The sequence below is a fragment of the Pistacia vera genome, unplaced genomic scaffold, assembly GCF_008641045.1.
Source record: "Pistacia vera cultivar Batoury unplaced genomic scaffold, PisVer_v2 Contig550, whole genome shotgun sequence".
Lineage (NCBI taxonomy): Eukaryota > Viridiplantae > Streptophyta > Magnoliopsida > Sapindales > Anacardiaceae > Pistacia > Pistacia vera.
The window spans coordinates 309072-453250 of NW_022196391.1; the positions used below are offsets into that span (position 1 = coordinate 309072).

Here is a 144179-nt window from a genome sequence, read left to right on the forward strand (position 1 = left end):
TTAATAATTTTGTCATATCTATATTAGATATTCTAACACAATTAATTAGACAGAATCATATCCCAGTTAGGATTTTATATAACAAATGCATACACGATCCGATTTCGCCACCACCAATAATTTATGCACTTTATTATTATTATTATTATTATTATTATTATTCCTTCTAGATGATCAAGTTTAATAAACCATGTTAATTTTGATGAAGTTTTAAATCTATTACATCTATAGATATAAAGGGTTTATTTTATATATCCATGAAAAATCGATTAATATTAAACAATACCCAATTTATATTTAAATATTTAAAAATCTTATCATGTTGTTTTCATGAGAATTTTATTAATCTCAAAAAGGTTGTTTAATAAATTTTTGGATAAATAATATTCGTGAATGCTTGTAATATCAATCAATCTTATTAAAAAATACGAAATAAACCCATGCAAAAAATACGGATTTTTAAATTTTAATAAATTTAATGGAAATAATTTATCTAACCACCTTATATCTTAAAAAAAATAAAAATAAATCACCCTACACTATTAACAAAATAATTTTTTTTTTAAATTAGAATTACAAAATAAAGTGAAACAAGAACAATTAATTAAGTATTATTAACTACCTCTGGGTGACTAAACGATTCGATAGGGACTCTTGGGTGTATTACTCAGGTCATGAGTTCGAGTCTTTCTTCGTCGTGCTAATAGGGGTAGCCACTGGAAAAGATGGTGGTAGGTCGTGTCGTGCCTAAAAATTCAAGACTCATCGTGCCGTGAGTTGTGACGTGCCAAAGCCTGCAAAAAATTTATGTCGTGCCGGCCCCACCAAATTTAAAGGCCCATGGCATGACCCACTATATATCGTGTTGTGTCGTGGGTTGCGCCATGGGCTAGCCCATGTGCTTTGTAAAAATATTTAATTTTAATATTTATAAATTATGGTAATTTTGATTCATTATTAATAGTAATTATAAAAATATTTTATATATCATATTTAGTGACACTTTGTATTTATTTTAAATAAAAAAATATATAATCATTATGAAATATAATAAAATTACGAGACATTGAAATATTAATGGAATTTCAACATTTTTTATTACTTATAATTTATAATTATAAATTACAAATACAAACTTAGAAATTATGATTAAGAATTATTATACATCTTCATTTTCATTAATTTCTAAATTCTTATAATTTTTTTTTTTGTGTGTTGTGTTGTGCCAGCCCACCTGCATTTTTTAAGGTCTGTGGCACGGTCCGCATATTTTCGTGTCGTGTTTTTTTTTGTACCGTGTGCCAACACGGTCCATTACCGACTCTAGTCATTGGAGCTCTTATCCGATCAATAGTTTCAGTCCTTAGGATCCTAGAGGATTAGTTGAACTTACGCATAAGCTGACCTGAACATTACATTCCCGATCATTAAAAACAAAAAAACTTTATTTAAACTTTCATTTCACTATCAATCCAATCTTGAGGAGAACTCTTCCAACTTCCAACAAGTCATTCTTGAAATAGACATTAATTAATAATTAGTTTATAAATTAAATTTAAACCCCGTATCACTGCAGCTGTATATGATCATACTCTCAAATTTATTTGAATATGTCATCTTCATGATTTGTCATGATTATGCATGGGATTAGTCCGTTAATCAGGTACCTTTTCCACCATTACTCAATTAATCATCTTTCATTACTTCATTCCCAATTGCGAATTGTGAATTGCCAGGCCATGGCCACCATAAGGATATGATTATTAACTAACTTAATCCACATCACTGTTATATTAATCTAACTATAACAAAGCCAATAAATATTTGACTATGATTATGGCTTTTTTTTTTTTTAAATATTATTTATAACTTTTAGCAAATATAATAACATTAGTTTAGGTTAAGAAAAAATCTATCATTTTTTTTTTTTATATTTAATCTTAACCTTTGAAATTGTATTTTTATGTAACTTTAGCCTTTGAATGCTATTCACTGCCTTGAGTGGAGCCTTTGTAAAGATTGTTTTTGAAGTCTCAACTAGCAATTGTACTTCTTGATGATAGCTTCCCAATACCATTTTGTCCATACAAAAGCACTTAATATATTAATAAAGTAGAAATAATTAAAAAAAAAAAAAAGAAAGCCGGAAAGGAGAAAAAGGCCAAAGCATGTCACTATAGCTTTTTATCTTGTCTAAGAATGAGGGGGCCTGAATAATGAATTGTACTCATCACATTTTAATGTTTTATATAAGAAGGTATTATCCCACCTTTTCAAAAAAATCAATATGCTCCCCTTTTTTTTTTTTTTTTCAATGACCGAGGTATTTAGGATAGTTTACACACACCTCAACTAATCAACTAAGATTTTGAAACTATCAGTCGAGTAAGAACTCCAATAACCACTCCTATTAATAATTGAGAAGGGACTCGAATTCAGGATCTCTTAAATAATAGATCCAAGAGTTCGGATCAAACTACTCGATTACCCAAGAGTTAGTTATATGTTCCTTTTATTACCTTTATGCTGGCCAATATTATACTTTTGAAGACTTAGTTCAAATCATTTTAGTTTCTTTGATTAATTCCAAGAATAATGGTGCCACAATTCTTCCTTGTCCATCTCATTAGGCATATGATATGTGAGAATCAAATAAAAATTCAAATAATATTTTATACAATTACAACAAAATTATAAAATCTTGAAGCAACAAATAATATCTATTAATTAATTACACATTAAACTATATAAGTTTGATGCAAAACATGGATTTAATTTCATGTGTCACATATGTGGGTAAAATCTCACAAACCAATGTTTGAAGCAATAAATAATATTTAATGATTTATTACACATTAAATTATATAAGTTTGATGTAAAATATGGATTTTCATATGCCAAATATGTGGGTAATTTCTCATAAACTAATGATTTAAATCACAATGAATCCCATGCGCTCAATATATGTCAAACTACCTTATACCAAATCTTTTTTATTTTGTTTGTCCAATTGCTTATATTGATTGTTGATTTAATTTATTGAAGAGAGAAAAATATACATACAATAATATCATATCCTAATCAACAATATTATAGCTAGGATTGTTCAAAATCCAATCCAATCCAATTAAACTAACCAATCTAATCCAATTTTGATTGGTTTTGATAATTTTATTGGATTGGATTAGATCCCGATTTTGAGAATCTAACTGGATTGGATCGGTTGTTGGATATGCTAAGTGTATCGGCAAAAATCATGTTGAAAACCCAAGATTTAAGCCTTCAGTCCAGCAATCAAGGTGGACCAAGTCTAGTGAAGGTCCAACATACAAGGCCCAACAATTCATATCAAGTGGACCCAAGCCCATGGATCAAACCTAGGTCCTGTAGACTACCTCGTCTAGACTGAGTCAACCAAAGCCGTCACCTAAACTAATCCAAAACTGCCTCTTGACATCTTTGAGGATCGACTCTCAATGAACTTTGGATATTCTAACCTCGGATATCTCGAAGGGCCATAGGGTTTGGAGGACCAACGACACTCCCTTTGAACTCTATAAATACACCCTCTCCAACAAAAGAAGGGACGACTCCTTCTAAGCATCGAGCCTCTGCTAAAATACTCTCAAAAGCTCTCTCACTCTCTAAGACACTCCAGCTACCGTTCCTCAAAAAACTAGACCACCTCTCCAGAAGACCTGCATTGGCATTCATATGCCCACACCATCACAATTGTTTAGTTACACATCACCATTTATTTTCTATGTCTAACTTGGTTGTGAACTTGGGCTTCAGAGTCTACCCAGCCCGCATCATCCTGGTGTCAAGGATCCCCGTCAGTCTCCTTTCTCTTGTTTCGTAGGTCGCCACATCCCAACTTCCGTGATTGTGGATTCCGAGCATCTACACTAAGTAAATCCAATTTAAAACTAATCCAATCCAATTATATAACTTTATAAATAAAATAAAAACTTAGGGTTAACTAAGTAAATATCTAAATTTAAATTATATTTGACTTACAAAATTAGGGTTGTATATTAATATTTTCAAACTTTTATTTTATCTTTGCCAAAGTAATTAAACCTAAAATTTGGAGATAAATATTTTAGTGCATGATTAATCTCTATTACAAGTCATTTGCTCTCTAGCGAAGTATCAAGTGTTGGATTATAATCAGTAGCATGGATTAATGCATTTTAGTTTAGCAATTTTAGTACATTTTATTATTTGCAATAATGTGACACTGAATTTTAGTTTTGGTTCTTGATAAATTTATTTTATTGGGATTATTTATTTTTCTTATATTACTTTTGCAATGGAAAACCAACTTATGTCTCTTCATAACATAATTATTATCTAAAATTTTTAATATAATTGTTTTTCTATGTTTAAATTATATAATAGCTGTCTAATGTCGAATTATTTAATGCAGTGTAAAATCAAATCGGATTTAGATAAAATCAATTGATTTTTTATCCAATTGAATACAACTTTATTAATTGGATTGGATTGGATTATAATTTTCAGTAGGTTGGATTGGATCGAATTATAAATCTAAATCTAATTGGATTGGATTGGATTAAAAATTCTAAAATCCAATATATATTTGGATCGGAGCAGATTTAATAAAATGGTTTGTTTCGATCCAATGAACGCATCTAATTATAGTTGGCGTAAATGATATATTCCCACCCAAGGTTTGATGAAATCCTAAGTTGGTACCCCAAGTTCTATTTATTCCAGATTCTCACCCTTAAAGTAACGGAAAATGGTTAGATATAACGGCTCAAGAGTAAATTAGTCATTTTGTAGAGGAGGTGCACATTAGCAGATCGTCGCCCCTAACAAAGCTCCGACGCACGTTAGCCAATGCCAACGCCACCATCGACGTTTTTCGCTCTTTTTCGGCGATTCTTCTACCCAAAATCACTCTTGTCACCACCATTCGAACCCTCATCCTCCCCTCTGCAAAACCGTACCCTTCACAACCCCTCATCACTCATCGATCGCCAACCACGACAGCCGCCACAGGCGATTGGTTTTCGTCGATCTCCACCGGCCAATGGCCACTAAACGGTTGCTGAGGACATAGGGGTTTTGTAGATTTGGAGATGCTGGTTGCAATGGTGATGTCCAATTGCATTTTCATGGCCAGAATCTGGCGAAGAATGATGAAAACCTAAGCTTGACGGCGCAGGTGATTGGAGGGCCCACTGAGTTGGGAACTAGAGGGGTTTTGGACGACAGACAATGGGGAAGGTGATGGAGGTGACCAAGGGGTTTGCCGCCATCGGAAACAGCCCAGATCCAATGAAAACAGAGACCGTGCGCAGTCACTAAGGGTGTAATTGAAGTAATTTTAAAATAAGATAGTTAATTTTATAATTTTAGTAATTTAGGGATTAAAACATAATTTATTAATTTAGGGTTAAGGGTATTATGGTAATTGCACCCTCACTACCCTAAAAATTGTTAACAATGTTATTTTAAGGGCGGGAATTGGAATAAATAGAACCTAGGATACCCACATATAATTTTGTCAAACCTTGGGTGGGAATATGTCGTTTACTCTTATAGTAGACACAAATACACAATTATGTATCCAAATGATTCGATAGAACCCAACCCAATAGGTAGATGATGTGGGTTCGATCCATAATTATTTAAACATGCTGGATTATGTTTTGGGTATCCATTATCCATCATAGGATCCAAAATTTAAAGAGAAATGCCAGCCTTATAAAGAGAAATACAAAGAGGGGCATACAAAGACAAATCATATCCTTAATCTTCATAATTGTCTCTCTCTCTCTTTTTCCCTTCTTTTAAGGGCATGATTTGTCTTTGTATGCCTCTTTTTGTAAGACTAGCATTTCTCAAACTCAAGACCCTCAATTACATCTCTACTTTGGTTTTAAGGCAATGTTTGGCTAGTTAGCTCTTGTGATTTTTATATTAATAAAGATTAGAACTTTTCAATAATTCTCTCGTAAATAAGACGTGACAGTTTATAATTGATTAGACCAGACCTATTATTGGGTAGGTAGGATCCATTACAAACTGACAAGTCTCGTTTGTGAGAGAAACTTAGTAAGAAAGGTTTGTGAACGTAATATTTGTGAACGTAATATTACTCATTTTATATACAAATAACGTATTTATTATATTATAGTTTAATTTATTTTTAAAAAATATATAAAATGTTCTAAGTTCTTTGGTCAATGTTATATTATTTATTATAAACTAACATGAAAAATTAAAATAATTGATTACATTAATTATTTGAAAATTTAACATTAAGTTTATATTATTTATCTATAATTTTAAAACTCTTTTCAACTTGTTGATTTATCGTTCAGATAACAAAATAGTTAAAAAATAAAAATGAGTTAACTTAATGACGAAATAAGAAATTCAATTTTTTTTTTATGTTTTATTAATAATTTTGATAAAGGATAAAATTTTAATTAAAAAATTATTTAAGCAAATAGATTGAGTTGTAATAGAATAATTTTTGATAGATCAATGTTAAAACACATCCATTCGTACAAGAGATTTGTGCAATAAATTTTTATATCATAAATTATTTTTACTTTAAAAAAATAAAAGAAAGAAAGGAAATTCAATTCCCACATAAAAATTGACTTCGCAAACAAGCCCCTATAATCCCAAAACGACGACGTTGGTGATTCCCTGAGCTAATTTCATTATCAACAGCCTGAAAGCGTCACTTGCACTTCACTCCCAAAAAATTCCCAAATCTTCAGTAATCAATCGAAATCCCTTCCCATTGGAAATGGATACTCTCCCAAACGGCAACGCTGCCGCCGCATCACCGCCACAAACCACCGCCCCAACCAACGCCTCAACGACGCCATTCCCGAAGTTGACGCAACTTACGGAAGCCTTAAAATTGGAGCACCAATTCCTGAGAGTCCCTTTCGAGCACTACAAGAAGACAAGTCGAGCCAATCACCGCGCCGTCGAGAAGGAAGTCAGCTCCGTTATCTCTGGAGTCGCTGATGTGTCCGATTCAGATAATTTTTCCAAAGACGACGCAGTTAATCACCTCACGTCTCTCGTGTCGAGACTCCAAGGGCTCAAAAGGAAGGTCAGTTTTGCGAAGTCGATTTATATTTAGTTTTTTGGATTATAGAGTGATTTAATTGTTATTTGATTAGTTACTAAATTATTAAAATATATTTTCGAGTTAATTGTAGATCATTTGATGAATGAATTAGTTAATTCGGTTATTATTGAGTTAATAGAGTGTAATTTAATATATTCGAGTTTTTTTTTTTTTTTTGGTATTTTAGTCCTTCTTATTTTTAGCTCCATTGTGTGACGTAGAAATTGGATGAGCTTTGGATTTATATCGTGGTGTTTAAACTTTTTGAGGCTGTAACATGCAAATTGTGTGATTTGGATTGTATTTCAACATAGAGAATCAAAGATTTATGGTGGTGTTTGGTAACATGGAATTAGAGCTTTCGAGTTTTCTGACTAAGTTTTGTGCTGCCAAAGACAGGCTTAGAGTATGTTTTTGTTTAGATTTGGATAAGATTTGATTGTAAAAGTTGGACTGAATTTTAACTGCTACATAGTGATATAAGAAACTTCGGACTCATTTAATGTCAACTATATTGTTTCATCTTTGTACTTGGCAGTATTTTTTTAAGATTGGTTATAAATTCCATGTTATTTATGATTAGTGTTCTGATTATGCAGCTGGAAGAGGGAAGTCGAACAGAGCACTTGCAGGCACAGAAGTGTCGTGCTCGACTCAATCATTTAGAATCAGCAGATGCAGAGAATTTGTCAGAATGGAACAACATGCGACTGAAACGTATCCTTGTGGACTATATGTTGCGAATGTCATATTATGACACTGCACAGAAGTTGGCAGAAAGCAGTAATATGCAAGTAAATGGACATGCCTGTACCTTTTTATATGCAAATTGTGATAACCTTTTATTGCAATTACATCTTTAGATATAGTTAAGCTAGTTTTATTTCTGGCGATGAGATATTCTGTAAAAGCACATTGCTAATGTATTGCTATTAATCAAAACATTTGTTTGATACTATAGTTAACTCCCATCATAACTATTAGGGCTTGATTTTTTCCTCTATGCCATTGATATGGATGTAAATGTTTCTAATTTGTGAAGTATGCCAATTATAGCATTGTCTATTTATATATCTTTGAAATCTAATCAGAGGGCCTGTATTGACATCATGGATTTTGTTTTACATGGTATCATTGGTTATGTCTTGTTTCTGCTGTATGTGATATAGAATTATGTACATAATTCAGTTTATCTATATGTGCCAGGATCTTGTTGATATTGATGTATTCCAAGAAGCCAAAAAGGTTATTGATGCTTTGCAAAATAAGGAGGTAGCTCCTGCTTTAGCCTGGTGTGCAGATAATAAGTCCAGATTGAAGAAGTCAAAGGTAATTACCACCATTCTCAGGGCTTGTTCATATTTGTGGGCAACAAGAACTTTGCAAATGTTGTAGCCTATTGTTTCCCAATTTTTTTTTTCCTTGCTTTTTTTGGAAAATAGTTGGATTAACAACTACAATCCTCAAATGCTACTATTTGACTGTTATGACATGATTGATTAACATCACATTACATATATCCAAGTGTAAGCGAAGACTTGAAGTGAAGAACATAAGAAAGGATTGAATTTTTTTTTTCCTCCCCACTTTTGTTACCATCTCTTATGTATGCTTGGTATTTTGTTGTTGAAAAAATAGAGGAAAAACTTATTCACACTTATTCACTTTAAAAAATACATATCATACATCTCTAGTTATAGACTAACTCTAGATATCTTGATAACCTTAAGTTAGGATTATCCTAACTTTTAAATTTAAAAACTAGATAATGCCTAGATAACTCCTAAGTTTTCACATTCTTATCTTAGGAATTCAACAGTTGTATATCTCTAGAATTTCAGGGTAGATGTTTTTTCCTAATTGCAATGAACTTAAAGTTTAAAAATACATGCATAGATGATGAAGTTCTTTGTTTAACTTTATTCTTAATATTTTTTGTAAAATTATGAGACTATGATATTTATTAATTTTTTGGTAATTTGTATTGATTATGACCGCTTTGTTGGTGGCAGAGCAAATTTGAATTTCAGCTGAGACTTCAAGAGTTCATTGAGTTGGTACGATCTGAAAACAACTTGCGTGCCATTACTTATGCTCGAAAATACCTTGCACCATGGGGAGCTACCCATATGAAAGAGTTGCAGCGAGTTATGGCAACTTTGGCTTTTAAGAGTAATACTGAATGTACCACATACAAGGTGTGTATTATATATCTGTGGTATGAATAACCTTTGCAGGATTACTGCAATTGATCATAATTCATCATGACTGTAGGTCAAAGGACTAGTTCTTAAGATGGGGTTGTGCAATGTGTTGCCTCCCTTCCTCATTTGTTGTCTCACCCACTGTTATTAAGGGTGGCAATCACTTGAGACTCTGACCAGTTGGAAAATTGGGTTGTTTTAGACATAATATATATATATATATAAGAATCTTGCGCTTTTATGCCACAAAAGTTTAGAAACAGTGAAAAAGTGAAACATTAGATTTTAATTAGATTCTCAGCCTTGATAGCTGTATTTAACGGTTTTATTTTTTGTTTTATTTCATTTTTGGAGTGGATATGTTTAGGCGATACTAATACAGTGGCTTTGCTTTCCAGGTTTTGTTTGAACCAAAGCAATGGGACTACCTGGTGGACCAATTTAAACAGGAATTCTGCAGATTATATGGCATGACCCTGGAGCCATTGCTGAATATCTATCTGCAAGCTGGCTTGTCAGCTCTGAATACTCCGTATCCTTATTCAGTAACTTGATCTGTGATTATCTATTGACTGCACACATGTGATATGGGAATAACAAGGATTCAGTAGTGTCAGTAATGTCTAACTTATATCAGAGTATAAATCTTGAATCTGTGAGTGTGTAGGGGTTTGGGTTGGGGGACATTGGTGGGAAGGACCTACATTGTTGAATAAGGACTGTGCATGCAGGTCCTTCCCACCAAGGAGCGTAGCTTTCCTAGGTCTTTTACATGGTAATTTAGATAATCAGATTTTTCTAGATTCTTTGATAGTAACTCATTGTTTATGCTATTATGTTAGTAGTTTGATTGGAGGGTTCAAAATTATTTAGTTGCAGTACTTCTATTTTTGGCAGTCAGTCTCCTCTTTTAATTATTGGTTCAACAATGGTTTGTGGGTGTAGATCTAATTATAAAGGTAACATGGGTCTCAGGCTTTTTAAATAACGGACTAATGATTCTTTAACTTGACGTCTCATGAATTACCTTTTTTTAAAAAAAAAAAAAAAATTATAACTAAGTTTTTGATCATCATACTGTTATTATTTTGTACGAAAGCACCAGCAATGATTGGATGCACTGTGACTGAAGCTGAAGTTGTACACCAGGCATTTGGGTTCTTCTCTTTCACCTTTATGTGGCTGTTTGTGCATTATTTCTTGCTTTGCATACCTATATATTATTTGCCATTTTGCCTTGACCTGGTTTAGATACTGCTACGAAGATGATTGTACCAAGGAGGACCCATTGTCACAGGAAAGTTTCCGAAAGCTAGCATCGCCATTACCGTACTCTAAGCAACATCACTCTAAACTTGTTTGCTATATAACGAAAGAGCTAATGGACACAGAGAATCCACCACAAGTGTTGCCGAACGGCTATGTCTATAGCACCAAGGTTTGCCTTTTTGTGGCCGTAAACTAGTAAGCTTATGGTTGAATAAGCTGACAATTTTTCTGCTATGTGCAGGCTCTTGAAGAAATGGCCAAGAAAAATAACGGTAAAATAACCTGTCCTCGGACAGGTTTCGTATGCAACTATTCAGATTTGGTAAAGGCCTACATATCATAAATCTGCGTTCTCTGGATACCTGATGAAGTCGAGACATCCTCCGACGCCATTGTGGTTTCATTCAGCACCATTTGTGGATACTTTTTCCTTGATAAGTTTCAGAAATTTCTTATTCAAGAACTTCCCTCGGTAAATGTTGGAAACTAGCCACCTGTAGATATGCAAAAAAAACATTACTTTACATGTTTCATCAATATGGTCTCTGTGAATGCAAACAATAAATCAACAGCTTTAAATTCAAATCCTATAAGGTTATTCAGTACAAATTAAATGTGCTGGTCGAGAAGTTAAATGTAGTACTTTCATTGTTAAGTTACGATAAAAGCGTTTCTCAACACTGTTAAATTGATAGATTAATGATTTCACATTTCGCAATATCAAAATCAATAGATTATGGTATGATATAATATTTTAACTTTGAACTTACCAAACAATGAAATGAGGCTATTGTACATAACTTCCCCGTATTTGTAGTCTTGTATATTTTTAGGTTTTCGCTTTAAGTAGTTAGAAATTTTAACTGCTATATCTCTAATAAGATGCAAAACAATTAACAATGTTGCTTAAAATTGTTGCATCATCTCGTTTTCGAGAAAGGAATACGCAACCGTCAAACCCATGCTTTCAAAAATTTGAAGGCACAAACAGAACGTTTACATGCTAAACGTTGAGCCTTATACTTTTATAGAACGGATAAACAATTAAACATCCAACCCTGCCTGAATAGATAAACAGTAAACTGTTCAAAATAGTAAGTATCATAAGGAAAAAGTAATCTAGAAATCTCAAGCAAGTTAATAAAATATTGGGTTCAAAACTACCAATACAAAATAGGTATATTAAATTCTCGCAACTTCGACAGAATTAAAACATGCAACGTAAGCTGCTTTTAATTGGATTCGCTCCCCCTTGGGGACCCATGATTATCATCATCCTCAATAGGGCTCCTGTCATCCCTAGGGATTGGAGTAAGGCTGCGGCTGCGACTGCGGCTGCGCCCATTCTCTTCTGCAGGGCTACGATAAGTCCTATCATCAGGGCCATCAGCATCATCAACAGGGCTCCTGCTCTTTACCCTTGGACTCCCACTGTACTCAGATCCATTGGCCTGCCTGCGATCCCTTGGGGATGGGCTGCCTCTCTCCAGTGGACTCCTTTCATCTGGCGTTGGACTGCGCTTCCTCCCTCTAGATGGCAGTGGTGAATGCCTGCGCCGCTTAGGGCTCCTGCTGTCACGTGGGCTCCTTGTTCTTCTGTCGACACGTTCAATACTTCGTTCTCTCTTGACAGGTGACCGTGATCGACTGGAGAAGAGGAAATTAGTAACAGAGATTAATGAAAGGCACAGAAAATGAACCTATGATTAAAAAAANTTTCATCAGTGTCTCAATTGATGAAATCCCCAAATTTGACACATTTCACAACAAATTAAACTAATAATTAATTGAAGAAAAACCACAGGGATAGATTAAGAAGTACATAATTGTAATGGTTGGATCTGATGATATTGCCATCAAGCCAAATCTCAGGGATATGCTTTTGCTCAGTGTAGGACAACCTCCAATGACTAAGGTTTTGTGTGGCTCACTCATGAGAATGCTACTACTAGTATTCCCAATAAAGTTAAATAGTAAAATTGTAAAAACTCACAATATTATTCAACTTTTTTCAAACTTCCTAAATTTGTTAATTTAATTAAATACCCTTAAATTTTTTTTTTTGAAATTACAAAAACACCCCAACAACCCACATTTACCAGATTTTGGCCACCATTGCCAGAAGATGGCCAGAATCTGGTGTAATGGCGCACTATCGGCTAAATCTGACTGGTAGTGCGTCGATCTAGCATTTTTCGACCAGATCTAAGGCCACCGTAACCAGTCGTCAACGACAGCCAACATATGAACGTCGACCGTATCTTTGGCCGTCATTGACGAGCAAATGCGGCTAGATCTGGTGGTCAATGGCCAGATCTAGCCGTAGATCTGGCATTTTCTGGCCAGATCCATCGTGGATATGGCCAGAAAATGACATATCGGTGCACAACCGGCAAGATCCAGTTGGTCATGCGCCGATACGGTGACTCCGACCACCCTCCGGTGGTGATGGCCGGCTGTCTGTATTTAATGGGTGGGTTGGGGGTGTTTTTGTTAACTTTTAATGTTTTATTATAGGGGTGTTTAGTAAATAAACAAATATAGGGGTTATTTTTATTAATTTTCAAATCTTACATCGTGATACCCGCTCAATTCAACTTTTTTCAAAAAACTTTTCTAAAAAGTGTAAAAAAGTGAACCAAACGGAGCCTAATTTTGTCTCAGTAGTGAGGCGATGCATATCCTCGGGTAGAGAAGACAATTTTGGACAATTGCTAATGTAAAATGTTGGAAGTGGCTTATCAATTGTCCGCTAATTTGAATTTAATTCATATGTTGGCAGTTACTAATTATTTTAAATTTGTTGTTACATGTGCAATAATCTTTTATAAGTTATATGTGCAAATAAATTTGATTGTTACATGTGCTTATTGAATAATGAATCATAACCATTGGATGAATATTTGATGGACATATCAGATTAATTTTTATTCTCCATATATAAACTGGTCCTCATGAGAGTTAACGTATTTTTCCTATCAATTTTAGCGTTATATATAAAAAGGGGTAAGAAAGGAGATATCAATTTTATCTCAAAGGTTTATTATCATGGCTTCATGATCAAGTATGTTTTCTCCCAATAATTATTTAATTATTTTGTTTGTGAAAATCATGAAGTTCTAAGTTCTAAGATCTATGTTTATTTGATTGTTTATGTTTACAATCTTTCATAAATTACTTACATACAAATCTGCAAAGTGTCAGCAGAAAGTTGAAGAAGCCACTGAGGTAATTCTGCCACCTCTTGTAGTCCCCCCAATAGGGGAAAGGGGAAGCCTTGTGATATGTAGGTCTTGATGATGATTATCTCATCCCATCCTCAAATTAAGATTAAGCTTTCCACAATTAATCAATACTAGATTTTCTAATGAGTACCACATGGTAATGAGATTAGAGTAATTACTTCTAAGTAGTTTGACGGTTCGTTTGGAACTCTTGGGTGTATTACTCAAGAGGTTCTGAGTTCGAATCCCCACAAATACTAATAAGAGATAGTTACTGGAGGTTTATTTAGCCGTTAACTTCAGAGTCTTAGAAGACTAGTCGAAGTTTAAAGGATCTATGTAAGGTTTATCAACAGTTTCAAATGACAAATGTCTAATAGTTTTCATCGAATGATTTGAAAAGCATTGAAAATTTTACTAAATTAAAATTGTTGAATGAAAAATCTTTTAGATAGACATGATGCAATATGGAATGAAATTAAAGATTGTTGAAATCATGCATCTTGGAATCAAGCATATTACAAGATATCCAGGAATCACTTTATTTAAATTATACTTTAATTACACCATTGATTACATTCCTTATAATGTTCTTCGATACCTTATAAATTAAACTCATTGTAAACACACCAAACACAATACAATATACAGACTTTTTGAGTCTTCTTCCATTTTGTTTCTTCAGCAACCTAGTTGCTCCTTTTGCATCTTGTTGCTGTGTTTATGACATGGTATCAAAGCAAGCCTTTTAACTTAAATTCCGCCCAGCAAACCCTCTCTAGCCAGATTTCTAGAGTCAGTGGAATAAGGCCCCTGGATTGAGCATCCTAGCAAATCCTTCCTAGCCAGATTTCCAGAACCGCAAACAAGGCACTTGGGTTAGCAATCTCTCTACCAAAATCACAAAATCCTAGAATTACAAAAGTTTAGCCAAACAACTTCCTTCATGGATCCTAAAGATAACCCGCAAATCACAACTCCACCAACATCATACCTATCTACACAAAACCAAAATTCTGATACATAGTCAATACTAAAAGCTCAGTATTATATTTGAATGCTTCTAAATTACAAGCTACTACTATACAGTCTGCCCTAGATCTTACACTTTTGCATATACCAGAATATAGAGGCGGTGAAAGCCGAATGTGCAAGGCAGCTCGTGCTTCTTCCTTCTCATCATGTTAGTAACTTGCCAGAGAAATAACACTCATGCAAGTGGCAGTTCTATACTCAGATATATTTAGTAAAAGGAAAGTTTTCCCAAGAATGCATCCAAAAGTGCCATGCTCGCCAATACTAGTGCGAGTACGAGATTATCCATATAAATCCAGTCTTGTTTCACATTCGCTTCACCAATTTTGAAAGGCACCAAAACTAACTTCGCTTGAAATTGCCTCTCTTCACGAGGCCCATAGACAGCAGCAGGACGAACCGCACATGTATGTAGAAATTGACCATTTTTTTCCCTGCACAGCACAAAATCTCATTTTAGAACAAAAACAGATGCCCAATCCACAGACCAACTCTTCATTTTGTAACACAAATTTTTTAAAAAAATTCGAGACAAATTCTTGGACTTTGATTTATTGTAATCCAACGGAGTTGGATGACAATCATAAATATTGACATATTGAATTAAACAAAAATGTTGAAATATTCAGTATAGAATTCCTCTTTTAGTCATAGAGAATGCATCTGAAAACCAGCCTCCTAGGAAACTTTTCAAGAAAAATTCTTCTATAATACTTGCCTCTTTAGCAAATTCCACAATGATACGGCTTCCATCAACATCACGACCATTTAAGCTACACCTTGCATCATCAGCATCTCAAGGGTCACTAAATTCCTGTTATCACAAATGTTGAAAAGGAAGCGTACGACAAGATCATATTTGCAAGACACATAATAAATAATAAAGATTGTATGCGTGACTGTGTGTGTTCATGTGCAAGAGAGAGGGAAGAGATGAAACATGGTAAGGATATACGTACAACAAAGGCAAAGTCACGCTTCAAATCCACATTGCAAATTCTGTGTAAACAGGTGCCAGAAACAGTAAGGCATCATGACACAAGTATCGACGGGTTGATACTTCGCCCCTAACAGATGAACTAAATACCACTTTCAGATTCTTGCCATTTCCATAAAAACACGCAATAACACTATAGAAAGACTCGCCAAATCCACCAAGGTCAACCTCTCACCATAGACCTCCAGGTTAGGCAAAAGCCCAGAAACCTTCAACAAGATCATTCAAGTTAAACCACACAAGACACGTGGAGGGGTGCAACTTTCTCACATATCTATTGAAATGTATATTCAATGTCAAGTACTTAAAAAGGGCTTGGCCAAAGGCTTAATTGCCTTCTATACACAACTAAATTTGCTAAACCCCAGAGCCCGATCTAAAGACCATTAAACGGCAAACCGAGAAACAAGTAGAGGCCCCTAACGGCTTCAGACCAGTCAATACAAAGAGAGGTTTTCTTCATCATTCACTAGATAGGGATTAGTGGATGGAGAAGATTCTTAAACAAGTGACACCACAACGAAGACTAGTAAAGCTATCTAATTTTGTTCAACCCCGCATCAAACAACACAACAAGAAACACCAACTACTCGAAAAACATATTAGAATTTCTTATAAAAGAAACATAGAAGTTAAGGCACCTTCTGGCTCAGCAAAAGGAATAACGTGATTTGCAGCAGTGGTTGAAGCCATGAAAGCTACTTCTCTGTGTCTTTGGCTTTTTAGTATTCTGATAAAAAATTCAATTCAAATACATATGAAGCAAATGGTGAAGCTAATAATGATATGAAAACAAAACAAGACAAACCAAATAATGTTAGCTTTTTTATTAAGAGTAATACTAGTCTTACAAAGAGTCAAATCCAACCCTTAAAAAAAAGAAAAAGAGAGAAAAAAAGAGGCAATCATGAATTCAAGGGTTGAATTTGACTCTTTGTAAGACTAGTATTACTCTTTTAATAAACATAAGCATAGAGATTTGAACACAGCATGGGTGTTTGGTGTTGTTAATCTGTTTTTGGATTTTCTACCTTTTAAAAGTGCAGGTCGGTTTTACAGTATGGAGGAGGTATTGCTATGACTAAGTTTGGTGGTGGTGGTGGTAGTGGTGGCGGGGTGGACGGTCGGCGACCTGGTGCGGTGGAATAGCTGCGTTTGTCAGTGGCCACGGCTGAGATTGGCCGGCGTGGTGGAGGAGGAATATTTGAAGGGTAGACGGCGGAGACCTGGTCGGGGTGTGATTGGAGAATGTGATGGCTAGGTTTTCAAGATTGAATGGAAATTTGGGGAGAAATAGTTTGGGTTTGTATTTTTGGTATTTTGAAAGTGATTTACTGCATGTTTGGCTAACTATTTTTATCTGCATTTTAGACCAGATTTTTGAAATGTTGTTTGTTTTATTATTTACAGAATCCTACCCTGATAATGGAATCCTGACAACTAACCTGACATGTTTTCTGACCGTTACAGTTTGTTTTTTCATTTTTTTTTCACTGCATCCTCACTGTTTCACCATTTCACTTTCTCAGTATCACTGCATCCTCACTACCAGCTTCGTGCTTCAGTTCTCAATTGACATAACCATTTTCAGTGCTTCACTTTCTCAATATCCATCACCACCATTTCAGTTTCTGATAATCCATTACCAGGTTCGGTGCTTCACTTCCCAGTTTGCATTACCACCATCTCCCTTTCTAGTTTNTGTGGCTCGCTGTGATATTTTGTATAAATTGAAGCTGATCTGTAGTTCAGTGTGGCATTATGTTCTTTTTTCCCTTCTCCATGGATAGATCTTTGATGAGTTATGTCATTACTAAAGGTTAAATGTAGATGTCAAGGTTGCACAATAATTCTTCAGCCAAGCAGATGCAGACTCGAGGACACGAAGCTCACCAACGAGAAGATCTTGAGCCATTTTCTTTCGGAGAGCAAATCTTTTGCATGTTGGAGGAGACAGAACATGCTCCAAGGACTGCAAATACATGCAGAATTCAAAATAAATGAAACTACAAAGGCAGTGAAACTTCAGGCAATGTAATTGTTTAATATTTGCTGCAAGAGACAACCCCATAAAGTTTAGTTAATACTCTCTGCTCCTTCATCACACAACTGAACATCACTAATACTAGACAGATGGGTCTGTATCTTCTCCATGGGAAAATTAAGAATATTACGAGTGTGCAGGTTTGAAAATATGTAATTGTTTAATACTTGTTTCCAGAACCTCAAAAAAATAGCCTCATCCAATAAATGAGCTAAGAAATTATGTAGTACTACCTCAATAGAAGCATTGTATTCCTCAATTAATCTAGTGATTTCTGACAAAAGGATTTTATGCGCCAGGATCTCTTGGCCGCTGTTTCTAAAAGGATGCCGAGCCAGCCGACCATCATTTTTTTCAGCTTCTGTGACCAGACCACAGAGTTCTGAATTATTAAACCAAGAAATGGTAAGAGGAGGTTTGCATGGCCCAAGTAGAATACCAGTTCTGAAATAAATTGAACGGCATACAAAGAAATAAAATGCTTTAAAGACCTTGAGGGGTGGAGCAACTTAGAATACGAGCAAATGCCCGAAGTGATTGTGGAATACCCTTCCCTTTTCCTCCGGCATACTTTATTTCCCTATATATTGAAGTCATCAAATGGTCTAACATAAGCATTTTCACTAGTTATTTTAAAATATAAGTGGTTCACTTGACAACATATTAGTGAAGAAAATGTTGGCCGATATTTCAAATATGTGCCATTTTTTCTGTTTTTAGAAGATGAAGCAATCATATTATTCAGCTAATACAGAAACTGTAAAATTATCTAATTAAAACCGATATAACACATTTTTCAAAGATCTGTTGCAGATACAATCACATTGACTTTAATCCCTTATTTCTTGGTACCCACTTCAGTAAAAACTACAAAAGCAGAAATCAAGACTGTTCCTATCATACTAAGAGGCACACGCTATCTTTTAGTTCCACATAGCAGCACAATTATATATCAGACAACCAGTACTCCTTGAAGCATTTTTATTTTCAGAACTTGAGCTTTACTGTAATTATGTGTACTGTTGATTCCATTAGGTATCACAGGATGTGATCTTAATGCTAAACAGAAATCTGTGTTAAGACAAAAAGAACCAAGCACCAATACCAACTTGATTGTGAAAGAATCCCTAGAAGAGTTGAACCCATTGACATCTTTAATGCATGGTAGACGATGTCTTTGCAAAAGTTCCAACTTCATTTCACGTAGAGGATCATGATCGGGTATATTAATATGGATCTGGACCTGAAAGCCACCAACATCATTTCATAAAACTTATTACGTTCATAAATTTAAAAAATGAAACAAGGTTTGGTTAACGACTGTTACCAGATATAAACATACTCTGTTATAAAATACCCGGCTAATAAATAGTGGCATAGCAAAGACACTAATTCTAAACAAAATAAATACACCAGTCTATATTGATAGACAAATATGGCATGAGTCTAAATATTGTCAAATTCATCACATCACTATAAAAAACCACAGCAAACTTCATAAAGCCAACCTCATCATGCCTATTGTAAGGAAGCGTAAAACCAAAATCCAACAGCAATGTAGCGTTTGGGAATTTTCCGTATCTTATCAGTACCTGGACAAGTGTACCAAGTGAACTCCAGAATATAAACATCAGATTGTACACATTCTTGAATATCATTACAACAAGAACCACAAAACACTCATTTTTTTTTTTAAAACGGAAGGGGAAAAAAAATTTAGAGGGTAAGCATGATTATTTGCATAGAAGAAAAGAAAATATTTTATTAAGAAGCATCTGACCTCTTCACTAGGTGCATAATCGCGATCAGCAAAGGCCTGCACCGATAAATTCAAGGAATTATATTTAGAGATGGATGTTTCTCATAATCCCATCAAAACATGCAAAATTAGCTCCAATGTGGATTTTCTGCCTTCACAGCAATAGGAACAACAGCAATTTTTCATGGGAACCAATCTGTGTCTAGACCTATTCTGTTGTAACCTTAAAAACAAGCACATACTGATTTAAGAAACACTAAATATATAACATAAGAGGGCAGACAAAAGAGTCTAGTATTATACAATTTCCCCTAATAGATGGTGGAAAAATGAAGAAGGAAAGTGATATATACCTCCGACAATTGTTTGTCATCATCATTTAATACAACTGCTTTTGAAAGCCCATCATGATTAAAAAAATCTGCAAATGGAATCTAAAGAATAATTTAATCACTTAAAGTATTAATATACTTAAAGAAAATCCACAAATGATGAAAATGTGAAATTTTTCTGCATATGGCCTCTTTAAAAAAAATGATACCAGAGACACGCCCTTTGTGCTTCCCCATGCTCGAGATTCAACTGGAACATCATACCAAACCAGTCAAAAACTCATTAGATTTTAAATACATGCAAAAGTGAGGAGAGAATAAACAGGAAAACTGAGAGGCTAATGGAGACCAGATTACAAAACACAAAAATAGGCAAACGAGGACCGCATTAGAAAACATAGTACTTAGAAACTCAGAAAACAATAAGCCATTAAGTGTAAAAATGAAGACATCCACCGTTGGCATTGCACACTGAAATGGAGGTTACTGAGATAAGCCACATCATAGCAGAACCTCAACAGTACATCACTTTATAATAAGAAAAAATAAAGGTACAAAGAAAAAAGAAAAATAGGTTTTAACTAGAACCAATTTTACGCAAAAGTTTCAACTGGAGATGTGCATGACAAGATAATTCCATAGGACCAGAATCTGAAATATGATAGGTTTTTCAAGATGCCAGAGCTGATCAATCTACAATGGGGCTTATTGAAGCATATTTGTGCCAAAGAAGAACGCAAGTTCGGATATCTACTGATTACATTGAAATTTCAACTTCTTTAGTTATCAGTTGCCCACAAAAGGCTAGAGGGTTTCATATACAATTTGGGGGCAGCAATTTTGGTCACAGCTTGAAATCTCATAAAAATTGTTTCACAAGCCTTATAATGTCATAATAATTTATGCAAAGATAAGAGTCTACAAAGATGCACTCGAACTCTATGAAAACTAGTGTAATTACTACAGCAGCAAACTGAATGTGTAAACATGAAGAAGAACTATCCCTAGAGACAAAGCCAATTCCATGTACCCCGTCAGAAATGATCTAGCTTTTGTTTTGTGAACAAGCACAATCAACTCAACTGAAGAAATGAGTACCCCAATATTTCATCAAACAGACTTTATGATAAACAAGAAGAATACATATGAAGCCTCCAAAGGAATTCAGAAAAGAATCAGAGTTTGATTGTATACTCAAATGAAATTGCTTACCTAAAGCATATGCATGCATGAAATCCTTTAGTGTGATATGATCAACTTCAGGGAAGTGTTCAAGAGCCTGAAATGGTAAAAGATATTTCATCATACTTGCAACTTCCAAGGCCAGAGAACAATGATAACAATTGTATCAATTAGCTACTACAGAGTAAACGCTATGAATAAACAGCAAAATCAAAATGTACTTACTTGTTTAATTGCCAAAAAAACTTTTTCAATTTGAATATTTTTATTGACTGTTTCTTGATATAATGAACTTTGACGAACCATATCTAACTCATCTTCACTCCAGAATATCTGCAATGATTTCATATATGAGCATGCTATTTATCTTGAAAATTGTAAACTACTTTATTCAATGCTTACAACCATATATCAGGTATAGGAAAGGTTGATGATGTGAAAACACTGTTTCGCAATGAATCAAAATCAGATGTTCTGACAGAAATGAAGAAATATGGTAAGAGCAAGACAATCTTCATTGAAGAAGGAAAAAACAGGCATCACTACTTTTAATACATTTATAAATGAGAAGTAATACACCTTTAACAAGGTTTATGGTTTTTCAATAATAAAGAAGAGACATCAATAAATTCATATGAAAATATAAACATTTACTGTGTTATGCATTTCCCCAAGCTGAGGAAGTCTACCGATGTAAGGGGCCCACTCCGAATCCTGCCACAGAAGATAGCAAAGAAGTAATTTAGATGTATGCATTTTTTATATATTTTATCATGTAACCTAAAAATAATGATGCAAAAACAAATGCATGGAAAAAATATCTACCCAAATATACAACATAATGGTCCTTTAACAGATATTTAATTTTTCAGACAAAGTTCAAATAAAGTAAATCATATTACCTGGTTTAATTTCTGCTCAAATAAGATGACAATAGCAACCTTTGCAACATTGCCCACTTCATCACCTAACAAAGATCGGATTTTTGGAAGAAGATTATCTGGTGCTATTTGCTGAAAAATCAAGACAAATATGCTGTGCAGTTTAATATACTCACCAGTCAATGCCATGAGATACACCTAGATGAGTTTAGTAAAGCATATCAAAGACTAGTTATTGACAAGTATGGAAAGAAAAGTTTACCACATTGTAAGGAACTCTCAATATACAGTCTCCAGTCCGTATCTTCTTTGAAGCAAATAGTGATCTGCATGGTTAAATTAAGAAAAAAATAAAATAAAATAACAGAAGTTCTGTAATGATGCCCAAGACAAGAGTACGTAAGCAACAACCAACATCTTTTGCAGCAGAAATTCAATATTTTCTGTGAGAATATGCAATTCACAGTGTTACAGCTTACAGCACATAAACCCTTCTCATTCCTAAATCAAAAGAAAGAACAGGTGCTTGCTCATTGTCAAAATCAGGAAAACAAACAACCAATGACTTCTTTAAATGTTTCCTGTTCAGTGGTGAGCAAGGAATTGTAGAAATAAATGAGCACAACCCACACTACAAGATGATTTGCACAAACTGAACCAATGAGGCAGTAGTTCATTGCACAAGAAACATATGTACACCAGTCTTATATCCAATAAGAATCCAAAACAAGTTGGTGCTTTGGCATAGCACCTGATAATTATAGCTGGTAAAGCTACATTTTATGATGAACAACAACCAATAGTCTGCAGTTTGTGTAGACATGATACATTAAGAATTGAGATAAAGAAAAATCCCATTGTCAATAACAGCAGGAAACCTTGCAAAATCTCTATCTAACAACTAATAACCAATCATTGCACAATAGAAGTGGTTACATTGAGCTAAGCTCTCTAGCCACAAAGGATTGGTCAAGAATTTTTTAACTTTGTATGCTAAAACTACTTCCAACTAAAGATAAATATGAAAAAGGAAATTCTTATCCTGGAAATCATACTGCCTATTTTTCAGTAAAACCTACATTTAAGTAATAAGCACGCTAACTGAATGAAAAACAGACACAAATCAGAAATTTGCAACAAAGGCATGTGTACGAACCTGCCATATGCAGATTTCGCAATAGAAAGTGCAGACGAAATCTCAACTCCAGCTTTCCTCTCCAACCACGGCAAAAAATCATCATCACATTCCTCATTAACAGAATACAATACCTGACACAAAATCCCAATAACGTAGCTGAACTCGGAATTTCATCAGAAATACCACACAAATATACACACTATTAACCCGAATGAACGATTCTATGAGTATGCTATTTCATTTTTCAAGAACAATAAAAGAAAACACTTTCAAAAATGGTTGAGTTACACTTATTCTCCTCCATTCTTTTCAGTTCCAACATTTCTCGATAACTAAACATATGCTATGGGGATATAGTTAAAGTTAAACTCGTGGGACAACGTGATTTTGAATTCTAAATCACATTCAACAGATTACAGTATACATGATTGCTCTCTATGTTAATGCAGTTAATTTTGACTTATTTTAGTGATAATTTTGAGGTAAATAATATTTATCCGAATTTAAATTATCTTTTGTTGTTTTTGGTTTCTTTTCCAACATCTTCTCGGAAACCAAACAGAGCATAAAGGATGCATGTTCAAGCGAACCTTGGATTTAGATAAAGATGAGAAAGGGAGTTTGACACAGAGGCGATGAGAAGTGGCGAAGAGTGATCGTTGAGAGCACCATAGCTTTGTGATTCTAACGCTTAATACCATTTGCAGAAAAGAGGTAAGTACGGTGTTTCGCGGTTGATAACCGGAATGTGGATTAGCGGTTGGCCAGCTAAAGGTCGGGTGGGCGTCGGCCAGTAGGGGTTTAGAAGTCTACGGACTGTTTGGATAGTGGGCTTGGTTTATTCTAGTCATGGGCTGGGTTGGGATCATCCAGTAGAGTAGAGTTAAGCTTCAGTCCGTTTGGGAAAGTAACTTGGCTCCAGCAAAACTTAGAAGTGACACGGCAGCCCCTGTCAGATGATTGGCTTTTGTAGATTAGGGTCTGTTAAAAATGAAAAATTACAATTTGTAATAACTAATTTCAAATTGACTAAGTCATAAATAAGGATTAAAGATTTTACCTCAGGCGCGTTTGGTTTAGAAATGTTAGATTATTGGGAATGTTGGATTACTAAAAAGATAGATTACTTTATAAGATTACTAGAAATCTTTAGAAAAATGTGTTTGGTTAGTTGGTGAGTATATTATATTAATATATTTGGTTATGGAGAATAAATTGGTAGATATGTTATTTAAATTATCAAATTGTCCTCTTTTCAAATATTAATATAATATTATTTTTATTATTAATTTTTGAATAATTTATTTAACCCCCGATATTTCATATTTAGTTAAAACACCCCCACTTATATAAAACTTTAATTTATTACGAAATCACTCCCACCACCTACCGCCACCACATACCACCGTCGGAAGTCTCCGAAAGTCCCCATCAGCAGCTGACCGTGATGAAGAGGCTTCGATATAGCTGTTTCCGGCCATATTGATGGCCAAATGCCAGATCTGGCCTGATATGGCCGGAAACGGCCATATCGAAGCCTCCCGGAGTCTCCCACTGAGTCTCGTTCTTTTTTAAGGACTTCGGTGATTTTTCGGTGGTGGCCCATGGTGGTTGGCCCGCTGTCGGCGGTGGTGGCTGGGTGGCAGTGATTGTTTGTAAATTATTTTAAATATAAGGGCATTATTGTCCAAAATTTTAATTAAAAAGGGTAAAATTGAAATAGGATATTAATGTAAATTTGTTTTAAAGTAGGGGTATTATTGTCCAAAATTTTTATTAATAAGAGATAAGATTGTAACAAAAAAAGATAACCCTGATAATCTCAGAATACCTAAAAAAATTGAGATAATTATATTACCTCTGAATAAAGATTACCAGTATCTTATATTACTTGACAACCAAACATGGTAATCAAGTAATATAAAATAACATTACCCCAGTAATCTTATATAACCCCCAATCAAACGTCCCCTTCTTTGTAATCTTCTACCAATTAAATACGTCATTGAAAATTTATTTAATTAATAGGAGAAAATGATGCGTATTTAACGAAAAATAATCATTTTTTAATAATTCATTTCAGATTAATTAAACAATCGATGAATAAATTAAGATATCACTCTCTTCTCCTATTAAATAATTAAACTCATCCAGAGTTTATTCAGGTTTATGGGCAAAAATAAAAACCAAGCAAATTAATAGAAAATAATTATCTCTTTTAATTAATAAATTTCAGTTGGATCTATAGTTCTATACTCGGGCACTTTTATGTTTTATCAATCAAATGATCTTTTACAGTAAAATAGCGTTGGTTTATTAATAAAAAAAATACAAAAAAGTGCTTATTTATTTCATTGATTGACAAATATGTTCTGATTTATTAATAGAAATAAAGTTTGTATTATTGAACATTTTAGTTTTTTAAATTATTGTTGAGTGATCAATTAAAACTCTTAATTGTATTATTTAAAAGATTTTAATCATTAATTTCAAGATAAAAAAATTAATTGAACGGCACACAAATTATTCGAAGATCCTAATAATAATAAAAAAAAACCTTGGTCACAGGAAAACAAAAAAAAATTGATTTGGAAATTCTTACTATAATTTAAGGAGTGAAGAGTAACTTCACCGAAGAAAGAAAGCAAAGAATCTTTCTCTATTTACTTTTCCATGAAGTAACTCTGCTCCATTATGATATCGCAACTTGTTCAATAATGAACAAAGTGGTGGGGCCACTTCACATGAAAATTCCACAAAGGTGTTATCACATTTACACGTGTCAAGATCAAGTTGAATGCCCGGTCGGCAAAGTATGATAAGGACCGCACCCGTCACATACACCAACAAAAACATGAGCCAAAAGGTCAAGCCGATCCGATACTAATAATGCAACTCAATGACCTATTAGTTTATAAATAACACCTTAGTACAATCCCCAAGAAACCCTAACCCTAAAGCAAATTGCAAGACACGCTACTTAAGATTCTTTTCTCTCTCTTTAAGTCATTCCCTTGGAGTTGCGCAAAAGAGCATCTGAGTTTTGCTTCTATCGGTTAGGTAGTTTCTCGATCAATTTCCATTTTCATACCTTTGTGTTCACCAATTAGTTTTGGATTATTGTTCATCCATTTGTTGCTTTTTGATCGGTCAACGGTACGTGTTGATTTTGATTTCATTTAGTTGTTTCCTGGAAATTGTTATTGTATTGATTTCTTTAAGATTTTTTTTTTTTTTGTTTGATTGATTTAAATTAGTTTGAGTTTGTGGATACAGTTTGTTTGGAAAATTCTTTAAATCTTGATGGCTGTCGATGTTTATGATTCTTTGTAATTGAACTGTTTCAATTTTGTGATATAATAAGATGCATCTAGTTGTGTCAACTGTGTAGTCGATCATTTCTTGATATATTTAGATAATTTCAGATCGTGTCTTGTTCTATTTAACTATGAGAAATCATCAAATGGCTACTTTGAGCTATTGAATATTATGGGGTTTAAAACAGTATGGTTTTCATCCTTTTGTCTGCAGATGCTTTCTTAATGATTGAGTACGATTACTAGGAGACTGTTTAATACTTCCTGCAACTAAGCACCTAAAATTGTTTTCGGTTATTGGTCAAAGTGGATTTGAAAATAGCATCGGATATGTTTGCTAGAAGTTGATTTTGGACTATTTTTTATAAGATAGCAAGAAGGTTATAACAGTAGCAAATTCTGAAGGCTTTCCAGTATCAGGAAGTGAAGAGGTGTTTATTTTAAACTTTTTAGAAATTACTAATGACTAGTTTAGAGAAGTTTATGCAAATTGTTTTGGTATCGGGTTATTGACTACCTAATCTTCTATTGGCAGACTGGATTGAAACCTGTTGTCCGAATGTCTAGTAATTATAGTGCAGGTGTTCCTATCAAGAAAAGGAGGTTCCCGCTAATCCGGCCTCCTTCACCTCCTGCCAAAGAACAATCTGTAATAAATGATTTGCTACAAAAGGAAAATTCTAGCCCATCTCAAGGGTCAGCTCTATCAAATGCTAAGGTTGGGCCAAGTTCATCTGGCTTATCTGATGCAAACAAGGAATCACTTCTTGCGGAAAGAAAGGGAAATCCTGATGCAACAAATGTTAAAATGGTTAACAGCAGTGCTAAAACCTATAGCATCAAGGTTGAACAACCAAGTCTTACAATTCACTCTATTTCCAGGGCTGATGTGGACAGCAAAGAGAAGCCTGTGGGGGCTGAAAAATCGGCCAATATGATAAAATCAGCGAAAGCCGAGTTGAACTTAGCACTGACTGAAGCTCCTGCCCTTACCCTAGGAAAGGATCTATCCAACAAACAAAAAATGGTGGAAAAGAGTACATCAGAATTTGTTAAAACTCCTGGGATTACTGAGTTGTCATTGGCTGTAAATGAACATATTGTTTCAGCTATGGCAGGTCATAATGGTTAAAGGAGTCATCAGAATCATGAGAGTGGAGGACCAGTTTCATTGAGTTTGTCTTTAAACAAAGGAGGAAATAGTAATCAATGCAAAGTTGACAATGTTGACTTGAATACTAATGCCGATATGCATGCTAATAGATCAAACTGGGATTTAAATACTACCATGGATGCGTGGAATGGTTCTGTGGTTGATGAAGCTGCAGGTCAAGGAACTGTTGATGGATGTAACACAATTGGTGGAACACATGATATAAAGCCTTTGATTTGTTCTGTCGGATTATTTGGTGATAGTGCTACTTCAAAAGGACAAATTCTTGAAAAGAACAAGTGCAGATCTGATGGCAATCTATCATCTCATCTGTTGGGCCAGCCTTGCAATTCTGAGGCTAATCTTCATTTAGGGCTCAGTCCATCTTTTTCTTTGTCAAACCTTAGTCAGAAACCTGCCAGTTTATCAGCTATGTTGAATTCAGGCCGGGGTACTGCTAACTCAGGCTTGGGCAAAGCTTTTGAATTAACTGGCAGTTTGAACCCGGTTAATATTAGGAATGTAAAATCAGAACCACTTGATGAGAGCATCAAACATGGTTTCACAGGAGCTACGCCCATTCCTAAGGGGTTACCAGATATTAGAGCAGTGAAACGCGAATTAGTTGAAAGATGTAATCCTGAAGCCTTGAAACCATTTAAGTTTAGCTCCCTGAAATTAGTTGATCCTGGGTCCATAAAACCTGAACCAGTTCGTGAGGATATTCGAGAAACACTCAAGAAAACAGAGGGGACATCAAACCAATCAGATAAGCAGATGGTAGAAGCTATGGATATTCGAGGAAAAACTACTAGTTCAGCAGCCTTGTCTACAAGTGGTGAAGTATCAAACCCTTTTGAACATTCTATGAACAGGAAAGGATCTCATCTTAGTGGGGAGGTGCCTGAGGAAAAATCTGAAAGTTCTGGACAGGTTCTTACAGAAACAATGTCTGCACCTGTGGGTCTTGATGGTAATGCATCAAACCTTAGTAGGGAGGTGCCTCAGGGAAACAATCTTAGCAGGGAGGTGTCTCGGGAAAAATCTGAAAGTGCTAGACAGGTTCTTACAGAAACAGTGTCTGCATCTGTGGGTTATGATGGTAATGTGTCGAACGTTTCTAGCTTGGTAGATGCTGCAATAGCCGAAGATAAAAACATTGATGATACTGAGCAGTGCAGATTGAAATTCGTGGAAGAGGTTCCTCCTAATTCACGAGGAAATGGTGAGGGTTCTGCAAGTGATGATGAGGAGAAGATCAATTTATCAGGTGATATGCTAGAAGAAGATTCTTATGGTTCTGATTATGAGTCTGATGCCAATCATAATCTAGAAACAGCTATGGATGCTGAACACAACAATGGAAGAGAGGAAGACTTTGAGGATGGTGAAGTTCGGGAACCACTGGCACATACTGAACAGGAGGGACCCATATGTGAATAAAGAGAACTACAACACTTCGATAGTGGTGATTCTTCTGATAATAAACGACTGGATTTTGTGGGACCTCCCAGTGATCGGCCTTCCACATCATCTTCTGTTGAAGATAAACCCACTAAAACAGAAGAGCCCAGTGAAACAAACAATGATAATATGAAAGAATTTTCTGAAACAACTCATGATGAGAAGGACAGTAAGGGTGCTGGTAGTAACGACGCCATTTTGCAAAAACCATCGGCAGGTGAGATGCTTGCCAACGAAGGTGACCAGAAGAGATGTGGTAGGGCCTCTCCGATAAGACCTGTTGTCATGTTGAATATGAAAGATGGCCTAAAGGGCCAGGAGACTGAACTGTCATATGATCAAGCCACTAGTTCAAGCCAAGGAAATTCTGCTGCTGTTGCTCAAGGATATGATGAGAATGTTAAAAGAACTGATGTGGTGGAAAAGAGTGTTTCTCCATCGCCCAAGGCAGAAGCATCTTCAATTATTGATGATCCAGCTAAGGATGCTAGCAGTGGAGGAAATAAAAGCCGGATAATAAACTTGCCTCGAGTTTCTAACATGCCCTCACCTGGTCAAACAAGAACAATTTCAGGCAGGCCATTGCCTCCCCGAGTTGGGAGGGAAAGGTTAACCGACGTTGCACTCGAGGGAGAAATATTACATCCTCGAGGGAGGTGATTATTATTACCATTATATTTTCTTTCCCCTCCTTGTTTTGGTAAGTTAGTTAGATGATATAAGCGATGTACTTTCATTTCATATTTTTTTCTTTATTGCTTTTTGCAGGGATGAAATTTATACCGATGCTTCTCACAAATTTTCAAGAGAGAGGCATCAAGACCATCCATCTAGGAACTCTAGATTGAATTTTGTGCGTGGCAGAGGGAGAATCTCCAGTAGAATAGACACACTACAAGGTGATTGGAATTCTGAACGGGACTTTGCTCCAGACTTTTATAATGGTCCGGCAGAGTTCCATGTTCCCAGGCATAAATATGCATCACAGCCTGATCCAGAATTTAATGGCTATAATGCTGGGCTAAATGGTCCTTTTGTTGGTACTGGTAGGGGAGGGAGGAAAATTTTAAATGATGAGCCACCGGTTTTTCGTCATCTACCAAGGAGGAGGTCTCCCGGGGGGAGAATGGGGCCTCATGGACGTGGCCTTGATATGGTTCGCCGAGTTCCAAGAAATATTAGCCCAAGTGGATGCATTGGTCAAGATGGTACTGAATTGGTTGGACTGAGGCGCGGTGAGAAGTTCATGAGGGGTCTACCTAATGACAACACAGACCCAATGTTTACACATCCCCAAGCTCCTTACGAGGGATTAGATGGTCATTTTGTCCGAAGCAACAGGAATTTCTTGCCCATGCAAAGAAGGGGTATTCCTCGTATTCGTTCGAAATCTCCAATTGGTTCTAGGACTCGCTCACCTGGTACTTGGTCACCTCCCAGGAGAAGATCCCCGGATGGATTTGGTGGACATCCTGAATTGCCTAATCGGAGATCTCCTCCAATTTATAGGATGGAGAGGATGAGATCTCCTGATCATTCTTGTTTCCCTGGAGAAATGGTAGTTAGAAGGCATGGTTCTCCATATATGTCTAGACCACCTAATGAGGTAAGGGATATGGATTCTAGTCGTGATCTGGCTCATCCAAGATCTGCCATGCCTAATAGGAGTCCATCTGGCAGGGTTTTACTCAGAAACACTAGGAGATTTGACATTGTTGATCCTCGTGAAAGGACAGACAGTGATGATTATTTTGGGAGGCCCATGCATCCTGGCCGGTTTCAGGAACTTGGTGCTGATGGAACTGGTGAAGAGAGAAGAAGGTTTGGTGAGAGACGGGGACCTGTTCGGCCTTTTAGACCTCCTTATAATGGTGTTGAGGGTGAGAATTTTCATTTAAATGCGGGAGATGGCCTTAGGACTTTTAGGTTTTGTCCTGAAGACGGTCCAGAGTTTCATGAAAGAGGCAATTTGAGGGAAAGGGAATTCGATAGAAGGATTAAGAACCGACCTGGAAATGGTCCAAGGAGAACTAGAAACATTGAAGAGCAGGAAGGAAATTATAGGCATGGTGGGCAGGTGTGGCATGACAATGGGTTTGATGATATGTCACGAATGAAGAGGAAAAAGTTTTGATTTTATATGAGCCTGGATGCTGGATGTGTACTAGGAAGCTGATCTGTAATTTACAGCTTTATCGGGTACATGGTCTTGGTCCAAATGTGAGAGCAATGGTAGATGACAATGTGGTCTGAGACTACATGTCTGCAACAAGTGCTTCATTGTTCCGTCATGTATATAGCCTTGGTTCTAGTACCATGATGGTTAATTCTTCTTGAATCTTATTACTGGTTTCTTATTCTCTAACTTTGGATGCCAGCTGCAGTTCTTGAGTTCCATTTTAGCAAGTTTTGTACTGTCATAAATTATGGTGGCACATTATATATGTTGAAGATCATTTTAATGAATTCAGTATCTGTAGATTCTTCAGTGGTCATCCTTCTTTCGTATGGTATGATAAGCTTTATGTGCTAAATATAGTGCTTGGTGGGGCAGAGCAGGAATGCAGCAACAAACAATTGGAACTTTGATCTAATTTGTCTGCCATCAATAAAGTGAAATGCTTAGTATTTGATATGCTTCTTCACATTCCTCTTGTTGGGTTACACATGAATCCTTCAATTCGGCATTGAGGTAATGCTTGTACACACTTCCAATGAGAAGTCCGTTTATACACATCAGTTATGGTGCTGAAGCTTTCATAAAGTACTTTCAATGTGATCTACCTTCATTACCAAATAAAGATTTACAAGTTTATGTGCAGATTGTATATAATTCTAAGCGATTTGTCTCTGTTAGGTTAACATGATTTCTGGTTGGCTGAGGTATCCTGAGTGCAGGTTTTCTCACACTTCCACGTTTGCTTTCACCTGAAGTGCAATGTAGATGCTTAGGTATTTTCCCTAAACTTTAGTTGTGTATTGAGGCTGTTTGGTTGAATAGTTTGTGTGGTGATTTTTTTAATTGAAGGGATATGAGCTCCGAAGGATGCAACATAAGTTGTTCTTAGAGTAGACTTATGATGATGTCTTTCCTGGATCCTTGAAACATAGCTGCCATTGTCTTACTCACATTGAAGATCCCATTGAGTATAATGGAAGTTTTATGCTTTATGGAACTGTGCATTCACATCAACCAATTGTTAAGCCTTGTCCTGATTTCGTCTCCAAACTTTTGAGAGGTCAGTTGCCATTTTTGGGTCAATACTCAGTGGACAAAACTGATTTTGAGCTCTGGACAAAACTGACTATGTTATCAGCTGTATTTATTGACTGTTTCCGCTTCATCGTTGGCTGGTATATCCATATTAATTGTCAACATCAACTTATTGCCTGCTTTAGTGGTAAGTGGCTGGTTATATTTCTGGTTGCACTTTGTGATTTGTTTGATGATATAAGTTCATTTAGCAATGAGCTGCACACTCGGGGAAAAACTGCAGAGATGTCGACCTAAATTAAATAAGATAACCCAACACTGCTTTCTTTTGATTCTCTGCATTTGTTGTACTGTTCCTACCATGTACTTCAATTGAAAGAAAGAAGTAAGCAGTACCTGAAGCATGTGCTGATGTGGGGACTGATCAACGATTAGCAAGCAGGCTGAAGTGTAGTTTTCCATTTTAGGAGTGGTGAAGAACCTAAGATAGGATTGATCCTATGCTTTGTCATTGATAGACTTGCTTCAGGTTACCGCTGCTTCCCTCCTGTGGATCCCCACTCTGTGAATTGGTTTTTATCTTGTTTTCATCATTCCTCTTAATTAGCATCTTCTTCATTGACATTCATTAAACCATAGTAGTAATAGCATGACCAGTAAAAAAAAAAAAAAAATTCTGGAAGTTGTAGTTGGAAGAAGGTAGAATAAAAAGATTAGCTTGTGTTGAGAGTTGGAGAGCTTTTGGTTTATGACAATGCAGTATGTGAACACTCTGATTGTGGATTTTCTTGAATTGAACATTATATTGGCTTGCGAACCATGACTTTCAGACGCAATTTGGCTTCTGTTTTCTCCCCTATGTTTTCAACTCTTGTTTTGATCCAATTGCCCTGAGTGTATAATTCAATTGAATGCTACCAGCAGGTTGAATCCACACTTTCAGAATTTGACTGTGTTATGAGGACACTGTTAATTACTCATGAAATTTTCTGCTTACTTGGAGATGACAGTTCAATTTGCTGACCACATGGATAGGAAATTGGGATGAATAGATTTTTACTGTTCAATAGAATTTGATAGTGTTGTTATGCCTGAAGCAGTAAAGTCAAAATATGGTTATTCTGGAAGGGTATAGGGTTTGGTTTTGACTGCAATTTTGCTGACTACAAATATCCTTGCCTCTTCTGATCATGACTTGATGACTTTGAGAGCCAATGAGTTTTTTTCAAAATTAAACAAATCCGATTTGAATACATTATTTTCTCTATCTGGCACATTGTTTGAAAGTGTTTAACCGGCTGACAGAAAGAGTGTTGAATGTTGATTGCCGCAATGGAGAAAGTTTGCTGTGGATATTTATCCTCTTGACTTGTTGGGTACATGTATTCAGAAAATCGGAATTACACTGTTTCCAGATTTTTCCAGACATGTGATGTGACCCANAAAATTAAACAAATCCGAATTGAATACATTATTTTCTCTATCTGGCACATTGTTTGAAAGTGTTTAACCGGCTGACAGAGAGTGTTGAATGTTGATTGCGGCAATGGAGAAAGTTTGCTGCGGATATTTATCCTCTTGACTTGTTGGGTACATGTATTCAGAAAATCGGAATTACACTGTTTCCAGATTTTTCCAGACATGTGATGTGACCCAGGCATTTGTTTGGACTGAAGTCTGTAGATCAGATGGAAAACCATTTTTTTTTTTTTTTTTTCATTTGTAGTTAAATGCGTTTGATCCATTATGAGTAAACGACATATTCCCACCCAAGTTTGACGAAATCATATCTCATGTTACATTTAATCTAAATTCTCACTTTTAAAATAAGTGTTAACAATTTTTAGGGTTTAAAAGGTGTAATTATCGTAATGTCCTTAACTCTAAATTAATAAATTCTGTTTTAACATTTAAATTAGTATAATTAAACTTACCATTTTATTTTCAAATTACGTCAAAAACACCCTCGGTCACTACACACTCTCGTTGGAAACAGTCTGATCTGGGTTGTTTTCGACGACATCGAATCCCATGGTGACCAATATCACCTTTCTCGTAATCTATCGTCCAAAACCTTTCTGGTTTCCAACTCATTGGCCCCTCCAATCGTCGGCGTTGTTAGGCTTAGGGTTTCGATGTCCTTCACTGGATTCCGGTTGATTCCGATGGCAAACATCCAATTGGACACCACCACTACAACCACCGTCTCCAAATCTATAAAACCCCTATGTCCCCAACAATCGTTTCGTCGTCGTTCGTTGGCCGAGAGTTCGTGTTCATCGGCCGTTTTTTGGTGAAGTGGTGGACGGCAAACGGTGAGCTGCCATGGTTAGAAAGGTTAGGTGTTTTGTGGGAGAGGATGCGAGGAGTCAAATGGTGGTGGTGGTTGGGGCTTTCACCATTCAAAACGGTCGAAAACCAGTAAAAACCAGTCGCAGGTCGCGGTTGCCGTGGTCGATCAGTGAGTGATGAGAGGTTGTGAAGGGTATGGTTTTGTAGAGGGGAGGATGGAGGTTCAAATGGTGATGACAATGGTGATTTTGGGTGAAAGAACTGTTGGAAAAATGGCGAAAAATGTAGGGGACGCCGTTTGCTAACATGCGTCGAAGGACCGTTATAGGCAACAACCTACTAATGTGCGCTGCCCACGTAAAATGACCAATTTACCCCTTTACCTTTATATCAAACATTTTTCCGTTTAAGGATGAGAATCTGGAATAAATGTAACATGGGGTACCAACTTGAGATTTCGTCAAACCTTGGGTGGGAATAGTTATTTACTCATCCATTATTTATAGGCTCGTTAATGGAAACGGTGAACCTGCTTGTTGCGGGTCTTTGGCAGGCTTATCAATGTTATTCATTGCCCAACGGAACCAGTGAAACAGAATGCCGAAAGTGACCGTACAAGAGCACATTAAACTTGTCCACAGTCCACCAAACACAACTGTAACTAATATATGAAAACCTTAATTAGTTTCAAGGTGCAATATCTTGTTACTGCTATCCCCATACCTCTTAGCATGAATTTAGTAAATGTTGGACCTATTTTGAAAGTATGAGCACATATTTCGGACGTGCCTTTGATACGAGATTTTAACTTCTAACCACAATGGATGTGCTAACCATGATAAGTGCATTAACTACTGACATGATGTGGCTAATTTCATATTATCCGTCACTTTGGATTAACAAGAGTAATGTCTTCTTACTTGTTTCAGATCTATCAGTAGCTATCTCTCCAAGGATGGTGAAAGATGTTCATAAAACAGAACCATTTTAGTTACTGGTTGAATCATAGAGTTGGAATGTCATATAGATAATAGATTTTCTTTTTGTTATTGGTTCTTTGTTAAGAGAGAGACACCCAACAAAAACTTCCTCATTCCAATATAATAACATACAACAATTATAACCACCATCGGATGATTTGATAGTAAAAGAGCAAAAGGAGGTTCTATGAGTTTCTGAATTCGAGTTTCTCCAGGTACTAATTGGGGTGCCACTGAAATTCTTATCCAATCAGCAGTTTCAGAGCCTCAGATGAATAGTTAAAGTGCATGCAAGTTGGTTTGGACATCTCAATGATAAAATAATAAAAAAAAACATACAACAATTATAACAATGGCACCCAAGTTAAGAAAATGGCCTTGGGCCTGCTTTATATAGAGCATCCAATGGGCTCATTTGATTAACATAGAAGATTTGGGTTTGATTTTGTTAATAGTAAGTCCCAAAACCATAGGGCTTCAGACTTCAAAGGCAATTGTGAAAGATCAGAAGAGATTTTTATTCTAATATATGATCAAGAAATCATAAATATGTATGTATAAGGCTTTCATGTTCTTATTTTCTCCCCCAAATCTTCCTTTTACCATTACCCCGTTGGACGATTTTATGTAATATCCCATCAAAATAAAGCCAATTTGTTATCAAATTTTAATACAAGACTTGACCCATTAAAGTAAACTTCAAATATCATTTATCAATTATTGGATTAATTAGAGACATTCAGACATATATCATATATGAATGGTCCTAAATATTATTTTTCTCTTTTTTAATAAAGAATTAAAAATAAAAAAGAAATATGCACTTATGAGCCTAGGAGAGTAGGGTAAATAAATAATTAATTAATTAGGCTAAACATAATTATTACTAATTAATAATTGTTTTATCTAAATCAAAGCCCGTTAACACACAATAATTATCTTTCTCTACCGCCAACGTTATGTAAAGACGCCCCCAACAGAGAAACAAACCCACTTCAATCTCTCTCTTGTCCGATTCGTAAAAAAATTATTTACGATTCTCTTTATATCGGGTCTCCGTCTCGTTTGACTCTGTTCTACTTGCCTCTTCATTCACTAATTTTTGAAAAAAAAAAAAAAAATTCTAAATAAGTTACACTTTTACACATAAATTCATGAATCTTTTCTCTGTTCTTTTCGTTGATTTTATTATCTTTGATCCCAAGATCATTCAAATTGAAGTTACTCGATTTTGAAGGGTTTTCTTATTTTGTTTTATTTTAGTTTTATTTTGGAAGGTTAAGAGTTGTTCAGTTTCGTATTTAGGGTTTTGGCTTTGTCATGTAACTTTTTACACTGAATTAAAATTAGGATGTTAATGAGATGATGAATCAAGGAGGCAATACTCAAACCGTGGCTTCACTTGACCCTAATTTGGTTGAGGTAATTATTTTTCTTTTTATATTTATTTGAATGTTTATTTTGAATGGATGGATTGTGTTGTATAAACCAGTAGAAATTTTGTTTATGTTATTGTTAAATTGATAGCTGGAATATGTTTAGTAGAATTTGTAGCTTTTATTACGGTTTATATGTTCAAAAATAAAATTTGTTGATCTAGTGGATAAATCAATTAGAATTAGATTGTACTGCATTGTTTCTGCGATTATATGCTTTTCTTATAATGTAGAATGTAGGGTTTGAATGGGGCACAGGTTTTGAATTGAAGTTTGTTGAGCATTTCAGGGTTATAACAAAGAAGAAGAAAAGCAGTGTGTGGTTATCTTAGCTAGAAGTAAATAGTAATGGATGTCGATGTGTTAATTTGGGTTTCAGGTTGGATGTTCTTTAGAAAATTTGTAGCAGTGTGTAGTAGGAAGGAAAATTTGTTGATTTAGTTGCTCTGATTGATTGATAATTGAATTGCAACTTACTCTATTAATGTACTGAAGTTCACAGCATTGCTTTTAAATGTTCATCCCTTGTATTTTCCGTTTTTGATTCTAGTGGAGGTGAACAATAATTATTTGGTTCAGAACTTTAGCTGAATTTAGTTTCTTCTTGGATCCAAGTTGGATATATGAAAAAGGTCACCTATTTTACATATCTTCAGGTTTCATTTTTCTTAGTCTACTTATGTCAATTCATAGAGCTCTTGCTTTTCAACGTCTCATGTATAAGTGAACTCTGCTTATGGATGTAATGCAGTATGAAAATGAGTATAGCTGTTTGTTTTCATCATAAAGGGAATGGAGCATAATGGAATAAGATGAGTTGTTTACTAAATTAATCCTTGAAAACTACCTGAAACCGCTATAAATAATTACATCCACTCTTCCAACCTAGTAGATTACTTGTATAGATGTTACTGCCCGTCTACATGATTAGGCTATTATAACACACAACATTCTTGGTGTATTAATCTTTAAGTAGGAGCCTTTTCATTGAGTGCTGTAGATGGCTTGTTAATAATTTGTACTTATTTCATCTTGTTATTAATTTAGTGTCCTTATCTTTATATTCACAGTACATACAAAGCCCTTATATATCTCCAGCTGAGTGACTTTCTTCAGCTTTTGCTATATTTTGTTTGACTATTATGTTTTCATGTGCATAACATTTTCTTTTATTTTTTTTCAGAACCGATATGTTGTTGATGCTAGCCAATCACAGACATCATATCTTCCCTCAACAACTGGATCTGGAGCTGTGTCATGGAATACACATTGTGTGGATAATCGCTCCATAGAGAATGGGATTCTTCCAAATTCCACTTATCACCATGAACAGCACACAGAACCACTTGTAAGGAATGTTCAAGATGGAGTAAATGTGACATCTGTAGCAAGTTCATCGAGTTTAGGAACAACTGCTGTATCACAAGATTACAGTGGCTATACACCGTACCCGAATTCTAGTGATCCATATAGTTATGGAAACACAGGATACCAAGGTTACTATAGCAGCTATCAGCAGCAACCTAACCATTCATACTCCCAGCCTGTAGGAGCATATCAAAATACAGGTGCTCCTTATCAGCCTATCTCTTCGTTTCCGAATTCAGGGTCTTATCCTGGGCCTGCAAGTTATTCAGGCACTTACTACCATCCTGGTGATTATCAGAAAGCTGGAAGTTATCCAAGTAGCGGTTACAATAATCAGACAAACTCATGGAATGAAGGCAGTTATGCAAATTATAATTCTCATCAATACTCAAACTACCCGGCTGACGCAACTGGCTCTTACAATTCTGGTACTGCAGCTGCGCCTTCACTGCAATATCCACAACAGTACAAGCAATGGACAGATTACTATGGTTCGACGGAAGTTAGTTGTGCTCCAGGGACAGAGAATATGCCTGTTGCTACTACATCTAACCAGGTGCCTACTGCTCCTGGTGTTACTGCTGGTTACCCAACCACAAACAGCCAGCCTCCCACCACTTACACTTTGCCCTGGCAGCAGGACTCCAGTTCATCACAAATGCCTCCATTGCAGGTTTGGATTTTCTTGCATATGAGGTGTGGGTGAAATTATATGGCCTCATACACCTGCATAAGTAAGGTGTTTGCAGTGACATTTCATGCATATCTTAATTTTATTAACAGCTCCTAATCAATTTATAAAATTATGACTGAATGTGGGCTTGAAGATTGTAATTTTGCAATTTTATTGTGATTTATCGAGATTTGAGGAGTTCAGAAAAGTTTTGGTATAATGTGTTGTAATAGCATGTCATACAATTAATTACCTATTGAAATTTACTTGGTGATTCAATTAGTTCTTTGCTTAGGGAGTTTAAACATTGAACATAATTTTTTAATATGATGGACCTGCTAGCTTTCTCCTGCTCTGTTACTTAAACAAACTTGTGATAATTTTCAAATATATCTTTTAGATCTTTAGGCAGCATTATCCAGTCTAGCAGAATGTCATTTGAATTGTTTTCTTGTTTAGTTATGTCATCTGATGATGATATTTAGTTAGATAATAAATTGTCATCTTATTCTGTCTCCCTTTTCAGCCTACTGCACCAATCAATGGTTCTCATGATAGTTACTGGAAACATGGTGCTCCAAGTTTCCAAAATCACCATGTTAGTCATGTACAGCCACAGTTCCAAAAGCCTATGGATTCCAAAACTGCTTATGATAATTTTCAGGAGCAACAGAAAGTTGCATGTCCTCAAGGACCTAATTTGCAGTATCCCACTGCTCAACAGACACCTCAAAGTTTCCAATCACCACCTGTACAAACTCCATTGTTAGGTAATCGAAGGACAAGCAAATTGCAGATTCCTACAAATCCCAGAATTGCTTCAAATTTGGCCATAGGTTTACAGAAAACTGACAAGGATGGCTCCACAGCCACCTCTGCAGCTAAACCTGCTTATGTCCGCATTTCGTTGCCAAAGCCAAATGAGAAAGTTTCGTCTCATGATGCTGCTGATTCAATACTCAAGGTGAGACTCCTCTTAACTGTTAGACCCTGTTGTGGTTGTTTACTTGCCTCCTTGTAGTGACATTGACAGGATATCTTGTGAATCAATGGGATGTATGACTATAGTCTTATAAGATTTTTTTTCTCTTCATTAGTTCTTCATTAATGAGTAATTTTTCATTTGAACCAAACGACTGTTATATCGTTTTCTTCCGAAAATTCTAAATGTTATTTTGCTATCAGAATTTTTCAGAGATTTTCATCCCGTAATTATCATATTATTGTATATAAGTTATGCTGGGATGGTTTCATTTACTATTTTTATGATGAAAGTGGTGATCTCCCTGCCGCAACCACTGACTTTTTTGTTGCTTGCAGCCTGGTATGTTCCCTAAGTCACTACGTGGTTATGTTGAAAGAGCCTTGGGTCGATGTAAAGATGATACAGAGATGGCAGCTTGTCAAGCTGTCATGAAGGAGGTGAGTCTACTTCTGTATTTTAGTTGGATATTTGAAGCTTGTTAAGAAAGAAATGTGCTAGTATGCAACTTTAAAAGTTATTTTAGGTAGCAGTTGTTCACTCCTAAGTTTGACATTGTACAGTCCATTGCCTTAATAATTCTCTTGGCATGGTTTTGAGTTTGTTATTAATTATGGTGGCTTGTATCAGAATGTTAAAACCTTGCTTATATTTTCTTTTAATCAGAATGATTGTGAAGATTGAAACAAATTAAGAAAATGTAGACTTCAGATTTTAGAGCAACATGTTTGGTTAAAAAAGTTTCGCGGTAAAAAGTTGTCAAATTTTATTATCTGCAATGAAAAAGATGTAATGCAATTAGAAAGTGCAGTGTGCACAGTGATGATTTATGTAATTGCTATATAAGATTGATGTCTTTGATGACTAAGCTAAAGAGAATTTGATGCACATCAGAAAGTTTAACATATCGCTCAACACTTTTGCCATCTATTCTTTATTTATGTTTTGTATCTGTAGAGATAGGAATCTGGCTGTAAAATCCATCTCTTACATGACTCTGCTTTTTTGGTCATTAGATTTCCGGACTTCCTAAATTTATTTGTTGCAACAGCTTAACTAGTAGGCTTTTTACTTGTTCTGTGCTTCATTGTTTAGATAATTTGATGTGGTTTATATACTGATTGATGCTTGTTTCTGCAGTACCCTGTTCTGATTTAGTAAAAATATGTGACAACTTTTTTCTCCATTTTTTTTTAACCAGATAATTACTAAGGCAACGGCTGATGGGACACTATACACACGAGATTGGGATACCGAGCCTCTTTTCCCTTTACCTAATGCAGAATTGGTCAATAAAGAGTATGTACTTTCTCTCTCTCTCTCTCTCTCTCTCTCTCTCTCTCTCTCTCTCTCTCCCCCCAATAAAAAAAATAAAATAATAGAAAATTAGTTTGATTTACCTTTTTTCTCCTTGACTTCTGTATAGATGTTTTAGGAATGAAAGTATGCTCTTACTTTTGATTTTAGTAGTGCTCTGTTTCTTTTACTATCTCTTTTTAAAAAGTTATATGCCCTTTAACAGTTTGCAGAATTCAACTGCTGTTTCTGCATTACCAAAGTATAAGAGGAGTCCAAGTAGACGAACCAAAAGTAGATGGGAGCCTTTGCCAGAGGAAAAATTAATTAGCAAGTTAGCTACTGCCAGTAATGATACTGTAAAATTTAGTGGTTGGACTCGTTCCAATGAGAAGGATAAAAAGGTATTCCATCATTCACCTTTTATCCCTTTTTTTTCCGCATTGTTGTGGGATCTCCGTTGTTGTTGTTCTGCACCCAATTCTTGACTTATCAATTCTAGAGCTGCATATATTTGGTTTAATATTAAATTTGTCAAGTTGATTGAATTTATTGCAGCCTTTTAGTGGGAATATGAGCAAGGAGAATGGCTTGAATAATATTAAATTTCTTCTGTCAGAGCAGAAATCTGCAAATAAAAGTGCCCAGAGGCCAGTTAAGAGGCAGCGTCTTGCTGCTGATGGTTTTAATGCTCGAGACAATGGTGATGCATCAAGTGATAGTGATAAGGAACAAAGTTTAGCAACATATTATTCTGGTGCTATAGCACTGGCTAATTCACCAGAGGAAAGAATGAGACGTGAAAATCGTTCTAAACGTTTTGAAAAAGGCCAAGGAAATCGAGCAGAAACTAATCACTTCAAACCTAGAAATGCTGGTGCTGGAAACTTGTATGCCCGGAGGGCTAGTGCCTTAGTGATTAGCAAAAACTATGAAGATGGTGGCAGCAGGGCTGTGGAAGACATTGATTGGGATGCATTGACTGTTAAAGGGACCTGCCAGGAAATTGAGAAACGTTATCTGCGTCTCACTTCTGCACCTGATCCTTCAACTGTACTATCACTATCTTGTTTGATAATAAATTTTCTAGGCCTTCTGAATTGAAAGAAAAATTATAAATGGTGAATTATTTATATTGTTGGCATAATGTGTTCTCTTTTTCAGGTGAGACCAGAAGAAGTGTTGGAAAAAGCTCTGCTTATGGTTCAGAATTCGCAAAAGAACTACCTTTACAAATGTGATCAGTTGAAGTCTATTCGTCAAGATCTAACTGTACAACGGATACGCAATCATCTAACAGTTAGGGTATGTATGACAGCAGCATGCATCCCCCCCAACAATAAAATAAATAAATAAATAATTGTACCTTCTTTCCATTCTGTCCTTCCCCCTCCCTTACCCCTTCTTTCCATTAAAGGGATAATCTTGTCTGTACTTTTGATGATTTTATAATTTTTATACTAGTTGTATTCTGTACTGATCTTTGACTTGCTTTCAGGTTTATGAAACTCATGCTCGATTGGCAATAGAATATGGAGATTTGCCTGAGTATAATCAGGTTCTGGCCTTACTATTGACAAAAGGCATTTTGAATTTTTTTTCTTTGGATGAATTTTTTCTTTTTTCAACCTTCATTAAAATTGTTATTCTGATTTCTTGCTTTCCTTGATGTTTCTCTGAGGCTAGAGTTGATTTTTAAATGACCATCTTTTTGTTATCAGTAAGCTGTGCAGTAACTTTGAAGGTGATATTATTGTGGTAGTGTAATTAATTGCAGTTTGCTCATCATCCTAAAGAATAGGCTCTTGGAAAATATGGTGGATAAGATATCTCAGAGTTTAAGTAATATTGTTTGGTCCCTCTGTATCAATTTAAACTTGTAAGGTTGTATGGTTCCCGAACGTGATGTTAAAGCTTGATTAACAGAAGTGGTCTTGTATTTGAATCCTTTACTATTACTTTACAGCAGAGAGTCAGTTGGGCTTGTGTTTGGTGTCTTTCTGAACATGATGCTTTAAATATGACCTTTTTTTTTTTAATAAAATGCTGAATGTTTAATGTAAAGTCTCATATTTCTATTGAATCAGAGTTATTCTCTGACTTCGGTTTATTTGGATTCAGTGCCAATCTCAGTTGAAAATCCTTTATGCGGAAGGAATTGAGGGATGCCAGTCGGAATTTTCTGCTTACAACTTACTTTGTGTTATCTTGCACTCTAACAATAAGAAGGAGCTTTTATCTGGGATGTCAAGGTTAGTGACTACTTCAGAAAGAAGACTGCTTCTGTTGATGTTATATGTTTGCCTTCTTGCCTTCTTTTGTGTATTTTGATATGTTACCATCATGAATTTGAAATGTGGTTTTGATGCATGTTTATGGATATTAAGAATGCTATTTGTTTATTTTTTTTTATACTTATCTGAGCCTCAGATCTGTCAATGTAGGAAAGTCCCTTTTGAAGTTTAAATGTCATTCACCGTCTACTGTTGAGTGATTGGATCTTAACCCAAAGTTGCATTCTATAATGCCCTATCAATCATTTAAATTTAGGTAGAATAATTTCAGCCTTGTTTATTGAACAAAGTGTAACTTTTAGCTTTTATCTTGTTAAAAATAACTTTTTCTGTACCTGTTCACGTCGAGAGTACTCGTCTGGAAACGTGGTACATTGTCTTTAGTTTCTAGAATTTAGGAACTTGGCTCATTTAGAGAAGCCAGAAAGTTATAAGATACTGAGATATGTTCGAGTATGCTCTGACTCGTGCATGTACATATGTGGTAGTGGGGGAGTTGCAGTGCTTGGCAACAATAGAAGCTCTGATTGAAATTTAAATGTGAACCTTACCTGATGCTTGATTTGGTTTCTCTATGTTTTGGGTTAGATCCAACCATGTTCAAGAATAGTGTGAACCCAGTTTTCTGTGCCATATGTGGTTACATCGGGAGCTTTAACATGGTGCTTGGGCCTAGTTGTAGAGCTCTTAACAGAATTGTGGTTTTCATGTACCTTTTGTGTTCTATTCTAGAGATGCATTTATTGAGTGGTCATCAAATGTGGAGTTCAAGTTGATGAAAGATCATTAGTGAACTCTTGAGATCAAATGCTAATGCTAAATCTCTTTTGTGTTGAGTTGCCAGATTATCAAATGTGGCAAAGGAGGACGAAACTGTTAAACATGCCCTTGCAGTTCGTGCAGCTGTTACTTCAGGAAATTATGTTACGTTCTTCAGACTATACAAGACAGCACCTAATTTGAACACTTGCTTTATGGGTGTGTATAAATCATTAGAGCTATCTCCAGTTTGAGAATATCATGTTGTCAGTATAATATATAGGAGGTTGAAGTCCTTTTTTTTCCTAATCTTTTTTCTTTTTTCCCGCCTTTTGGCCATTTGGCAGATCTTCATGTAGAAAAGATGCGTTTTAAGGCTGTAAGCTGCATGTCTCGGTCATATCGTCCAACAGTACCTGTTTCATACATTGCTCAGGTCCTAGGCTTCCCTAGTGTCAGCTTGACAAATGAAGGATGTGATGACAAGGACTCAGACGGAATAGAGGAGTGTGTGGAGTGGCTGAAGGCGCATGGTGCATCTGTTGTTGCAGATAATAATGGAGATTTGCAACTTGATGCAAAGGTATGTTCAACCTAAGCATAGCCAAAATACATTAACCAGTAAAAAATGTTCAAGCCCTCCACAATAGGTTGGAATTGACTGACTATTACTAATGGTGATTACTCAAGTAATTGGGATTTTTGTATTTAACCAACCCCAAGCCATTTTTGTTGTTCTTGCAATGACCAAAAGAGGTGTTTTTTGATGTGCAGGCTTCCTCATCTTCTCTGTTCATGCCAGAACCAGAAGATGCTGTGTCGCATGGAGATAGTAATCTTGCAGTTAACGATTTTCTAACACGGGCGTCATCATCAACTAGTTGATTGTTACTTAATCTCGTTTGACAGCTTCTATAAGAACCAAGTACACGAAGCGCCAACAACAATTTGATTTAGCAGCAAGGAGAGTGAGATGATTTCCCAGTTTGCCGGGAGTAACAAGAAAGCTTGAGCCTGCGAGGGATGGATTGTGTGTAAACTTTTAGAGAGGGTATAGATCAGAGGCGTATCAAGTGCTGTTCATACAAAATTAGAATTCAAATTCCCCATTTACAAGATTTGGCAGAGGGGCCTGAGCCAGCATTGTAGCTTTTTATTAGATTTAATTTTTTCATGTGAAATTCGTCATTCTTTCTGGTGAAGATTTTACATAATCTACTTATTTTGTTCTATTTGGACTGACTGGACTGGACATAACAAATCCAATGTACCACGAGAAAAGGAAAAAAAAAATAACAATAAGCCAAGTTAATTGTATGTACAACACTTGATAGCTTAAAAGTTTTGTGCTTAAGTCACATCTTCTTCTTCATTTTTGTTTCTGGTGAAGATTTGACATAACATATTTATTATTTGTATTATTAATTTATTATAATTTTAATTCATCAACACCTTCCCAACATTGAAATAATTGAGAGATTATTTTTATTTTTGTTAAACGTAAAACCCCTTGTATTCAAATTTACTAATTAATTTATACCAATAATTAATTAACACAAAAAAGATAATCTCAATTATGATAATTACATCTTTCTAAGTTCATTTCTTAGCCTCAGGCCAAACACTCACGCTCTCTTTCTCATACTTCACAAACAACGCGCTTACGGCCGCCACAAAATAGACCTGAATTAGCACAATCGCCGGCGTGTGATAATTTATCACCCCCTTTCCCGTCGCCAACTCCACCGCCAGTAGCGCCGTTAGCCCCAAAATCGCTATCCGCCCGTTGATTTTCTCGCTGTAAGGGCTAAACCCGAACTCCACTTTCGTCCCGCCCGAAACCGCCTCCTTCAGTGGGACCGGCGGCAAGTACATTGACGAACCGGCCTTCGCGGTGGCGCCCCCCTTTTTCGCCTTCCGAACTTCCGCCTTTTTCCCGGTTCCGCTCTTGTATCGGATCCTGACCTGCGAGATCCGCGACTCAAACGGGTCTACCGAGTCGGGTTTGGAGGTTTCGGGTTCAGACTCGGTTGGCGTTTCGGAATCGGTGGCGCGGGTGGTGAATGTGAAGGTTTGCGCGTGGGATTTGTAGAGGGACGGAGCGCGTGAGGGGAATGAGTTTGTGGNACAAAAAAGATAATCTCAATCATGATAATTACATCTTTCTAAGTTCATTTCTTAGCCTCAGGCCAAACACTCACGCTCTCTTTCTCATACTTCACAAACAACGCGCTTACGGCCGCCACAAAATAGACCTGAATTAGCACAATCGCCGGCGTGTGATAATTTATCACCCCCTTTCCCGTCGCCAACTCCACCGCCAGTAGCGCCGTTAGCCCCAAAATCGCTATCCGCCCGTTGATTTTCTCGCTGTAAGGGCTAAACCCGAACTCCACTTTCGTCCCGCCCGAAACCGCCTCCTTCAGTGGGACCGGCGGCAAGTATATTGACGACCCGGCCTTCGCGGTGGCGCCCCCCTTTTTCGCCTTCCGAACTTCCGCCTTTTTCCCGGTTCCGCTCTTGTATCGGATCCTGACCTGCGAGAGCCGTGACTCAAACGGGTCTCCCGAGTCGGGTTTGGAGGTTTCGGGTTCAGACTCGGTTGGCGTTTCGGAATCGGTGGCGTGGGTGGTGAATGTGAAGGTTTGCGCGTGGGATTTGTAGAGGGACGGAGCGCGTGAGGGGAATGAGTTTGTGGAGAGTTGAAGAGAAGTAGGTGATATGGAAGCCATTGTTGTGTTGGGTTTGTTCTTACAGAGCTCTGTGTTTTATCATTTCCTCTGGATAAGGTTGTCTTTCGCATATGTTTTTCAGTTTGTTTGTGTTTTGTTTTTATCAATAAATTTGTTTATTATGGGGTTATGGATCTATCTACGTGGCGATAATCGGTGGCGGGTAGTGTTTTGGGCTGTTGATTTGATTTTCATGTTAATGTATATTGGACCTTCCAAAAACACACTAAGCCCAATCCAAAATGCTACTGAGAAATAAAATTATAGAAAATTGACCATATCATTAAAAGGATTATAGTATCACACATCATAAAGTTATGAAAAATGGCCAGCTTTATTTTTAATTTTTTTTGTTGTTAACGGAAGTATCCGGACTAGCTTATGTATATCTTGACTAATCCTCAAGAGAAGTTGACAATCTATCGCTGTGGCCCCTTAGGTAAATCATGGGCAAAGATATTACCTCTTGATTCACCTTTATTGTGAGCTTGTTAGGCTATTTTTTGTTTATTTATTTATTTGGAAATTGTTTTTAAATGGAGAAGGAGAGATTTTCAAATAATTCATGAGTTCAAGTATTAGCTAAATGTCAAGGGTAGAATCTGAAAATCTGTCAATGCAGATATACATAACAATAGTAATAGAAAATTAGGGAACATTAAAGTGATTGTGCAATAATACACCAAGAGACGTAGCCAGAATTTTGAGTAAGTGGATTTAAACTATCAAAGTTGATAAATTTATAATAAAATATATATTAAAGTAATAAGCATAAAAATGTAATTTTAAAAGTTATACATACCAAATTATCAATTCTACAATTATTCTCAATAATTTTTTATATTTTAAAAACGTTGTATAATTTCTAAATCTCTACAACTTGGGGTTTTATCAATTCCTTAAATCATTCAAAATTAACTCAATAACTAACCAAAATTTATCAAACCCAACTTAAAACAACAACTAATCAACCCATACCTCAATATGAATATGATTAAATCAAAACCTACATCAAAATATAGTAATTTAATCTTCTAATTTTAAACTCAACAAAAACTTATGACTCATGAACTTTCATCAATTAAGAAAGCTAAAAAAAAAAAAATTTTAATTAAAAAAATAAAAATAAAATGAGCATCATTTTACCTTATAATCCAAAAGAGTAGTCTTTCTTAAATATCTAACCAAAAGAAAAAATATAATTTAAGAGAAAACGAAGAGAAGGGAAAAATTAAAAAAATATTAATTAATAATTTATTTTATGAGGTCAACATAAAATTAATTGAGGTTGAAATTGTAAAATTTATAAAACATTAATACTTTTTAAAAGTTGAATGGGTTTAATTGAACCCACGGATCTCTATGTGACTGCGTGCTTGAATACACCCAAAAACTTTACCAAATCAATTAAAATAACGAGGTTAATCTTACATGTGCGTTTCTTAAAGGCTGTGATTTTTAGGTTGTAGAATATATAATTGATCTTAAATTATGGTTGTTGCTATTTCTGTTGCAGAAATTAATGGGTATTAAAGGACCTCTCTACGCATGCAATTACCCAAAACGCAGGCATTGTTTGTGCTCCTCCATATTCTTCTGCGACTGTTCTGCCCTCATCACTATATTGTGTTGTGTTGATGTAACCAATTATTAAGTTAGGCTACCAAACTCGATGAATACTTCACCTTTTACAACATAAACACTACTACTTACCATCCATAAGTTTCGACTAATAAATGAAAAATAAATAATGTAACACTATATATATATCAGAAGAGTAATTTTTTTTTTTTTTTTTTTTTTTTTAACTTCAAGGGTTGGCATGATGGGTAAGAAGATTTACTCATTCTATTATGTCTAAAAAAGTAGGGCTGACGCTAAGCCTTGTCAGTATGGGCGGTCAGAGCTTAGGTAGGTTCTGCAGCCATTCAGACGTAGCCACGTCGTATGCTGACGTGAGCGACATGTTCCTACCAGTGCAGTGGGTATGCGCCAGAGTGGCGAAAGGTTGGAAACGTTTCACGTGTCCAATCCTTGCACAAATCGAGGAAATCATTGGAGCAGGTGAACAACGAGACACAAAGAAGGATTTGCATAGCAATCTGACCCATTCACAGATTCAGTAATCATTACCTCAATTCATTCCACTATAAATAGAGGGTTCCTCTCCTGTTTGTGATATTAGCTAATTTCACTCTAGAATAGCATATTCTCTCTTTCTCTCTCTCTCTCTCCCTCTTGTACTCTCAAAGCTATAAATCAGCTCGCTAAACGCGACCTGATCTTACATATTAATGCAATATCAGTGGACGTAAGATTTGAATGTTTAAGCATCCGAACCACTTTAAACATTGTTCTTCATCTCTTATTCAACCCAATATCCCTATATACACGTGTGTCTTTTGAGTCAGCTCAACATTTCTCACGTGTGATTAGTTGGTGTCAAAATCAAGTATCAACAAAGGTATTCAATGGATCTTAGAGATTAGTTTAGATGAACGTAAGCGGGTCGAACACCCCAATTATGAAAAACAAAAAAAAAAAAAAAAGAGTAATGTATTATTAATTAATTGAGTTAGTTGTGAGACGGTTGTAAATTGAACCGGTATAAGTTGTGTGATGAGTCTTGTTGGCAGATAAATATTGACTAAATTAATAGATCTTGTAAGCACAGGTGAGCTTGAAACCAAAGTCAACTTTTTCGTTTCTGAATTTAGGTGAACAGCTTAAAGCCGCTGTTTGTATGTGCAATCAATTTTCTAAACTACCATCAAATCTTGGCCTCTGACCTAATTATAATTACAATATTTAATCAACCTATAAATTCTTTCAGGTCCATCTTATTAATTTCTAAACAAAATATATTATTCATTAATTATACATTGACGTACGTGCTCAGCTGTCAGCTCAGGTGATTATGTTGACCTATCTTTTAAAATAAAGAAAGCAATGCCATGCAAATCCATGCAAGAATTATATAGCTTCAAGCAACAATTAATTAGGTCCAACGAATATATCCATATCCGAAAGCAAATAATATAAATGATTAATTAACAATTTTCACATGAATACATGCCCAAAATAAAAATTGAAAAATTAATACAAATTGCACACATAATAATTAAGCTTCCCCCACTAATCTTACTGTCTCTTGTTCTTGCTTCCCAGTAACAAAGAAAAGTAAAACAAAATCCTGAAAAAAAATCCCCAAGCCACAGTGATCCACAAGCAACTCCATTTACTCAATTGCGTGATCCCTTGTTGTTGCAATATATCCGACCCCGTCGTCAAGCACGTCGAGCTCGTAATTCTCATCCCCAATGTCCCGCTCAATGTCTCCAACAATTTCACTTTCATAGCAGTCGGGACCGCTCCCAGCGGCGTATTGTCGAAAATCTGAACACCTCGAATAAAACATTTAACCGGATTGTCAAACTCGTTCTGCAAAACGGCTTCGTACGGGTACTTGACAAGTGACAAGTAATGGAACCAAATCCAGTAGTCAGGAATCCGGTCGCGGTTGATGAAGAAGCCACTGAAGAGTAAAAAATAAGCTAAAATGGCAACAACAATAGTGTAGCCTAACATAACATGAGGGACGACGCCTGAGAGAAACGTAACGAAAGAACTTCCCGCCCAAAACGAGGCGAAGATTATCAATAAATAGAATAAGAACCCAGAAACTCCACCGTCAAGCCCCACCGCCCAAAATGTGGTGGCGGAGAAGGCTAATGAGAGAAATATCAACGGCGGTAACGCCACCAGAGCGTGAGATAACACGTAAGATGATCTCCGATAAGCGTTATGAGAAGTCTCTCTCATGAAAATGTATCGTTCTTGAAGAAACACCGGGAGGGCGTCGGCGCAAGTGTAGAAAGTTGTTGACATGGCGAAAGCGAAGAATCCTAACCTTTCTTGAACACCTTTGGGCGAATTATCGAGCTGCCAAAACATGGTGGCTAGAATAAACCCAGTTACCAAAACTGCCCCCAATCGAATCCCGAACAGCTCCGGCATTCTACGTGAATTTTTGATGGATCTTTTGGATAAAACAGCCATTTCAATCCAGAAGGGATTGGCAAAATTGGGCACCATTGATGTTGAACTTGCATCGTTTTTGGTTGCTCCTGAAACTAACTTTCCTCTTGAAATACTTGCACTGATGGCTTCTTTGAGTGAGAGTCCTTGTTGATTGCTCTCAGCTACTTGGACTGAAGTTCTCGTGTGCTTCATTTGTTGCCACGATTTATTAAATTCAACTAAACTCTTCGTCCCGCCGGGGGAGCCCTCGAGTTCTCGGATAAGGTCAAGAGCGAACTCGGTCCGGTTCTCGTGTTCAGGAATCGGATGGCCGAACTCGGCGAAAAACAGAGGCAATCTCATGGGTGAACCTCTGTATACAGTTTGTCCACGTGACATAAATATCATCCGATCCAGCAACCCTAGAATCCGATAACTCGGCTGGTGAATCGACATCATGACAATACTTCCACTTTGAGCGATCCTTTGTAAAACCTTCACCACCATGTAAGCACTGGTGGAGTCGAGCCCCGAAGTCGGTTCGTCAAGAAATAAAACAATTGGATCATGAATTATATCAATTCCTATCGAAACACGACGTCGTTCTCCGCCTGATACTCCTCTGTGGCCTTCGTCTCCGATAACTGTTTTTGCCGCATTTCGTAACCCTAGCTGATCAATCAAAGCTTGAACGCGCATTTTCTTTTTTGACTTTGACAATGTTCTCGGCAGTCGGAACTCCGCCGCGAACATTAACGTCTCTTCCACCGTTAACATCGGGAACAACAAATCGTCTTGCATGACATAAGCGGAGATTACTTTCAACATCCTCGACTCCAGAACTTCGCCGTTTAGTGTAATCGTTCCTTTCAAGCTCCCTTTAGCGATACGGTTCGCCAACGCGTCGATTAGTGTCGACTTTCCTGAGCCGCTAGCGCCAAGCACAGCCATAATCTCGCCTTCGCGGGCCTCGCCGGAGATGTCATTGAGAAGAGTCTTGGTTCTGGAGAAGAGACTCTCTCCCGCGACGAGATCCGTCGCGGTGGCGGCGCCTAGACTGTGGTGTCGAGGCCGGCGGAATATCGCCGGGAGCTCCAGCCTGCGGCGGACCTTGACGCTGTAGGTCAAATTGTTGAACGACAAAACGAACGGTAGAGAACGAGGCTCGACACTGCTGGTGTCGCTAACGTCAAGAATCTGATGCACCGGAGTTTCGTCTCCGGTTGCTTCTTTCCGTACGTCGCCTACTCGCTTCAAAAGCTGGCCGAGTGTGGGAGACGCCCCGGAGGTCCTGTTCGACAAGTCGATTAGCTCCATGGATTGAGTAAAGAAGGGGAAATTATTATCAGGAACTGGTGATATACTATTTTCCGCTACAACACGAGACATCTCTGAAACTTAAAAATAATAAAAAAAGCGATTAGGTTCAGGAATGTTAACGGCGTGAGAGCATACGTAACGCCGTGAAATGGTGGTGGTGGATGCGGAGGAGGAGGGTGTCGTTTTGGTGGGTTTATTTTAGAAGAGAAATTTTGAGGGGTTTTGGTTTTGGTTTTGGTTTTGGCTTAGGTTTAGGTATGTTTGGGCTGGGATTAGTTTATATAGGAAATGGGATTATAAATGTGAAAAGGTGGGTGTTTTTTTATGGATAAATTAATTTATTGAAAAGTAAATTTTTTTATTAATTAGATTTATAGTGAGTTTATTGAAGGAAAGGTGAGAGAGAGGTGACCTAAAATCTCCTAATTTGTTTGATGTGTATACGTCTTCTTCTTTTACTTTGAGGGAGTGCGGGAATGGGAGGACACGTGGGTAGTTGGGATTTAAGTGATTGGTGACACGTGGCGTAATAGGTTTTTAGTTCTGGATATTTGTACTATTTTGGTGTAGATGAAATTAGGTTGGATGTTGATCTACTGTGGCGTAAGCTAAGCCTGTTCAAACTGTGGATTAATGGCGTCGTGGGCAAGTGCTTGGTTGAATTTAAAACAACAAATCATAATAAATAGATTTTAAGAGTTCGGATTATTATTTGTAAACATGACATGTTTTACTACAAATTATGTTGCAAGTGTTTTTGAAATAAGAAATATTTTTATTGACTTTATTAAAAACGTATTCTACAATTAAAAACCTTATACGTATACAATATAGACAGTTGTGTATTGAAGCTTCTTGTCTGTTGATCAAATTTTGACCTAAACTATTAAATGATGAGAACATTGATCTATAAGTGACATTGAAAGGCCCTACATAGTACCTTTTGAGGAAGGGAATTAACTTCATCACCATATTTAATTTAAGTTTGGATTATCATATATAATTAAAGAGTTAACAACTTTTTCCCACCCAAATTATGACTTAATGACACTTACCCACCCAAAAACTTTTAAAATATCATTTTTACCATCCAAATTTACATTTCAACGGCGAATAGAAAATAAACTTGGTTCAGGTTGTTGTGGTTTTTAAAAAGCGGATATTGATGCGTCTTTTGATGATGGAAAATTGGATTTTGGTGGTTTGGATTAATCAGAATTTGACTTGGGAGGCGCGACTGCGTAAACCCTAATCACTCGATTGCCAGCATTGATGAGGTTAGCGGGAGTAGGGTTTGAAGGGTTTTAGTGAATAATGATCAGAGAAGAGAATAGTGGTGGTGTGAGATTACAAAGATGCCGAAATTGGAAACAAAATATAAATTTGGGTAGTGAAATTGTATTTGAAAAATCAGTGGGTGGGAAAAAAAAGTAGTTTACTCATAATTAAATTATAAGTTCATACTTATCTATAATCCAGCTTGCAGATTTTTAAGGCTTGTTTATCTAGTTAATCTTACCTTAAGCACTAATGATTTGTTCATTCTGCAATATTTTCCCCTAAAAAAGTTCTTTAATTACCTCACTTAATACCCAAAAGAGCAACATATAATTAACCAAACTGATACCATTCTAAACAGAATATATATAATCAATCTTATAGTTGAAGTTGACACCAATAAATGATATCCAATCTGTTAATCAATTTAGAGGTTGCTTCATTGTCTGTTCTGAAACCTTTACAAAAAGTGGAAAATTTCTGATTAAAAGTATGCATAAAAATTGGGTAAAATGTTAAGACTTTAGACATCAAAGTAATTTATTATTGTGAAATTAAGTTGGATTTATTCAATTCAAGGCAGGATTGATTATGAGATGGGAAGGGCTGTGTTGATGCGTGATTTTTTATACCAACTAATCGACACGTGCATAATGTTGATTGGTCAAAAGACACACGTGATTATGGATGAAATGTAGAGTAAATGCAATGAGAGCTTTTTAAAGTGGTTCGAATGCTAAGGTAGCAAGTCCTACGTATTTGTATTAGTATTGTGGGTCAGGTCGCAACAGCGGACTGACTTATAAATTATTAGGGAAATATAAATACAAAGGTACAAGAGAGAGAGAGAGAGAAAGCTAGTTCAAAGTGTAAAATAGCCGAATCCCCTTAATGAAGGGGTCTTCCTCTTTTTATAGTAAGATGAGTGCAAGTAATTATCATTAAATCCATGGGTTGCTGTGAATATCAGGACAAAATCCGACTTCACGTCACATTGCCCACCTTCTAAGCTGATTTCACGCGATTTAGAGCAGGGAAATGGACACGTGGGAGCTCTATAGCGTCTAGTAAGCTTGACGTGTGCTTACCGTTCTGACGAGAATAGGTCACACCCCATCATGTGATTTTCCACGTCAACCCTTGAATTCTCAGGCGTATCAGGCTGGCAAGTAGCAGCCGTCCAAATACATACCTTAATTAGAAGTCATATTCCTATTCATTTCTTAAGCACCTAATGCCACCTGAGCTTCATAAATTCCCACCCTTTCTCGATTACTTCATCTCAAAGCTAGTTGAACTTGTCCACATCATATATCTCCTCCACATATTCATCAAATCGTAATAAATAGATTTCTTTTTTAAGAGTTTGGATTATTATTTGTAAACGTGACATGTTTTACTACAAATTATGTTTCAAGTATAAAACCCAAATCAGAGAGTAACCTGTTTTGCTACCTGGGTCACGAGTCAATCGGTCTAATCGGTTGGACCAGTCGATTGGATTGATAACGTCAGCGATAAGTTTATTTTTTAAAAATTACATATTAATCCCTTAAATTTTAATATATTACAAAAATTCTCCCAAAAAAAAGTTTAAATTAGTCCCAAAATTTTTTATTTATTTCAAAAATGCCCCACAAATTACCAATTAGTCCCTAAACTTTTGACATATCTTCAAAACACCCCTATAAAATTACAAAGTAACCCTTATAATTTTAAAATATTACAAAAATCCCCTAAGACCTGAACCGGACCAAAGAAGCTGTCGGGTCTTGGTCGGACCGGCCGGTCCGATCCAATTTTTAAAATGGAGGTATTTTCAGAAACGTATTCTACAATTAAAAACCTTATTGTGTATTGAAGCTTGTTGATCAAATTGTGACCTAAACTACCAAATGATGAGAACATTGATCTATAAAGTGACATTGTAAGGCCCTATACATTACCTTATGAGGAAGGGAATTACTTAACTTAATCATCCTATTTAATTATTTAAGTTTGGATTATCATAAATAATTAAAGAGTTAATGAATTTTTCCCACCCAAATAATGACTTAATGACACTTACCCACCCACAAACTTTTAAAATACAATTTTACTATTCAAATTTATATTTCAACGGCAAACAAAGAGTAAACTCGGTTTAGGCCATTGAGGCTTTTGAAAAGGGGACACCGATGCGTCTTTTTGTGGTGAAAGGTTGGATTTTGGTGGTTGGGATTGATCGAAATTTGACTTAGGAGGGACGGCTGCATAAATCCTAATCTCTAGATTACTGGAGATTGGCAAGGCTCGCGGAAGTAGGGTTTGAAAGGTTTTGGTGAGTGATGATCGTGTAAGAGAATGGTGGTAGTATGGGGTCGTAACGATGTCAAAATTGAAAACGAAATATAAATTTAGGTAATAAAATGATATTTTAAAAGTCTGTGGCTTAGAAAATATCATTAAGATAATTAAATTATAAGTTCATACTTATCTGTTATCCAGCTTGATTCTTGCATATTTTAAGGCTTGTTTATATAATTAATCTTGCCTTAACTTAACCAATAATGATTTGTTCATTCTGCAATATTTTCCCCTATAAAAGTTCTTTAATTATCTCACTTAATACCCAAAAGAGCAAACATATAATTAACCAAACTGATTGTAATCTAAACAGAAAAATATATAATCAATCTTATAGTTGAAGTTGATTCCAATAAATAATTAAATCTGTTAATCCATTTAGAGGTTGCTTATTTGTTTGTTTTAAAACTGTTGATGCTTGATTTTGACACCAACGATTTACACGTGTAAAATGTTAAGTGGGCTTAGAAGTTACACGTGATATGAAAATGTGTAGCAAGAGAGTGAATAAAAGACGATTTTTAAAGTGGTTCGGATGCTCAAAAGCGATTCTTACATCCATTGTGATTGTATTAATAGATAGTTACAATCAGGACGCATGTAGCGAGTTGAGTTATAATCTAGAGAGAATATATATATATATATATATAAAGAGAGAGAGAGAGAGAGTGTGTGTATGCTGTTTTAGACTAAGATAAGCCAATCCCGTAAATGAGAGAGGAGTCCTCTATTTAGAATGGGAGAATTCAAGGTAATGATTACAAGTCTGTAAGTCCTTCCTTGCATCCCATTGGTTGTCTGTACGAGAGATATCCTCAAATTGCATAAGGCTTGAGCAGGTGTACGATCCGTAACCACTCGCAAGCTTGACATTCACCTGCTACACTGACAAGAACCATACCTCTTCCGTCCTTGTGTGACGTGACAACGTCTGGACGGAATAAAACCTCCTTAAATTCTGATTGGCTCTTACTGACGAGAGTCCACGTCAGCCTTAGATTTTTTAGGCATAACAGAAACCTTTACAAAAAGTGGAAATATCAGATTAAAAATTGGGTAAAAATGTTATGACTTCAGACATCAAAGTAATTTATTACTGTGAAAGTATTCAAGGCAGGATTGATTATGAGATGGGAGGGCCGCCCATATACAAACCTTAATTACAAGTCATATTCCTATTCATTTCTTAAGGACCCAATGCCACCTGAGCTTCATAAATTTCCCCACTTTCTCAGTTACTTCCTCTCAAAGCTAGTTGAACTTGTCCGCATCATATATCTCCTCCACATATTTCATTAAAATGCATAAGCCGTCAAGCTAAAGGTTTTGAGTTTATTCTTTCTTTCTTGTGGACGTCCTAATTTTAATTCTAGAAGAATAATTAGTTAAAATATCATGTTTAGTATATTAAAACCTGTTCTTTCTTGTGGATGTCCTAATTTTAAATCTAGACAAACAATTAGTTGAAATATCATATTCATGTTTAGCATATTTACATCTGAAATCTTAATTTCAACGAAAAAATAGACATTTTTCGTGTTTAGTATAACTTAATTACATCTAGGCGAATCATTAGTTGAAATATCATGTTTAGTATAGTTACATTTGAAATCTTAATTACATCGAAAAAATAGACATTTTTCGTGGTTAGTATAACTTAATTACAAGGACAAAATAGATATTTTGAAAGGGTTTATAAAGAAAAAAGTTGCCGTGTAATTAAATAGGTTTGAAGATTGACAATGATATGACACTTATTAAACGAAGAGGGGTAATAACAATTGACTCTTATATTTGCCCCTTCAAAAGGACAACCAAAAGAGTAAATGAATAAAAATCTCAAACAAGACTACTAAAAGAGTTAACCAACAAAGTGAAGATTAAGAAACCGAGAAAATTAAGCCACAAAACTTAACATTTTGGGTGCCAAAAAATGACCTCTTTGGTCTTGGTAGTTAATGTAGATGGCCAAATTGCAAGCTAACTCATACCTATAATTGCTGGCTGCTGCTTTTAAAAGTCTCGCTCTGGCGCAAGTCAAATTAGAAAATTGTGCATGTGCTTGTGCATGGGCAACCATATGGGCTAATTGGCATGGGCCTTATTTATGTACAGCAAACTCACTTTGTTGGGTGTCTTTTTCTAACTTTTCACATTGTTTTGTTTTGACTTTTGACAAATTTGAGTAGAACTTCTCATAGTCATAGCTGGTGCTTACTCTCAATTTAGTAAGCTATGTGTTGAAGATTATTTTCTCTTATGTTCATACTCGATTGGGAAATTTTCTCACTAAAAATAACCAGATTGTAAGTGGGAAAGAGAAGAAAGTAAAATTAAGGGTATTGATTTGACGGGTTCATGTGCTGATGACCAAGAAAAGTATATTATAACATATGAAAACCCATAACTCGTACATTCATAAAACAGTTGAATTTTGATTAATAAGGTTATGGTACAACTGATTAATCACGTGGAGAAGACGTGAAGATTTGACGAGGAGACTAAATTTGGTACAATGTTGTTGGCGTCAAGGTTCAAGTTCAAGGGACCTAAACCTATTCGATTTAATTACAAAGTGTATTAATTCATTGCCACCTTTCAACGCTCATCTAGCTCCAACCAATTACATTTCAGGTACACTCAAATAAATCTTTTACAATAATACTATGTTGACAAACGTCTCTCACAAACGCTAGACGTGGTGCTGAGTTGACTTTATACGTCAAATCACAAACTCTGACTAAATATGAACGACTATTATTTAGGGAGAAATAATCATTCATTCATAAAAAACGACCGTTCCCATAAGGAATGACTCCTCCCTAAGATGGAAAAAGAATGATTGTTCCTTAAGATGGAATGGGTGTTCTATCTTATGGAACAGGTGCTCCATATAGAACCCCCATTCATAAGAAGGAATGAAGCTTCTTATGGAACCCCCATTCCATAAGATGGAACATGGAACACCCGTTCCATCTTATGGAACGGGGATGGCCATTCCATCACCCCATCCCACCATTGGAATGGTTGTTCCTCAACCAAGAACGACCATTCCTTATCCAAGGAACAGTCGGTCCTCATCCAAGGAACGACCGTTCCCTATGGAAGAATGACTATTTTTTAGGTGTAGTCGAAATCATTTTGCGATCGTTCTAGTGGAAGCTGTCAACTTAATGCCATGTGTGCAGTTTGTGAGAGAAATTAATGAGAGACGTTTGTCAAGTTATTTTTGTATTTTTTTTTTTTTTTTTCGACTGAGGAGGAAGTTAAAGTGGATGCATTTAATAGATTCTTCAATTTAGATATTTTAAATTTTTTATTATTATTGAAGCACTTGAAAACATTAATTCAAAGATTTACCCACTTTATTTCAATAGATAAAATATTATTTTAAAGTGCTTTTTAACTACTTTGAAAACATTCCAAAACATGATAAACAAATACTTAATTTACCCAACTCTGTTTTGAAAATCGTGCTCGACCCGGTCTGTTTAATCGGTCTAATCGAAACCTGGGGCCTTCGCTGGGCCAGGTCACCATTCCTACGGTTCACCATTTCCAATGTTCACCCATTTCAATCTCAAACCTTAGAGAGGAGAGCAACGATCGGGGACCAGACAGTGGTGGGGATGTTAGGGGTTTTGGCAAGGAAGTGCCTGCGAGTAGAAAGGTTACGACGGAGGTGATTTTCGGTGAGTGAAACAACTGAAAAAGGCAAAAGTCACTTGCCACAACAGCGGGCTGTTGTCGGCAATTGGTAGGACAAACAGGGGGTTGGGATGAGTTTTGGTCAGGAGGCTAAGATGAGTGTTTTTGTGGTGATGGAGAGTGTTGTTGACACCGAAAAAAGACCCTATTTGGCTTGGGTTGTTGATGTCGACAGTGGATTTTTTGCTGCAAAATGTTTCTATTTTGGCCAGATCTTGGGCATATTTGCTGAGGAATGACTTAAAGGATGAGTGGGATTTGCATTTGGTGTGTCGCCGCCACCAACCAGTCGACCACCGATTTGCATTTCGGGTGTTTTTGTTGGATTTCAAACTCGTAGGGACTTCTATGTAATTTTTCAGGGGTGTATTTGCTGGATTTCAAACCAATTCAACCAGTCAACCCGAGCACTTTGCCGGGTTTAACCCTGTGTTGGGTATTAAAACACTGTTACCCACCATATGTCTATAGATAAACAAATATGGCGTGGGATGACATTTTTATAACAAAATTTGACTAGGGACCTAAACAGATAATTTGTTAAGCAGTTCAACAGCTTTCAAATATAAAGGGAGTCTTTTACTTTGACCTTTAACTAAATTAATTAGTTTACCAGTGAAACAGTGACAAAGACGACCATCATATATATTACTGATTGACTTGAATAGATAATTAACAACGTTATAAAGTCAAGTTAATCAAGGGTTTATTTTCAAATTAGTATTAACATTATTTATGGCTTAAAGGCTTGAACTTTAATAATAATAATAACTAGTTAGTTACATGCAATAAATGTTATACATTCTGCTCTATCTCATTGGGATTTCTGGCTATTGGCAAAGGCGGCATCATAGAACATAAATAAAATCAAAACATGGTAAATTAGCAAGGATATCAAGTTATAAACATTGGTTGTTGAACAAGAAAATTCCAGCATAGCACATGGCATTAGATTGGACAACAATATCATTCCTAATAAATCCATCTAACTGATGCACATTCTGTCTATAAAAATGGTTCAGATATATGGGGCTTAAATTTTATAGATTTCAATAACATTTTGACTGATGATGATCAGCATTTGCAACCTTCTCCTATGGTTTAAGTGCTGCATCTAGTAATTTGCCGGAAAAAATCTCAACCTATCAAAATGTCAGAAGCAAAGCAGCCCAAGTTGAACAAACTCATTTGATGACCATGTAATATTAAAGAAAAGTAGAATCTCTGATTACATTTGGTCATCCGTGAAGTTGACAGCCAAATCCCAGTAATGCGCTACCCCAGCATCGGCAAAAACTTTCTTGGCAGCTGCTTCAGTCATGCACTCATGAACAGAAAATCTATTGAAGCTTGGTTTGGCCACACTTCCCTGCCACACTAGCATGCACTTATTGACGGGTTTATCAGAAATCTCATCTTTATCTTCATCTTCTTCATTCACTGCTTTCGCCCAGTCTATACGCCTAAGCATAAGCATCCCATATCTCTTGATGGATTTGCTTCCACCTTCAACAACCACAACGCTAATCCCCTCAGTGATTACAACACAACCAGTTAAACGGTTTTCATGGGCATTAACATCAACTTTGAAGCGGGTTTTTGGGTGTGACAGGTCATTGATCTTGTAAACAGAAACAATAGTATCAAGTGAATTAGAGTCATCAAATAGTTTTCTCTCTTTCTTCTCTCGGCGCTCAGCAGGTGTAAGCTTGCGTGCAACGTTCCTGTCAATATGAGCTTGTTCACGCTCAGCAGCAGCACTACGGATTTCTTTTTCTAGTCTAGTAGGATCTTGGGTTGCTTCAGAACCAAGAACTTTCATCAAATTGCTCATTTTAACTTTAGGTTTAGGGGGTTCAATCAAGCCTTGTCTTATCATCTCCTGTCTATCTTTCTCCCTAGCCAGCCGCCTCTGAGTACGGAGTTTTTTTTGTTCCTTCTTTGTCAGCTTCAGTGGTTGAGGAGGGGGAGGAGCTGGCTCAGCAGGAGGCTCAATAGGACGAGGATGTTCAACATAGATAGTGATTTTTTCCTTCTTCAGTTTATCTTCAACTATGCCACCATCAGATATGTCACCATAAGAACCATTAAGCAATAGAGGCTTATCCCTGAAATTCAGAGCATATGCAATCAGATTGTAAAAGTACCCCTTCACGTACAAAATATTAAAAAAAAATATTGGAGAAAGAGAGAGTATTGCATTTTAACCTCTGATAAACTAAAATATATAAATAAACCCAAATACCAAATTTCAACCTATGTTATAAGATTGTTAGCAGTAACAATCTTTAGGGTATGCTTCATATTTTAACATCTAATAGTAAAAAAGCAACAGGCTTCAAATGAGATGAAAATGGATCTGTTTCATCTTAACAACCACTCCTAGGTTTTTGACATACGTTTTTTTTTTTTTTTATCCAAATTTACCATCACTGGCCAAAACCTCAGCTGTAGTTAAAGATTAACAAGAACAGCAACATATCAAGCTGAACTCTTATATGCTATCAAACATATACTATGCACTCCATCATAAAAGGTCATTGAAAAATACAAGTTCTTTGTTCTTTGGGCAATAAGCAAAATGCAATTTGTATCTGCCCCTAGGGTGGGGGAACGGAATGTCTAGGTTCAACATGAAGATAAGATCGGACTTTTTTCATGTCAAAAATAGCTTCTATATGTAGATATCTCTCTTTGGTCAAACCAAGCAAATTAAATAAAGACTATTCCTTACTGAAAAATAAATTGGCATGTTATACCAAAGATTAAAATATATCAACTTACCACCACTCTATTTCAGGAATTGGGTCCTTGGGTTTTTCCTTGGTCACAACTCTTTCTGCTACCTCTATCAAATTAGGATTAATATCAGCCCCTCCCTTCACTTTTGCCAACTGTGCTTGCTTTGCCTGTCGCTCCTTTGCTCCAGCTTCTCCAAATTGACTCTGCGAAGACCAGATATAAATATGCATGGAATTTATAATAGTGATTAAATGAGGGCAGACAAGGAAGTGAAAAGTACCTTGACTCTCAGAATCTCAGCTTCTTTTGACCATTTTCCTTCCTCTACAAACTGGAAAGTCATCCGTTTGGGTCTTAAAAGCTTAGTTTTATTTACACCCATTCTCTGATCATAATGAGGATTTGATTCCGGATCCACCTCCAACTCAGGTTTAAGAATTTGGAATGCATCCTTTTTCTGTTTATTGATGTTGACCTGGACAGTTTAAAATGATTAGCTTAAAGCACTAATAAAATTAAGGGATCAAAACATAGAGATAACAGAATAACCATCTCCATGTGTCAGAAATAAACCTTTAGCGTGCTAAGGTTGTTTGGTTTAGTCACATTCACTACATTTCCATGTTCATCTATTTCCCTACCAAGTGCATCCACACGAAGAACAGGAGCCTTGGTCGGCTTCTGGGGAGCAGCAACATCTGTTGGCATCTGCCCAGGAAATAGGTTTATAAGAGGTGCAAATTCAGGGTCCTGACGAAAGCCCATCTTAGCAGCGAGCTCTTGCGCACGTTTAACAGCTTCAATGTTGGGTATATTAGTAAGGCCAGGAATAGTAGGCACCCCACTTGCAGGTGGCTTCACAGAAGCTGCTGCAGCAGCTGGTAAGTTTGATGAACTTGGCATTGCACCAGATGATAAAGCATTTGCAGTTGTTGATCCTGTTCCCTGCATTATTCCAGTACCAGAGGATGGCACTTTCACTCCGTCTTTCAATCCAGAGACTGAGCTACCATCTGAACTTGTGCCCTTGTTCAACTAAAAAAATGAAAAGCAGCATTCAGTGTCTACCAAGGAATACATATTACTAAACAAACATAAAATTTGACCACATGAGATAAGAGGAAAGAAACAACTTGCTCAACAGTGCAGATTCTTCTTACCAATGGTATCTTCCTCAGCTTTTCTGACAATTCCTTCTGCATTTGTAAAGCTTTCTTAGCTTTGGCTAAAGCATCTAGAGATAGACTTCCACTTTTCCCAGCAGCTGATGATGTCCCATCTGTACTAGATTTTCCAGGAACCTCATGAGATCTGGTAATACTAACTCCCTTATTTTCATTTGTGGTATAAATTGAAGATACCTTTGTAGGAAGGGGATGATCACCAGTGGCCATAGAGGTCTCAGGCACAGTCCTTGATACCACATTAAGGGATTCAAGAGCGGCACCCTGTAAGCATAAGTTAAATTCAGAAGTCAACAAATAAACCACAACAATATGAAAATGAAAAAGAACAACAAAATCTTTAACCAGCTCCTAACCTGTAGTGCGGTCGGTTATGGGAAAAAAAAAAAAAAAAAAAAGAGTAATGTATTATTAATTGATGAGTTAGTTGTGAGACGGTTGCAAATTGAAGCGGTATAAGTTGTGTGATGAGTGTTGTTGGCAGATAAATATTGACTAAATTAATAGATATTGTAAGCACAGGTGAGCTTGAAACCAAAGTCAACTTTTTCGTTTCTGAATTTAGGTGAACAACTTAAAGCCCTGTTTGTATGTGCAATCAATTTTCTAAACTACCATCAAATCTTGGCCTCTGACCTAATTATAATTACAATATTTAATCAACCTATAAATTCTTTCAGGTCCATCTTATTAATTCTAACAAAATATTTATTCATTAATTATACATTGACGTAGTGCTCAGCTGTCAGCTCAGGGGATTATGTTGACCTATCTTTTAAATAAATAAAAGCAATGCCATGCAAATCCATGCAAGAATATATAGCTTCAAGCAACAATTAATAGGTAACGAATATATCCATATCCGAAAGCAAATAATTAATGATTAATACAATTTTCACATGAATACATGCCCAAATAAAAATTGAAAAATAATACAAATTGCACACATAATAATTAAGCTTCCCCCACTAATCTTACTGTCTCTTGTTCTTGCTTCCCAGTAACAAAGAAAAGTAAAACAAAATCCTGAAAAAAAATCCCCAAGCCACAGTGATCCACAAGAACTCCATTTACTCAATTGCGTGATCCCTTGTTGTTGCAATATATCCGACCCCGTCGTCAAGCAGTCGAGCTCGTAATTCTCATCCCCAATGTCCCGCTCAATGTCTCCAACAATTTCACTTTCATAGCAGTCGGGACCGCTCCCAACGGCGTATTGTCGAAAATCTGAACACCTCGAACAAAAAATTTAACGGATTGTCAAACTCGTTCTGCAAAACGGCTTCGTACGGGTACTTGACAAGTGACAAGTAATGGAACCAAATCCAGTAGTAGGAATCCGGTCGCGGTTGATGAAGAAGCCACTGAAGAGTAAAAAATAAGCTAAAATGGCAACAACAATAGTGTAGCCTAACATAACATGAGGGACGACGCCTGAGAGAAACGTAACGAAAGAACTTCCCGCCCAAAACGAGGCGAAGATTATCAATAAAAGAATAAGAACCCAGAAACTCCACCGTCAAGCCCCACCGCCAAAATGTGGTGGCGGGAAGGCTAATGAGAGAAATATCACGGCGGTAACGCCACCAGAGCGTGAGATAACACGTAAGATGATCTCCGATAGCGTTATGAGAGTCTCTCTCATGAAAATGTATCGTTCTTGAAGAAACACCGGGAGGGCGTCGGCGCAAGTGTGAAAGTTGTTGACATGGCGAAAGCGAAGAATCCTAACCTTCTTGACACCTTTGGGCGAATTATCGAGCTGCCAAAACATGGTGGCTAGAATAAACCCAGTTACAAAACGCCCCCAATCGAATCCCGAACAGCTCCGGCATTCTACGTGAATTTTGATGGATCTTTTGGATAAAACAGCCATTTCAATCCAGAAGGGATTGGCAAAATTGGGCACCATTGATGTTGAACTTGCATCGTTTTTGGTTGCTCCTGAAACTAACTTTCCTCTTGAAATACTTGCACTGAGGCTTCTTTGAGTGAGAGTCCTTGTTGATTGCTCTCAGCTACTTGGACTGAAGTTCTCGTGTGCTTTTATTGTTGCCACGATTTATTAAATTCAACTAAACTCTTCGTCCCGCGGGGGAGCCCTCGAGTTCTCGGATAAGGTCAAGAGCGAACTCGGTCCGGTTCTCGTGTTCAGGAATCGGATGGCCGAACTCGGCGAAAAACAGAGGCAAGCTCATGGGTGAACCGCTGTAACAGTTTGTCCACGTGACAGAAATATCATCCGATCCAGAACGAGAATCCGATAACTCGGCTGGTGAATCGACATCATGACAATACTTCCACTTTGAGCGATCCTTTGTAAAACCTTCACCACCATGTAAGCATGGTGGAGTCGAGCCCCGAAGTCGGTTCGTCAAGAAATAAAACAATTGGATCATGAATTATATCAATTCCTATCGAAACACGACGTCGTTCTCCGCCTGATACTCCTCTGTGGCCTTCGTCTCCGATAACTGTTTTTGCCGCGTTTCAACCCTAGCTGATCAATCAAAGCTTGAACGCGCATTTTCTTTTTGACTTTGACAATGTTCTCGGCAGTCGGAACTCCGCCGCGAACATTAACGTCTCTTCCACCGTTAACATCGGGAACAAAAATCGTCTTGCATGACATAAGCGGAGATTACTTTCAACATCCTCGACTCCAGAACTTCGCCGTTTAGTGTAATCGTTCCTTTCAAGCTCCCTTTAGCGATACGGTTCGCCAACGCGTCGATTAGCGTCGACTTTCCTGAACCGCTAGCACCAAGCACCGCCATAATCTCGCCGTCGCGGGCCTCGCCGGAGATGTCTTGAGAAGAGTCTTGGTTCTGGAGAAGAGACTCTCCCGCCGACGAGATCCGTAGTGGTGGCGGCGCCTAGACTATGGTGTCGAGGCCGGCGGAATATCGCCGGGAGTCCAGCCTGCGGCGGACCTTGACGCTGTAGGTCAATTGTTGAACGACAAAACGAACGGTAGAGAACGAGGCTCGACACTGCTGGTGTCGCTAACGTCAAGAATCTGATGCACCGGAGTTTCGTCTCGGTTGCTTCTTTCCGTACGTGCTACTCGCCTTCAAAAGCTGGCCGAGTGTGGGAGACGCCCCGGAGGTCCTGTTCGACAAGTCGATTAGCTCCATGGATTGAGTAAGAAGGGGAAATTATTATCAGGATCTGGTGATATACTATTTTCCGCTACAACACGAGACATCTCTGAAACTTAAAAATAATATAAAAAGCGATTAGGCTCAGGAATGTTAACGGCGTGAGAGCATACGTAACGCCGTGAAATGGTGGTGGTGGATGCGGAGGAGGAGGTGTCGTTTTGGTGGGTTTATTTTAGAGAGAAATTTTGAGGGGTTTTGGTTTTGGTTTGGTTTTGGCTTAGGTTTAGGTATGTTTGGGCTGGGATTAGTTTTATAGGAAATGGGATTATAAATGTGAAAAGGTGGGTGTTTTTTATGGATAAATTAATTTATTGAAAAGTAAATTTTTTATTAATTAGATTTATAGTGAGTTTATTGAAGGAAGGGTGAGAGAGAGGTGACCTAAAATCTCCTAATTTGTTTGATGTGTATACGTCTTCTTTTTACTTTGAGGAGTGTGGGAAATGGAGGACACGTGGGTGGTTGGATTTAAGTGTTGGTGACACGTGCGCGTATGGTTTTTAGTTCTGGATATTTGTACTATTTTGTGTAGATGAAATTAGGTTGGATGTTGATCTACTGTGGCGTAGCTAAGCCGTTCAAACTGTGGATCAATGGCGTGTAGTGGGCAAGTGCTTGGTTGAATTTAAAACAACAATCATAATAAATAGATTTTATTTTTTAGAGTTCGGATTATTATTTGTAAACATGACATGTTTTACTACAAATTATGTTTCAAGTGTTTTTAAATAAGAAAATTTTTAGACTTTATTAAAACGTATTCTACAATTAAAAACCTTATACGTATCAATATATAGACAGTTGTGTATTGAAGTTCTTGTCTGTTGATCAAATTTTGACCTAAACTATTAAATGATGAGAACATTGATCTATAAGTGACATTGAAAGGCCCTACATTACCTTTTGAGGAAGGGAATTAACTAATCACCATATTTAATTTAAGTTTGGATTATCATATATATTAGAGTTAACTACTTTTTCCCACCCAAATTATGACTTAATGTCACTTACCCACCCACAAACTTTTAAATATTATTTTTACCATCCAAATTTAATTTCAATGGCAATAGAGAAAAAACTCGGTTCAGGTTGTTACTAGCTTTTAAAAAGAGTATGCTGATGCGTCTTTGATGATGGAAGGTTAGATTTGGTGGTGGGATTAATCAGAATTTGACTTGGGAGGGGCGACCGCATAAGCCCTAATCGCTCGATTGCCAGCATAACGAGGTTAACAGGAGAGTAGGGTTTGAGGGTTTTGGGAGTAATGATCAGGAGAAAGAATAGTGGCGGTGTGAGGTTACAACGATATCGAAATGGAAAAAATATAAATTTAAGTAGTGAAATTGTATTTTAAAAATCAGGGGTGGGAGAAAAAAAAAAGTAGTTTACTCATGATTAAATTATAAGTTCATACTTATCTATAATCCAGCTTGCAGATTTTAAGGCTTGTTATCTAACTAATCTTACCTTAAGCACTAATGATTTGTTCATTCTGCAATATTTTCCCCTAAAAAAGTTCTTTAATTACCCATTTAGAGATTGCTTCTTTGTCTGTTCTGAAACATTAAAAGTATGCATAAAAATTGGGTAAAATGTTAAGACTTTAGACATCAAAGTAATTTATATTGTGAAATTAAGTTGGATTTATTCAATTAGGGCAGAATTGAAATTAAGTGGGAAGGCTGGCAAGTAGCAGCCGCCCAAAATTACAAGTCATATTCCTTCATTTCTTAAACACCAAGGCACCTGAGCTTCATAAATTCCCACCTTTCTCGATTACTTCATCTCAAAGCTAGTGAACTTGTCCACATCATATATCTCCTCCACATATTATCAAATCGTAATAATAGATATCTTTTTTAGAGTTAGGATTATTATTTAAACGTGACATGTTTTACTACAGATTATGTTCAAGTATTTCTGAAACGATTCTACAATTAAAAACTTAATAACAATACATATAGACAGTGTGTATTGAATTGTTGATCAAATGTGACCTAAACTACCAAGATGAGAACAGATCTATAAGTGACATTGAAAGGCTCTAACATTACCTTAGAGTAAGGGAATAATAACTTAATCACCATTTAATTATTTAAGTTTGGATTATCAATATAATTAAAGAGTTAATGAATTTTTCCCACCCAAATAAGACTTAATGACACTTACCTACCCACAAACTTTTAAAATACAATTTTGCTATCCAAATTTATATTTCATCAGTGAACAAAGAGTAAACTCGGTCTAGGCCATTGAGATTTTGAAAAGGGGACACCGATGGTCTTTTTGTGGTGAAAGGTTGGATTTTGGTGGTTGGGATTGATCAGATTTGACTTAGGAGGGACAGCTGCGTAAATCCAATCCTAGATATGGCGATTGGCAGGCTAACGGACGTAGGGTTTGAAAGGTTTGGTGAGTGATGATCGTATAAGAGAATGGTGATAGTATGGGGTCATAACGATGTCAAAATTGAAAACGAAATATAAATTTGGGTAATAAAAGATATTTTAAAAGCTTGTGGTGAGAAATAACATTAAGATAATTAAATTATAAGTTCATTACATGTTTCCAGCTTGATTCTTGCATATTTTAAGGCTTGTTATCTAATTAATCTGCCTTAACCAATAATGATTTGTTCATTCTGCAATATTTTCCCCTATAAAAGTTCTTTAATTATCTCACTTAATACCCAAAAGAGCAAACATATAATTAACCAAACTGATTGTAATCTAAACAGAAAATATATAATCAATCTTATAGTTGAAGTTGATTCAATAAATAATTAAATCTGTTAATCCATTTAGAGGTTGCTTATTTGTTGTTTTGAAACTGTTGATGCTTGATTTTGACAAACAACTCACACGTGTAAAATGCTAAGTGGGCTTAAAAGTTACACGTGATATGGAATGTTATAGCAAGAGAGTGAATAAAGACGATTTTTAAAGTGGTTCGGATGCTCAAAAGCGATTCTTACGTCCATTGTGATTATATTAACAGATGGTTACAATCAGGACGCATGTAGCAAGTCGAGTTATATCTAGAGAGAATTATATATATATATATATATATATATTATATATATAAAGAGAGAGAGAGGGATATGTTGTTTTAGACTAAAATAAGTCAATCTCATAAATGAGAGAGGAGTCCTTCTATTATAGTGGGAGAATTCAAGGTAATGATTACAAGTCTGTAAGTCTTCCTTGCATCCAATTGGTTGTCTGCACGGAAATATCCTCAAATGCGTAGGGTTGAGCAGGTGTACAATCCCTAACCACTCGTAAGCTTGACATTCACGCTACACTGAAAAAACCATATCTCTTCCGTCCTTATGCGACGTGACAACGTCTGACGGTACAAAATCTCCCTAAATTTGATTGCCTCTTACCGACCGATGAGTCCTGATTTTTAAGCATAACAGAAACCTTTACAAAAGTGGAAATATCAGATTAAAAATTGGGTAAAAATGTTATGACTTCACATCAAAGTAATTTATTATTGTGAAAGTATTCAAGGCAGGATTAATATGAGATGGAGCGCGAGGCAGTAGCAGCCGCCCATATACAAACCTAATTACAAGTCATTTCTTTCATTTCTAAGGACCCAATGCCACCTGAGCTTCATAAATTTCCCCACTTTCTCAGTTACTTCCCTCAAAGCTAGTTGAACTTGTCCGCATCATATATCTCCTCCACATATTTCATTAAAATGCATAAACCGTCAAGCTAAAGGTTTTGAGTTTATTCTTCTTTCTTGTGGACGTCCTAATTTTAATTCTAGAAGAATAATTAGTTAAAATATCATGTTTAGTATATTAAAACTGTTCTTTTGTGGATGTCCTAATTTTAAATATAGACAAACAATTAGTTGAAATATCTATATTCATGTTTGCATATTTACATTTGAAATCTTATTTCAAACGAAAAAATAGACATTTTTGGTGGTTAGTATAACTAATTACAACGGCAAAATAGATATTTTGAAAGGGTATAAAAGAAAAAGTTGCCGTCTAATTAAATAGGTTTGAAGATTGACAATGATATGACACTTATTAAATAAGAGGGTATAACAATTGAAGCTACTACTCTTATATTTGCCCCTTCAAAGGACACACAAAAGAGAAATGAATAAAAATCTCAAACAAGACTACTAAAGAGTTAACCAACAAAGTGAAGATTAAGAAACCGAGAAAATTAAGCCACAAAACTTAACATTTTGGGTGCCCAAAAATGACTCTTGGTTTGGTGTTAATATAGATGGCCAAATTGCAAGCTAACTCATACCTATAATTGCTGCTGCTGCTGTTAAAAGTCCGCTCTGGCGCAAGTCAAATTAGAAAATTGTGCATGTGTTGTGCATGGGCAACATATGGGCTAATTGGCATGGGCCTTATTTATTACATCAAACTCACTTTGTTGGGTGTCTTTTTCTAACTTTTCACATTGTTTTGTTGACTTTTGAAAAATTGAGTAGAACTTCTCATAGTCATAGCTGGTGCTTACTCTCAATTTAGTAAGCTATGTGTGAAGATTATTTTCTCTTATGTTCATACTCGATTGGGAAATTTTCTCACTAAAAATACCAGATTGTAAGTGGAAAGAGAAGAAAATAAATTAAGGGTATTGATTTGACGGGTCATTGCTGATGACAAGAAAAGTATTATAACATATGAAAACCCATAACTCGTACATTCATAAAACAGTTGAATTTTGATTAATAAGGTTATGTACAACTGATTAATCACGTGGAGAAGACGTGAAGATTTGACGAGAGCTAAATTTGGTACAATGTTGTTGGTGTCAAGGTTCAAGTCAACGGACCTAAACCTATTCGATTTAATTACAAAGTGTATTAATTCATGCCACCTTCAACGCTCATTTAGCTCCACCAATTACATTTCAGGTACACTCAAATAATCTTTTACAATAATATATTTACAAACTCTCTCACAAAGTCAACGTGTATTGAGTTGGTTTATAGTAAATCACGAAACTTGACTAATATGAACAATTGTTATTAGGAAAAAAACGATCGTTCATTCATAGAAACGTCGTCCATTAATAGAACGACTGTTCTCATAGGATGGCTGTTCTCTAAGATGGAAGGTGTTCATCATTCATAAGAAGGAATGAAGATTCTTATGGACCCTTATCCATGGGATAGGGGTCCTAAGAGGAACATGGAGTACCCTTTCCATCTTATGGAACGGGGATGGCCATTCCATCACCCCATCCCACCATTGGAATGGTGTTCCTCAACCAAGAACGACCATTCCTATCCAAGGAACAGTCGGTCCTCATCAAGGAACGACGTTCCCTATGGAGGAACAGTCGTTTTTTAGGTGTAGTCGAAATCATTTGCGATCGTTCTAGTGGAGCCGCCAACTTAATGCCACGTGTGAACTGTGAGAAGAAATTAGTGAAAGACGTTTGTCAGTATTTTTCATCTTTTAGATACATTTTTTTTTTGTTTTTTTTTCCGACTGAGGAAGAAGTTAAAGTGGATGCATTAGTAGATTCTTCAATTTAGATATTTTAAATTTTTATTATATTGAAGCACTTGAAAACAAATTCAAAGATTTACCCATTTATTTCAATAGATAAAATATTATTTTAAAGTGCTTTTTAACTACTTTGAAAACATTCCAAAACAAATACTTAATTTACCCAACTTGTTTTGAAACTGGCCGACCCGGTCGTTTAATTGGTCTAATCGAAACCGGGGCCTTTGTGGGCCGGGTCACCATTCCTAGTTCACCCATTTCAATCTCAAACCTTAGAAAGGAGAGCGACTACTGGGGACAGAGAGTGGTGGGGATGTTAGGGGTTTTGGCAAGGAAGTGCCTGCGAGTAGAAAGTTGCGACGGAGGTGATTTTTGGTGAGTGAAACAACTGAAAAAGGCAAAAGTCACTGCCACAAAGCGGGCTGTTGTCGGCAATTGGTAGGACAAATAGGGGGGTGGGAGGGTTTTGGTCAGGAGGCTAAGATGAGTGTTTTTGGTATGGAGGGTGTTGTTGACATCGAAAAAGGCCTATTTGGCTTGGGTTGTTGACGCCGATAGTGGGTTTTTTGCCGCAAAATGTTTCTATTTGGCAGATCTTGGGCATATTGCTGAGGAATGTCAAGGAGGAGTGACATTCATTTGGTTGGTCGCTGCCACCAACATGACCGCCGATTTGTATTTGGGTGTGTTTTGTGGATTCAAACTTGTAGGGACTTCTATGTAATTTTTAGGGTGTGTTTGCTGGATTTTAAACTTTTGGACACTATATCACATTGACCCCCAAACCAGTCAAAGTCAATCGAGCCTGGCACTTTGCCAGGTTTACCCTGCGTCAGGTATTAAAACACTGTACTCAGTATGTTCTAGATAAACAAATATGGCCTGGCATGAAATTTTTATAACAAAATTTGACTACGGACCTAACAGATAATTTGTTAAGCAGTTCAACAGCTTTCAAATATAAAGGGATCTTTACTTTGACCTTTAACTAAATTAATTGTTTACCAGTGAAACAGTGACAAAGACGACCATATATATAATGATTACTTGAAGTAATTACAACGGTATAAAGTCAAGTAATCAAGGGTTTATTTTCAAATTAGTATTAACATTATTTATGGCTTAAAGGCTTGAACTTTAATAATAATTAGTTAGTTACATGCATAAACGTTAACATTCGCCTCTATCTCATTGGGATTTCTGGTATGGCAAAAAGGCGGCATCATAGAACATAATAAAATCAAAAAACATGGTAAATTAGCAAGGATATCAAGTTATAAACATTGGTTGTTGAACAGAAAATTCCAGCATAGCACATGGCATAGATTGGACAACAATATCATTTCTAATAAATCCATCTAACTGATGCACATTCTGTCTATAAAATGGTTCAGATATATGGGGCTTAAATTTTATAGATTTCAATAACATTTTGACTATGACGATCCGCATTTGCAACCTTCTCCTATGGTTAAGTGCTGCATCTAGTAATTTGCCGGAAAAAATCTCAACCTATCAAAATGTCAGAAGCAAAGCAGCCCAAGTTGAACAAACTCATTTATGACCATTAATATTAAGAAAAAGTAGCATCTCTGATTACATTTGGTCATCGTGAAGTTGACAGCCAAATCCAGTAATGCGCTACCCCCGCATCGCAAAAACTTTCTTGGCAGCTGCTTCAGTCATGCATCATGAACAGAAAATCTATGAAGCTTGGTTTGGCCACACTTCCCTGCCACATAGCATGCACTTATTGACGGGTTTATCAGAAACTCATCTTTATCTTCATTTCTTCATTCACTGCTTTCGCCCAGTCTATACGCCTAAGCATAAGCATCCATATCTCTGAGGATTTGCTTCCACCTTCAACAACCACAAACGCTAATCCCCTCAGTGATTACAACAACCAGTAAACGGTTTTCATGGGCATTAACATCAATTTGAAGGGGGTCTTTGGGTGTGAAAGGTCATTGATCTTGTAAACGGAAACATAGTTCAAGTGATTAGAGTCATCAAATAGTTTTCTCTCTTTCTTCTTCGGCGCTCAGCAGGTGTAAGCTTGCGTGCAACGTTCCTGTCAATATGAGCTTGTTCACGCTCAGCAGCAGCACTACGGATTTCTTTTTCTGTCTGTAGGATCTTGGGTTGCTTCAGAACCAAGAACTTTCATCAATTGCTTTTTTTTTTTTTTTTTTTTTTGTTTATTAATAAATTTGTTTATTATGGGGTTATGGATCTATCTACGTGGCGATAATCGGTGGCGGGTAGTGTTTTGGGCTGTTGATTTGATTTTCATGTTAATGAATATTGGACCTTCCAAAAACACACTAAGCCCAATCCAAAATGCTACTGAGACATAAAATTATAGAAAATTGACCACATCAATTATGAAAATTGACCATATCATTAAAAGGATTATAGTATCATACATTACAAAGTTATGAAAAATGGCCAATTTCATTTTTAATTTTTTTTGTTGTTAACGGAGGTAGCCAGACCAACTTACATATACCTTGACTAATCTTCAAGAGAAGTTATCCCATGACAATCTACCGTTGTGGCCCCTTAAGTAAAGCATGGATAAAGATACTAACTAACCATACACAATCCTCTTGGTTCAACTTTACTGTAAGCCTGTTAGGCTATTTTTGTTTATTTATTTATTTGGAAATTGTTTTTAAATGGAGAAGGGAAGATTTTCAAATAATTCATGAGTTCAAGTATTAGCTAAGTGTCAAGGGTAGAATCTGAAAATCTGTCAATGCATATATACATAACAATAGTAATAGAAAATTAGGGAACATTAAAGTGATTGTGCAATAATACACCCAGGGACGTAGCCAGAATTATGAGTTAGTGGGTTCAAAATATCAAAGTTGATAAATTTATAATAAAATATATACTGAAGTAATAAGCATAAAAATGTAATTTTAAAAGTTATACATACCAAATTATTAATTCTACAATTGTTCTTGATGATTTTTTATATTCTAAAAACGTTGTATAATCCTCAAATCTCTACAACTCATGGTTTCATCAATTCTTTAAACCATTCAAAATTAACTTAATAACTAATCAAAATTTATCAAACCCAACTTAAAACAACAATTAATTAACGCATACCTCAACATGAACATGATTAAATCAAAACCCACATCAAAATATAGTAATTTAATCTTCCAATTTTAAACTCAACAAAAACTTATGGCTTATGATCTTTCATCAATTAAGAAAGCTAAAAGAAAATAATTTTAAGTAAAAAAAATAAAAATAAAATGAGTATCATTTTACCTTGTAATTCAAAAGAGTAGTCTTTTTTAAATATCCAACCAAAAGGAAAAAATATAATTCAAGAGAAAATGAGAGGAAACGAAGAGAAGAGAAAAGTTAAAAAAATGTTAATTAATAATTTATTTTGTAAGGTCAACATGAAGTTAAATGGGAAACGAAGATAAGAGAAAAGTTAAAAAAATGTTAATTAATAATTTATTTTGCAAGGTTCATATAAAGTTAAATGGGATTGAAATTGTAAAATCTATAAAGTATTAATACTTTTTAAAAGTTGAGTGGGTTCAATTGAACCCACTAAGTTTTTATTTGGTTACGTGCCTGAATACACCCAAAAACTTTACGTAATAAATTAAAATAACCAGGTTAATCTTACATGTGCGTTTCTTAAAGGCGGTGATTTTCAGGTTGTCGAGTATATAATTGATCTTAAATTATGGTTGTTGCTATTTCTGTTGCAGAAATTAATGGGGATTAAAGGACCTCTCTACGCATGCAATTACCCAAAATGCAGGCATTGTTTGTGCTCCTCCATATTCTTCTGCGACTGTTCTGCCCTCATCACTATATTGTGTTGTGTTGATGTAACCAATTATTAAATGAGGCTACCAAACTCGATGAATACTTCACCTTTTTACAACATAAACACTACTACTATTACCATCCAAAAGTTTCGACTAATAAATGAAAAATTATATATCAAAAGAGTAATCAAGAAGGTTTACTTATTATGTTATGCATGAAAAAGTAGGGTTGACGCCAAGCCTTGTTAGTATGGGTGGTCAAAGCTTAGGTAGGTTCTACAACCATTTAAACGCAGCCACCGTCGCCTGCTGACGTGAGCGGCATGTTCTTACCAGTGCAGTGGGTATGCGCTAGAGTAGCGAAAGGTTGAAAACGTTCCACGTGTCCAATCCCTGCACAAGTCGAGGAAATCACTCGAGCAGGTGAACAACGGGACACAAAGAAGGATTTGCACAGCAATCTGACCCACTCACAGATTCAGTAATCATTACCTTAATTCATCCCATTATAAATAGAGGGCTCCTCTCCCGTTTATGGGATTAGCTAATTTTACTCTAGAATAACATATTCTCTTTCTCTCTTTCTTGTACTATCAAAGCTATAAATCAGCTCGCTAGACGCGACCTGATCTTACATATTAATACAATATCAATGGACGTAAGATTCGTTTGTTTAAGCATCCAAACTACTTTAAACATTGTTCTTCATCTCTTATTCAACCCAATATCCCCATATACATGTGTGTCTTTTGAGTCAGTTCAGTATTTCTCACGTGCAATTAGTTGGTATCAAAATCAAGCATCGATAAAAGTGTTCAATGGGCCTTAGAGATTAGTCGAGATGAACGATAAGCTGGTCGAACACCTCGGTTATGGGAAAAAAAAAAAAAAAAAAAAGAGTAATGTATTATTAATTGATTGAGTTAGTTGTGAGACGGTTGCAAATTGAAGCGGTATAAGTTGTGTGATGAGTGTTGTTGGCAGATAAATATTGACTAAATTAATAGATATTGTAAGCACAGGTGAGCTTGAAACCAAAGTCAACTTTTTCGTTTCTGAATTTAGGTGAACAACTTAAAGCCCCTGTTTGTATGTGCAATCAATTTTCTAAACTACCATCAAATCTTGGCCTCTGACCTAATTATAATTACAATATTTAATCAACCTATAAATTCTTTCAGGTCCATCTTATTAATTTCTAAACAAAATATATTATTCATTAATTATACATTGACGTACGTGCTCAGCTGTCAGCTCAGGTGATTATGTTGACCTATCTTTTAAAATAAATAAAGCAATGCCATGCAAATCCATGCAAGAATTATATAGCTTCAAGCAACAATTAATTAGGTCCAACGAATATATCCATATCCGAAAGCAAATAATATAAATGATTAATTAACAATTTTCACATGAATACATGCCCAAAATAAAAATTGAAAAATTAATACAAATTGCACACATAATAATTAAGCTTCCCCCACTAATCTTACTGTCTCTTGTTCTTGCTTCCCAGTAACAAAGAAAAGTAAAACAAAATCCTGAAAAAAAATCCCCAAGCCACAGTGATCCACAAGCAACTCCATTTACTCAATTGCGTGATCCCTTGTTGTTGCAATATATCCGACCCCGTCGTCAAGCACGTCGAGCTCGTAATTCTCATCCCCAATGTCCCGCTCAATGTCTCCAACAATTTCACTTTCATAGCAGTCGGGACCGCTCCCAGCGGCGTATTGTCGAAAATCTGAACACCTCGAATAAAACATTTAACCGGATTGTCAAACTCGTTCTGCAAAACGGCTTCGTACGGGTACTTGACAAGTGACAAGTAATGGAACCAAATCCAGTAGTCAGGAATCCGGTCGCGGTTGATGAAGAAGCCACTGAAGAGTAAAAAATAAGCTAAAATGGCAACAACAATAGTGTAGCCTAACATAACATGAGGGACGACGCCTGAGAGAAACGTAACGAAAGAACTTCCCGCCCAAAACGAGGCGAAGATTATCAATAAATAGAATAAGAACCCAGAAACTCCACCGTCAAGCCCCACCGCCCAAAATGTGGTGGCGGAGAAGGCTAATGAGAGAAATATCAACGGCGGTAACGCCACCAGAGCGTGAGATAACACGTAAGATGATCTCCGATAAGCGTTATGAGAAGTCTCTCTCATGAAAATGTATCGTTCTTGAAGAAACACCGGGAGGGCGTCGGCGCAAGTGTAGAAAGTTGTTGACATGGCGAAAGCGAAGAATCCTAACCTTTCTTGAACACCTTTGGGCGAATTATCGAGCTGCCAAAACATGGTGGCTAGAATAAACCCAGTTACCAAAACTGCCCCCAATCGAATCCCGAACAGCTCCGGCATTCTACGTGAATTTTTGATGGATCTTTTGGATAAAACAGCCATTTCAATCCAGAAGGGATTGGCAAAATTGGGCACCATTGATGTTGAACTTGCATCGTTTTTGGTTGCTCCTGAAACTAACTTTCCTCTTGAAATACTTGCACTGATGGCTTCTTTGAGTGAGAGTCCTTGTTGATTGCTCTCAGCTACTTGGACTGAAGTTCTCGTGTGCTTCATTTGTTGCCACGATTTATTAAATTCAACTAAACTCTTCGTCCCGCCGGGGGAGCCCTCGAGTTCTCGGATAAGGTCAAGAGCGAACTCGGTCCGGTTCTCGTGTTCAGGAATCGGATGGCCGAACTCGGCGAAAAACAGAGGCAATCTCATGGGTGAACCTCTGTATACAGTTTGTCCACGTGACATAAATATCATCCGATCCAGCAACCCTAGAATCCGATAACTCGGCTGGTGAATCGACATCATGACAATACTTCCACTTTGAGCGATCCTTTGTAAAACCTTCACCACCATGTAAGCACTGGTGGAGTCGAGCCCCGAAGTCGGTTCGTCAAGAAATAAAACAATTGGATCATGAATTATATCAATTCCTATCGAAACACGACGTCGTTCTCCGCCTGATACTCCTCTGTGGCCTTCGTCTCCGATAACTGTTTTTGCCGCATTTCGTAACCCTAGCTGATCAATCAAAGCTTGAACGCGCATTTTCTTTTTTGACTTTGACAATGTTCTCGGCAGTCGGAACTCCGCCGCGAACATTAACGTCTCTTCCACCGTTAACATCGGGAACAACAAATCGTCTTGCATGACATAAGCGGAGATTACTTTCAACATCCTCGACTCCAGAACTTCGCCGTTTAGTGTAATCGTTCCTTTCAAGCTCCCTTTAGCGATACGGTTCGCCAACGCGTCGATTAGTGTCGACTTTCCTGAGCCGCTAGCGCCAAGCACAGCCATAATCTCGCCTTCGCGGGCCTCGCCGGAGATGTCATTGAGAAGAGTCTTGGTTCTGGAGAAGAGACTCTCTCCCGCGACGAGATCCGTCGCGGTGGCGGCGCCTAGACTGTGGTGTCGAGGCCGGCGGAATATCGCCGGGAGCTCCAGCCTGCGGCGGACCTTGACGCTGTAGGTCAAATTGTTGAACGACAAAACGAACGGTAGAGAACGAGGCTCGACACTGCTGGTGTCGCTAACGTCAAGAATCTGATGCACCGGAGTTTCGTCTCCGGTTGCTTCTTTCCGTACGTCGCCTACTCGCTTCAAAAGCTGGCCGAGTGTGGGAGACGCCCCGGAGGTCCTGTTCGACAAGTCGATTAGCTCCATGGATTGAGTAAAGAAGGGGAAATTATTATCAGGAACTGGTGATATACTATTTTCCGCTACAACACGAGACATCTCTGAAACTTAAAAATAATAAAAAAAGCGATTAGGTTCAGGAATGTTAACGGCGTGAGAGCATACGTAACGCCGTGAAATGGTGGTGGTGGATGCGGAGGAGGAGGGTGTCGTTTTGGTGGGTTTATTTTAGAAGAGAAATTTTGAGGGGTTTTGGTTTTGGTTTTGGTTTTGGCTTAGGTTTAGGTATGTTTGGGCTGGGATTAGTTTATATAGGAAATGGGATTATAAATGTGAAAAGGTGGGTGTTTTTTTATGGATAAATTAATTTATTGAAAAGTAAATTTTTTTATTAATTAGATTTATAGTGAGTTTATTGAAGGAAGGGTGAGAGAGAGGTGACCTAAAATCTCCTAATTTGTTTGATGTGTATACGTCTTCTTCTTTTACTTTGAGGGAGTGCGGGAATGGGAGGACACGTGGGTAGTTGGGATTTAAGTGATTGGTGACACGTGGCGTAATAGGTTTTTAGTTCTGGATATTTGTACTATTTTGGTGTAGATGAAATTAGGTTGGATGTTGATCTACTGTGGCGTCAGCTAAGCCTGTTCAAACTGTGGATCAATGGCGTAGTGGGCAAGTGCTTGGTTGAATTTAAAACAACAAATCATAATAAATAGATTTTATTTTTTAAGAGTTCGGATTATTATTTGTAAACATGACATGTTTTACTACAAATTATGTTTCAAGTGTTTTTAAAATAAGAAATATTTTTATTGACTTTATTAAAAACGTATTCTACAATTAAAAACCTTATACGTATACAATATATAGACAGTTGTGTATTGAAGCTTCTTGTCTGTTGATCAAATTTTGACCTAAACTATTAAATGATGAGAACATTGATCTATAAGTGACATTGAAAGGCCCTACATATTACCTTTTGAGGAAGGGAATTAACTTAATCACCATATTTAATTTAAGTTTGGATTATCATATATAATTAGAGTTAACTACTTTTTCCCACCCAAATTATGACTTAATGTCACTTACCCACCCACAAACTTTTAAAATATTATTTTTACCATCCAAATTTACATTTCAATGGCAAATAGAGAATAAACTCGGTTCAGGTTGTTACAGCTTTTAAAAAGAGTATGCTGATGCGTCTTTTGATGATGGAAGGTTAGATTTTGGTGGTTGGGATTAATCAGAATTTGACTTGGGAGGGGCGACCGCATAAGCCCTAATCGCTCGATTGCCAGCATTAACGAGGTTAACAGGAGTAGGGTTTGAAGGGTTTTGGTGAGTAATGATCAGGGAAAAGAATAGTGGCGGTGTGAGGTTACAACGATATCGAAATTGGAAACAATATATAAATTTAAGTAGTGAAATTGTATTTTAAAAATCAGTGGGTGGGAAAAAAAAAAAAGTAGTTTACTCATGATTAAATTATAAGTTCATACTTATCTATAATCCAGCTTGCAGATTTTTAAGGCTTGTTTATCTAACTAATCTTACCTTAAGCACTAATGATTTGTTCATTCTGCAATATTTTCCCCTAAAAAAGTTCTTTAATTACCCAATTTAGAGATTGCTTCTTTGTCTGTTCTGAAACATTAAAAGTATGCATAAAAATTGGGTAAAATGTTAAGACTTTAGACATCAAAGTAATTTATTATTGTGAAATTAAGTTGGATTTATTCAATTAAGGGCAAGATTGAAATTAAGTGGGAAGGCTGGCAAGTAGCAGCCGCCCAAAATTACAAGTCATATTCCTATTCATTTCTTAAACACCCAATGGCACCTGAGCTTCATAAATTCCCACCCTTTCTCGATTACTTCATCTCAAAGCTAGTTGAACTTGTCCACATCATATATCTCCTCCACATATTTATCAAATCGTAATAAATAGATATCTTTTTTAAGAGTTAGGATTATTATTTAAACGTGACATGTTTTACTACAGATTATGTTTCAAGTATTTTCTGAAACGTATTCTACAATTAAAAACCTTATATACATATACAATATAGACAGTTGTGTATTGAAGCTTGTTGATCAAATTGTGACCTAAACTACCAAAGGATGAGAACATTGATCTATAAGTGACATTGAAAGGCTCTATACATTACCTTATGAGTAAGGGAATTAATTAACTTAATCACCCTATTTAATTATTTAAGTTTGGATTATCATATATAATTAAAGAGTTAATGAATTTTTCCCACCCAAATAATGACTTAATGACACTTACCTACCCACAAACTTTTAAAATACAATTTTGCTATCCAAATTTATATTTCATCAGTGAACAAAGAGTAAACTCGGTCTAGGCCATTGAGACTTTTGAAAAGGGGACACCGATGCGTCTTTTTGTGGTGAAAGGTTGGATTTTGATGGTTGGGATTGATCAGAATTTGACTTAGGAGGGACAGCTGCGTAAATCCTAATCGCTAGATTACTGGCGATTGGCAGGGCTAACGGACGTAGGGTTTGAAAGGTTTGGTGAGTGATGATCGTATAAGAGAATGGTGATAGTATGGGGTCATAACGATGTCAAAATTGAAAACGAAATATAAATTTGGGTAATAAAATGATATTTTAAAAGCTTGTGGCTGAGAAAATAACATTAAGATAATTAAATTATAAGTTCATACTTATCTGTTATCCAGCTTGATTCTTGCATATTTTAAGGCTTGTTTATCTAATTAATCTTGCCTTAACCAATAATGATTTGTTCATTCTGCAATATTTTCCCCTATAAAAGTTCTTTAATTATCTCACTTAATACCCAAAAGAGCAAACATATAATTAACCAAACTGATTGTAATCTAAACAGAAAATTATATAATCAATCTTATAGTTGAAGTTGATTCCAATAAATAATTAAATCTGTTAATCCATTTAGAGGTTGCTTATTTGTTTGTTTTGAAACTGTTGATGCTTGATTTTGACAACAACAACTCACACGTGTAAAATGCTAAGTGGGCTTAAAAGTTACACGTTGATATGGAAATGTATAGCAAGAGAGTGAATAAAGACGATTTTTAAAGTGGTTCGGATGCTCAAAAGCGATTCTTACGTCCATTGTGATTATATTAACAGATGGTTACAATCAGGACGCATGTAGCAAGTCGAGTTATAATCTAGAGAGAATTATATTATAATATATATATATATATATATATATATATAAAGAGAGAGAGAGAGAGTATATGTTGTTTTAGACTAAAATAAGTCAATCTCATAAATGAGAGAGGAGTCTTCTATTTATAGTGGGAGAATTCAAGGTAATGATTACAAGTCTGTAAGTCCTTCCTTGCATCCAATTGGTTGTCTGCACGAGAAATATCCTCAAATTGCGTAGGGTTTGAGCAGGTGTACAATCCCTAACCACTCGTAAGCTTGACATTCACCTGCTACACTGATAAAAACCATATCTCTTCCGTCCTTATGCGACGTGACAACGTCTGAACGGTACAAAATCTCCCTAAATTTTGATTGCCTCTTACCGACGAGAGTCCTGATTTTTTAAGGCATAACAGAAACCTTTACAAAAAGTGGAAATATCAGATTAAAAATTGGGTAAAAATGTTATGACTTCACATCAAAGTAATTTATTATTGTGAAAGTATTCAAGGCAGGATTAATTATGAGATGGGAGCGCGAGCAAGTAGCAGCCGCCCATATACAAACCTTAATTACAAGTCATGTTCTTATTCATTTCTTAAGGACCCAATGCCACCTGAGCTTCATAAATTTCCCCACTTTCTCAGTTACTTCCTCTCAAAGCTAGTTGAACTTGTCCGCATCATATATCTCCTCCACATATTTCATTAAAATGCATAAACCGTCAAGCTAAAGGTTTTGAGTTTATTCTTTCTTTCTTGTGGACGTCCTAATTTTAATTCTAGAAGAATAATTAGTTAAAATATCATGTTTAGTATATTAAAACCTGTTCTTTCTTGTGGATGTCCTAATTTTAAATCTAGACAAACAATTAGTTGAAATATCATATTCATGTTTAGCATATTTACATTTGAAATCTTAATTTCAACGAAAAAATAGACATTTTTCGTGTTTAGTATAACTTAATTACATCTAGGCGAATCATTAGTTGAAATATCATGTTTAGTATAGTTACATTTGAAATCTTAATTACATCGAAAAAATAGACATTTTTCGTGGTTAGTATAACTTAATTACAAGGACAAAATAGATATTTTGAAAGGGTTTATAAAGAAAAAAGTTGCCGTGTAATTAAATAGGTTTGAAGATTGACAATGATATGACACTTATTAAACGAAGAGGGGTAATAACAATTGACTCTTATATTTGCCCCTTCAAAAGGACAACCAAAAGAGTAAATGAATAAAAATCTCAAACAAGACTACTAAAAGAGTTAACCAACAAAGTGAAGATTAAGAAACCGAGAAAATTAAGCCACAAAACTTAACATTTTGGGTGCCAAAAAATGACCTCTTTGGTCTTGGTAGTTAATGTAGATGGCCAAATTGCAAGCTAACTCATACCTATAATTGCTGGCTGCTGCTTTTAAAAGTCTCGCTCTGGCGCAAGTCAAATTAGAAAATTGTGCATGTGCTTGTGCATGGGCAACCATATGGGCTAATTGGCATGGGCCTTATTTATATACATCAAACTCACTTTGTTGGGTGTCTTTTTCTAACTTTTCACATTGTTTTGTTTTGACTTTTGACAAATTTGAGTAGAACTTCTCATAGTCATAGCTGGTGCTTACTCTCAATTTAGTAAGCTATGTGTTGAAGATTATTTTCTCTTATGTTCATACTCGATTGGGAAATTTTCTCACTAAAAATAACCAGATTGTAAGTGGGAAAGAGAAGAAAATAAAATTAAGGGTATTGATTTGACGGGTCATTGCACTGATGACAAAGAAAAGTATATTATAACATATGAAAACCCATAACTCGTACATTCATAAAACAGTTGAATTTTGATTAATAAGGTTATGGTACAACTGATTAATCACGTGGAGAAGACGTGAAGATTTGACGAAGAGACTAAATTTGGTACAATGTTGTTGGTGTCAAGGTTCAAGTTCAACGGACCTAAACCTATTCGATTTAATTACAAAGTGTATTAATTCATTGCCACCTTTCAACGCTCATCTAGCTCCTACCAATTACATTTCAGGTACACTCAAATAAATCTTTTACAATAATACTATATTTACAAACTTCTCTCACAAATGTCAAACGTGATATTGAGTTGGTTTTATATGTCAAATCACGAACTTTGACTAAATATGAACAATTGTTATTAGGAAAAAACGATCGTTCATTCATAAGAAACGGTCGTTCCATTAATGAAGAACGACTGTTCTCATAAGGAATGGCTGTTCTCTAAGATGGAATGGGTGTTCCATCATTCATAAGAAGGAATGAAGATTCTTATGGACCCCTTATTCCATGGGATAGGGGTTCCATAAGATGGAACATGGAGTACCCTTTCCATCTTATGGAACGGGGATGGCCATTCCATCACCCCATCCCACCATTGGAATGGCTGTTCCTCAACCAAGAACGACCATTCCTCATCCAAGGAACAGTCGGTCCTCATCTAAGGAACGATCGTTCCCTATGGAGGAACAGTCGTTTTTTAGGTGTAGTCGAAATCATTTTGCGATCGTTCTAGTGGGAGCCGCCAACTTAATGCCACGTGTGCAACTTGTGAAAGAAATTAGTGAAAGACGTTTGTCAGGCTATTTTTACTCAATCTTTTAAGATAACATTTTTGTTTTTTTGTTTTTTTTTTCCCGACTGAGGAAGAAGTTAAAGTGGATGCATTTAGTAGATTCTTCAATTTAGATATTTTAAATTTTTTATTACTATTGAAGCACTTGAAAACATGAATTCAAAGATTTACCCATTCTATTTCAATAGATAAAATATTATTTTAAAGTGCTTTTTAACTACTTTGAAAACATTCCAAAACAAATACTTAATTTACCCAACTCTGTTTTGAAAACCTGGCCCGACCCGGTCAGTTTAATTGGTCTAATCGAAACCTGGGGCCTTTGTTGGGCCGGGTCACCATTCCTATTGTTCACCCATTTCAATCTCAAACCTTAGAAAGGAGAGCGACTACTGGGGACCAGAGAGTGGTGGGGATGTTAGGGGTTTTGGCAAGGAAGTGCCTGCGAGTAGAAATGTTGCGACGGAGGTGATTTTTGGTGAGTGAAACAACTGAAAAAGGCAAAAGTCACTTGCCACAATAGCGGGCTGTTGTCGGCAATTGGTAGGACAAATAGGGGGGTGGGATGGGTTTTGGTCAGGAGGCTAAGATGAGTGTTTTTGTGGTAATGGAGGGTGTTGTTGACATCGAAAAAAGGCTCTATTTGGCTTGGGTTGTTGACGCCGATAGTGGGTTTTTTGCCGCAAAATGTTTCTATTTTGGCTAGATCTTGGGCATATTTGCTGAGGAATGATTCAAAGGATGAGTGACATTTCCATTTGGTGTGTCGCTGCCACCAACCAATTGACCGCCGATTTGTATTTGGGGTGTGTTTGTTGGATTCAAACTTGTAGGGACTTCTATGTAATTTTTAGGGGTGTGTTTGCTGGATTTTAAAACTTTTGGACACGTTGATATCACTAGTTTGACCCGCCCGTCAAACCAGTTCAAAAAGTCAATCCGAGACCTAGGCACTTTGCCAGGTTTCACCCTGCGTCAGGTATTAAAACACTGTTACTCAGTGTATGTCTATAGATAAACAAATATGGCCTGGCATGAAATTTTTATAACAAAATTTGACTACGGACCTAGACAGATAATTTGTTAAGCAGTTCAACAGCTTTCAAATATAAAGGGAGTCTTTTACTTTGACCTTTAACTAAATTAATTTGTTTACCAGTGAAACAGTGACAAAGACGACCATTATATATATTACTGATTAACTTGAATAGGTAATTAGCAACGTTATAAAGTCAAGTTAATCAAGGGTTTATTTTCAAATTAGTATTAACATTATTTATGGCTTAAAGGCTTGAACTTTAATAATAATAATAACTAGTTAGTTACATGCAATAAATGTTATACATTCTGCTCTATCTCATTGGGATTTCTGGCTATTGGCAAAGGCGGCATCATAGAACATAAATAAAATCAAAACATGGTAAATTAGCAAGGATATCAAGTTATAAACATTGGTTGTTGAACAAGAAAATTCCAGCATAGCACATGGCATTAGATTGGACAACAATATCATTCCTAATAAATCCATCTAACTGATGCACATTCTGTCTATAAAAATGGTTCAGATATATGGGGCTTAAATTTTATAGATTTCAATAACATTTTGACTGATGATGATCAGCATTTGCAACCTTCTCCTATGGTTTAAGTGCTGCATCTAGTAATTTGCCGGAAAAAATCTCAACCTATCAAAATGTCAGAAGCAAAGCAGCCCAAGTTGAACAAACTCATTTGATGACCATGTAATATTAAAGAAAAGTAGAATCTCTGATTACATTTGGTCATCCGTGAAGTTGACAGCCAAATCCCAGTAATGCGCTACCCCAGCATCGGCAAAAACTTTCTTGGCAGCTGCTTCAGTCATGCACTCATGAACAGAAAATCTATTGAAGCTTGGTTTGGCCACACTTCCCTGCCACACTAGCATGCACTTATTGACGGGTTTATCAGAAATCTCATCTTTATCTTCATCTTCTTCATTCACTGCTTTCGCCCAGTCTATACGCCTAAGCATAAGCATCCCATATCTCTTGATGGATTTGCTTCCACCTTCAACAACCACAACGCTAATCCCCTCAGTGATTACAACACAACCAGTTAAACGGTTTTCATGGGCATTAACATCAACTTTGAAGCGGGTTTTTGGGTGTGACAGGTCATTGATCTTGTAAACTGAAACAATAGTATCAAGTGAATTAGAGTCATCAAATAGTTTTCTCTCTTTCTTCTCTCGGCGCTCAGCAGGTGTAAGCTTGCGTGCAACGTTCCTGTCAATATGAGCTTGTTCACGCTCAGCAGCAGCACTACGGATTTCTTTTTCTAGTCTAGTAGGATCTTGGGTTGCTTCAGAACCAAGAACTTTCATCAAATTGCTCATTTTAACTTTAGGTTTAGGGGGTTCAATCAAGCCTTGTCTTATCATCTCCTGTCTATCTTTCTCCCTAGCCAGCCGCCTCTGAGTACGGAGTTTTTTTTGTTCCTTCTTTGTCAGCTTCAGTGGTTGAGGAGGGGGAGGAGCTGGCTCAGCAGGAGGCTCAATAGGACGAGGATGTTCAACATAGATAGTGATTTTTTCCTTCTTCAGTTTATCTTCAACTATGCCACCATCAGATATGTCACCATAAGAACCATTAAGCAATAGAGGCTTATCCCTGAAATTCAGAGCATATGCAATCAGATTGTAAAAGTACCCCTTCACGTACAAAATATTAAAAAAAAATATTGGAGAAAGAGAGAGTATTGCATTTTAACCTCTGATAAACTAAAATATATAAATAAACCCAAATACCAAATTTCAACCTATGTTATAAGATTGTTAGCAGTAACAATCTTTAGGGTATGCTTCATATTTTAACATCTAATAGTAAAAAAGCAACAGGCTTCAAATGAGATGAAAATGGATCTGTTTCATCTTAACAACCACTCCTAGGTTTTTGACATACGTTTTTTTTTTTTTTTATCCAAATTTACCATCACTGGCCAAAACCTCAGCTGTAGTTAAAGATTAACAAGAACAGCAACATATCAAGCTGAACTCTTATATGCTATCAAACATATACTATGCACTCCATCATAAAAGGTCATTGAAAAATACAAGTTCTTTGTTCTTTGGGCAATAAGCAAAATGCAATTTGTATCTGCCCCTAGGGTGGGGGAACGGAATGTCTAGGTTCAACATGAAGATAAGATCGGACTTTTTTCATGTCAAAAATAGCTTCTATATGTAGATATCTCTCTTTGGTCAAACCAAGCAAATTAAATAAAGACTATTCCTTACTGAAAAATAAATTGGCATGTTATACCAAAGATTAAAATATATCAACTTACCACCACTCTATTTCAGGAATTGGGTCCTTGGGTTTTTCCTTGGTCACAACTCTTTCTGCTACCTCTATCAAATTAGGATTAATATCAGCCCCTCCCTTCACTTTTGCCAACTGTGCTTGCTTTGCCTGTCGCTCCTTTGCTCCAGCTTCTCCAAATTGACTCTGCGAAGACCAGATATAAATATGCATGGAATTTATAATAGTGATTAAATGAGGGCAGACAAGGAAGTGAAAAGTACCTTGACTCTCAGAATCTCAGCTTCTTTTGACCATTTTCCTTCCTCTACAAACTGGAAAGTCATCCGTTTGGGTCTTAAAAGCTTAGTTTTATTTACACCCATTCTCTGATCATAATGAGGATTTGATTCCGGATCCACCTCCAACTCAGGTTTAAGAATTTGGAATGCATCCTTTTTCTGTTTATTGATGTTGACCTGGACAGTTTAAAATGATTAGCTTAAAGCACTAATAAAATTAAGGGATCAAAACATAGAGATAACAGAATAACCATCTCCATGTGTCAGAAATAAACCTTTAGCGTGCTAAGGTTGTTTGGTTTAGTCACATTCACTACATTTCCATGTTCATCTATTTCCCTACCAAGTGCATCCACACGAAGAACAGGAGCCTTGGTCGGCTTCTGGGGAGCAGCAACATCTGTTGGCATCTGCCCAGGAAATAGGTTTATAAGAGGTGCAAATTCAGGGTCCTGACGAAAGCCCATCTTAGCAGCGAGCTCTTGAGCACGTTTAACAGCTTCAATGTTGGGTATATTAGTAAGGCCAGGAATAGTAGGCACCCCACTTGCAGGTGGCTTCACAGAAGCTGCTGCGGCAGCTGGTAAGTTTGATGAACTTGGCATTGCACCAGATGATAAAGCATTTCCAGTTGTTGATCCTGTTCCCTGCATTATTCCAGTACCAGAGGATGGCAGTTTCACTCCGTCTTTCAATCCAGAGACTAAGCTACCATCTGAACTTGTGCCCTTGTTCAACTAAAAAAATGAAAAGCAGCATTCAGTGTCTACCAAGGAATACATATTACTAAACAAACATAAAATTTGACCACATGAGAGAAGAGCAAAGAAACAACTTTCTCAACAGTGCAGATTCTTCTTACCAATGGTATCTTCTTCAGCTTTTCTGACAATTCCTTCTGCATTTGTAAAGCTTTCTTAGCTTTGGCTAAAGCATCTAGAGATAGACTTCCACTTTTCCCAGCAGCTGATGATGTCCCATCTGTACTAGATTTTCCAGGAACCTCATGAGATCTGGTAATACTAACTCCCTTATTTTCATTTGTGGTATAAATTGAAGATACCTTTGTAGGAAGGGGATGATCACCAGTGGCCATAGAGGTCTCAGGCACAGTCCTTGATACCACATTAAGGGATTCAAGAGCGGCACCCTGTAAGCATAAGTTAAATTCAGAAGTCAACAAATAAACCACAACAATATGAAAATGAAAAAGAACAACAAAATCTTTAACCAGCTCCTAACCTGTAGTGCGGATTAGTAAAGTGGCTAAAAATATGAAAACAAATCATAATAATAAAAAAAAATATTACTTAAATTGTTAAACATGTACAATTCATAGTAAACAAAAACTAATGAGCAAACAATTAACCCCGTATCAAACAGCAAATATATCATTGGAAGCAATGTGAGTTTGCTAGTTTCAAAAATTGGTCCAATCCATAATACACTATTATAAGTGTTTCAAAGACATATAACTACATGTATAAAACACTAAAAAGTTCGGAAACTTACGTTCGAATTGGCGGAGCCGCCACGAACCGTCGCATCATCATCACTCACTTCTTTCTTCAAATTAACTTCGTTAACATTGACATTATCAGAAACACCCTCGCTGTCCTCTTGTTTTTCGAAACTATCCTCAAACCTTCTGTTCCCTCTCTTATCATCCAAAACCCTAGCCTTCTTCTCCCCTCTCTCCTCGCTCTCTTCTCTTTCTTTCCTCTTCTTTCTCCCATCGATTTCCACGTCATTAGCATCCAATTCCTCGCGCTTCACTTCACGTTCACGATGCTTCGTTCCCTCCCTCTCATGAGATCTCTCTCTGTCGCGCCTCGACTCGCGATGATCGTCGTGCGATTTCTCGCTCTTGAAATCGTGGTCGCGTGAACCCTCCCGGTCCTCGCGCTTTGAGGATTTGTGATCTGACGATGATCGGTGGTAGTGGTGCTCTCGCTCACGGTGTTTTTCGTCTCGGTCTCTGTGACGGTGCTTGTGTTCACGTTCACGGTCACGGTCATGTTCACGGTCACGGTCGTCACGGGAACGTTTGGACGATTTGTCTTTGTCGGAGGGACGATCCATGGCTAGGGTTTCTCTCCAGATGGTTCTTGAGAGTGAAAATCAAGTGTTGAGCTAAAATGAGATATAACCGGCTCAATCCTAGCCTCTGCACGGTTTGTTTTCACTGAACCGAGCGGTCTGGTTATGAAACGAGTCGTGGCGTCATAATTTACGTCATTAATGTAATATTGAATTTTNAACAGTGCAGATTCTTCTTACCAATGGTATCTTCTTCAGCTTTTCTGACAATTCCTTCTGCATTTGTAAAGCTTTCTTAGCTTTGGCTAAAGCATCTAGAGATAGACTTCCACTTTTCCCAGCAGCCGATGATGTCCCATCTGTACTAGATTTTCCAGGAACCTCATGAGATCTGGTAATACTAACTCCCTTATTTTCATTTGTGGTATAAATTGAAGATACCTTTGTAGGAAGGGGATGATCACCAGTGGCCATAGAGGTCTCAGGCACAGTCCTTGGTACCACATTAAGGGATTCAAGAGTGGCACCCTGTAATCATAAGTTAAATTCAGAAGCCAACAAATAAACCACAACAACATGAAAATGAAAAAGAACAACAAAATCTTTAACCAGCTACTAACCTGCAGTGCGGATTAGTAAAATGGCTAAAAATATGAAAACAAATCATATTAATAAAAAAAAATATTACTTAAATTGTTAAACACGTACAATTCATAGTAAACAAAAACCAATCAGCAAACAATTAACCCCGTATCAAACAGCAAATATATAATTGGAAGCAATGTGAGTTTGCTAGTTTCAAAAATTGGTCCAATCCATAAGACACTATTATAAGTGTTTCAAAGACATATAACTACATGTATAAAACACTAAAAAGTTCGGAAACTTACGTTCGAATTGGCGGAGCCACCACGAACCGTCACATCATCATCACTCACTTCTTTCTTCACATTAACTTCGTTAACATTCACATTATCAGAAACACCCTCGCTGTCCTCTTGTTTTTCGAAACTATCCTCAAACCTTCTCTTACCTCTCTTATCATCCAAAACCCTAGCCTTCTTCTCCCCTCTCTCCTCGCTCTCTTCTCTTTCTTTCCTCTTCTTTCTCCCATCGATTTCCACGTCATTAGCATCCAATTCCTCGCGCTTCACTTCACGTTCACGATGCTTCGTTCCCTCCCTCTCATGAGATCTCTCTCTGTCGCGCCTCGACTCACGATGATCGTCGTGCGATTTCTCGCGCTTGAAATCGCGGTCGCGTGAACCCTCCCGGTCCTCGCGCTTTAAGGATTTGTGATCTGACGATGATCGGTGGTGGTGGTGCTCTCGCTCACGGTGTTTTTCGTCTCGGTCTCTGTGACGGTGCTTGTGTTCACGTTCACGGTCACGGTCATGGTCACGGTCACGGTCGTCACGTGAACGTTTGGACGATTTATCTTTATCGGAGGGACGATCCATGGCTAGGGTTTCTCTCTAGATGGTTCTTGAGAGTGAAAATCAAGTGTTGAGCTAAAATGAGATATAACCGGCTCAATCCTAGCCTCTGCACGGTTTGTTTTCACTGAACCGAGCGGTCTGGTTATGAAACGAGTCGTGGCGTCATAATTTACGTCATTAATGTAATATTGAATTTTACGGTGATATTTTACTATTTTTAGTTTTTGATAAAAGTTATACGAGAATTAAAAAAGCATTGGGCTTGTTATAATAGTCATGGTTTCAATTACCAGTGATAATTTCTCAAAATAATATTTTAAAGATATTTACTAAATATAACTATTTATCACAATCTCTTAACTATTGATATTCTACATATGTACATTTAATCTGAACATGATAATATTCATCAACCATTTAGTTATCACAACAATTTAGTGGAAATTATGCACTAAATATGTTCAATAAATGTAACTATTTACGAGAAATAATCTCTTGCTATTCTGCCTTTTCGCATTTTGTTGTTCCTAATATTTTAAATATATTTACTAAATCTAACTATTTATCACAATCTCTTAACTATTGATATTCTACATATGTACATACATTTAATCTGAACATGATAATATTCATCAACCCTTCAATTATCACATCAATTTAGTGGAAACTATACACTAAATATGTTCAATAAATGTATCTATTTACGAGAAATAGTCTCTTACTATTCTTCCTGTTCGCATTTTGTTGTTCCTATATAAACATAACAAAATACAATTTGAAATATCACACGTCTTTGGATTAATATCTTTGCAAGATAGTTATGACAGTTTCAAATATTTTGTTTAAAGATATTAATCAATTGCGAGATAATTGATATTGATTGTCAGGGTTTCTAGATTGTGGGAATGTTTTAATTTTAGAAGGGACAACGAGTTGATTAGTCTTTATATAATTCTTATTGATGAAGAGGTATTATATATTTTAGTTAAATTATACTCCCTTTGTTTCCAAATAAGTGACGCTTTAGCTAATTGCACATTTTTTTATGCAAACAAAAAGAGAGAGGAGGCGTGGGCATACAAAAAAGTGGAGAGAGAAGATTGAGGCAGACACGTAGAGCAAAGAAGAGAGAGAGAAGAGATGTGGGCCATCGCAAAAATGAGAGAATAGAGATATCAGACAACTGAGACAAGATAAGCGACACTTATTTAAAAAAAAAATTATACCCCCAAAACGACACTTAAAAAAAACAGAGGGAGTATAATTTTACCAACATTGAAATTGTGTAAGTTCGTTAACCTTTTTTATTTGTAATTATTTTATAGCATGATGTGATGCATGGGACTATACCAAAAAATTGAGTTGTAAAATTTAAGAACCAAATTCATGAAGGCCATATATATGATTAAAAATGTGAAGGTCATACCATGTGCTGCTACTTATAAGCCTGTTGAAGGTGCTTATCATTTACAATTTCTCATGAATACTTCCATCGAGGAGATCAAGGAAGTAACAGTTGCTATTCCAGAGTTTAAATTTCAATTTGCTGGTATCAATGATCTGCAAAATAGAAAAAATGACACATGTTTGTTATCAAGTAAACCTTTTATTACTATTCATGTTGTACATCTATATTATTTACTGTAATTTTAAATATAGTAAATGGTTTACAGATGTTAAAGGTATTTTGAATGGTGTAGGTGAGATCAAAAAAATTGTATCAACAAACAGTTATAAACGAGATATCATTTTGCTGATTGAACAGTAAGTCCTTTTCTGAATATCGTAATAATGTGGTACAATTTGATTATCTTACATTGATGTTATTTTCAAGGAGACATTTAGAGTTTCATTATGGGAAGAAATTTCGAAAAAATTGATGAGAGCTTGCTAATGGGAGATGACAAATCAGTTGTCATAATTATCACATCAACAAACATTAAAGAGTTTCAAGGTATTTTAGGCTTTTGATATTAGATAGAAATTTATGGTTTAATAATTCGTGATTTTAAATGTACAGGTAAGATATATCTTAATAGTACTTCGGGATCAAGAATCTATATCAATCTAGAAATTGACGAGGTCCATCTTTTGCAGAGAAAGTACGTGTTTTAGCAGCCTTTTCTGCAAATATTTTAAGAAATAATTATACAATTTATGTCTCATTTGCTGTACGATTTGCAGTAATGAAAATATTCCAGTTGTTAAATTGCAAAAGAGAAAGCTAAATGAGATATCGGTTGAGGAGGAGATGTTTCAAAATAGAGTATCTTTGAAATATCTTACCAGCCTTATGTGGTATAACTGGGATTGGATTACAGAATATACAATAAAGGCAAAAATAATTGGAGTCAATGGCAGATTTGGTTGGTGTTACTTATCTTGCAGTGTTTGTAAGAAGAAAATTCCTAATATGAACAATAGCAATTTCTACTGTGTTAAATGCAACAAGGAGATAAAATTTCCACAAATGAGGTGAATCAGTTTTTTATTGAAAATTAAATAATTGTTGTAAGACAATGCATTATAACGTTAACATTTGATATTTATTAATGAATATTGTTTGTTATAATAGGTATAAAGTTGATATTGCAGTCACAGATGGCACTGTTGAAGCGGCTTTTATAATGTTTGATTCAGTATGCCAGAAATTGGTTGGATTGTCATGTTCCCAGTTATTGAAAACCCAAGAAAACAATCATGAAAGAATTCCAGATGTTGTAAATGCTTTTTGTGGAAAGACTTTTGTTTTCAAAATTAAGTTGTCAGAAACTGATTTGAAACAAGGATATGAGACTTATACTGTATTAAAAAAATTTCCAGTCAAAGATGAACTAGAAAATGATTACAAGCTACAGCGATTGGAAGAGGTCAGTATATTTTATTTTTTATTTTAAGTAACATATTTTTAAAAATTCAAATGATAGCAATAGTTGCTTGACATTAACATGCTATTAATAGTTTATACAAAAATTACAGGCAGTTGAAGAGGAAGATGGAAAGGATTCATCAACAGCAGATGCGATTCAACATCAGGCTTTAACACCAAAAATTACTGACAAAACATCAACTACCAGATCATCTGTCGAAGAACAAGAACAATGTAGTACAATGCAATCTTCTAATTCAGGTACCTCAAACATAAGTAAAGAAAAGGGTGAAGGAACAAAACACCAAGAGCTAGAATACAATGAACAGGCAAAAAATATTATTGATAAACCTTCAGCTGTTGGTAAGAGATATCAAAGCTCTAGAAGGAAAAAATTGAGATTTTGAGAAAATTGTTGTTCTTTTCTTCTTTTTCTTGTGTTTTTAAATATTATCATGTAATATTTATTACTAACTAACACAAAGTAGATATTCGTATCTATTTTTAGCAACAAGTTTTTTGGCAAAATACAAAATTTCAATTGTTAGTGCAACATAAATATTTACAAACAGTTTCAAAAATACAAAGCAATTAATAGGTTTTTCCTGCGAACTTTATATAAGTTAATGTTTCAAAGATTATTGACATCAGCAGAGATACTGTCTTCCAGCATGGCTTCTTCTAAAAAATATGCACAGGCTTCTGGGAAACTCGATTTAAATGCTTCAGCACAATTAAAAGTTGACTACCTCTTTTTTTTCAGATAAATCATGTAACAAATTGTTAATATATCCACATATATATAGGATTCAAAGCAACGAATCCTTTAAGTGATACAACGCATCTCATCAAATTCACGAAATTCAACAATACACCTTATCAATATATTAATGCTCGCATTTATTCATGCATATTAATTATAACAAATATTATCTATATATATCTACCCTTTCACGTTCTGTACCCCTCCACATTCAATTAGACAGAAACAATGAAAGATAACATATAATCATAAAACATTTATCATGAATGTGAAGAGTTTCTCTTGATCTAATTTAATAATAATAAAACAGTTAACATTTACAAAACATTGAATATATCTGTTAGTAATAATACAAAATAGTATAAACCAATAACATGCAAACACTTGCAACAATTAAAGCCTAAACCAATAACATGTAGACACTTGCTTTTCGGGTTTTGATAAACATGTCTGTCACAATATCAGCAGCTTGATCTCTCTGTCTTTCTATTTTTGCAAGAGCAGGTTGTAAGTCTACGTTTTCATCCAATAATTCTTTTTCCTGTTTCTTAAGGACATCAAGCTGTTCCTCGACTCTTGCACAAGATTTTCCAACGACTTTTACAATCTCCTGTTTGTCTTTTAATTCATTTACAGTTTCTTCGAGTCTTTTTTGTAACAAAATTATGTCCCCAGTACACCTTTTCTTCTCAAGTTCTAGAATCCTCTGATTTCTTTCTAATCGTGCAATCACATTGGGTGAATCTAGCCACGTTGCTTTATTTCTAAGGACCCTAAGAAACCCTGTCAACAGAAATATTATATTGTAATTAGAAGACAAGTAAATAATTAGAAACCTATAAATAAAAAATGACGTAACAGACTCCACTCCATAACACTTTGAACTATTAATATCATTATGCTTTCAACATCAACTTTTAGAAACTAAAAAGTCTAAGAAACCCAGTGAACAGAGACATTATACGATGCGTACAAAACAAGTAAATAATCGAAAGCCTGTAAATAACAATAGTATAACAGACTCTATCCCCATAAACACTTTGATACTATCATACAATATTAAATGTATATACTAAACAATATAATAACCAGGAATTGTACTATAAAATGGACAACTATATTGACTAATTATAGCAATAACGGAATTAATTTCAAACAAAAATAACCTAACAAACTGCACCCCATAAACACTTTGAACTGTTTATATTATAATGCTTTCAACTTCAACCTTTCAGTTACCATGAGTAACCATTCAAAATAATAATTTAATTGTATTGATTAAATCATGACATAACAAACTATTAAATGCATATTTTTGTGCTCACAATTTAACGGTCATAAATTTTTCTGTTTTTTAATTCAAACATGAGAGGAATACAAATGAATCTGCAATTCACTGAGGGTCAACTTGGGAAAATGAGGCAATTTTAGATTGACTTTCCAAAGTGAATTAGTTGGGTGGACAAGAAAGCAAGGAAGAAGGGGTAAAGATATACTAATATTAGTAATAATTAACTGAATGTGAAGGGGTACAGATATATTAATATGCATGATTATATGTTTTGTTTGATGAATTTAGTCTGATTCATTGTTTATATCTATATAATTCTGAAGCACTTGATATTTGATTGCCACATAGGATCTCAGAAGCTCTATAATTGCTACAAGTGTCTGCATGTTATTGGTTTAAGCTATTTGGTATTATTAATAACAGATATCTATATAACAAGATACATTCAATATTTGTTGGATGTGTTTAATTAGATAAATACACTTCACATTCACATTAAATGTTTTATGATTATATGTTTTATAATTAAAATTTAATTTTATGATTATACGTTTTGTTCGATGAATTTAGTTTAATTCATTGTTTTTGTTTAATTGATTGTGAAGGCTAGGGGTAAAGATATATTAATATTATTAATAATTAACTGAATGTGAAGGGGTATAGATATATTAATATTAAAATTGATTAATAGTAATAATTAATATGCATGATTATATGTTTTGTTTAATGAATTTAGTTTCATTCATTGTTTTTGTTTAATTGAATGTGAAGGGGTAAAGATATATTAATATTAATAATAATTAATTGAATGTGAAAGGGTATAGAAATATTAATATTCATGAATGAATGTGAATATGAATGGATTGATAAGGTATTATTTCGAATTTCATGAATGTGAAAAGATACGTTGTATCAGTTAAATGACACATTACTTTGAATCATATATATATGTTGATATATTAATAGTTTGTTACATGATTTATCTGAATTATACCAAGTATTTTAATTTTAATTTCAATGCTAATATTACTATTTACTTGATATATATGAATGTGAAGTGACATATTTATTACCGTTCATGAATTCGAAGAGGTTGTTTGTATTAAAAGCAGAATTCATTAAATTGAAACTATGTTTATGTCTATCATGTACTGATTTTTTGTATGGTTTATCACAACAAATAGAAGTGTTTATGCTAAATTTATATAGTTATATAATTTCTCCTGTATCATAATATTTGTTCACGTTGCTTAAAATTACGTGGTGTCAAAGTTATTGTATTAGTTTTTCTATATTTCTTTGGTTGGCTCGGAATTGTTTACTGCTGTATTGCTATAATCCTTTTCGAATTTTTTTCCCAGGTATAAAACCTGATGATGGATAATGGTGATGAAGATATTATGGACGTAGTATCCTAGACATACGAAATATTGAATATTTCAAAATTGAAGAGAAAGAGAAGTACATAATATTACTGTTATATTTATTTTTTCGAGAATTCTGTATTAATATTTATTGTTCCTAAATTTTTTTCCTGTTATAAATTGTTAAAGATCAATATGAACAGACCAACAATATTCGATATAATGTACTTGAAAATCAAGGTAACTACTATTTTATTTACATATAACTTTACTTCGTAGAACATATATGCATAAATCAAAGTACATAGTGTTCAATTCTTGCTGAATTACAAATTGATCATTTCAATCTTCCATCACTTGCATTTTATCAAATTAAAAGAGGAATGTAAAAGATCTGTATAGCAGACATTAATTGAATGTATGTGAATCATCCATATTTTATCAATACCAATAAGCAGCAAACATGAGGACCAATTAACGACATCCTAAATAGCAATTATACAACGATTCTCAACAATCTTTAAATATAAAAACCTGATTAAAAAAAAAAAGAACAATAATAAAATGTTATATTATAATCAATATTTGACATTTTTTTTTTTTGTGAAACAATAATGGTTTATAATTTCTTAAAATATAAAAATTTGATAATAAAATAAAACAATATAATAAATAAACACGTTAAATGCGTGGACGGGTGATCTAATTTTAATATATTTTATTAAGCATTTAAAAGAAATTAAATTTAACCGCCACACTATTTTCGCTGTAATTCTTTTGCCGCCTCAATTACATGCTTAAACAAGAATCACACAACGGTAAATAAATATAATATAACTTCTAGTAAAAGGTCGTTTATAACCCAATCAATAAATTACATTACATAGTTAGTGATTTACGATTTACCTGTTCAGTCACTTTGACACTGGACATTCTAAAAGAGTTAGGCGACTTTTTCCTGACAAAAAAGAACTACCTCAAGACTTTTAAAATAACATTTTATAAAAATAAAAGGTGAAAATTATATTCCTTTTTAACATTTTCTATTAAAAACATTGTGAGGATGAAAATACCGGCACCAAAGATTAATCCCCAATCGTCGACAATCGCANTTATAATTTTAATATATTTTATTAAGCATTTAAAAGAAATTAAATTTAACCACCACACTATTTTCGCTGTAATTCTTTTGCCGCCTCAATTACATGCTTAAACAAGAATCACACAACGGTAAATAAATATAATATAACTTCTAGTAAAAGGTCGTTTATAACCCAATCAATAAATTACATTACATAGTTAGTGATTTATTCAGTCACTTTGACACTGGACATTCTAAAAGAGTTAGACGACTTTTTCCTGACAAAAAAATCAAGTGCCTCAAATTTTTAAAATAACATTTTATAAAAATAAAAGACAAAAATTATACTATTACTTTTTAACGTTTTCTATTAGATACATTGTGAAGATGAAAATATCCTAACCAAAGATTAATCCCCAATCGCCGACAATTGCAATGTGCCTCGGCCAAATTCTGACACCAAAAATTGACGATTTAGGAGTGATTGATGAAGTCGAAAGACCATCCTACCCTCATTTATGACTGACTTTTGACCATCATGTCCTTCCTCGCAATGAAAATTATTGATAATGGACAGTAAATAATACTTTTAAAAGTCTAGGTGGAAAAGCGTAATTCAACCAGTTTTTTGGGTGGAAAAAAGTCATTAACTGTTTCTAAAATTAGTGCTATCAAGTTGGGTGAATACAATAATAGACCTCTGTTGGCATTACGGCCTCCCTTCTCCTTTCAAGACCTACCCACCCAATAGAAAATTCTGTACTTCTTGATCTCATTGATCCAGACTTCATTTTGAGAGAATGAATCTGACAAACAGGACTTGAAAGCCTGTAAGCTGTAACATATATCTTTGTTGCATACAAGATGATCATAAGGTGTATGCATAAAATTGATAGGCATTTAGTGGATGGCGCAGATTTTATGTTCCCTGGAAACAACTTTTTCCAATTCCATTGACAAAGAAGCATAACAATTATATCATTTAAAGAAGAATTTCAGTAGAATCAAAAGCCAGAAAAGAAAAGAAGTTGCACACTGGAGTAAAGGCAGGTAAATAATTATGCAGAACGCTGTATTTAACTGTGCATACTCTAAGATAAAACACAACATTAAGCAAATACATTCAATTGGCATGCTTTCTACATGTATGCCATAAAACTACACAATCCCTTTCTGTACAATATATGTGAAAGAACTCAGAAACTCTTGGTTGAGTACATAACTTAACTAACTCTCCCTTGCTTCCTCTTGCACAATTTGCGCAAAAACCTTACTCATTGAAACACCGGCGAGGTCATCTACACTTCCCATACTGAAATCTGTGATGGATATGGTGCTGTGCGACTGATTGACAAGATTAGCTTGCGATGACGTCTCACCATTAGGACTGGATTTTTCTTCATTCCCTTGGAGTTGAAATGCATACTCCAAGTTCCACAAGACATCTCCCATAGAAGGTCGATCAAGACCACTCTCGGCAAGGCATTTCTCAACTATCTCTCCAAACTTCTTCAAGGATTCTGGTTTTATTTGATCCATGATCTTCGGATCTACAATGTCCTCCAAATGCCCTCTCTTTTGACAATTGATTGCCCATTCAACTAAATTCATCTTTTCTCTAGGAAGTGATGGATCAATCACAGGTCTCCCACACAGAACTTCAAGCATGACCACCCCAAAGGAGTACACATCAGATTTTTCGGTTAGTTGTTGCCTTGTCAAGTACTCAGGATCAAGATACCCAAAGCTGCCTTTCACTGCTGTACTAACATGAGTCTGATCTAAGTCGGGGCCAGTTTTTGAAAGACCAAAATCAGCAACCTTGGCCATGAAATTCTCGTCTAGTAGTATGTTTGCAGACTTGACATCACGATGAATAATTGTGTTAGTGGAGCCGGTATGAAGATAGTGAAGTCCTCTGGCTGATCCAATGCATACCTCAAGCCTCTTTCTCCAACTTAAGCTGGGAAAATTTGAGCCATAAAGATGGTTCTTGAGAGTACCATTTTCCATGTACTCATAGATTATGATCATCTCATCTTTTTCATCACAGTACCCAATTAAAGATACCAAATGGCGGTGACGAAACTGAGATAGCATTTCAATCTCAGTCCTAAATTCTGCAAGACCCTGATGTGATTGAGAACCTCCCCTCTTCACTGCCACCATCGTTTTGTCTCTCAAGACTCCCTTGTAAACCTTCCCAAAACCTCCAACCCCAACAACCAAGCTTTCATTAAAATTTTCGGTAGCCTCCTGAATCGCAACAAACGGGTAGCGATAGCCAATCTTCGAGCTGGAAAAGATGGCAGTAGCTCCTCCTCCATTCATGCCAAATTTGTCCTCTGCCTTCGAATGACCAATTTGTGCCAGTTTTTTTCTTCTTCTGCACAGTAGGAAGAGAACTAAAACCAAAACAACCACGACAAATAACCCAGCAGCCAATCCCACTATCAGACCAACTTTCATCTTGGAATCGGTTGAGAAATTAGAGTTAGACTCCAAGACATCAAAGCTGCCTCTAGAATTGTTTACCTTCATGATCTCCAACCCATTAAGAAATGCATTTGGGTACCCTTCCACTATAGCAGAAGGACCGACACTTACACTTAGCTTACGGCTATCACTTACTCTTATGATGGAATCCATGTAGTATGGGGCACCAATGGTTTTGGAAGTAAACTTTTGAAGATTAAAATCATGAGAAGCATACCATGAATTGATATAAACATTGAATAAGATAGGTTGGGGGGTGTTCGATATATCACAGAAGTGAAACCGAACCAGATATTCAAAACCAGGATCCACATCAAATATCCATGTAACATTTGCATTGGTACTAGGATTTGGCTCTGAGTTCAACATTGTGGCCGTGCCATAGACATCAGCCGGAGCAATTTCCTCCTTTGTCTTTTCTCCGGTGAAATTAACAGCTTTGACATTTGACACAAACTTGGCTAGACCATTATGCACTAGAAATGAATCATCAGCAACCCAAAGCCGCCATAATGGATCAGTTTGACGAGTAACGGTTTCATTACCCATATTTACCCGCGCAACTGTCTCCAAGGCCTGCTTCTGCAGATTTTGGTTACCAGTTTGAGAGCCAATAGTTGTGGCACCTTCAGGGATGAGCTCAGGAGGGAGCGAAAAGACTTCTATAGCGTTTAAAAATGCAAATGAATTTGCAAGAGGAGTAAAAGTGAGAACAAGCTTATCAGAAGTAATGTTCAAAGAATACTCCTTAACTAAAGAACCATTCCCTGATTGGTATTCTTTAATAAGGGTAAAACTTTGAGCGGAAACAGAGAATTTTGCCAAGGTCATATTGTATTTTTCATAAACGAAAGGGAAGAAATGGAGGCGAATCCAAAGTCTCCCTTTTTGTTTGATTGGAAAGGAGTAATTGGAGGGTCCTGTGAATATTCTAGCAGTGTGATACAAAGATGAATAATTGCTATTGGATGAAATAGAACTCAAGCTAATCTCAGCAGAAATGTTTTCCTGAGTTAAAAGATTGATGGAACTTGAGCTATCAGAAACAAATACACGATTATCTACAGATGTATTTGTGGATGAACCACAGTCTATTAGATAATTATCCTCAGGAGAAAACCCAAAAGAAAAACATATTAAACAAAGAACAAATGAAACCCATATCTCCAATTCAAAAGTCCTAACACTCACCATGATAACAACAAAATTCTGACTAAAAAAAGGAAAGAAAATTAATCACCAGCGAAAGTGAAAGAAATGGTTAAGATATCAAAAACTGAAGAGATGATAATAAGAGGAAAGCAAGTGAATAAAGAAAAGGGTGAGGCTCAAAATCACCTGAAAATCAATGAAGAAGAAGAAGCAGAGAGTGGCAAAAGTTTTGAAATATCTAAGACTGAGGAATGATAGGGGTGATGGAAATTGGTGTTTGGGAAGTAAAAGAAGTCATTATTATAGGACCTAACCTAATGTACAGCACTGCACGTTGCGAGACCAGCATTTAGTTCCATGGAAAAGGACCCAAAAGAGATGGATTTGTCCTTTGCTCGACGTTTTGTTTTGACAAATTCATAGGATTGTGAATAAAAAAAATGAAGAGAAGAAAGAGTAGGAGTAGACAGTAGAGTCAAAGTACAGTTTGAACAGACAACACATGATTGCAGAAAGAGGAAGACAGCTATGTGGATAAAGTAGCTTTTTCCAATCTACGTTATGCCATGTTTAATTATCATTCTCCTCTTAATTTGGATTCGCTTAGGCCTTGTTTGGCTTTCTTTAATTCTTTTCTTATTCTTAATCCACATAATTAGTGAGAAACAGCAAAAATATGTGTTTTGTAAGATTAATTATGATAATTAATCATTATTCATCATTAATCTTAAAATTATTATACAAAGAGATTAAAAGACTTGAGTAATAATCTTTATATAAAATACTTTAGTCTTAATTTTTTTAATCAATTTATGGTTATTAATTAAATATATCGGTCCGCACGTAACACTTTAAATCTTTATAAATAGATTGAGATATTTTGACTTAATATTTATTAATTTATATTTAATACTTAAAAACATTACATCTTTATTGAACCCAGTAGTTAAAAATATTAATTAAGTTGATATTTAATTAATTTATCACTTAGTTTTTTTTTTCTTTTATTTCAAAATATATATTTTATTTATTTGACGACATGTGAAACCAAACACGGCCTAATTCCGTAACCCACTTTTCTATGCGGTTGGAGTAGTGAGAAATTTCGTGGGGTGGTTCATTGAGAATATTTGGTGGCAGACAAATCAAAATATAATTATTAATATTGATTTGTACTTTATCCTTGTCATCTAATCTTCTAGCTAGAACGCGGTTTTGCCACCCACCGTCACTTAACATTGATGACGGGCGCGAGGAAAGTTCCTCTATTACAACCAATGGATGTTGATGGGCCTTAGTTGTAAAGCATGTTTTTGGGTTTCGGGCCCATATTTTGAGGAAAAAGCTCTTGTTGACTTTATTGGAATTTGACTTCAATAAATCTGTCAAATTTGTGGTCTTTTTATTTTATTTTTTTTTGGGTCCAATTTGATATGATCAACGTGGTTTATTTTGTCCATATCAAAAGTTGGCGTTAGGTAAAATTAAAAATTAGTTTAATCCAAAGAAAAACTTTATTAGGTAAAAACAAAGAAAGATTTAAGTAATTATATAGGCTGCGTTTTATACCCGTTTTAAAAGTCTATTCTAATATCTTATTGGGTTTAAACAATAAAGTCAATTCTCGTTCAAAAGAAGTTGTTCACATTAAAGCAAGACTCCAAGAAAAATAAATAATTTTAAATTAACTACCCGAGAATAGTGTTAAGTCATTCCAAAATGTTTATAACATCTCAAATACTATACCTAGAATATGCAATTACATAAAATATTTATTTGGTTTAAAGTTTTCTATATAACAAATGACAGAATAATGTTTTGTTAGTTGTTATGTCAATTAATTTGATAATACTATGTGATATGGTGATAATATTAATTGAGTCTTGACAAAGAAACAAAAACCATGACTTTTGTGATAAGTACGGGTGAAAACCGAGCCAAACTGCTCGCGCTCGACTCGAATTTGACTAGCTGAGTTGGATTCGAGTTCAAGTTTTTTGAACTAAAACTCGATTAAATTCAAAAAGCTCAACTAAAACTCGATTAACCGAGCTTAAATTCGACTTTTAGGTACCAAATTCTAGTTTGAACCTATCAAGCTCGACCAGATTTGAATTCAAACTCGAACTTGGTATTGTAGCAACCGAGTCGAGTTCGAGTATCTAAATCCTCGACTTAACTGGATTTCAACCTTTAAATAAGCTTTCTTATATGGGCTCATTTGGGCCAACTTACAATCATAAAAGCCCACAAAAATTCTTGCTCAATTTGTGGGTTAGTTTGTGTTTCAACATGAACTCTCAAATACTAAAAATAGTAACTATGAAACACTAGTTTGATGGAGAGATAGTGTGAATTGCGAGTAAATTATTTATTCTATCTTTACGTGTACGATTGAATTATTTATTCTACTCTTAGGTTGATTAACATTTGTTAGAATCAAAGAAATCTATCATACTAATTTAAACTGCTTAGTAGAACCAAACCCTGGGTAAATGAAATTATCTCAAACCTCAAATAAGCAAGACCAGAATCGAAATTACATTGAAAAGCTTTAGATAAAAACCTGACCATTGAAGCTTGAACCCTCCTTTTGATATGTCAGAAGCTATGTAAACTTCCATGGCATTGAGAATTGGGGGCAAGTCAGATCCATTCACTGGAGAAATAGTTACGTTTGCAGTGCCTAAAACTTGAACAGGGAACAATGACACAACTTGACCAAACTCAGAAGCATTAAGCTCCACGACATTCAACGAGAATCTCAAACTTTCTGGAATTATTTGGATTTTGGGACTGGTTAAGATTATAATCGAGGAAGAAGAACACAAAGTAAGCCGATTGTTGTTGGTTGTTGTTTCTGAAATCAACGTTAACAGAGATGGAATCTGCGGCATTTGATGGTGCAATTGCATTCTTTAAAAGACTATCCGGGGGTCGGTTTTCATATGAGAAACCCAAACATTCTCCAGGAAAGTGAACAGTGTTAACATCAGAGGAAACGTTGAGATAACCCGGCATTGCTTTTGGCTGCCAGATTCGAAACGAATACTCATCGCACTTATAGAAAGTCCTTGAGCTGCAATTAATATGTTCAGGTACAGCCATCACATGTATCATTTTAGTAATCTAAACAAAATTAAATAACTAGAAGGCTTCAAAACAAAAGAAAAAAGAATAATGTGTTTAGTCACGAGGGAAATGCTTTATCTTTTCCATCAAAAATTGTGATCGAGATAGTCTTCTATCACTTGGTGTGACCGGTCTTAAACCTTGCCCTCAAAGTTTAATGAAAAATACTTTGAATATAGACTGCAGAAAACGTTTTTGTGCGTACACTCATGGACGATATGGAAATTTCAAGTACCAATTATGCGTGAAAGGAACAAAACTACTCACTTTATAATTTGATCGAGGCCACCAAATGTGGTTCAGTCGACAAGATGCAACGCCGTGTTGCTGCCCATCAACTTGTAAACTGGCTTGGCACCCTCGGCTACAGGCAAAAGAGCCACAACAAGAGAAGAGATAAATGGGATTTCACCTCGATGGGTTCTAACCAAACACACACTGGTACTTTCACCCTTTGGATTGTACAAAATTTCCTGAAAAATTGGTCCTTCTTCACTTGCAGATGTATCCACAGTTGCCCTGAAACCACCATCCAATTGAAGATCAAACGTTGGGGGCTTGGACAGACCGTCGTAGTTGCCATAGAAGAATCCAGCTCGAAATATAAACTTGTATTGTGGATCCAGGAACACTTTCTAACAGTTCTTGGTACCTTGAGGAAAATATCTAAGTTTTTTCATGTAACCTGGAACGTTAATTTTTGGGTCATCGATAGGCTTCGTTTTGCCTGTGGTGATATAGCCATTGTCAGGGGCCCATGACATATTTTCGTATCTCTCCCAGTCTACTGCTCCGGAATTGATCAGAATCAATGTCTGGTTTTTGTCTGCAACAACGCAAGAGTTGAATACAGTGATCGAAGCAACACCGATGAAATTTTTTTTGCCTCATGTTAAATCAACCACAAATATTTCTAAACTTTTCTACGAAAGAAACATATATTGAATTTATAATCTAATTGTTATAACCAAGATCAACCAACCACAAACAACAATCAAGAATCACAACCAAAAACGCACAAGAACAACCAAGAGTTTTACCGTGGTTCACTTACTCTATTTGAGCAAGCTACGTCCACGTTGAGCTTGGGAAACATGCACAAGCTCGTTGCACTAAAACCACAGTCAAGATTACAGATTACACACAGTAACGGAAAAACCTTTAAAACCTCTTCTCCAACCCCGTAACTCACCCTAGAGATTCTACCCTTTCAATCCCTACTGATTACGTATACAAATACACCTAGAATGACCTGACCCAGTCACTCAATCACCAAGTTACAAGATCCAAAACACCCAAAATCGAAAACCCTATCAGACTCAATTTTGTGTCAATGAAGAAGAGAGAGTTCACGCAAATTACTGTGTTACAATCTGCCAAAATAAGTTCTGCTTTTATATGGTTGACTGAAGGACTAATTTTAGCCTTTGGATCTTCTCTTCATCAACGCTCAGGAATGCTTCTTCAATTCTGCTCAAAACGATGTCGTCTCATTTAAGCTATAACACGATAGCGTTTCAAGCCATCACACTTGGAACCAGTCTCTTTTAGGACTGATCATGTGAAACGAACAACCTGAGTCCATCAGCCACTCTTCACTAATGTCATTCATTGACACAGTAAGGACTTCAGGTTCCTTTAACATGTTTTTGGTGGTGACTAAGTTATTCTCTGTATTCCCATGTTTTTGCTTTTTAATCCATTCGAAACAATTCTTTTTAATGTGTCCAGTTTTATTGCAAAAGAAACATTTTCTAGGCTCTACTCTAAGCTCGTTGCTGCCCTTCCTTTTTTTCTTATTTCTAGCCCCCTGATAATTCTGATTTCGCTTACCAGTTTGACTAGACTCTGGTCTGCTCTTAACAAATAGGTTTGTGCCACTTCGTTTTTGGGTCTTTAATTCTAATTCTCTGGCCCTAAGTCCTGCTGTTATTAGGTCAAGGTTTGGTACAGTACCCGAGTACTATAGGGCATTCTTGACTACCTGGTAGTCATCAATCAGGGAGTTCAATAGGATCATAGCTAGACTCGTTTCTCCTAATGCTTGGTCTGTCCCTTTCAGGATCAAAGTCATTTTTAGAAATTCGTCTAGGTTTTTATCTATACTCTTAGCACTGTCCATTTTATACGGAAATAAGGCCCCTTTTAAAAAAGCTAAGTTGGGGGCAGATTGCAAAGCATACAAAATATTGAGTTTACCCCAAAGTTCAATCGCTGATTCGATTCCGTCTACCTTCCTAAGGATGCTGTCGGACATGTTCATGACTATCAAGTTGTATGCCTCCTCATTGATCTCCTCTTTCTTCTTCAGCTTCTCCTCTGGCCACTTCTTGGAGTCCTCTTCTAGTACGATGGCCACCTTGTTGTGAGAAACCAATGCTTTCATTTTTTTTTTCCAACTCCCGAAGTCAATCTTCCCATCATATTGGAAGATTTCCATTCGGGTGGTGGTATTTGTCATGGTGAAGTGTTTGGTTTGGTTTCTGAGATGGAAAGATCAAGAACTAGACCCTGTTCTTAAACTTCAAGAAACGGGAATACCCTAGGTTTATATTGCTAGTGAGATCTGTGCCACTTCGTTCCGAATAACACTCCTCTAGTCCCCAATTTGATTTCTAAACCCTAAAATTGAGAAAGCCCCAATTTAACGACAGCCCCCAAAAAACCCTAGAAATCTCAGATTGGAATTTAACCCGATATCTCCCTAATTTTTGGTAACCTTAAGCTCTGATACCACTGTTATAACCACACACACAAAGATCAACCAACCACAAACAACAATCAAGAATCATAACAAAAAACGCACAAGAATAACCAAGAATTTTACCGTGGTTCACTTGCAATATTTGAGCAAGCTACGTCCACGTTGAGCTCGGGAAACACACACAAGCTCGCTGCACTAAAACCACAGTCAAGATTATAGATTACACACAGTAACAGAAAAACCTTCAAAACCTCTTCTCCAACCCGTAACTCACCCTGGAGATTTTACCCTTTCAATCTCTACTAATTGCGTATACAAATACACCTAGAATGACCTGACCCAGTCACTCAATCACCAAGTTACAAGATCCAAAACACCCAAAATCGAAAACCCTAACAGACTCAATTTTGTGTCAATGAAGAAGAGAGAGTTCACGCAAATTACTGTGTTACAATCTGCCAAAATAAGTTCTACTTTTATATGGTTGACTGAAGGACTAATTTCAGCCTTTGGATCTTCTCTTCATCAACGCTCAGGATTGCTTCTTCAATTCTGCTCAAAACGATGTCGTTTCATTTAAGCTATAACACGACATCGTTTCAAGCCATCTCACCAACACTAATAATACCAAGTTATTCATTCATCTTTCATTTAAAAATTATATGATGGTTAGTTGTTATAAAATTTTATTAAACATTTATATAACGTGATACATCATACATACATCTATCTCATTTGATGTAACAATATGATACTTTATCATTAACCTGATGGCGTAATTCTTTTGACACTTATATGGATATGATTCTGATGAAGAAGCTGTTTGAACCATAAAAGCTATGAAATATGGGAAAATGATAGCCCATTTCTCCATTTTTAGAGAGAGATATTAGAGAGAAAGAGATCAAAGAGCTGTTGCGTTTATGAACTTTATGATATAATTTGAGGTGGGTCTGACTCCTCATCCAATAAGGTCTTGTTGAATAGGAGGATCACCCCCTCTTATAACCTACTTGCTGGTCAAGCACTCAGTTAAACTGGGAGGTAGTTGTTGGTTCTAACTCTTCAGTCAAACATTCAACTCAATTGAGCCTAGCTCTGATAACATGATAGAATTTAAGGTATGTCTGACTCTTCATCAGACCTTGTTAAATAGGAGGATTACCCCTTCTTATAACCTAGTAAGCTTAAGCATGCTTCGTCGGTGTGGAACTCCGAACACTTTACATTTATGTGAGCTGGACAACCTTGCTATATGGATGATCCCGATGAAATTACCCCAGCTGCAATGGAATTAAGAAACAACTAATTAAATAGTTTAGTTAATGTCATCAAAGTAGAAGAGCCGGCTTTAATTAATTCTATCTTGTGCTAGATCCACCTGTTGTTTTGCATGATAATAATTTGGATTTTCTAAACAACATCTATAAGTTACCGCCGGAATTCAATTTTAATCATATAGTATATTAGACTAATACATACTAGGTTTCATAAACTGATTAAAGATTACCTAGAGGATTTTTTTTTTTTTTTTTTTTTTTAAATAACAAAGTATAAATTACTCAATAAGATTGTTTGATAATGAGATAAATACTTTAATACTTGTTACATCCAAAAAAATTTTCTTGAAAATATCTATAACATGTATTCATTCATTCAATTATGGAAATTGTTTTTGTTTGCAAAGATCAATTCGACAAGTCCTTCCCACAAGAGACGTTCTAGATCAATAACTTATGTATACAGTAATGATAAGCTTGTCCTTTCGTCTAATAGAGAAAAATTAAAACAACAAATTAAGGTGAAAAACTTTATTTAATTTGCTTAAAACATATACAGGACATCTTCATCCCACATACATAATTAAAATTTAATCAAGATATGTCATCTTGAGCGGTAATCAAGAAAGGATCATTCTCAATCAAAAAAGGATAATTTCAACTTTGGTGAGGAGATTTCATGTCATACAAACTTCAAAGTTAAAGCCGAAGATCAAGTTTAACGGGTACTATATAACCCAACCCTAATACATTTTGAGGGACAGTAAGACATGCACATAGAAAGACTGCTAGACTGAGAAAAAGAGAAGAAAACTTGATATAACTCTTTGTAACTCACTTTGCAGATACACGCAATATATATACGAACTTCAGAGTTAAAGCCGAAGATCAAGTGTAACGGATGCTATATAACCCAACCCTAATACATTTTGAGAGACAGCAAGACATGCACATAGAAAGACTGCTAGAATGAGTAAAAGAGAAATCGAGAGAAAACTTGATATAACTCTTTGTAACTCACTTTGCAGATACACATAATATATAACAGTGAATGTCAGTTTGCATTATAAGTAGCCGAATCACTTTAAAAATCTTCTTTTATTCTCTCTGTTTTGTGTTTAATTGTTGTTCATATATAATTGTTTTATCCTGTCACTGATCCATCAAGATTACGCAAGCATCCAATATGATTCTAATGTTATGAATCACGTACCTCTTGTTGTTGCAATTTTTTATATCAAACATGTCATATATTTATTTGTAATAATATCATAATATATCTTCTATGATATTGTTATTAGAAAAATTACGAGGTGCATATGTTTTTAATAGGTAATTTTCACAAAATTAATGAAAAATTATTGTAAGTTAACGAGGTCCATAAGAGAGATCAGAGACGGATTAGAGCGTAATATATCTTTATCATTACTATTTTAAAACGAGGATAATAATTTTAGACAAAACTTAATGAAGTCTTCTCAGGAGAGAATTTCAAATATTCATTATTTAATACACATGTATTATAAAAAATTCAAACAAAAAAACCCAAAAATGAAATTACAAAGAAAACCAACAAAGATAAACCCGAGCACCGTAGTTTAAATCCGTGCGATGAGCCGGTACCGTCCATCTTCGTCGCTGTGTAAACTTCCATGCCATTGAGAATCGGAGGAAACTTAGAGCCACTGACCGGAGATATAGTAACATTCGCAGTACCTGAAACTTGAACAGGAAACAACGACACAACTTGACCAAACTGAGAAATATTCAGCTCTACAACGTTCCTCAATGCACCATCAATGTGAATCTCAAATTTTCTCGTATAATATGGATTCGTTGACAAGTTATAATCCAGGAAGTAGAACACAAAGTAAGCAGATTGTTGAGTGCTGTTTTTGAAATCAACGTTCAGATAAATAGAATCCGTGGCGTTTTCCGGTGAAATTGCATTCTTCAATAGATCATCTGGAGGTCGATTTTCCAAAGGCTGATTCAAGCACGATTGAGTTTCATCGCCACCAGAATAGGAAACGTTGAGATAACCCGGAACTGATTTTGGTTGCCAAACTCGAAATGTAATATCATAGCAAATGCTGAGGGATGAATTATAATTACTCTCACCACTGCAAATTGTAATCACATATATTAGTCACACGTTTTCATAGCAACGTAAAATTTTTGTTTTGATAATATTAACTTACTTATCTAAAACTTTGTTGAGGCCACCAAAGGCGTCTCTGCTGACAAGATTCAAGGCGGTATCATTGCCCATCAAGGAGTACATTGTGTCAATATCGTCAATCAACAAATAAGCCACCTCAAGAGAGGAAATAAACGGGACTTCACCTTGGCGAGTATGAACCAAACACACGCTGGTACTGTTACGATCAGCCTTAGGTTTGTAAAAAATTTCATGATAAATTGGCTGATCGTCAATTGAAGAAGTGTCCACCTTTGCCCAAAAATGGTTATCCAGAAGGATATCAAATGTTGGGGGCTTGGAAAGACCATCATAATTTCCATAGTAGAAACCAGCTCGAAATAAGAACTTGTATTGCGGATCCGGATACAAAGTGTAACAGTTCTTCACACCATCAGGGAAATATCGAAGAGTATCCATGAACCCTGGAAGGTTATTATTGTTTATCTGGAGAGTTTTGGTCTCGCCTGTAGATATAGAGCCTTCGTCATTCATCCATGGCCAACCGTCATAGTAGTCTTCTCGCGATACCGATCCACAGTCTAGTAGCACCCCTTGATAGTACTCTGCAAACATTCAATGTGAAAATAGATGTAAAAAGAAAAAAAAAAAATTTAGAACATTAACTAATAATAATGACTTTAAGGAAAAATCTAGATACTTACTGGAATATACTGTTTGGGGCAAAATGGCAGTAAAGAGTAGCAGAAAAATCAGCCATTTATCCATTAGTTTAGAGTTGGAGATATTGTGTGGAAGGAGATAGAAAGCTAGCTCTTATAAAATTTTCATGGGTGAGGTAGAGGACAACGTTGATATATGCATGGATGAACCCAATGGAATTGCATGTATAGCAGCTTAGTGTTTGGTAGTTAGAATCAAAAGCCGGCTTGGCTCTTAGGATCTTAAACTATATGCAGATTTTGTCTTATAAAAGCAATTCTAGCCAAAAGTTCTTCTCCAAAAACAGCTATGAAACAAGCACACTTCTAACTCTTTGTAGCAACATCTTTATATCTATAATGCAAAATACAACTTGTATTATTAATTAATTAAGCAATTAAATATTTATATAGTGACTAAGCATTGACAAATGCAATGTTATCGATCTCCACATATTTTACTTGTATATAAACGTTTATCTTATTATAGTTGTTATAGTTAATTATATAAGCAAGATTGTGTCAAGAAGTCTTCTCATAAGACAACTCCGTGCCGTATATCATGTGAATTGTCAATTGTATACGATGATAATAACAAGTTTCTTTTGATTTCTAATTAAGTTTATAATCTAATAAAAAATTGTCATTAAATTGAAACCATTAATTTTTTTTTTTTTGTTAAAAAAAGAAAGAATAATATTATATACAGTATACAAATTGATCACAAACACGGGCTTTTATGCGGTGATTATTTCCACAATTGAGTATTATTATTTCTCACAATTGAACAACGTTAGATCAAGATAATATTTTTAATTTTTTTTCATAACGTGATAGAACAAGTATTATATATCACTAATATAAATTAAATGTTACAAACATATATATATAATAATTAATTAATTTTGAATTATAAAAAATAGTAATAATTCAAATAATTACAATAGATATCACCATCAGATGTTTATTAGGGTACTGACCAAAGAAAAACTTGAATCAAAATTCAGTACACTAAAAGAGAAAAATTGAAACAAGAAATTAAAATTTATTTAATTTACTTAAGACAGATATAGGACATCTTCAGCTCACATACATAATTAAAATTTAATTAAGATATGTCATGTATTTATTTGTAATAATATCATAATATATCTTCTATAATATTGTTATTAGAAAATTTTTGAGGTGCATAAGTTTTTAATAGGTAAAGACAAATTTTCACAACTTTAATGAAAAACTTTGTTTAGTTGACATTTGTTATTGTAAGTTAAACGGATTAGAACCTAATATATCTCTATTATATATAACCATTTGGCTTGTGGCTAAATAATAAGACATTTAGTTATCTGGAAATTTTGTATTCGAATCCCACTAAGTGATCATCTACCACATTTGTGATTTACTTGACGCATTGGCTTGTAGGGTATGGAATTTGAGAAAGATTAGTTGAAGCATGCACAAACAGACCTCAGTCAAAATATATATATTTTTTTTTTGCACCAAACATAATAATTTTAGACAAACTTAATTAAGTCTTCTCACGGGAGAATTTCAAATATTTCATTATTCAATTCACTTTTATTATCAAAAATTCAAACAAAACAACCCAAAAATGAAATTACAAAGAAAACCAACAAAGATAAACCCGAGCACCGTAGTTTAAATCCATGCGATTCGTTACCTTTAACGTTAACATTATTATTAGATCCCATCTTCATAGCTGTGTAAACTTCCATGCCATTAAGAATCGGAGGAAACTTAGAGCCACTGAACGGAGATATAGTAACATTCGCAGTACCTGAAACCTGAACAGGAAACAACGACACAACTTGACCAAACTGAGAATTATTCAGCTCCACAACATTCTTGAATGCACCATCTATGTGAATCTCAAATTTTCTCGTATAATTTGGATTCCTTGACAGGTTATAATCCAGGAAGTAGAACACAAAGTAAGCAGATTGTTGAGTGCTGTTTTTGAAATCAACGTTCAGATAAATAGAATCCGTGGCGTTTTTCGGTGAAATTGCATTCTTCAATAGCGCATCTGGAGGTTGATTTTCATAAGCCTCATTCAAGCATGTGTTTTCATCGACATCAGAATAGGAAATGTTGAGATAACCCACAACTGGTTTTGGTTGCCAAACTCGAAATGTAATATCATAGCAAACGCCGAGGGATGAATTATAATTACTCTCACCACTGCAAATTGTAATCACATATATTAGTCACACGTTTTCATAGCAACGTAAAATTTTTGTTTTGATAATATTAACTTACTTGTCTAAAACTTTGTTGAGGCCACCAAAGGCGTTTCTGCTGACAAGATTCAAGGCGGTATCATTGCCCATCAAGGAGTACATGATTGGGGTATTTAATTCATATTCGATGAACAAATAAGCCACCTCTAGAGAGGAAATAAACGGGACTTCACCTTGACGAGTTTGAACCAAACACACATTTGTATTGTCACGATCAGCCTTAGGTTTATAAAAAATTTCATGATAAATTGGCTGATCGTCACTTGAAGAAGTGTTCACAGTTGCCCAGAAATGGTCATCCAGAAGGATATCAAATGTTGGGGGCTTGGAAAGACCATCATAGTTGCCATAGTAGAAACCAGCTCGAAAAATGAATTTGTATTGTGGATCCGGATACAAAGTGTAACAGTTCTTCACACCATCGGGGAAATATCGAAGAGTATTTATGTAACCTGGAAGGTTATTATTGTTTACTTGGATAGTTTTTTTTTTGCCTGTATATAAAGACTTCATCAGGTAACCATAACCAACCGTCATAGATGACGTCTATCGAATCTAATCCACAGTCTAAAGGCTCCCAACGATCGTACTCTGCAAAATTTCAATGTAAACTTGATAAAAAAGAAAAAAAAATTAGAACATTAGCTAATAATAATGACTTAAATAATCTGTTTGGGCCAAAATGGCAGTAAAGAGTAGCAGAAAAATCAGCCATTTATCCATTAGTTTAGAGTTGGAGATATTGTGTGGAGGGAGATAGAAAGCTAGCTCTTATAAAGTTTTCATGGGTGAGGTAGAGGACAACGTTGACATGAACCCAATGGAATTGCATGTATCGACTAGAAAGCAATTTAGCAGCTTAGCGTTTGGTAATTAGAATCAAAAGCCGGCTTGGCTCTTTTTAAATAATGTTAATAAATACTGGTTACAGATTAATCTTATTTCAATCAACTTCAGGTAAGTATATATTAATTGTTGACACAGAAATCTGTACCAACCAGCAAGATCCGATCGATCTTGTTGAGATCGGCACTTGTGGGCGTGCTTACGGGTAATCAACGATGAGTGAATGATAATGTCAGAAAGTAAATGACAAAGAGAACTTTTAAAGTGGTTCGGCAAAATTAAACTGCCTACGTCCACTGTGTTTTTTGTATATGCTATGAGAGCTTACAATGTCGTTGCAATCTAGAATTTGTATCCTCCTCCTCATCGTTTTAGGGGGTATATATACAAGATTTACATAAAGGAAAGAGTGAAATTAAGGGGATTACAAATGACTTGAATCACAATTCTGATATCTTTGCGATTGAGCGCTATGATCGCGCAACAATAGCTGTTGATCCAATCATTCCTATGATATTTGGGATTTGAAGTTATTTGGAGATTGATTGATTAATTCCTGAGATTGTCCGCGACTAGCTTGTGCTGGGTCGAGCTATGGCTCGACGAGCTTATGTTGGGTCGATCAATCATAATCGTCGAGGTCATTCTAGGTCGAGCTATATCCTCGCGTTGGCCCGAGCTTGGCAGAGAAACCACACATAACCTCTACCCCCTAGTGTTCGATGCTCGTTTCGGGCTTTGAAGACTATCGCTCTATCTAACGCCAAGCTCGGCTTCAATAGTGAGTCTTTAAGAGCATGCTCGATTGAGCTTCCACGACTGACCTTATGTCTGGTCAACGTTCTTCACACTTGAACATTATTACTTGTGCCACCTATCAAAATTCAGAATACAAAAAGTTAGGGTATAAATGTAATTTTTGTGTGGTTGTGTGCATTAAATGTGGCAGCCTTTGTCAGTTACGTTTCGTCACACGTGGTCGATGATAGCTATTCACGCACGAAGTTGAAACATCATGTGGCGACAGTTATTATTTTTGACGGTTTGTCACACCTCGCGGATAGTCGACATGTGGCCACATCCAAGGGCTGAGATCGCTCAACGAATGAAAGGCTAGGATCAGTTGTGAGTCGATGGTCGAGATTGAACTTCACCCTTTCGTCTTCCATGCAAAAATCACTATAAAAGGTGGCAAATATTCAAAACAGTCATTCTGAAAGTTCTCCCACCCTCTTGCTTTTCTCTATCGTTGCTCTTACATCATCGCGGTGGTCTTTCTTATGAGTTCTTAGTGCACTTCTTTATTCCAATAAGACTTTTTTCTCTTCCTTGCTCATTTTTCTGACTTTTGTGCTAAAGGATGGTTGCTTAGTGACCACATTGGATGTTTTAAGATTTTAGTAGGGTTTTTGGGGTGTGTTTCCAGTGGTCTCAGGTTTTAAAAAGGTTTAATCACGGTGGCTGTTGGTGTCCTAGGTAGGTCGCATGACTTCGTTGTGTTGTGCGAGCTATTTTGGGTGCCTTAGATGGAAGCGAATGTGGAATGGTCGCCGAGTTATTCGAGCTCTAACACATATTCGCTTCTTTTTTTAGGTACCTAGAGTCGAGCTGTAACCATGTCCTCATCTAGCCGTCGCACAATAGATCGAATGTTCAATTCACTGGTTGGCTCGGTAGTACTAGGGGACGTGTCCCCTGAGATATTCGAAGAGTTTGTTGCTAGAAGCTCGGACTCTGACGCTACGAACTTGTTCGACCGTGCTTCGATCTAACTGGCCCAATCCTTGCCGTCTCTAGTACACAAGCTAGGGAAATAACCACAATCCTCAATCACCCTCGGGGATCTTGAATTCATCAGGGTGGCCTATGTGTCGCAGCTTAACTTAATGGCCTCGGGAGAGCACTCTCCTAAGAACCCTCCAGCAGGATGGGTGACAACTTCTGAGACTCTCCTTAGGTGCGGGGTATCCATTCCTCCGCACCCTTTCGTTGATAAAGTGTTGAGGAGATTCAACATCGCTCATCTCCAACTAACGACCAATTCCTACTTGATCATTACCAGGGTATACATGGCGTACATGATCGATGAGCTAGGCGAGTCGTCCGTCGAAAAGCTTGTACACTTGTATAGGCTCAAAAAATGGCAAGGCTAGACGTACTACCTTTCCAAGGTGAGGAAACTACGTTTCAACGGTCTGATCGATGTCTTGAAGAAGGTCCCAAACTGGGATTCCCAATTCTTCTTCTGTGAAGCTGGGTAGAGCGGTGTCTTTGCTTTGGAAGGAGTAAGGTTTTGGTCGCTCGTGTACGCGACGAAAAATTTCGAGCTTTGTTTCATTATCTAACCGAATTGCTTTCTATTGCAGTTAACATTGAGCAGAACTACCTCCTTGCGGCGAGCTTGCAAAGGCTACAACATTTCAGTGATCTTTCTAACCGTTCGCGCAATGTCCATGAGCTTCTTACGCTTCCTCATTTAAAGGCATACAACTTTTATAAGGACGAGGCTAGATTTTTAGTGCTCTTGGAAAAAAGGCAAGTTGTTGCTTACTCACGTTTGATTTCTGGTGTAAATTGATTGCTAACTCGTTTCCTTTTTTCCTTGTAGAAATGTGGGCTGAAAAACCCAAGAGCCTTAAGAAGAAAACAGCAGCGTCGACGGCTGCCCAGAAGGCGTCGGCTGCTTTAATGACAAAATAGCCTATGGATGCTACCGACATGAAACGCGTTGGAGGCGAGCTTGCAAAGGGCCCAAGCACGAAGAAATCTCACTACAAGAAAAACTATATTCTGCAACCATTTTTTTAGCAACTAACCAGAATTAGTTGCAAAAAGGCTACATTTACTAACTGAATTGCCATTAGTCGGGCAAAGAGCAACTCAATTTTGGGCTCCACATGTTCCAACTTTTGGCGTCTAAAGTTAATGTTCTGCGACTATTTTGTTAGTTGCAGAACAAGTTGCTTTAGTGACTAATAAATTTAGTTACAATTTTTGGTAGACCATTTTTCCCTCCATAATTTGACAATTTGCATCTAAAATATTTTATTTTGCATCTACATTATTGGTTACAAAAAAACATTTTTTTGCAACTATCCTTTAGTAGCTAAATTAGTTGCAATTATTGAGAATGTATTAGTAACTATTAATTAGTTACAAAAATTAAATTAACCAAAATATCCCCTATTTGGACATAATTACAAGGGCCCTGAGGCATTTTTAGTGACAAATGTTTGTGTTAGTTGCAAAAAATTATATACAGCAACTAAATTCGGTTTAGTTCCAATTTAAGTTGAAAAATTCATCTTCCCCCCAAATTATTTGTTCCCGCCAACTTGCAACTATAACTAATTTTTTGCTGACTAAAAATTTAGTTACAAATTGATTTGTTTGCAAATATAATATATTTAAAAATTAATCAACTAATTACTAGTAATTCTTTTCAGTTATTTCAAAAAACCCTAACCTATTAAAGCAAACCTTTCCCAAATTCCCCAAATTCCCAATCTCTCCACGCAATCCCTACCCTATTTCCCCAAATTCCCAATCTCATAACCTTACCTACCTCTTCTCTTCTCCACGCAAATCCCTCCCTGTTTCCCCAAATTCCCAATTTCTTCTCCACGCAAATCCCTGGCGATTACCCCGGTAGAAGAAGTTTCAGTGCTGCTCATTTGTGGATTGATGCACCACGTCAGACTTGGTATGTATTGTTTTAGGAAACTGTTATCTGATTTCAGCTCTACTGGTTTTTAAATCTTTGTACATTCTGTGCGCAAAATACAAACTCCCTTTTGTAGCTTATTAATTTCTCTATGAATATCCCCAATTTATTTTACATCTAAAGTCATTTGTGCTATGCTTTTCTTTTTCTTGGATCATTCTAGTGTTTGCTATAATATTCTATTAATACATTGGTGCTGCTTGCTGATCATTATGAAGATAAAATAGCTAATTATGGTTTTAGACTAGAACCAACGACAGTAGCTCCTATTCGGGTTTACTGAAGAATATGCCACAATAAACTTCTTGATTTGAAGTCTAAATTTCATACATCCATTTCTATATATATATATATATTTAGTATGCTCTGAGGTTGATGATTTTACCAAATACTGTAATTTGCCTTGAAAATGAACCGAGCATCCTTGTAAGTTATACTAAATTGCAAATCAAGGCAGTTTTAGTTATATGCTATTTATTTTATCCATCAATCAGAGGTTGCTCCTCCAAGAGGTTAATGCTTGCTCATTCCTGACTAAAGTGATCTAACTTTAGTCAAATATGCATTGTAATTGTATATGATAATTATCTTACTTTCATTAATTGTTGTTGTCGTTCTTGTATAACCATAATCAGAACCCAGCTGCTTGGTTCTCTCTTCTTTCACGTGTGCTCAATAAAATTGCAATTACCTGCAATTATGATATATGTAGATTTCATGTCATAGAGTCGGTTGGAAACAATTATTCAACTTGCAGTCTGCATCAGATTGCACAAAATCAATGTGTATTTATAAATCTTAAATAACTTGTAGGATATGAATTATTGTGATTAGTTGTGTACTTTTGCTTCGTTTTCCATATAAACTAATATTCTCATTTCCCATGGGAATTTCGGATTAATGGTTCTCTTTATAGATGTTTTATGGTTACTGTATTTTCTTATTTGTACTTAGTCTTTTATGTTGTGAGTCTTGTTTGTTGGTGATTGACTGAACATGGTCTAGCCATGCTATTTCTAGATGTAATGTTCTGTGATATCAATATAGAGAATTACTTCATTCTGGTTCTGGATTTGATTGTGGATTGTTGGACAGATTCTTGATGTGTTGAGTAATTTGCAGGTCAGGTTCTATCAGAATGTGAATGTGAGGGAACCTGACCTCTGTCTTTGTTACTCTTAGTTTTTTTATTGTTTTACCCTTACTCTAACTGTATGGGCCACGACAACACAATTATTTAAGGCTGAAATACAATGACAAAAGAGTGATTGTTAATTATTAATAAATATAAGAAACTAATTTGTAATTTATTTTATGTGTTTTAAATTATTTAAATAAAAAGAGTTTTTAATTTGATTTCTTGATCTCAAGTTGAAAGAAAAGCATTGATACGGCTTTTCCCAAAGACAATTTTCAGAACAGAAAGGTAGCCTTCTTTGCAAGGTTTTATTTATATTATGGGTTTATTTATTCAACTTAACCTTAATTAAATTAGAATATTTATAATTTTTATTAAGTGAATTCAAAATATTCTAATTTAGGTCTCCCTTCAATGGTGATTATTTTAAATTAAGCATAATTTGCAGGTCAGGTTCCTTTGACTTTTTTTAGCCATTGCTTGCTGATTCATTTAATTTAGAGTGTGGTATTTATTTTCAATAAGGAAAATGACATATTCTTGATAAATTATAAAATTATAACCCAATTATTTTGTTGTGAAGGTATTTAAGAATCTTAAAGTTGACTTGAAGACCGAGGCTAGAAGATTGCAGGCACCACTGCTACTAACCCATAAAACAAAGGTATAAGTTACGTAAATTGATAATTAATTAATTTATTGATTGTTTATACCCATTTCCATTTCCTATTACTATATTCTTTGTATGGATGAATGTGGTTTATTTGGTTTGAGTATTGTCTTTGTGATAGAACATATTTATGATACTGAATTTATGTTTTATTTGCGAACCTAGAAGGCACAATGGATAGAAGATGATTTGGTTGTCTAATAGGTTGTGCGATGAATATATTCAAGGATTGACTCTTTCATAGACTTGCAAAACAACATTTGGATACTGAGGGTAAGACCCGCTGCCTATGTAGATCTTGTTTGAATACAAGATCACATGATATATACACCATCCACTACATTTGTATAGACTGGGTTTTCAAGAAGTTATGATGTATGGACTTTTCACGGGGAACACTTGATGTTGGAACCATATTTGATGTCGTGTCTGGCGACGAAGTCGACAATGAATATGAAGATATGATGACATCATGACCTGCTTATGATGCTCGTGGTCCAGTAAACATGCATATGGATGGGGATTCATCAATATTAGGTGGTAGTACAACCCATAATTTTAGGACTGTAGACTATGAGAAATTTGATGACATGTTTGCATATGCTCAACAAGAATTGTATCCAAGGTCCACCAACATGTCAATCCTAAGTTCATATTTAAATTGTTGCATATAAAAGCCATTACTCACATGACTGATAAATCATGTGACTTGATATACAGTTGATAAAAAGTGTGTTGCCTAAAGATCCAATCTCCCCGAATCCTACTACGAAGCTAGAAAAATTATGCAATTAGGCTTAGGCTATGAATCAATACATGCATGAGGTTTTGTGCAATATTTTGGAAGGAGCAAGCGAATGCTGATAAATGTCCTGTATGTGATGAACCTAGATATAAGATTAATGATGAAAGGGCAAAAAAATTGCACATAAGGTTTTGCGTTACTTCCCCCTGAAACCTAGACTCCAACGACTCTTCAGGTCAGGCACACAGCTGAAGATATGGTTGGCATAAAGAAAAATGATTAAATACAGAAGATATGTGAGGCATCCTGCTGATTCTGAATCTTGGAAAGAATTTGACAAGATATCCCCTTCATTTGCACAAGATGCCCAAAATGTCCGGATGGTTATTGCAACTGATGGTTTTAATCCTTTTGGGAACATGAGTCTATCTTATAGCATGTGGCCAGTGGTACTTGTCCCGTACAATTTGCCTCCATGGAATTGTATGAAAGACCCTTACTGTATGATGTCATTGCTCATTCCAGGCCTAAAGCACCTGGAAGAGATATTGATGTGTATTTGCGTCCATTGATTAAGAATTAAAGAGTTATGGTTGATGTGTAAAGACTTATGATACAGCTTGGGGAGAACTTTTCGTTTACATGCCGCTGTGATGTGGTCAATTAATGATTTTCCCGCCTTAGGCAATTTGTCTGGATGGAGAACCAAAGGCTATAAGGCTTGTCCTGTATGTAATGAGAATCCTTCATCCCAATGTTTCGAAGTAAAATATGCTACATGGGACATCGGCGATTCTTGTCTCCAGATCATCGGTGGAGGCGAAGCAAGCAATTCGATGGGAAAAGAGAAATTTCTCCGCCGAAACTATATTCAGGGGATGAAATTCATGAACAACAATCTCATGTGAACGATGTGCGTTTCGGGAAAAATTTATTATCAGTTGATGAGGTAGAAAAAGGAAACAGAGTCCCGTGCATCAAATTGGACAAAGAAAAGTATATTCTTTGAGTTGGAATATTGGTGTAAACTTAAAATCAGACATAACCTTGATGTGATGCACATTGAAAAAAACATATGTACAACATCATTGGTACATTATTGAACATGGAAGGGAAATCAAAAGATATTGATAAAGCTAGATTGATTTGGCTGATATGACATACGCTCAGAGTTACATTTGCAACCTCATGGTGATAGTATTGAAACCACAAGCATGTTTTACTCTTACATTAGATGAAGAAAACAATTTTGCTAGTTCCTAAAATCAGTGAAGTTTCTAGACGGTTATGCAAGTAATATCTCCCGATGTGTCAATGTGAAAGACGGCAAGGTTCATGGGTTAAGAGTCATGATTGTCATGTCCTGCTATAACAACTGCTGCCCGTTGGAATACGTCCATTTTTGGCGTCAAGACATTTGTACTGCACTTGTTGAGTTGTCCTACTTCTTCCAACAAATATGTGCTAGGACGTTGTTTGTAAATGATCTAAATAGATTGGAACAAGATATAGTCCTAATTCTTTGTAAGCTTGAAATGGTTTTCCCTCCTGCATTTTTTGATATTATGTTCATTTGGCTAACACCTTCCATTGGAAGCTAAATTGGTTGGTCCAGTTGGATATTGGTGGATGTATCCAATTGAAGGTTTTTGGGAAAATTGAAAAAATATGTTAGAAACAAAGCTAGACCGAGGGCTCTATTGCGAGGGTTATTTGGTGAATGAAGCACTAACTTTTGTTCAATGCATCTGTGGGGAATTGAAACTAGATTAATAGGTAGAGAGAAATGTGACAGTTTGCATGGACAGCCAGAAGGAGTATTATCAGTTTTCTGTCAAAAGGCTCGTCCATGGGGTTCAAGGAAGTTAATCGAACTTCCACCAGATGAATTGCAAAAGGCTCATTGGTACGTCTTGAACAATTGGGAAGAACTGCAACCTTTTCTAGTGAGTCCCTTTTAAGTTTAGTTGAAACCTGTTGACAACAAATGTTTTAAACTGTATATAAGTTGACATTATAACCATATTGTCTCTTTTCTTTATGTAACAAACAGAGAACACTTAAAGAGTTGGAGGCCCTAAATTGTGATAACATATTCAAAACACAAGAACGTTATTTCCTAAATGGTTTGCAGATCGTGTAATTATGCCTTAATCTTATAAAACATACAAACAAGGTTTAATATGTTTTGGTTATGCTTAATAATTTGGAATTGATGTTTTTGTGTAGATGAACACCTTGCATGTTGACAGGTGCAATGATACAACTAAGGAACTGTAGTTCTTATCTTGTGGTCCTGATTTTCGTGTTAAATATTATAACAATTGTATTGTCAATGGAGTGCGTTTCCATAACAATGATCAATCACTTGTCGAGTCACAAAATTGTGGAGTGATGGTGCCAGGGAGCATGATGGTGATCCAATTGATTTTTATGGTGAATTAAGTGGTGTGTTAAGCTAAATTATGTTAATGGGTTTCGGGTTATGTTATTCAAGTGTAACTGTTTGACACTGATGCAAAAAAAAGAGGATAAAAGATTATCATCTCACTGTATTATGTTGAAATTGTGGTATGAAAATGATCCTTTTATACTTGCCATTCAAGCTCAACAAGTATTCTATGTTGATGATTACAAACTCGGGACTAATTGGAAAGGGTCGAAAAGCTCAACATAGAAACCTATGGGATGTACCAGAGATGGATAACACAAATGAAGAAGAGGAGGATATTGTTCCTGTTCAGGAAGATGAGTTTGACAGGGGACATTTCATTAGACATGATATTGATCCTGACTTGGTTGATGCAACAATTACACATGTTGGAGTTGAAGTGGTGGGAGATGATGCCAATGCTGATGTTGAAGAAGAAGATGATACATTGATTGATTATTGTACTGATAATGAATATGATTTAATGAGTGATTCTGATAACACTTCTGTGGTATGCTTTATATGATTATATGTACTCTTTACTATTTCTGAATGTGTAAATATAGTTAATGATCTAATGTCGTGAGATTAATTGTATAAATTGACTTATATCTTACCTGGCAGTTTCTCTTATGTTGATGTTTGCAGATTCCGAAGATGGCTCCTGGTAGAAGAAGGACCGTAGCTGAACATGCAAATGTTGTTCAAGAGAATCATAGTCTGTACCGACACCTGAAATTGCTACAATCACTGGTAAAGTTATGATATTGGTCCATATAAGCTACTGAAATATATACTTGGATTTTAGATATCGAGTACATGTTTGTTTAATTTAAGAATACATTTTACTTTACCAACATGTAAACCGTCCTTGTGATAACATAGTATTAACTGTTGATGCATTATTTTGATTTTGTAGGAATATAGTGGCGAAGAACGTGAGAGGGAAGAGTAGAGGAGTTGATGTGAAAGACTCCTACAACAAGCGCAGTCAAAGTTGCATGTAGACTTTCAGAAAGAAGATGGAGTACCTACTGGAGTAAATGCATCAAGTTGAGTACTGAGGTAGGAATAGTTGCAAGGAACTATGCCCCCTTAAGAGTGCTTACTTGGAAGAAAGTTCCGTACGATGTCGAAACAAATGATTGCTCGGATCATGGTAATGTAGTTTAATATCATTATCCATATTGTCATACTTCCTTAAAAATAATATATAATACCCATATAAGATTAATGCATGTACATTATTGATGTTTAGACCAAGTTTGACATTGATGTCACGGAGCCCCATGTACTAAAATGGCTGAAGCACAAATTGTGTAAAGATTCAACAGCTTCCGAGTGCCCTACACAAGAATCAAGCATATGCTACTAAGGAGGAATCATTACAGAATAGACCAGAAGAAATTAAAGATCCTGATGATTGGATATATCTTTGTGACCTTTTTTCGAGTGAAAGTTTCAGGTAAGGTCAACATGCTTTTAATGCCGTTATTGTTAGACCGATCGTTACAGTCTAAAAATTAAACCTAAATACCGTAGTAGCGGTAAGGAGGATCGAATCCACAGGGAGCAAGACTAACGACCTAATGTAAATTTGAGTTAACGAAAGAGAAATTGGCAAAATGATTGATTAAAACTAAGGAAACTAATTACATGCAGAAATTAAAAGCATAAATAAATCGCTACTAAAACACAATAGTAAAGGCGTTGTCGCTACGGGTTCGGTTTGACTCAAGACCACCTCACAATTCCTCTCCTCGCTCTTCAATTTCCTAATCCTACAGCTAGGCAAATAAATAGAAATATCTCCCGGCAATCTAGGCATAATCTATCCTGTCTCCCTGTCGTCTAGTTACAGATTGATTGGTTAAAGACTATCATTGCTACCGAAAAATGCTAAACCCTTAACACCACTAGTTGGTACAACGTTACAAGTACAACCTACTAACCTGTATCATCTAATCAACTAATTACCCAATATAGTAGAAATGATATTAAACGCTACTACAACTTGATGTGCAATCAGTACCGAAGCATTTAAAGTCATAATCAACATTCATAATCTCAAATCGACATTCAATTTGCGAAAATTTATATATCAATAAACGTTCTCAATGGACATTATCAATTCAACACGTCGAGCATCAGAATAATTTAAAGTTCGTACCAAACTGACAAAACAAATATAATCTGAATATAAGAAACTTAACCAAATGTCCAACATTCGGGCTCATCCAACTAGTCGAGAGCTGATGAGGAGATCAGTGGAGTCAATCTCGATCTTGCCTACACCGTAACAGACAACCGGGAGCTTAGCCGCTCATGGTAGTAATGACGGAGGCTGAAACAGTGGAAACGGAGCTGACCATGGCGGAGAGGAGGTAACCGACAGTGATAGATACAAAGAGGGGCAAAAATGATCAATGGACAGCCCAGAATACAACAGCCACGGTTCGCCGAAAACGTTAATTTTCCGACGGGTCTCCGGAAAACGGTGCGGAAAGGGATTCGAAGGTACCGTGGAAAGCTCTGGTGATGGGGATTTCAGATCAGGTCCTGGGACATGAGAAGTCACCGGAAATGAGCAGGATCTGGCCTGGAAGATGAAGAGTCGCGACGGCTAAATCGCGGATTCCGACGGTTTTCGCGGCGGCTGAAGCAAGGAAGTGTAGATCCGGCCGTGGGGAATGAAATCTACCGTTGGGGAGCTGGAACCGTCGAAAAATGGCCAAACTGGCCGGGAAACGAAACACGCGTGGTGGGAAGTCGAATCATCGTTGTGTGTGTGCTTTTCACGGTGGCGGCTTGCGATGGCTAATGGTGGATCGGTGCTTGGGAAGATGGATCTCGCGGAGGAGATGAAGGGTCGCCGAAAACTGGGTGAACAGCCTCCCCCTTCACGCGATCTGCACTTTTTGTTTTATAGAACAAATTGCAAAATTTCAGTTTAGTCCCTACACATAAAAAGTGACAAAATCAACATCAGCACACAAATACCTAAATCACAAACATTTTTACACACCTATAACATCATGCAACATATATTCAATAGACTAAAACATGACATACCTAACGTAAATGAGACAAAATCACCTTAATCCATAAACCACAACCCAATATCAACTCATATACTTCCAAAATCATTCCAAACACTTAATTCATAAGAAAATATTAGGACGATTTTCGTGAATAAATTCTAAATTCTTTAATTGTCTCAATATACTTCAATTTAACACAAATGGGGTATTTTATCACCAATAGAGTCACTTTCATGACTCTAACACACTCCCCAACTTACTCTTTGCTCGTCTCGAGTAAAGTTAAAGGAACTCTTTCAACATTCTCACAAACCATACACAACCATATTCATCAACAACCAAGGCATTCATCAAGGTAAAGTGAAGAATTTGAACATAACAAGTAAATAACACATCCTAAATAAAGAACTAAGTTTCTGTCAAATTTGCCTATCTCCATTCAAGGTTCTCAAACACACATTTCATATTCATATCACAAGTTAAATGTCATGCAAACTCCCCAACTTATGTACACCACATAATGCTCATTTTCCACACAAGATTTGACATATATTTCTTTTTCATCATCACCTTTTTTTTTTTTTTTTTTTCTTGTCTTAACTTCTTAAGCTTTCTAGAAGGTTCGTGTAACGGGCTTTAGGTCAATGACTCTCAAACTAGATGGCTATAAGGCACTAAGTGTAGAATACTCCTTGAACTTACTCACCCAACCAACTGCTACATCAAGACTTTATTTCTTTATTTCTTATAAAGCTCATTATTATATAATGATTTATTAAGCTTTCTAGAGGACCCATGTAACGAGCTTTACCAACCGCTCCCAAGCTAGATAGCTTTGGGGATTAGGTGTGAACACCCCTCGGGCGTACTCACTCGAGTCAACTAGGCTACAAATCAAAACCAAATCATCAAGCAACATTAAGCACTTTTAACACACCGCAAGATAATAAATGAAAATTTGCTCCATGGCATGTAAAGTATGTGGAGACTTCATAGACACTAAAACACATGACATTTACACAAAACAGTGTCTACCACAATTATGGACAAACCTAACACAAACAAACCAATATCAATGTTTAAACAATGTTGCACAAAAAAAATTCAAAAACCTCACAAAACTTTCAACTGCACTTTAATTGCTTCTAAATGGTAATTTGCATGAATTCATGAAAAATTTTAAAATAACTCACTTTATTCACTTTAACCACTTTTGGACTTACAAGATAGATTCAACATATTTTCAACAAAAACATCATCATGCCACAAAAATTTAAGCACACTCTCCACAAAAGCATCATCCACAACACTTCACAAAAATATCACAATCTCCACAAAAGCTCATCATCAACACACTTCACAAAATATAAAATCAAATCAACACTCCCCAACTTAAAATGTCATTGTCCTCAATGACCCACAACTACAAACATCCTCCCCACTTAGCATCAAAAGTCTCAAATGGCAATATGATCAATAACATAATTGTCCAACATATTTGAGAAACAAGAAATCTAACAATAATAGCTATAAGGTGGACAGATACAACCTAAGGAACAATGGTGGGGTTGTCACCAACGGAGTTTGTGGAGCATGTGTAGCGTAGCCTTGGACTAGTTAATGAGTTTCCAAACATGACAATCCTGAAAAGACAAAACAACAAAAACATAAAACAATAAAACATATTTAAAAAGGTGGGTTGCCTCCCACAAGCGCTAAGTTTAAAGTCTTCAGCCAGACTAAATGCGAACATCAAGTTCAAGGTGGTTGAAACGTTGGCGGTGCCTTACATGACCCTCACCATTCAGCAACAAGTAGGGTATCACGAGGTCCCAAGAAGGCATATTTGATTTAATACGACATTCCATGTGCACAAGTCTTTTAAGAACTTGGCATAGGCAGGTATGAGCTTATGGCATCAAGAAGTGGAATACCAATCAGCCCTTGTCTAAACAACTCAACCATTTCCTCCATCCTAGTAGTTTTCTTAAAGTTGGATGCATTATTCGACTCTAGGATTGAGGACAAGGTTTTATCGGTGTGTCAAATGCAGGGATAGTTCTTTCTCCCCAACTTCCTCGTTTTCATGTCTCGATACACCTAACTCTATGGTTGGTTCTCTTTCACCCTCTCGGCTTGGTTTCCCTCAAAGCTCTCTTTCTCTCCAAACTCAGCATATATTCCCTCTCAAGCCTAGCTTGTTCATGACACCCCATCTGGTGAGGTGCACCATTGGGATTATCAACAACTTGACTCGGCAAATGGCATTCCTCTCTCTTATAAACCGCTCAGCTATTTCCTATTTGGGTCTCGACTTACTAATAGATTGGAATGGGAATGTATATCTGATAATGCTGCTCTAAGTCATTGAACCAGCATTCATGTCATCTTTCTGTTCTTGCATGGTTTGGAGCATTTGAGCCATCATTGATTCCAGTGGACTGGGCTCGAGAGTGGCTGTTGGACGGGAGATGGGATCCTAGGTTGGGTGGGTGGTTGGACCGAATGCATGTCCCAATAATTTCCCTGTTGATTGGAAAACTATATGGCATATTATGGAGACATTCTGAGATTGTTCCTGCTCCATGCAAAATTAGATGGTTATGCCACTCACTATCAAATGTGTTTGAATACGGATCATTCCGTCTCTGAAACCTTGTGCACTTGCACTTGCTCCTTAAAAGTGTAGGGAGCTGGTTCCTCAATAGGGAGCTGGTTCCTCAAAGGCGTACTCAACAGCTAAAAGGTCTGAAGGCATAGAAAAGACATCCTGACTTGTCCTACCAGGAGGTGGTTGCCTAGAAGCTTGCCCATGTATGGATGTGAACATGTCAAATTGATAGGCTAAAGACTCCAACTTGGAGTCTATATCGTCTAAAGGAGAAAACTCATAAATGCCACCATTCCTAGGCAGTTGCCCTATGATAGGAATCCTAGAGCTAGATGGTTGTGCATGGGATACAGATTATCATCCATCCTACGTGCTTTCTATTTTCAAATCCAAGGGTACTAAAATTGGTTGATACAACTATCTACCAAGCATTAATCAACAAGTGTACCCAAGGTTTCACCAACAACCACAACATCAAAATTAAACGAAAAAGAAAAGAAAAGGACCTAAAAGCAAATTCAAAACCACACATAAAGAAAATAAAACTGAATATGATCCCTAAAAAAAATACCCACAATACAAACTAAAACACTAACAGTCAAACAAAAGAAATTATTACTAAATTAAAAACTAAATCCTATGAATAAAAACAAAATGCAAACTAAAACAAACATGCAAAGTAAATGAAAACGAAACATGCAAACATCACGCAAATGATTAACAAGAACTAAAAAGAACTAAAGCAAAAAAGATTAGAAAATACACAATTGGGTCACGCTTAAACTTTGATGCACATGACACACTGCAACGTTTCCCAATTGCGATCTTCCTGCAAAATAAAACAAACACGAATGAACTGTCCTAATGAATAAAGTATTTATAAACCCAAATCACACAAAGTCAAAAGCACGTTGCCCCCGGCAACGGCGCCAAAATTTGTTAGACCAATCATTACAGTCTAAAAATTAAACCTAAATACCGTAGTAGCGGTAAGCGATCGAATCCACAGGGAGCAAGACTAACGACCTAATGTAAATTTGAGTTAACGAAGAGAAATTGGCAAAATAATTGATTAAAACTAAGGAAATTAATTACATGCAGGAAATTAAAAGCATTAAATAAATCGCTATCTAAAACACAATAGTAAAGGCGTTGTCGCTACGGGTTCGGTTTGACTCAAGACCAACTCTCACAATCCTCTCCTCGCTCTTCAATTTCCTAATCCTACAAGGCTAGGCAAATAAATAGAAATATCTCCCGGCAATCTAGGCATACTATCCTGTCTCCCTATTGTCTTAGTTACAGATTGATTGTTAAAGACTATCATTGTAACCGAAAAATGCTAAACCCTTAAACACCACTAGTTGGTACAACTTTAACAAGTACACCTACTAACCTTGTATCATCCAATCAACTAATTACACAATATAGTAGAAATGATATTAAACGCTACTACAACTTGATTGCAATCAGTACCGAAGCATTTAAATCATAATCAACATTCAAAATCTCAAATCGCACTTCAATTATGCGAAAAGTTATATATCAATAAACGTTCTCAATGGACATTATCAATTCACCACGTCGAGCATCAGAATATATTAAAGTATCGTAACAAACTGAAACGAAAACAAATTAATCTGAATACAAGAAACCTAACCAAATGTCCAACATTCGGGCTCATCCAACTAGTCGAGAGCTGATGAGGAGATCAGTGGAGTCAATCTCGATCTCGCCTACACCATAACGGACAACCGGAGCTTAGCCGCTCATGGTAGTGATGACGGAGGCTGAAACAGTGGAAACGGAGTTGACCATGGCGGAGAGAGGTAACCGACAGCGATATGATGTAAAGAGGGGCAAAAACGACCAACGGATAGCCCGATACGAACAGCCACGGTTCGCCGAAAACTTTAATTTTTCGGCGGGTCTCCGGAAAACGGTGGCAAAAATGGGATTCAAGGTACCGATGGAAAGCTCGGTGATGGGGAGTTCAGATCAGGTCCTAGGGACTGAGAAGTCGCCGGAAATGAGCAGATCTGGCCTGGAAGATGAAGAGTCCGGGCGGCTAAATCGCGGATTCCGATGGTTTTCGCCGCGGCTGAAGCAAGGGAAGTGTAGATCCGGCCATAGGGAATGAAGATCTACCATTGGGAGCTGAACGTCGCTGAAAAATGGCCAAAACTGGTTGAGAAGACGAAACGACACGGTGGTGGAAAGTCAATCGTCGCGGTGTTGTGTGACATTAAAATTGACAAAATCAGCCCCTTAAACATGACATTTTACCCCCTAAACAGTAATAATGAACACACCCTTAATCCATAAACCACAACCCAATATCAACTCATATACTTTCCAAAATCATTCCAAACACGTTAATTCATAAGAAAATATTAGGAAACGATTTCGTGAATAAATTCATAAATTCTTTAATTGTCTCAATATACTTCAATTTAATCACAAATGGGGTATTTTTATCACCAAATAGAGTCACTTTCATGCCTCTAACAGTTATATATGTATTGTATTTTAATTTCCTGATTTTGTGGTGTTAGGCACGGTCAAAAACTTACTGAGAACCGGTCGAAGATGAGGTGTAACCACCGCGGTGGTTCCAAGAACTTTATCCCCACAAAAAGGAAAAGTTATTTAATATGATTCACCTATACAATATACAACATTGTTGTCCTGTTTACTAATTTATTTCAATTTGGTCAATGACATATGAACTGTTAAGGTGCAACAAGTGTGGTCTGTCGGTCTTATAACTATTTCATGACACTCTTTGAGCGCGGAGAAAGGGTGGATTAATGAACAAGCAAGAGAGCTTATGTAAGTTGATCATTTTTCGTAACTGTTCCATATTGCCATGCTGGATTTTTTTTTATTTGAGTCTCATTGTATTTCTCTGTCATCTTTTGATCACCTGTAATTATGTTGCTGCTTATGCATTTGTTTGATATTGGCATTTAGTTTTCCTGAGTGTTACCAAACTTTCATAACTTTGTTGTGGTTGGCTAGTAGGAAAAACTTGTTTCATGTTTATAATCTGTTTGGATTGAACTTAACAGTCTGGATTTAATGATGTAGATAAATTAGAGCAAAAATAAATTAAATAAGGTTCAAGTAGACTGGTTTTATCTAATAAATCATTTGGGTGGAATTTTGAATTTTCTAGACTTGAAAGATGATGAAGATAGTTAACATCCCTTCTGCCTCAAATAGAGAACATCATCTAGATGATATGAAAGAGGAACATAAAGCATGAAATCTAGAACCATCAGGGTATTTTACTTTGAACATACTTTATTTGGTCATCAATGATGCTTCTTGCTATAATTTCCACTTTTAGAGCTTAGAAGGAGCCAAAATTTTCATCTAAAGTTCAACTTCTGTCGTGCATTAACTCATGAGGAAGCTCAATACAATAGTGTGATTCATGAAGATGGCTTCTGTTTATATATCTTTCTCCAAACTGAAGTGTTAAGTGTAGGAAGGAAGTAGGAAACTATAATCTTTTGTTTCTTCAATATTCTGTACAAATTGAAACTCCTATCCTATGTGGTTTAAAAATCATTTCTTGGCATCTTTATGTGCATATGTACAGATTTATAATTATGTACAAATTTATACAATTGAGGAGTGTACAGATTAAACACTTTGAAAATGGAAATACATATGTACAAATTTATACATATGCTTTGTTTTGCCTCTTTAGAATTAAAACCAGATTTATAAATATGCCCTTGCAGAATTGTTGTTAGAGAAATGCAACAGCCTTATCTTTCCAATTACTTAGCATGTTTATGCATGGATATGTGAATGTAAATCTGTTGCTTATATGTGTATAAGAAAAACTTTATGTCAGAAATTTCCTTTTAGTATTAGATTGATAATGTTTGAGATACTTGCTTCTCTCCCTCAGACTATTTTTGTTTGCTGCTATAGTATTCTTTTATGTTGCTATTTAGTTTGTTGGTTGACTTATTGATTATGCATTCAATTGATGTAGGAAAAAATGATAGAGCTGCAAGAGGAAACACAAGCAGGGGAAAGTGAAAAAACAAAGCTGAGATATGTGAGGAGTTCTGGGTAAAGCTTCGGATTTAACAAGAATTTTGCATTTTCACAGATTGACATCAATCCACTGCAGCAAAGCTGAGTTAAGGTGCATTGTGCAACAACAAGAAAATAAATTAACGTTGGAGGACCACTATCTTATTTGATCAACAAAGAGAAAATAAAAAGCCTTGAACCACCACAATTCATCCTGTTAGAGATGATGAAGCAGCTAACTATAGCCCTTGAACTAGAGAAATCTATAAAGCTCCAACTCGACAGCACTTGCCTCTCGAACTGATGAAGACTCGTCCTCATCAGCTACAGCTATTTCAAATACCGGAATTGGTGACACTTGACATGCTAACGATATTGATGGTTTTTTTTGTTTTGTATGGACAAAAATATTTTGACATGGGGGTAGAACCATCTTTTTAGGATTGTTTGCATATATGTGTTAAATGGTGTACATGGGTGGGCATTTTTTTGTTAGTTATGCACATAGATAGGTAGAGAAAGGAAAATGTGGGTGCATGCTGTTCTTTTGGTATGCACATGTGATAGTGTATTTTGGATTTTTATTGTTCATCATGCATAAATCCATGTATGGACATATATATATATGTATGAAAATATGATTTTTGATTTACTGATCAGATTTTATATTGTGTCATTATTTTGTTCATGTTAATGTATAATGTAGTCAATACGAAATGCTCTAAAAAAAAAACACATTCTGCAACTAATTTTTTAGTAGCAAAAAGTCATTTAGCATAAGCATTCCATTGACGTCAATATAAATGCTATAAAAAACACATTCTGCAACTAATGTTTTAGAGCAAAAGTATTAGTATAATTGATTCCATATTCAGCGTCTAAAAATAGTCGCGATAACATTTTGGATTTCACATTCACGTCTAAAATGTAACAATTACCCTAAATTTTTGTCACTAAAAGATACATTCGGCCACTAATAAAATAGTCAAAAACTTATTGGATTCCACATTCAGCGTCTAAAATGCCTATAATTAACTACTAAATTTTAGTCATCAAAAGATACATTCGGCCACTAATAAAATAGTCGCGAAAACCTATTGGATTCCACATTCAGCATCTAAAATTACTATAATTAACTACTAAATTTTAGTCACCAAAAGATACATTCGGCCACTAATATAATATTCGCGAAAACCGTTTGGATTCTACATTCAGCATCTAAAAGTTACAATTAGCCACTAAAGTTTGGTCACAAAAAGATACATTCGTCCACTAATAAAATAGTTGCGAAAGCCTTTGACGAAATTACCCTTACACCTTTGGCGTCTAATTTTTGTGGGATTCGCGACAAATTATTAGACACTAAAACTAACATTTTGCAACTAATTGATTAGTCTCTATACAATTTTACCAAATTACCCTTCAACTTTTAGCGTCTGAGTTGGGGGACTATTTTGAACAACATTTGCCGACTATTTTGATAGTCGCAAAAAAAAAAAACTTTTTGCGTCTAAACCACAATATAGACGCGCTATGAATCTGCGACCAGCCTACTACAACTAAGGGGGCGACAACCAAATTTAGACGCTAAAAATGGCTTAGCGTCTAAATGTGACTTTCTGCGTCTAATTTTGTTAGACTCAGAATGCCAGTTTTCTTATAGTGTCTGTGACTGCCTCTAAGGCGATTGGTGAGAAGAGTGCCACCGAGCCCCTTAAGGGGCTAGTGAAGAAGACGTTCGAGCCAACTTTAGGCTTCAGAAAAGGTAAAGCACCCAAGTAGCATGATGGCTCAAGGAACAAGAAGGTGATTGAGCCTCATAGGGGCTCAGGCAAAGAGGTTGCCATGCATGTTGGCGGCCTTCAGAAAAGCATGGCCAAGAAGAAGCCCGCCCCTGCAGGTGTGGTAGCTGCTCTAGGGGGGAGTAGACCTAGCCTGTCCAAGCCAAAGGATGGGGGGACGGGTGAAGCAATTAAGGTTGAAGTCAACACTACGATTGACCAACTCCCCGGCCATATCGATGTTGGGGCTATGGTGGCCAGGGATTGCATCACCTCGCAAACATTCGCGGCTGTCAAGGACTCAACTCCCTCCCAGATATTGGCCTTAACTTGCAGTTTTGCGGCTAAGGTGCTGATAGCTCGCTTCCTTTTTTTCTAAATGCTATTCTTATTTCTCGCTCGCTTCTCACCTTTTCGTTTTCAGGTTGCCATGGCGAGCCGACTCTTGTATGAAGAATGCAGCTAGACCTTGGAAGGAACTCACAAGGGATGGTTGCTAGCAGAGACAGTAAAGGAGGAGGCTTTGGCCAGGGCCGAGGTTACAGAAAAGGAGAAAGAGGCTAGGCAATCCGAGCTTGAGCGCCTTAAGGAGGAAGTTGTGGCCTTCGAGGTCAAGGAAAAGGAATTCCTTGACAAACTTAAGGCAAGCGAGGCTGCTCGGAGTAAGGCTGAAGCTAAGGTAGTAAGGCCGACCAAAGTTTAGCTCAACAGTGATGAGCCAACAACAAGTTAAATTCTAAGCTTTCCTCAGCCCAGAAGGCAGCAGAGAGCTGGGAGGCCAAATTCAAGCAAGCTTCGCTAGACCTTACCTAGGAAACGGTAGGTTGGCAAAATGCCAAAGCTGAGGCCCAGCAACCCAGACTTAGGATTGAGGAGCTGAATGAAGCCGTCACTACCTGATCCTGAGAGACGTCGTCTTCCTCATGCAGAAATTATGGGAGGCTTATCCGTTGATCGACTTTTCTTTCCTTCCGCGAGCTGAGCTTATCAGAAAGAGGTTAAAAGGATGAAGGTCGAGGCTTAGGGGATGACCTACATGTACTCAGATGACTTTGGGAGTTTCGACGAGGGCTAGGAAGAGGTCGAAGAAAGTGGCAAGGAGGTTAGGCCCAAGCTGAAGATCGAAGACCTGGATCATCTGACCTTGATCATCTGACCATAGTCCTTCCCAACAAGGTTCCCGGACACGAGGTTGCAGACGAATGCCCTATTCCCCCATCAGCCTGAAGCCTCTTTATTTTTTTATTTTTTTTATTTTTTTTTTTTAATACTGCCTGAATGTAACTAAACTTCTAGTTAATGAAAGAACATTTTTTAACATTCCTTGTTCGAGCATTGAATGTTTCATTTCTATAGAGTCATTTAATTCGTCCTAATCGGACTTTGGGATTTGAATTTTGCTCCAAGTTATGCGTAGTTCGCTTCTTTAGGAACTTTTCAAATTTTTTGCTAAAAAATCTTTATGCGAAGTTTGACATCAATTTTGGACTCCTAATCCTTTTCGGACTTTCGTCGCTAGCTTAAGACCAATTTTTTCCGACATTTTTTTCTTGGATTTTTCCAAGTTCAACTTCGTCAACTGGAGATTTTCAATCCCAATTTATGTGAGGAAATCTGATGCGATGATAAACTTCGATTTAAAACTTTACTTAATGTCCATCATGACTTGGCCTTTGATCGATGTCCTCAGGATATACTTAATGTCATGCTGACTCATCTCCATTATCCATTGGATCAATCTACTTGATGCCTCAGGCTTTTGCATTATTTTCTTCAGAGGGAAGTTCGTCAGCACATGGATGGAGTGTGCTTGGCAATAGGGTCTCAGCTTCTTGGTGGCAACAACAAAGGCGTAGGCGAGCTTTTCCATCTCTGGGTATCTTGTCTCCGCGTCGAGCAGTCTTTTGCTCACATAATACACGGGCCATTGTATTCCTCCCTTTTCACGTACCAACGTCGAGCTGATAGGGATTTGGATACCAATAGATACAGTAGTAGTGGCTCACCTAGATGGGCTTTGACAATATGAGGGGCTGCCCAAGGTGTTCTTTTAGCTCCTGGAAGGCTCTCTCGCACTCATCTGTCCATTTGAAACCTTTCTTCGCTTTCGAGGTCTCAAAAAATGGTAAACACCTGTCCGTGGATTGGAAACGAACCTGCTAAATGCGACCACACATCCAGTCAGACTTTGTACCTATTTAATGCCATTTGGGCTTTTTATGTCGAGCAAAGTCTGAATCTTCTCTGGGTTAGCTTCTGTACCCCTTTGGTTTACGAGGAAGCCTAGGAATTTTTCGGAGCTCACTTCAAAAGCACATTTCAATGGATTGAACTTCATTTTATACTTTTTGAGAATGTCAAACATTTTCCCCAGGTACTCAATATGACTTTCGACGACCTTTTTATTTGACGAGTATATCGTCAATGTAAACTTCCATGGAGTGGCCGATTTGATTGGTAAACATCTTGTTCACCAAGCGTTGGTAGGTCGTGCCAGTGTTCTTGAGGCCACATGGCATAACTATGTAATGATAAATTCCATGGTCAGTAATAAAAGAAGTATGCTCTTCGTCAAACTAGTACATCGGGATCTGATTATATCCCGAGTATACGTCTATAAAGCTAAGTAGTGCATTTCTCGCCATCACATCTACAAGTTGGACGATTCATGGTAGTAGAAAGCTGTCTTTCAGACAAGCTTTGTTTAGATCCGTGAAGTCGATGCAAATCCGCCACTTGCCATTCGGCTTCTTGACTAGGATAGGGTTAGCAAGCCAGTTCGAGTACCTAACTTCCCTGATGATGTTAATTTCTAGGAGCTTATCGAGTTCATCTTTGAGTGCTTGAGAGCGCTTTGCATCCATGACCCTTCTTTTTTGTCTTATGGGTCGAGCCTCTGAGTCGAGGTTTAACCTATGGCATATGACTTCAGGGTTGATTTCGACTATATCAGCGTGCACCCACGCGAATACGTGGAGGTTCTTCTTCAGGAACTCGACCAAATTATCGGCCATCTCTCTGCTCAAGCTATTATCAATCTTTAGTACATGAGTTGGGTCCTCCTTGCTAACACTTACTCCCATCAACTTCTCAGTTGGTCCCACAGCAGACTTCTCTTTATGGCTGTAAGGATCTATGAAGTCTTTTAGCGGTCTAGGGTTTGGCTTGGATTCTGCGATGATCATAGTCTTTGAGTCTGGCCATCTCTGTGCGGCGTTTATGACCCGATTATAACATTCTCGTGATTCTTTAGTACAGCTCCTGTTGTCGCGACTCCCCCGAGAGTCAGAAATCTCATTGCTTGGCAGCGCACTAACGTGACAGCGCTTAATCATCCAGGATTGGCCCTTCAAGGATGACGTTATATGTGGTTGGGCAATCCACCATTAGGAATTCGGCCATCACAGTTCTGACCTTTGGTTTTGCCCCTAAAGTTATGGAAAGGTCAATAGTGCCTTTGGGAACCAGGTTGTCCCTAGTGAACCCATTGAGCAGCAAAGGGCATACTCGTAGATTCATTTCTGTGAATCCCATTCCTCGGAAGGCTCCCAAGAAAATAATAATTGTCGCACTCTCGTTGTCAACCATAACCCTTAATACTCTTGCGCTGCCAATCCTAGCTGCGATTACAATGGCGTCATGATTGTGACGAGGGGATGTTCCGTACTCGTCAATTGTAAACCCCACTACCTTACTTTCCTGTTTGGGCCGCTTAGGCGACTTCTATTCACAACTCATTATTCGGAGGACCGAGTTCGTTCTGGCCTCCCGAGCGTATTGCTCGCGCACTCACCTCGAGCTTCCCTCTATATCCGGTCCTCCATAGATTATATTCACAAAGATCTCGTTGGGGCTTGGTGGAACCTGTTGACCTAGGGTCTATGTCTAGCCTAGGACCTGCTTACTTTGCTCGCCAGGAATCTCTCGAGCTGGTTCTGCCTTAACAAACTCTTTCAAATGACCTCTTCTTATCAGGTCCTCAATGGCATCCTTCAAAGCCTCGCAGTCATTCGTATTGTGTCCAACATCCCTGTGATACCGACAATATTTTTGTCGATCTCTTCTTCGTGGAGCCCCCCACATTTTTTCCGAAGCGAACATCCTCTTCGCCTCTTGGGATACCTCAAAGATGTGGATGATGTCTTAAGTAAGGGGGGTGTACTCTGCATATCACGGGAAAGGCTGCTTGCCCCTACAATTTTCCACTCTCTGTTTCTTTGGGAATCTATTGTGGTCCCTATCGTTGCGGTCTTGGCCCCTTATGCTTATTCGAGGGGCAATCTTGTCTCTTGTCCGAGGCCTCTCGTGTCGAGCTTCTGGCTAGTGTCGCTAACAAGCTTTCTACTTATTAGTATTTTGCGGCCATCTGGTAGAATTTGGCCAGCTTACATTGTTTTCGCTCCACAGCTCCGTGTTAGGTCTGATCCCTATGATCAGGAGAGTCTGAATAGATTCTTCGGGGGCATCAGCGACATTTGCCTGCTCGTTCTGGAACCTCGTCAAATACAAGGTTAGCGATTCATCTTGCTTTTGGCAAATGTTGCTCAAGTAGCTGAACGACATTGCAAACTGCCTTCTCGCCTGAAACTACTGCAAATATAGCATAGAGAATTATCGCCAAGAGTTGATGGAGTTTGCCTTGAGCCGTTTGTACCACCTTTTGGCATCTCCGACTAATGTGATTGTGAAGCACTGACATTTTGCTAAGTCACTAACATAGTGCAGCTCCATCAAGTCATTAAAGTTGTTGAGGTGATCTTTGGGGTCCCCTCTCCTGTCGAACTTGCTTTTTGGTGCCCTCAACCCTTATGGGAGTGGGGCCTGGCGAAAACCATTTTGGTCCTGGGACAGGTAAATCATAGTGAACGTTTTTTGGGATCTTTGAAATAGTGGTGCAACCCTCCTCCTAGTGCTAAAATGTTGATACAGAAATCTGCACCAACTAGCAAGATCCGATCAACCTTGTCGGGATCAAAACTGATATGGGCGTGACTATGGGTAATCAGCGATGAGTGAATGATAATGTCAGAATGTAAATGACAAAGAGAACTTTTAAAGTGGTTCAGTGAAGTTAAACTGCCTACATCCACTGTGTTTTTTGTATATGTTATGAGAGCTTAAAATGTAGTTGCAATCTAGAATTCGTATCCTCCTCCTCATCATTTTAGGGGGTATATATACAAGATTTACATAAAGGAAAGAGCGAAATTAAAGGGATTACAAATGACTTGAATCACAATTCTAATATCCTTGCGATTGAGTGTTATGATCGCGCAACAATAACTGTTGATCCAGTCATTCCCACGATATCTGAAATCTGAAATAATCTGGAGATTGATTGATTAATTCCTGAGATTGTCCATGACTAGCTTGTGCTAGGTCGAGCTATGGCTCGACGAGCTTATGCTGGGTCGATCAATCATATTCGTCAAGGTCATTCTGGGCCGAGCTATATCCTCGCATTGGCCCGAGCTTGGCTGAAAAACCACACACAACATTAATGTTTTGAAAACTAAGATCTTAAACTATATGCATAAATTCTCTTATAAAAGCAATTCTAGCCAAAGTTCTTTTAAAAAAGAGCTATGAAACAAGCACACTTGACTCTTTGTAGCAACATCTCTGTATCTATAATGCAAAATACAACTTATATTATTAAATAATTAAGCAATTAAATATTTATATAGTGACTAAGCATCGATAAATGCTATGTATCAGAATCGATCCCCATATTTTTTACTTATATATAAACGTTTATCTTATTGTAGTTGTTAGTTAATTATATGAATATACGACATGTTTCCACCCAAGGTTTGGCGAAATGGCAAATTTCCACCCTTGGTTTCATAAATTCCAAATTTCCACCATTAAATTAACAAAAATTTGTTTAATATAATGGTCAAAGGGTAAAATTTTCATTTAAACTATATTAAATCTGAAATGAAAATGAAGATTTCAAAATGACCCTTGACATTTCAAATTTATCTCACAAGCACCCCAAATTCACAAAAACCCGCAAGAAACCCTCGGAGAGGTTGTCTGTGATGGGAGCTAACTCGGTAAGGAATGTTAGGTCTTTTGAAGAGAAGAGGCCGGTGAGTATATGAGTAGTGAGAGATTGGATTTTGGTGGTTGGGTTTGGTCGGAAATGGAGGGATGGTTTTATGAGACACAAATTAGTTAAAATCTGGCGATTAGCGTGGTCGGCGAGGGTGGGGTAAGAGGGGTTTTGGTGTGTTAGGCACAAGGAAGAGGATGGTGGTAGTGGGGAAAGCTATTGTCGTAAAAAAAGTGCAAAAAAAAAAAAAAAAACAGGTGGCCGTGATCTCTTCAACCACCCTCAGATTGGCCAGAATCTGTCATCGATGACCCTCCCCATCACCACCATTTTTCTCCCCACTATCCCCCCACAAATCCCTCTCATTCCATGCCCGTTTATCTGGCCATTCACCGTTCGTCGTCTGCCATTTTCCTTCTCAAAATAAGCTCCAAGGTGAGTGCAGCTTGCTTAAGAAGGGTTGTGTAGTTGGGAAATTGGTTGGGGAGTTTTGTTGAACAGGTGGTGGGCAGGTTGGTTGTGGAAAGGTTAGAGATGATGGGGAGTTGATGGCAATCAGGAAATTACACACAACAACAACAAAAAAGATCACAACAATCAGTAGGAAGCTGCAATCAGTGGAAAAGGCCACGAGTTGCACCAAATCGGCACAAAAAGGTGAATGTGGCACCAAAAAAAAAAGGGCGGTGAACGACGATCGGCAAGCAACCACAATATGGGGAAGTATTGGTTTTAAAGAGGATAGGTAGGTGATGTTGATGGTGGTGACAAGGGGAATTTTTTACGTCGAGAATGACTAGAATTCTGTCCTAAAAACAAGGAAATCGTGCAAAGTTGCAACAGGTGGCCGACGATGATCGACGAGCAATGGTGGGCAGTGATGATATGGGTTTTGTTTAGAGGGAAGTGGTGAGTCAGATGGTGATGTGAGGTGGGATTTTAGCATGGGAAATCGGCCTGAATCAACCCCAAAGGATTGTAAATCATGGTGGAGGTGGAGGTGGAGAGGTGGAGAGATTTGAGATGTGGGGGTTAAAAAAGTAATTTACTAATATGGGGCTAAAAATTGCTAACAGTGTTGGTTTAAGGGTTGG

The 144179-nt window shown here is 36.3% G+C and overlaps 12 protein-coding genes and 2 pseudogenes across 25 annotated transcripts; 4 read left to right on the forward strand and 10 right to left on the reverse strand.

Annotated features, from left to right (window-relative positions):
• The first annotated feature begins 5250 nt into the window (after positions 1 to 5250).
• On the forward strand, positions 5251 to 11261 carry LOC116107981 (protein MAEA homolog). The gene is made up of 8 exons (XM_031394268.1): positions 5251 to 5279; positions 6718 to 7111; positions 7729 to 7923; positions 8336 to 8458; positions 9142 to 9327; positions 9732 to 9865; positions 10585 to 10771; positions 10844 to 11261. Exons 1-8 carry the CDS (start codon positions 5251 to 5253, stop codon positions 10943 to 10945), a joined length of 1350 nt encoding a protein of 449 aa, XP_031250128.1. The 3' UTR covers positions 10946 to 11261.
• Positions 11262 to 11685: 424 nt separating this feature from the next.
• LOC116107982 lies at positions 11686 to 16082 on the reverse strand (annotated as a pseudogene).
• Positions 16083 to 17622: 1540 nt separating this feature from the next.
• LOC116107994 (fructose-bisphosphate aldolase-lysine N-methyltransferase, chloroplastic) lies at positions 17623 to 23934 on the reverse strand. The gene is made up of 15 exons (XM_031394279.1): positions 23785 to 23934; positions 23213 to 23325; positions 22319 to 22382; positions 22078 to 22188; positions 21830 to 21889; positions 21401 to 21508; positions 21206 to 21272; positions 20203 to 20243; positions 20015 to 20095; positions 19683 to 19718; positions 19411 to 19494; positions 19012 to 19145; positions 18394 to 18482; positions 18136 to 18284; positions 17623 to 17830 (listed from the first exon to the last, which is right to left on the reverse strand). The coding sequence occupies exons 1-15, from the start codon at positions 23893 to 23895 to the stop codon at positions 17672 to 17674; spliced, it is 1407 nt and encodes a 468-aa protein (XP_031250139.1). The 5' UTR covers positions 23896 to 23934; the 3' UTR covers positions 17623 to 17671.
• Positions 23935 to 26116: 2182 nt separating this feature from the next.
• LOC116107999 lies at positions 26117 to 27762 on the forward strand. Of its 5 annotated transcripts, none has more exons than XM_031394283.1 (3): positions 26117 to 26350; positions 26726 to 26942; positions 27047 to 27762. In XM_031394283.1, exon 3 carries the CDS (start codon positions 27071 to 27073, stop codon positions 27641 to 27643), a length of 573 nt encoding a protein of 190 aa, XP_031250143.1. In that variant the 5' UTR covers positions 26117 to 26350; positions 26726 to 26942; positions 27047 to 27070; the 3' UTR covers positions 27644 to 27762. The 5 variants fall into 5 exon arrangements, with proteins under 5 accessions (XP_031250143.1, XP_031250146.1, XP_031250145.1 ...); XM_031394286.1 differs by having other exon boundaries at positions 26881 to 26942; XM_031394285.1 differs by having other exon boundaries at positions 26117 to 26254.
• Positions 27763 to 29257: 1495 nt separating this feature from the next.
• On the forward strand, positions 29258 to 32998 carry LOC116107983. The gene is made up of 3 exons (XM_031394269.1): positions 29258 to 29784; positions 29897 to 31820; positions 31986 to 32998. The coding sequence occupies exons 1-2, from the start codon at positions 29258 to 29260 to the stop codon at positions 31260 to 31262; spliced, it is 1893 nt and encodes a 630-aa protein (XP_031250129.1). The 3' UTR covers positions 31263 to 31820; positions 31986 to 32998.
• Positions 32999 to 36571: 3573 nt separating this feature from the next.
• LOC116107945 (SAC3 family protein A) lies at positions 36572 to 45776 on the forward strand. Its single transcript, XM_031394218.1, has 13 exons — positions 36572 to 37036; positions 38234 to 39091; positions 39618 to 40055; positions 40412 to 40513; positions 41275 to 41372; positions 41596 to 41773; positions 41928 to 42422; positions 42534 to 42674; positions 42868 to 42927; positions 43491 to 43621; positions 44508 to 44641; positions 44770 to 45005; positions 45197 to 45776. Exons 1-13 carry the CDS (start codon positions 36977 to 36979, stop codon positions 45305 to 45307), a joined length of 3042 nt encoding a protein of 1013 aa, XP_031250078.1. The 5' UTR covers positions 36572 to 36976; the 3' UTR covers positions 45308 to 45776.
• Positions 45777 to 45965: 189 nt separating this feature from the next.
• LOC116107977 lies at positions 45966 to 47220 on the reverse strand. The gene is made up of 2 exons (XM_031394264.1): positions 47081 to 47220; positions 45966 to 46508 (listed from the first exon to the last, which is right to left on the reverse strand). Exons 1-2 carry the CDS (start codon positions 47152 to 47154, stop codon positions 46022 to 46024), a joined length of 561 nt encoding a protein of 186 aa, XP_031250124.1. The 5' UTR covers positions 47155 to 47220; the 3' UTR covers positions 45966 to 46021.
• A 2932-nt stretch (positions 47221 to 50152) lies between these two features.
• On the reverse strand, positions 50153 to 52725 carry LOC116107973 (ABC transporter G family member 6-like). The gene has a single exon (XM_031394259.1). The coding sequence runs from the start codon at positions 52561 to 52563 to the stop codon at positions 50296 to 50298; it is 2268 nt and encodes a 755-aa protein (XP_031250119.1). The 5' UTR covers positions 52564 to 52725; the 3' UTR covers positions 50153 to 50295.
• An 8053-nt stretch (positions 52726 to 60778) lies between these two features.
• LOC116107946 (protein RDM16) lies at positions 60779 to 92805 on the reverse strand. Of its 10 annotated transcripts, none has more exons than XM_031394223.1 (7): positions 92181 to 92321; positions 91732 to 91818; positions 91531 to 91654; positions 89526 to 89987; positions 89233 to 89427; positions 88995 to 89155; positions 87163 to 88318 (listed from the first exon to the last, which is right to left on the reverse strand). In XM_031394223.1, the coding sequence occupies exons 2-7, from the start codon at positions 91794 to 91796 to the stop codon at positions 87439 to 87441; spliced, it is 1887 nt and encodes a 628-aa protein (XP_031250083.1). In that variant the 5' UTR covers positions 91797 to 91818; positions 92181 to 92321; the 3' UTR covers positions 87163 to 87438. The 10 variants fall into 10 exon arrangements, with proteins under 10 accessions (XP_031250087.1, XP_031250084.1, XP_031250082.1 ...); XM_031394229.1 differs by having other exon boundaries at positions 91531 to 91649; positions 92181 to 92217; XM_031394227.1 differs by lacking the exons at positions 87163 to 88318; positions 88995 to 89155; positions 89233 to 89427; ... (2 more) ...; positions 91732 to 91818; positions 92181 to 92321 and adding exons at positions 60779 to 61934; positions 62611 to 62771; positions 62849 to 63043; ... (1 more) ...; positions 63729 to 63847; positions 63930 to 64009.
• Positions 64695 to 67056, reverse strand: LOC116107949 (annotated as a pseudogene).
• LOC116107948 (ABC transporter G family member 6-like) lies at positions 77578 to 80150 on the reverse strand. Its single transcript, XM_031394230.1, has one exon. The coding sequence runs from the start codon at positions 79986 to 79988 to the stop codon at positions 77721 to 77723; it is 2268 nt and encodes a 755-aa protein (XP_031250090.1). The 5' UTR covers positions 79989 to 80150; the 3' UTR covers positions 77578 to 77720.
• Positions 92806 to 101148: 8343 nt separating the features above from the next.
• On the reverse strand, positions 101149 to 104163 carry LOC116107951 (probable receptor-like protein kinase At2g39360). Its single transcript, XM_031394232.1, has one exon. It carries the CDS (start codon positions 103785 to 103787, stop codon positions 101325 to 101327), a length of 2463 nt encoding a protein of 820 aa, XP_031250092.1. The 5' UTR covers positions 103788 to 104163; the 3' UTR covers positions 101149 to 101324.
• Positions 104164 to 112410: 8247 nt separating this feature from the next.
• Positions 112411 to 113807, reverse strand: LOC116107940 (receptor-like protein kinase At5g59670; the record flags this gene model as incomplete). The annotated part of the gene is made up of 3 exons (XM_031394211.1): positions 113727 to 113807; positions 113063 to 113627; positions 112411 to 112984 (listed from the first exon to the last, which is right to left on the reverse strand). Coding segments are annotated over exons 1-3 (1203 nt in total), but the record flags the coding sequence as incomplete, so codon positions are not given.
• A 919-nt stretch (positions 113808 to 114726) lies between these two features.
• Positions 114727 to 116521, reverse strand: LOC116107984 (probable LRR receptor-like serine/threonine-protein kinase At4g29180). The gene is made up of 3 exons (XM_031394270.1): positions 116004 to 116521; positions 115405 to 115925; positions 114727 to 114734 (listed from the first exon to the last, which is right to left on the reverse strand). Exons 1-3 carry the CDS (start codon positions 116519 to 116521, stop codon positions 114727 to 114729), a joined length of 1047 nt encoding a protein of 348 aa, XP_031250130.1.
• Positions 116522 to 144179: the final 27658 nt, after the last annotated feature.

Coding starts and splice junctions, on each gene's coding strand:
- LOC116107981 (XM_031394268.1), top strand. CDS start 5,251: ATGGGGAAGGTGATGGAGGTGACCAAGGG. Junction 7,112..7,728: donor TCCAAGGGCTCAAAAGGAAG/GTCAGTTTTGCG, acceptor CTGATTATGCAG/CTGGAAGAGGGAAGTCGAAC. Junction 8,459..9,141: donor CCAGATTGAAGAAGTCAAAG/GTAATTACCACC, acceptor TGTTGGTGGCAG/AGCAAATTTGAATTTCAGCT.
- LOC116107994 (XM_031394279.1), bottom strand. CDS start 23,895: ATGGTATTAAGCGTTAGAATCACAAAGCTATGGTGCTCTCAACGATCA. Junction 20,096..20,202: donor GCACAAAGGGCGTGTCTCTG/GTATCATTTTTT, acceptor ATTATTCTTTAG/ATTCCATTTGCAGATTTTTT. Junction 19,719..20,014: donor ATGACAAACAATTGTCGGAG/GTATATATCACT, acceptor TTATCGGTGCAG/GCCTTTGCTGATCGCGATTA.
- LOC116107999 (XM_031394283.1), top strand. CDS start 27,071: ATGTCTAGTAATTATAGTGCAGGTGTTCCTATCAAGAAAAGGAGGTTC.
- LOC116107983 (XM_031394269.1), top strand. CDS start 29,258: ATGAAAGAATTTTCTGAAACAACTCATGATGAGAAGGACAGTAAGGGT. Junction 29,785..29,896: donor ATATTACATCCTCGAGGGAG/GTGATTATTATT, acceptor TGCTTTTTGCAG/GGATGAAATTTATACCGATG.
- LOC116107945 (XM_031394218.1), top strand. CDS start 36,977: ATGATGAATCAAGGAGGCAATACTCAAACCGTGGCTTCACTTGACCCT. Junction 39,092..39,617: donor CACAAATGCCTCCATTGCAG/GTTTGGATTTTC, acceptor CTCCCTTTTCAG/CCTACTGCACCAATCAATGG. Junction 40,056..40,411: donor CTGCTGATTCAATACTCAAG/GTGAGACTCCTC, acceptor TGTTGCTTGCAG/CCTGGTATGTTCCCTAAGTC.
- LOC116107977 (XM_031394264.1), bottom strand. CDS start 47,154: ATGGCTTCCATATCACCTACTTCTCTTCAACTCTCCACAAACTCATTC. Junction 46,509..47,080: donor CGCGCTCCGTCCCTCTACAA/ATCCCACGCGCA, acceptor GTCCCTCTACAA/ATCCCACGCGCAAACCTTCA.
- LOC116107973 (XM_031394259.1), bottom strand. CDS start 52,563: ATGTCTCGTGTTGTAGCGGAAAATAGTATATCACCAGTTCCTGATAAT.
- LOC116107948 (XM_031394230.1), bottom strand. CDS start 79,988: ATGTCTCGTGTTGTAGCGGAAAATAGTATATCACCAGTTCCTGATAAT.
- LOC116107946 (XM_031394219.1), bottom strand. CDS start 92,750: ATGGATCGTCCCTCCGATAAAGATAAATCGTCCAAACGTTCACGTGAC. Junction 89,156..89,232: donor CTGAGATTCTGAGAGTCAAG/GTACTTTTCACT, acceptor TGGTCTTCGCAG/AGTCAATTTGGAGAAGCTGG. Junction 88,319..88,994: donor ATTCCTGAAATAGAGTGGTG/GTAAGTTGATAT, acceptor TCTGAATTTCAG/GGATAAGCCTCTATTGCTTA.
- LOC116107951 (XM_031394232.1), bottom strand. CDS start 103,787: ATGGTGAGTGTTAGGACTTTTGAATTGGAGATATGGGTTTCATTTGTT.
- LOC116107984 (XM_031394270.1), bottom strand. CDS start 116,521: ATGACGGTTGGTTATGGTTACCTGATGAAGTCTTTATATACAGGCAAA. Junction 115,926..116,003: donor CTCAACAAAGTTTTAGACAA/GTAAGTTAATAT, acceptor TACAATTTGCAG/TGGTGAGAGTAATTATAATT.